The sequence below is a fragment of the Apus apus genome, chromosome 6, assembly GCF_020740795.1.
Source record: "Apus apus isolate bApuApu2 chromosome 6, bApuApu2.pri.cur, whole genome shotgun sequence".
Classification (NCBI taxonomy): Eukaryota; Metazoa; Chordata; class Aves; order Apodiformes; family Apodidae; genus Apus; species Apus apus.
The window spans coordinates 21587636-21696319 of NC_067287.1; the positions used below are offsets into that span (position 1 = coordinate 21587636).

At 38.9% G+C, this 108684-nt stretch overlaps 4 protein-coding genes across 14 annotated transcripts; 2 read left to right on the forward strand and 2 right to left on the reverse strand.

Moving 5' to 3' along the window:
* Positions 1–867: 867 nt before the first annotated feature.
* Positions 868–45760, forward strand: ITGA6 (integrin subunit alpha 6). Of its 7 annotated transcripts, none has more exons than XM_051623154.1 (26): positions 873–1085; positions 22041–22168; positions 22582–22661; positions 24370–24625; positions 26126–26257; positions 27475–27591; positions 28554–28764; positions 29201–29394; positions 29533–29621; positions 30355–30482; positions 32175–32270; positions 32770–32831; positions 34117–34274; positions 35170–35325; positions 36027–36142; positions 36505–36694; positions 36777–36860; positions 37055–37134; positions 37285–37362; positions 37470–37572; positions 38300–38473; positions 39398–39496; positions 39862–39972; positions 40057–40155; positions 40462–40587; positions 43696–45760. In XM_051623154.1, the coding sequence occupies exons 1-26, from the start codon at positions 925–927 to the stop codon at positions 43852–43854; spliced, it is 3387 nt and encodes a 1128-aa protein (XP_051479114.1). In that variant the 5' UTR covers positions 873–924; the 3' UTR covers positions 43855–45760. The 7 variants fall into 7 exon arrangements, with proteins under 7 accessions (XP_051479108.1, XP_051479114.1, XP_051479110.1 ...); XM_051623150.1 differs by lacking the exon at positions 27475–27591 and adding an exon at positions 41993–42122 and having other exon boundaries at positions 43696–43794; XM_051623151.1 differs by lacking the exon at positions 26126–26257 and adding an exon at positions 41993–42122 and having other exon boundaries at positions 43696–43794.
* Positions 44832–54628, reverse strand: LOC127386344 (translation initiation factor IF-2-like). Its single transcript, XM_051623255.1, has 7 exons — positions 54587–54628; positions 53116–53733; positions 50473–50501; positions 47515–47565; positions 46372–46472; positions 44956–45012; positions 44832–44882 (listed from the first exon to the last, which is right to left on the reverse strand). Exons 1-7 carry the CDS (start codon positions 54626–54628, stop codon positions 44869–44871), a joined length of 912 nt encoding a protein of 303 aa, XP_051479215.1. The 3' UTR covers positions 44832–44868.
* PDK1 (pyruvate dehydrogenase kinase 1) lies at positions 53398–67716 on the forward strand. Its single transcript, XM_051623168.1, has 11 exons — positions 53398–53530; positions 56562–56703; positions 58175–58246; positions 58866–59050; positions 59340–59429; positions 59720–59797; positions 61719–61795; positions 62480–62578; positions 63519–63629; positions 64795–64908; positions 65025–67716. Exons 1-11 carry the CDS (start codon positions 53398–53400, stop codon positions 65163–65165), a joined length of 1242 nt encoding a protein of 413 aa, XP_051479128.1. The 3' UTR covers positions 65166–67716.
* Positions 67717–68276: 560 nt separating this feature from the next.
* LOC127386306 (neurabin-1-like) lies at positions 68277–107885 on the reverse strand. Of its 5 annotated transcripts, none has more exons than XM_051623143.1 (19): positions 107790–107885; positions 105448–107322; positions 93505–93637; positions 92910–93030; positions 92303–92407; positions 92006–92126; positions 91400–91543; positions 91084–91137; positions 90278–90507; positions 88990–89086; positions 88723–88909; positions 87753–87904; positions 86281–86614; positions 83398–83482; positions 82233–82304; positions 81446–81641; positions 75706–75822; positions 71163–71351; positions 68277–69810 (listed from the first exon to the last, which is right to left on the reverse strand). In XM_051623143.1, exons 2-19 carry the CDS (start codon positions 107059–107061, stop codon positions 69643–69645), a joined length of 4119 nt encoding a protein of 1372 aa, XP_051479103.1. In that variant the 5' UTR covers positions 107062–107322; positions 107790–107885; the 3' UTR covers positions 68277–69642. The 5 variants fall into 5 exon arrangements, with proteins under 5 accessions (XP_051479103.1, XP_051479102.1, XP_051479106.1 ...); XM_051623142.1 differs by having other exon boundaries at positions 83398–83485; XM_051623146.1 differs by lacking the exon at positions 75706–75822.
* Between the last annotated feature and the right edge of the window lie 799 nt (positions 107886–108684).

The following is a 108684-nucleotide window of genomic DNA, read 5'->3' on the forward strand; positions in this document are numbered from 1 at the left end:
GTATTGTTCCAGAAGGAGTTATTTGGAGTATCAACATACTTGAGTGCTCCGTCTCAATTGCTCTTTTTTCACTTCTCTGGAATCTCTTGTGCGAGAAGCTTCTCCCTTCATGTCCTGGAAATCGGTAGAAAACACAGTATTGTCATGCTGCTTAGCACTTGAGGTTTTAAAACCTTGCATCCACTTCCCTACACCAGAGCACTAAACCAAAACTCTGTTACAAACAGAAAAACCTCTCTCCGTTGGATGAAGGGCGTTAGATAAAATGATCTGGGATCCCAAACCACATTTTGTTTTCAAACAATTAAAAGGTTGGAGGGGCAAGAAATTCTCAGATCTGTTCAGATAGGAGTCATGGGAGGAATGAGTTCTAAAGATTACTTGTATGTAGTCCTCACGTGCTATTTTTGGTGGGGTTTTTTTTCTTCTTCATGGATGTATTGTTTGGCGAACAGACTGAATATGAGAAGCACCCGTACACAGGGGTCACGCTGGCCGTAGCTCTGTACCAATCCTGGAGCATGTCAGAGGGGTATTAGGCACATGGTCAGTACCTTGACTTACCGCTGAGCATCAGCCAGAACGGTGTCGGCTCTTACCCTCCCCGTGCCGGGTCTCGGGCCTTTTCACCGCCGGTACGGGCGGCCTTGCCCCGTCCCCCGGCACCGCTTTATCTTCAGCTGTGAAGAGCACAGACGCCGGCGTTGGGGGCCCGAGAGGCGGCCGCTTACCTGCCAGCCGGCGGCGCGGGGCTGTCCTTCCCGCGGCAGGGCGCCGGGCCCGGGGACATTTTGTGCCGAGCGGCCGCTCGGGGGCCGGGCCGCCCGCGGGGGGCGGGCCGGGGCGGGCCGTGTGGCGGGGCGCCGCGGGGAGCGGCGGCGCTCGGCAGCAGCAGTAGCAGGTTCCTGGGGCCGGCAGGAGCAGATGGCGGCCGCGCTCCTCTTTTACCTGCCCCTCCTGCCGGGGCTGGCGGGCGCCTTCAACCTGGACACGGACACCGTGATCAGCCGGCGCGGGGAGCCAGGCAGCCTCTTCGGCTTCTCCCTGGCCATGCACCGGCAGCTGCAGCCGCAGGACAGACGCCTGTGAGTGCTCCCGCGCCCCGCCTGGCCCCTTGCCGGGCCGGCCCTGGGGACCCCCCTCCCTTCCACTGCCGCGAAACTTCCCGTGTTGGCGGCCGGGGCCGCTGGCCCTCACCCGGTGGCCGGACCCCCGCTGCCGGCAGAGATCGAGGCCGGGCCGCGCTGCGGCGAAGGAGCCGGGGCGGGGGTAGCACCTGCCGCGGCCCGCTGGGTCCGGAGGCGCCGGGGGCAGTCCCGCGGCGTGCGCCCGGGCGCGGCCACGGGATGCGCTGGAGGGCGAGGTGGTGTCCGGCGGGGAGCGGGGGAAGAGAGCAGCAGCCCCTGCTGGGAAACCTTCCCGCCTCAACGCGACAGCGGTCTGCTGCGCGGGCCCCGCCGGCGTGTTCCGCGGCCGTGCCCGCGGGCCCCGGGAGGAGCGGGGCGACGCGGGGCTGCGGCCCGTGGCGCCGCCGACATGTTCTGCCGGTGCCCCGGGGCTGCGCCTGCTCCGCTGGGCTCTGCTTCTGGGTACCCGGCCTCGGGGGACGCGGGGTCTGCTGTTCAAGGCGGAACCTGCTCGGGAGTGCAGGTGGGAGGTGGTACGAGGAAAAGCGAAAAAAATTAATCTTTGTCGGTAGTGTATGGGTGAAAGCTAGGAACCCCTTTTGGGAAGTTAGGAAAGCGGAGTAAGGCTTCTTTGTACATCTTCAGGATCTTTGCCTCTGCATTAGCATATCTGAACAGTGCCTGATCCCACCCTATCCAGTAGTGCTGGATGTGTTGTATAAGGTTTTGTTATTAAACGAAGGTCGGTTCCTCAAATATTTAGTTTTAATTAAAGGGGAGATGAGCCCATAGTCCATGGGTGAAGGAAACTGGAAATAACTTGTATCCTTCATAAAGTTAGCTGGTAAATTTAAAGTCCTGCGGGCACATTTTTCTCATGCTTGTTTGGTGTGTTTTCATAGAAACTACAGTGTATTTAAGGAGTATAAATCACAAATACCCATGTTCCACCTTACATCAAGTAGACAAAAAGACTCATGGTATCCTGAAGAATAAAACACAAATCTGTGTGCACCTTTTCAGGCACCTTTATCTTAAGTCTTGACAGGATTACTCTTGCAGTAGTCTCGTTTTAGTTTTACTTAGAAAGCAGTTCCTGAAGCTTGTTAGTTTCGCGTTGTATTGTCAATACTGGTAGGGTGAGTGTGTCGCGATATGCAGAGACAGAAAGCCAATTACTGAGAGTCGGTAGAAATACAAAAGCAGTCACAGTATTCAAGCTAGTCTGTAATATTTGGTTGAAATGCTTCAGCGATTATTAGCATGAAAGTTCTGTATTGTATGTATAATAAGTGCTTCCTCAGGCAATCCAAATCTGGGGATAGCAGAGCCCCATGCTATCTGCCTTGACAGGGCTTTCTAAATCCAGGCTTGCATGAGAAGCAAGGGTCTTTAATAGACACAAAACTAGGCTAGAGAAACTGCATCACCAAAAAATGGTGATCTGTACTTCTGAGTATTGAGAAGTCTTGTCCATTTTAAAAATCTCTTAATGAGCTTTAGCATAAAGAATTTAAGTGCTACCCTGGGTAGCTGCTGCCTAGTACACTTGGAAGGAAGCCTTTTACACAGGTCTGCTATAGTCACCGTGAGCAACATTTTTCCATCTGTAAAAGAAGCAGTGTGTAGTTGTAAGAGAACAAGACATTAAACATGTTGAGCTGCAACTGTCTTTCATGGGCACAGCACTGTGTTAAGTTGCTTTGTGTAAGTTCTGTCCTATGAAACAGGTGGGAGTTTTGGAGAGGGAACTGGGAAGTGAAGCCTCTCATGTTAGGTTGCATATTTATATCAGATAAAACTGAGTGATGTTGAACTAATATGAATGATTTGTGTGGCCTGATCCACAGAAACCGTGTGCAGTTTCTGAGTAGCTTGACCCTTGACAGGTCCAACAAACCGTGTCTGCTTGTCATACTCTTCGTGTAGATGGAAAGTTGCGCGAATGGGGGTCGTACTGAGGTGTTCTATGGAGAAACAAGAATGTCCAATGCCTGTATACTGCTCGCTGTCTCAAACAGCAGAAATTTTAGTAGTTTGTTCTCAGGAATGCAATACATCTGCATTCACAACTACATTTTGGTCTGTCGTATCTCATGCAAAAGTGGTTTTATGTGCTGCTGTCACTTAGTCAGAACAATTTTATCTCTTCTTCTTGAATGGATCAAATGAACTTCAAAGCTCAGTTACAGTTTGAGTGTGAACATTGTTAAATAGTTGCCAATAATAGACAAACCCCATTTCATCATTAAAACTTCACTAAAAGTGACACTTTGGTTCTCATTTGTCAGGGAACCTCATTCAAAAAATACTGGCAACCTGAGCACCCCTCCAATTTTACAAAATTAGAAACAAGTTGTAACAGGCATGCAAGATCAGTCAGTCCTTGGAAAAGCAAGGAACAAGAGAAGGTGCAATACATTAATTCTATTCAAGGACTGTTTTAGTCTCTGGCTTGGAGCAAGACTTGGTAAAAAAAACTAAATGATGTGTAATTTTTCTCTTGCCTTGCTTAAGTGGTTCTTAAGTTAAATACTTCCCTCTTCCTCACACCAGATAATTCAGTATGAAGCATTGCGAAAATGCTCTATAAAGATGAGGGTGGAGAATGTCGAGGAAGTGTGACAAATAAAGGTACAGCTGAAACAGCCTTTGATTTAACATGGTATTTGCTTTTGATCACCTTTTTTTCTTAGTCACAGGATATTGTGGTTTGCATATTAGCTTTGAATGTCAATCTTAATTTATTAGCGTTAGATACTGATGCCATGTTTGCTAATAAGGAATTACTGAACTCCCAACTGTATGGATAGATGCCTGCTCAACTACTTTGACTTCAGTTGTAAATGATATTAAGTATAAGGCTATGGACTAGCAGCAGGATTTCGGTTTTTCCTTGTGAATATCTTTGGGTGAGAAAGGTTGCAAAGTTTGTCATTTGGAGAGGAGAGAAACGTTATTAGTTCCTGATGACTGAAAGTGGACTGCTAATGGCATGTGGATGTGAAGCACAGCCGAATGCAATCTTAATGTACATCAAGGGAACATTAACATTGGAGGTACTAAGGGCAGCCTGCCTGGAATGTGTGTGTACTGTTCTGGTTCTTCGTCAAGCACAGTGAATTAGGTAGCAGAAGAGGCTAATGGAGCTCCAAGAGAGCTGGGCTTGTTGCCCTGTGTAAAGATTGTTCTGGTTCTAGTTCTGTGAGGGGGTGGTGGTACAACAGCAGTGTGTTTTGTCTGCAAACTGAGGAGGTTTGTAACTGGGAGAGGCCTGAGGCTCAGGGACAGCATAGCTATAGGAGTAGAATAGTTAAAGTATAAGTAGTCCTGTGATGGAGGAAGTAGGTGTATCTAGCATCTGTAAATGGGGACTACACTTGCTATCTATTTATTAGCTACTGTATATTATAAATGTTAGTATTATAATATTATTAGTTATCTCACTATATTTATATAGTGAATGTAGTTGTGTAATTTTATATATATAAAAATTATATATGTGTATACACACTCATGTAAGATGTCCTTTTTGGTTGTAATTAACAATGTTTTAAGCAAATATCTTGAATTAGAACACAAGCCCCAAGAATACTTAAATTTTTGTATAACTTTACTTGTAAGTAATTCTGATATTATTTTCAGTAGACATGAGGAGCTGAAGTTATGTAGGCTTCTTGTTATGGTTTAAGGCAAAAAAGTATGAGATGGTAGTAATCAATACTCAAGATCTTCTCATCAGCTGAAGAGCTATGTGGTTCAAAGCTGTGGATAGGCACTCTGTGTCAAGACTGCTCTGACCATTAGCCATAAAGTCCTAAAAATTGCAGTATCTTATTGCAGTTTTTACTTGTGACAGGTTTTGGTGATACTGCATATCTCTACTGTGAGCTGTCATATCAATATGTAATGAAGTTGCCTTTGGTCAGCAGGGCTGCTGACATTGCGGTACTGCTGCAGTGCATCCTCAGTGGCATTTAGACAGCACTTCTGTGTTGACTGAGGGCTTGTGCTCATAGACACTTTGCTCCAGCAACAAAAGAGCTGGATTATGCTGGTCTGCAGTGAAAAAATGACAATTTCTGATTGCAGAGGTGGTGTAGTGTAATTTAAGCTTCGGGCAGACAGACTTAGTAACAATGCATATTTACATCTTCAGGATTAAAATGCTTTCATAATGCTGGTATTTAGTGGTTCTGTAAAAAAATTAATAAAAGGTATTATTAATTTTTCTTATTTTTTTAAAATACTGTGTCCTTACTGTCCTTAGATTGCACTTAGTATTTTTTTTCTGTGTCTCTCTGGTTTTGTCTGTGCAAGCTGTTTTTTGGATAAACTGCTGAGCATGCTTGATTACCTTCTCAATTTGTGATGATAGAGGGGTTTGTCTGTATTCAAGATGGATGTCCTGGGGCGCAAAGGTCAGGATCAAATAAAGTTGGGGAGGAGGAGGGAGTAGATTAAGAGTTTTGTTTTAGTGGTAAGGGAAAGATTTTTAAGAAGAGGATTCATCATACCAATATCACAGATGAAAGAAGTGAAAAAATAAGTTTATATTGCATAAGGGGGAAGAATGTGGAATTACTGTAGGTAGAGTCAAACTGCAGAAAGTTTTTTCCCCAGTGCTAAGTTTGTGTTGTTGTGTGGGTTATCTGTAGCAGAGAGACAGCTGACAGGTGACAGGTCAGTTATACAAAAGGTTGGAAACTCTATCATGTAGTTGTGGCTATCTGACTTCCATTCTTGCAGGTTGAAGAAGTCAGCATCTTTAATCTTGAGGATTTTTTTGTTGCATTCCACAAGGGAACAGGAAAGAGTAGGGCACTCAGTCTCACAGAACTCTACTAAGGCAAGAAGGATGAAACAGAGCATTGAGATGATACAGACTAGGAAGTTGTGCTGCTGTAACTGCTTCTGTTATTGTAGAAGAGCAGACCCTGCAAGGCGCTAGTGAAGTAACAGACCATGCAGCCAAAGTGTGGTTCTAGCAGGACAGTTTAGTCCAGGTGGCTGTAAAAGGCTGTGGGGAAAGGATAGGGTACAGTAAGTACAGTCCTTTGCCATTAGCTGTGTGAGTTCACAGGTTCAACTTCACAGTGGTGTTAACTGGTGTGACAGATTCGCAGTGTAAAGCTAGCCTTTTCCACAAGTTAAGTGGCAAACTTCTTATCCCAGTCTTCCATCCCCCCAAGAAACTTGTTTTTTAAGAGGTCATATACTTTTCAGATAACTTTTTTTTTCTTATGGTCACCTGTAAGTGCATAAGATTAATAAGAAACCCTGTGGTAGATGTGTTATTTTGCTTATGCTGGTGTTACTAAGAATTAACAAAATTCATTGCTGTGTTAGTGGGAGCCTTCCAGGAATAAGGATTGTAGGATATGACTTTGGTCAGCAGTGAAGATAAATGGCCTTTTGTGCAGACCCCAGCTTTAAGAAACAGCCTAGGCTATCAGCTTCAATTACAGCTCAGAAAATTGTTTTGCTCCTACTGGAAGATGCTTGTACCTCATACAACTCCTTGGTTTTATAGCATTCTGTTTTTACCTGTGTTGAGCCTGATCAATTTCTATTTCAAATATTTTTCTAATGTAAGAGGTATCACATCTTTGGTGGAGTTGCTAGAGCATAACATTTAGTGGGTAGAGGTGATGATAGGTTTAGAAGCATCTTGGCTTATGCTTTCTTGTTTTTAAATGTCTCAATAGATGTGAATGGAAATTTGTGGAGGCACAAATTCCTCTCCAGGCTTTGTGTTCAGAAAGCAAAGGGTGTTCTGTAAGCTGTTGCTCTGTGTAAAACACAGATCTGCCAAGCCATTCCAAGAGTGTTAAAATAAAAATGATAACCAAAATTGCTTTAAGTTGCTCTTTTCCAAGTTGCTTGTACTCATCCCTTTCTAAAAGGATGGAATTTATACCAGGTAGTTCTTATTAAATAATATTAAGATATAAATCAGTCCTAATGAGCACAGCATATCCTAGCTCAGCAAGCTCTGTTGTGGCCCAAGTATTAAACACATCTCAGAAACAGATAAAAAACTTAATCTTGCATCATCTAAAACTAGCAAGGTTAAAATAGTCTAACTGGAACAAAATAACACAATGCAGGCAAGGACAGACCTTGATCTCAGGAAGGAGGAGAAAGGCTTTTCTCTTTACTAAAGTGAATGAAAACTAATGAACTGCACAATGCATGAGTTAAGGACAAAAGGAAAAGCATTCTTCTTGACAAGTTGTTGTGTTCTTGAGCAGGGGCTGACAACTCTGCTTAGTGATACCCAAAGGCTGGGCAGAAAAGTGTTGGGAGGAGGGCTCACAAATGGAAAGACCAGCAGCTATTCTCTTGCTATTCAAACTAAGCTGATCTAGACACACAGAGATGGGTAAAGTAGACGCGTTTGCATGCCTGATGTAAAGCCTTCAGTGAAACTGTTCATGAGGTATTTATTCCATTGTGAAAAGGAGTTAAAATGCTTAAGAGTGTTTGCTCTTAAATTTTGGGGTCATGGCAGGGAGAAGTCATCCTGTACTCTCTTTGGTCTGGTATGTCATTTCGTTTGAGGACTGCAGCTGTAAGTTGGATGGGCTAAAACATGTTTGAAGATTATAACCACTTACCATCTGAAACCTGGGGTGGGAGTGAGCTGGAGAAGTATTTTTTTTCTGCCATTCCCTTCATGCAATGAGAGGTGGGGTGATGGGGTGAGAACTGGGCTGTGCCTGCTGCATGGGTGCTTCGCCCTGGTTCTCAGCTGTGTGGGCTGGAGCTGAGGGAAGAATCAAGGCTCTCTGTGGTGGTGCTGGCATCCTGACAGCTTCAGCTGTCAGACAGCTGCTTGAAGCTCATTGCTGTCCTGATCTTACAGACTGACTAGCACAAGAAAATTTATGGTGCTTTTTAGACTTAGGATGTGACCCCATCAGCTGCAGAAGGGTAGAAAGTGAGAGAGACAAAATCTTGGTCACGATGCAGGGATGCAGAGTGAGCCATTCAAGTATCTGAAGTATGTAGTGTGCACAACACATGGCCTGCGTTTGTGTGCTGCTCTTCCAAAGCAGCAGGATTTGGGGACAGATGTGCCAGGAGTCCTTCTGCAATGGGGACGTTGAAAGGAGCACAGTATTGTTACATTATCTGTGAGCTGGAATCTCAAGATTTAGCATTTATATTTGAGAAAATACTTTTACTTTGGTTCCTGTTTTCATTTTCTAAATTTTTGGAGGCTTTGAGAGCAGCAAAGAGCTTTCTAACAGGTGTTGAGAGCTGTTCTGATAGTGTTGGGCACAGAGGTACAGCTGTGTCAGAATTTTTATCAGAAGATGTGCTACAGTTTCTCTATCAGTTTTACTCTTCTACTGGCTACCGTGATAGTTAATAAGACTCTTTAAGCTGGCATAGACTTAAATAATAAAAAGCAACCCTGCCATCAGAAATGGATCGGTCTTCATCCAGATGTGTGGAGTCTTACATACTTGCATTGTCCACTGCTAAAAATATCATTCATCTGTGTAGAGTGTCCTAATTAATCTGTTTTTGGTTGTGATCTAGTAAAAAAATGTATTGTACTTTGGCAGGAAATAATAATAGTTTGTGTTGTATCATCTTCAGAAATACTGGCTAACTCCATCAGTCTGCACCTGGACTATTTGATGGATCTGATCTATAACCAAATGAGACGTGTAACTCTCTGTGGTGTGACTGCCAAACTAAGTGTTTTTGTTTAAAAAAATTAAGTTTCTAAGAAGCCTCTTTGCTATTGACTGCCCTTTAATAAATATTCTGCAGTTGTGAAGGCTCTTTCATCAAAAAATGTCAATGTAATCTGTACAGATTTTTTTAAACTGTAAAATAGGAATCAAGAGGTCACAAACTCACTGTTTTATGCTTGCTGAGTGCAGTTTTCAGTGTATCATAGAATCATAGAATCATAGAATCTTAGGGGTTGGAAGGGACCTCGAAAGATCATCTAGTCCAACCCCCCCCGCTAGAGCAGGGTCACCTAGAGCACATCACACAAGAACGCATCCAGGTGGGTTTTGAATGTCTCCAGTGAAGGAGACTCCACAACCTCCCTGGGCAGCCTGTTCCAGTGCTCTGTCACTCTCACAGTAAAAAAATTTTTTCGTATATTCACCTTGAACCTCCTATGCTCCAATTTCCACCCATTACCCCTTGTCCTATCACTGGTCATCACTGAGAAAAGCCTAACTCCATCTCCCTGACACTCACCCCTTACGTATTTGTAAACATTAATGAGGTCACCCCTCAGTCTCCTTTTCTCCAAGCTAAAGAGACCCAGCTCCCTCTGCCTCTCCTCATAAGGGAGATGTTCTACTCCCTTAATCATCTTTGTGGCTCTGCGCTGGACTCTCTCAAGCAGATCCCTGTCCTTCTTGAACTGAGGGGCCCAGAACTGGACACAATACTCCAGATGTGGCCTCACCAAGGCAGAGTAGAGGGGGAGGAGAACCTCTCTTGACCTACTAACCACACCCTTTCTAATGCACCCCAGGATGCCGTTCGCCTTCTTGGTCACAAGGGCACATTGCTGGCTCATGGTCATCCTCCTGTCTACCAGGATTCCCAGGTCCCTTTCTCCTACACTGCTGTCCAGCAGGTCAGCCCCCAACCTGTACTGGTGCATGGTGTTTTTCTTCCCCAAATGCAGAACTCTACACTTGCCCTTGTTGAACTTCATCATGTTTCTCCCCGCCCAACTCTCCAGCCTGTCTAAGTCCCTCTGAATGGCAGCACAGCCTTCTGGTGTGTCAGCCACTCCTCCCAGCTTAGTGTCATCAGCAAACTTGCTGAGGGTACATTCTATACCCTCATCCAGGTCGTTGATGAAGATGTTGAACAACACCGGTCCCAGTACCGACCCCTGAGGGACTCCACTGGTCACACACCTCCAACCAGATTCTGCCCCATTGACTACAACTCTCTGACTCCTTCCTTTCAACCAGTTCTTGATCCATCTCACTACCTGATCACCAAACCCATACCTGATCAACTTATCTACAAGGATGCTGTGGGAGACAGTGTCAAATGCTTTACTGAAATCAAGGTATACCACATCTACCGCTCTACCATCATCTATCCACCTAGTAATTTCCTCATAGAAGGCTATGAGGTTAGTCAAACATGATTTACCCTTGATAAAACCATGCTGACTGCTCCTGATGACCCCCATATCCTTGATATGCCTGGAGATAGTGACAAGAACAAGTTGTTCCATCACCTTTCCAGGGATGGAGGTGAGGCTGACCGGTCTATAGTTACCCGGGTCCTCCTTCATACCCTTCTTGTAGACTGGTGTGACATCTGCTATCCTCCAGTCCTCAGGCACCTCTCCTGTTACCCATGACTTACCAAAGATGATGGAGAGTGGCCTAGCAATGACCTCTGCCAGCTCCCTCAGCACCCTTGGGTGCATTCCATCCGGACCCATCGATTTATGGATGTCCAGATTACTCAACTGATCCCTAACCCAATCCTGTGTGTATGTTAATGCTGCTAATGTTAACTTGTAAATAACAAAAGCTAAGGCAGAAGCAAGACTGGTAGGTTGGCTTCTCATTAATCTTTTTTCTTAAAGGATAACAAGAAGGTAAGAATGGTTTACTGATCTAATTTGTTGCTGTCTGGATTCTCAACATTTCCCAAATTAGTCTATTGAGTTGCCTGGCACATTAAAGTAGTAAATTGTTCACCACTTAGCATGGGCCATCCTTTTCTCTTAAACTCAACCCAAAACCCTTTCCACATGTGCCAGAGCAGCTGTCAGTTTGTAAGGAATACAATCTGGTAAGATTTCAGTGGAGATACTTGCTCATTTCAGGAGAATTGCTGTTTAAAATCAGCTGTTTAAATGTTTCAGAACCAGCCTGGGCTGGATGAATCATTCTCGCCATAACTATAACAATGCTGTGTTTTGGGGACACATTCTGCCAAAAGGACAAGACTGAGATAAGGTTGTTGGACAAATGGATATTTTAAATCAAGTAATAAAAAAATCCATATTATTGAATTGAGCAGATGGTGTTCTATACTGTGAAACATTAGCTGGAAAATTAACACCTTACAGTGGTAATTAGCAAAGGGGTATGGACGATAAGAGACACTGGAATATTTGAAGAAAAAAGTGTATAGATTGTTCTGGAAAATACTAAATAACATTTATTAGCATTGGATATTGCTGTTTGAGATACATATAAGCAAGTTGATGCTTTGAGAGTAATGGCAGAAGAATGTAGCCTCAAAAGGCAAATGTGACTGTGGAAAAGCGAAATCTTGCTTAAATGTTAAAGGGAATTATTCAGTATAATAAAAATAAATTATCTGAGCCATAGGTTAATAAAGCTTCCTTTATGACTACAGCATAAAATATGTGTTATTCGTGATATGACTGTCATATTTTCTAAGACTATTTTGAGAATTCCATAACTATTGCTTTGGAGAATTGCAGTTATGTTGGTTTAGTTTAAAGAGTGGGCCAGATGTATTGTACTGTGGAGTGACTGAGGTTAGATTTTGTATTAATATTGTAATGAAAGACAAAAAGTAATGCTTCTTGCATTTTGATTTTTGCAGCATTTGCTAATTATGGACAGATTTTGGCTCAGTTGGAGTGTTGGCTGTTTTTCTTGTTTCCTATTAGAGAAGGGCATCTAAAAATAATGTCACTTCCTAATACTGATTTCCTTTAAGCAGTTGTACTAATGTGTGTGAGGATGTTTTGAATGTGTTTGGAAGGGAGAAGGTTTGCAGGATCAAGAGCAGAAGCAAGAGAGGTTCATGAGATGCCCCCTGTCTAGATGCTGTTTACAGTGTGAAAATGTCCTCTGGTCCCTGCAGGGAAACACATATGGGTCCTGCACTGCCTTTCACTGTCAGGGATTTAGCTTCTAGGTTACTTTTCAGATTTATTTTTTGCATTTGTTTTCTGCTTTTAAAGATTCTGGAGATATTTCAGGAAACAAGGAATAGCAAATAGCAATGATGAACATTGTTGTTGAGTTTGCTAAGAGCGTCCTTAGGAATGGCAGGTTTTCTTACAGCAGCTGAGTGCTGTTTCCTTTTTAGTGAAGATGACAGTTTTTCAAGTGGATCTCAATATACTTAGCTTCTGCCTGTTTCAGCTCGCAATATTGCCCTTCCCAAAAGTAGGTTTATAAAATATATCTTTAAAAGCCAAAGCAAAATAAGATTGCAAATAGGCTGGGAGCAGCTCACTCCTGTAATGCCCAAGGTTGTTTGCTCAGCAGCACATGCAGGGTCAAAGGTCTGAGGGAAATTCATGTTTATCCTGGAAGTACTTAGAACTGGCACCCAGCTGTTGCTGATAGCAAGCACATTATTGTTGCATGTAGATGAATCTTCTGTGTGCTTTTCTCATAGCTCTTTTCACATTACTCTTTTAAGGGAATTATGAAGATTGGTCAGTCTTGCACTTTGCTATTGGTGTTGCTGAAGCTGCATAGTAGTTAGGTCTTCTGACTCTTAAACCTTAGCCGTGTCTAGCAGAGGATGTGAGAAGAGATCATAGCTCATTATTTCTTACGAATGGATAAGTACCTTTTTTTTTTTTTTTTTTTGGTAGAAAACACCCTTGAGTGAAAACTACAGTATTTTCTTGGGCAAAGATACTAAAATAAATTTGCTGTATTCTTACAGGCAACTGTTTCAGTTGTTACTCAAAATATAGCATAATTGTTCAAGTCCCTGTAAACTTTTCATCCACTCAACTTATTTTTCTGCTAGAGAAATGTTTGATCTGTAGTGTGGCCCCAGAACATTGCTGAAGAAGTGTTTTTTTTTCCTCTCTTCCCTTATTCCTGCGTGTAGCGGAAGAGTACTTACGTTGTTGTCAGGTCAGATTGAGTCCTAGTAATAGCTGCAATACTGTTTTGCACTGTATTCAGCCTAAAGGAACATATGGTGTTAAAAATACTTGAAAGCTAGTAATTAATTCCTGGTTCTGCTCCAGTGAGAAAGTGAGGAGTGGTGAAAGATGGAAAAAAAAGTATGGGTGGGGAAAGACACACAAAAAGCAAGCACGTGTGTGGTGGGAAAGCAGTATATAGTGGAAGAGAATGCAGTGGGTTTCTTGGCATAGTCTCAAATATAAATTATTTTGTGAACAGAATAATCTTGTTCCTAGGTTTTGCAAGTTGGTTGAAATTCTCAGAGTTTCTACATTCCTGCTCATAGTAAAATATAATTGCTTCTTTTTCCACAAACGTCTATATGGAGAAGTTTCTTGTGAATGTATGGTTTATTTCTTTTGATCTATTTGATCAGTATCTGCTTGGAACATAAAAAAAGGCTCCTTGAGTGTCCCAACTGCATGGGCATTTGTACAGCTTGGTTTGCATGCAAACCTCCTACTCTGCTCCTTATTGGAGTGACGTTACTCCAAGTGGTTTGAATGCCTGTGTTTTCAGTTAATTTGAAGGAGTGGGGGGACTATGTGTCAGTACGTGTACCCAGTGACACATCTGCTTGTGTAATTAAGTTCATGGCTTGAAGAAAAGCCCTACTCAAACTGTGGATTCTGTTACATGCATTTAACTCAGGGCTAGGATGGTTTTAAGGCTGAAGGAGTAATTTGAAATCTGTACTTTAGCGTGCAAGTGACTTTCCAAGTGTGTGTTTGCTGGCTGTTCACGTGCTCATTCTCTGAAACATGATTAGGGATTACATATGGAGAATGTACATACCTATTCTATACACAGAGCTTTTTAGCCTACTCCTGCAGAGTAGCTCTCTATGGTGCCATGGGTTTCTGCTGGCAGCTGGGAGGGCACAGCTTAGCTCAGAGTGCCAGCGTTGGTCTGGTGTGGATGACTTTCCCAGTGGGGCTCTGGTTGGTGTGTTTCAGCTGAATGTGATGAGTTTGTTTTGTTTAGATTGTGAATCTCTAAAAGTTGAATATTACAGTATGAACAGTATGTGCCTGTTAACAGTTGTTAGTTCTCTAACAAGTAGTACCTTTAAATACTGACTGGGAGCACCACATACTCAGATTGCTTTCTGGAGAAGGAAAAAAAAAAACAACAAAAAAAGTGCCCGAGCAACTGTTTCCATGTTTTGATTACTTACATGGTCATTTTCTAAAACATGTACCTAGTAGATGATGTCTTCAAATGGAGATGGCATGTGTACAGGGGGTACAAAGACAAGCCCTGCAAATACAGAGAAGTTGAAATCTTAATTCAGAGGTTTTCTAAGGCACGTATCTCAGGAGACAGTAACTCCTGATTTCTGTCATCTACTTGCTTAGTTGATCCCGTAAACATGTCCACAGAGCACTGAGCTCAGCACAAACTCGCCGCTTTAGGCAGTAGCGGCAGCGGCCGTGTCTGCAGCAGCCTGTGCCGGGGCAGCGCTGGGCCAGGGAGGGTGGCAGGGTGGGCAGGTGGCTCTGCCTGCTGCTCACCTCTGCTCTGTTCCAGCCGCCCTTCTGTGCTTGTCCTGCTGCTGCAGCGCCCCGTGTCCCCAGTGCCTGCGGCGGCGGGCCGGGTTGTGCCTGGCTGGCTGTGCTGGGCTCGCCTGGTGTCGGTGAACCCAGTGCAGACTGGGTGTCGCTGGGCAGCGGCTGGGCCGGAGGTGATAGGGCCTTGGCTCCCGTCTTTTGTTTCTTCAGATGGTGCACTTACCACTTACTGAGTTCACCTCCGTGTTGCATAAGAGGATTTCATGCAGTAACTGTCACTGCCGTGCTAGAGAATCTGAGTGGAAATCCCTTCAACATTATTTATTCCATAAGTTTATAATAGGTTAATTATAAAACTGTCTAATGCATGTTTTACAGTATCACTTCGTGCTCAGATCTGTTCCTGGCATGGGTGTTGTTCTTTCTTTTAAATCAGCAAGATTATAGGGGAGAAATAAAAGCTCTAAGTGTTATACAGGTTTCACTTGATATTTGACAATACAAAAAATGTGAGGTATCTGCTGGTGAAAGCCAGAGAGTGGTGTCTGAAATAGAAAACGCTATTTTGAAATTGATCTTTGAAGCAGACTGAACTGTGTTTGTAGTGGGAAAAATACTTTCTACCAACAAAAATGAGATCTGCAAAACCTATTTCAAATCCACACTGGCTGGGCTCTGGACTGTGAAGGGAAAGGATTTATTTTTTCATGTGACTTACAAAAAGTCAATAATAAGTGGCCTTTCCAGAACAACAGGTATCTTTGTAGTTCCAGTTTTGCTTTGTAGTAGCTTGCCCTAGTCCTTATGCTGCTTTTGGCTTCTTATTCCAGCCTCTTATCATAATCCACTTCCTAAAAATGGCTGAACAAATAAAGTGAAAATTACAGTCCTTCAAGTGCCAGGCCTTCAGCCAACAGAGATTAATGGAATGGTGTACTTGACCATGGCTTTGCATTGGTAGGTGGAAAACGCTAGTGTGGAGTAGCAGATCAGGGGAATTCATCAGTCACTTAAAATAGCTGTTAATAACAGGCTGGAAGTGGTGGGTTTCTGTGAAAAGCATTGCAAACAATTTTCCTACTGACACGGTTACTGACCATATTTTGCTGGAAGAGGTGTGTGTTTGTGGTGTGGTGTCTTGTTTGGTTTTTTTTTTTGTGGTTTTGTTCTGTTTTAGTTCAGCTCCAGTTCCCGTTAGCAGCTCAACTGTATGGAGGGACAATCTGTGCTCATTAGTCTTTGGTGCTCCTGTCTCATGACTTGTTTCTGTTCCTATGAGCCAAATCCAGGCACAAAACAGAGAAGGTGGCACTAGTATTTAAGCACAGCACCTGTCTCATTGACTGGCTTTAGTTATGCTGAAATACTGTGTGGGTTAACATCTTCCCTGTTCATCAGGTTTAAAAATCTGTGGAGACCAAACCAGTGCGGAGACTGAAAATACATCTTCAACTGAGGGCTCTAAGTCCACACTGAGATCAGGGATCTCTACCTGGAGGTTCTAAACATTTGATAGAAAACCAGTGATTGTGAGTGGTGATTTGGTAGTAAAATATAATTTAAATCTGAGTTAGTGGTAGTTACTCTTAATTTCTTCATTTTACTCAGTGAAAGTCTTTGCAAGCAAGTGCTGGGAATATGAGAGGAAAAGGATGCAGGAGTGTGTCTAGTCAGGGATGGTAGAAGTTTCATAGCATTTAGCTTCATCACTTTCCAAAATTGCACTCTTTGAGTGTATGGAGTTTTTCTGAAAACACAGTGAAGTGCAAAGTCTGCTGCAGCAGCTCTGTTATTTGGGAATAACAACCTTAAATTGGACATCTGTGCTCAATGAAGGTTGCAAAATTGGAAATTACTTACACCACTGACTATTTTATTCTGCCTGTCTGGGGAAATGGCTAATGGTTTGTTACCCAGGAAACACTTTCAGTTATTTCTGCTCCAGTCTGTTAAAACTCAGAGCTGGAACTATTGATGTGCAGCTGATAATTTTAAAGAAAGGATGGTAAGGATGTGATGGCTTATTTAGGTTAGAAGATACCACGGAAAAGGAAAGAATTTAAGAAATGAAAAAAGCTTTGGGAGATAAGAGTATCTGAGCTCAGTGCAGACTGTGGTGTTTTTTGTATTTGTTTAAATCAAAACATAATTTACTCAATGGAAGCCATTTACTTTGATGAACAGGATTTGCTTTCAAAAACGTTGAACGTGTTCTTCCTTTGACTTTATTTCTTTTGAGCAAGTGTTTATTCCAAAATAGAATTGTACTGAGTTGCTGATAATTTTTCTTCTCTGAAGTATATTGTCAAAATTGTATGTTGTCCTTCAACAGTTCCTGGCTGTAAGCGAGGAAAAGCATTTCACTGCTGAGTGAGGGAAAACTTCCAGGAGCTTGGAGGTTTTCTGGATTTCCTTTGATATGGTTTTCTCATCTTAACTGCAGCTTTCCTTTGGAAGGGACCAGTGTAGTTTCATGAGCAATATTGGAGGGAGTTCAGATAGCTGTGAGCAGAAACTACACCCAGTGTCTGCTGTTGTTTTCATTAGTCAAGAAGGAGCCACACTACCTGCTAAACTAAAAAAAATTACAAATGAAAGCAGGGAGGGTTTTAAAATCTTAACCTCACTGCTGAGTATGTTTTCGTCATACAGTTATCCAGAGGTGTGGTTCAGCTCTAGATCCATTCTGTAAGATGTCTTGATACCTTTCCTGAGGCTTGAGTAGTGCTCGGCATAACTGAGGAAATGGAGTTTTTCCTGCCTCAGCCGTTGTCTTCAGATGTAACATGAAACTGCGGCGAGGCAGGGGGACATGGTGTGATGTGGGTCCCTCTCTTGGGATGGGGGCTTGTGCCTGTCACTGTTGCATTTTGTGACTGCACAGGTACAGTGGGGGTCACCAATGTCTGTGCAAGGCAGGTGCCATCCACCTGAGCCAAAATTACATCTCAGTGAGGTCAATTAGTTAAACCAGCATTACATGCCAGTCCCAGAACTCTGATCCTAAAGGATTATCTCAAGATTGGCCATGAATCTGGGGTTGTAAAGGAGTAAATCTGTCCCTGGAAGCCAGCAGATGCTCATAGTTGGCAGTGGGACTTCAGTCATTATCATGTGTCTCCAAGAAGTAATTAAGAGAAAGCAATAATTAATTCTAAGCAATAGAGCAGCAGGACTGATATATTTGGTTTGAAATTAGAACTTTGGTTTGAAATTGGAAGGCACATGTTTTAATTATGGGATGTAACTGGAGCTGAAGAGCATAGTAGCTTTGTGCCAGGGTATGAGAGAATTCTTGGTTTTTTTCCCCAACATTGTCAATTGATAGATGCTTCTTCTAATCTATAGAAACGAACTATTAATAGAAGTTAATTTAACACCTGTTCAGTCTGATTGGCTCATGGAAAACCTAATCAGTTTATAGTGTATATTTAAGCAAGATGAATGGGGAAAATCAGGATTCAAGTAGTATGAAGCATCTGATTTTGTAACTTACATGAGGAAGAGTGATTTTTTTTTTTTTTGTCTTTTAGCTCATATGGTAAGCGTTAGATATAAAGTAAACAAAACTTAAATAATAAAAAGCTAAGGCTCCAACAGGAACCGATGCTCAGACATGTTTATGTTCAGTATATTGTGTCTGAGTTTCTGTTCTCAGCATAGTAATAAGGCAAATTTACTGGGATAGAAAATCAGTAAAATATCTGTATTTTGGAGTCTTTGGGGTTTTCACCTTAGACTCTGCAGTCTTTGCAGTTGGAATGTTAATTTGGTACCTGTATATGGATTCTGGAGTCTGACCTTGGGCATTAAGGCCTGAATTGAAAGTAGTGACTGCAGCCCTTGTGAACCTTCAGGAGGAGGTGCCAGTAAATAAAATGAATCATACTGTGATCATGGGTGGAGAGAAATTAAGAACCTTTGACTTTTTTTGCAGAGGAAGTTCTTTGATTTTAATTTCAGTGTTTCACCTGCCAATATAAGGAGATAGTGATAGCGTGAGAACACCTCCTCTTGCCTCTTCTTTTTGCAGAAGGAGGTTTTCCTTGCACTGAGAAAGCTAAAATGGAACTAGCTGCAAAAAATCCTAACCCGTTTTTGGCGTAATGAGCTGAAACTTGATTAAAATTATTTTATTAAAACACAGCTGAATAAGTAGCCATACAGTAATGATTGGAATGTGTCCTCAGTCTGGAAGGACTCTGCTGAGCACGTAGCACAGTTCAGTGTACAAGCTGATTCATTTGGACTGCTGCAGTCATGCTGAATTTCACACTGGTGCATAGTCTCTCATAATTCCTTAGTCGCATGTACTTTTATTTTTACATGAACTAATTTGGCTTCTAGAACAGAATTCTGATTTTTCAGCCTCTAACAGTAGGCAAGATGAACAGGAGCTCTCTTGATCACAAGTCATGATGTGCTTGACAATAGATTTTTGTTTTGCCTGATTTATTCAGCTTAAGATTAGATGCATGTGACTTTCTTAATAATAATGTTGGTAATACTCATAAGATTTATAATCCTCATTATCTGCAGAACCTGGAAACATAGGTTTAGTCTTCTCTGCTGTGGTCTTTGGGGCAGATAAGTACTGAAGGACCTCAAAGGAGTTAAGCTTCTTTTAAATATGTATGTCCTTGGCTGCTACTTGAAAGTACGTTCCAGAGTTCACCATAGTGTCTACCTGAACTGATCTACTCCTTGCAAACACCTGTTCATAGTGTGTGCTACTGTTGAACTGTGTTGTGAACAAGGACTTGCAGTGATGTACCTGACAGGTTTCAAGATTTTTAGGTTTTTGTGTTTGATAAGCCTTGAAGACTAGTGACAGGATTTCTAACTCAAGTCCTTTGAAGTCTAGAGGATTTTAAATATGGCTGCTTTGAAATACTTTGTTTACAGTGGAAAATAACTTACGCAAAATTTGAGGAAAATAACTTATGAAAGATTTGGACAGGGATATGGGTACTGGAGAAAACCCAAGGTTGCCTGTCCCTTGAGACCATGTTGAACCAACGCTTATTTTTAAAGAAGGCTGAACAATTGCTTTTTTCATTTGTTGATCTCAACATGTGTCTATTTGAGATACCATTGAATTTTTGTGCCATCTTGTATCAGGTGGCACATCTTTCCAGTGTGTCTTCTGTTGGCTGTCCTGTTTATTCTGCTGTTTATGCCTCAGTAGGTCTTCCCTCTGGCTGAATTGTCATGAAGATTATGGTCACATCATGGTGCTGTTAAGAGGTATAATTAGTTAGGGAGACAATATAGTCTAGCTATCCCATAGAAAAGAACAGGGTCATAATTTCCTTGATGTAGCATCACTGATGTCAGTAGTTTGCAGATGGGTGAATTAAACCAAATTAAGTATTTCAATTCCAGAAGCTTTTAGTTGTGTTCACAGTGTTGAAACAAAAGACTTCTGATCAAATTTAAGTGAAATTCAGTACATCATTTTTAGCCCCCAAGTGCCTCTATTTTCTTGCATTCATGGTTGTTAAGGTTAAAAAAAACCAAACAAATAACACAAAAAACATTTAATATCTTTCCCTGGGGGATGTCAGAACTGAGGAGAAAATTTATCTATTCCCACATTAGGAATAGCTTAGAAACAGATATTTTGCAAAATAATTACTGAGAGATTAGAGTTAAATGCACTGTTGCCAAAATTAGAAAATGAAGTTATTAATGGCCTTTCTAAAAGTTTGGTTGTTTAGATTACAAACTCTTGTGATGACTACTGTGTTTCTGAAAAAAAATCTTTGAAAAAGATACCAGACATTTGTAGGGGTTACATGGAGATCACTTCAAACCAAAACCCACCCACAATGTGTGTCATTATTTTATAAGCGTATCTGTCAAATGCAAGTATTACCTGAAGGTTTCACCATTCAGGGGATTACCTTCAGGAGGGCAAGTGATGGATTGTGGGATAACCAAGTTTTGTAAAAGTGGTGAAAACATGGCTGTTTCACAATACAGATAGAATTTTCTGTGTTTTTTTTGTTGTTTTTTTAAAATGTGTTTTCTCGTAATACATCAGTTTTGTCTCATTTCTTTTGAATAAACTTTTCTTAATAATAAAAATTATGTATTGATCTTAACAGATCCAGTCTTAACTGTTAGATATGCATAAAAGTGAGTCCTGTTTTTTAGTAAGGAAAGTATTGAGTGACAGCAGTGTGCTTTGTCCCACTGCCACTGTAAAGTGTGCAGAAAAGCTTTTCTCTCAAGTGCAAAACTATAGCTGAAGCCTCAAAGAGGGTCTGGGTTCTTCTCTGAGCTTTGTGAATCCAGCTGTAGTCCCAGCTTTGCCTCCTTGACACTATTCTCAGGGTTCCCTTCTCTCCCATGTTTTGTATCAGGGTCAGGAAGCACATGGGTTCAGCACCCATCCTTCCATATACCAGCTGTGTTGCATCTATCCAGATGCTGTTTTCTCATCCTCATTTTTTCAGCTGAGCATGATGTTTCTTGTTCCTTCCACAAGCCATTGCATGCTGGCTGTTACTGGTTGCAGTGCACAGCTTAAGATGCCTCTGTGCTTTGAGTGCATGTGATGCTTCAAAGAAAAATAGACAGTGTAAGAATTTTTTCTGCTGAAAGCCCTTACTTTGTGATAATATTCATGGAGGACAGTTGATACTGGCATAAATTTGCTTTATTCAGTTTTTAAAATAAGAACCTTCACATTTGGTTACCAGAACAGTGTCTAAGGAGGGCTCATTAGACTGGCCTTTCTATAGGAGAAATAAGTCCTTTGTAGAAATGGTCTGTTCTTGATGAGAGATTTGTTGAAGAAAAAAACATTTTCAGCTTCAAAATGATGCATTTGGCCAAAGGAGTTGGGAGGGGAGTGCATGTTTCCACAGAGCCTGCAATAGTTCAGTGAACACTTGTTTGGGCCAGGAGGGATTTCGTTTTGCTTTACAGGTTGGAGATAGTAAGGTGCCAGTAAATTCAGCTGAACAGTGGCACAGGACTGACATAAAACTAGAAGAAAGCCTGATAGCACTTTTATTCACTGTTTTGTGGTTCATTTTAGTAACAGTACTTTTCCCACCCTTACCAACAATTTCTAGTAGGGCAAAAAATACCCCACTTCGACTTCCTGATGGAAGGATGTTATTTGCAAAACTGCCAGACACCTACTTATAAAGAATTTTTATCAACCACTCTCAGCAAACATTGCAACAATAATAGCTGCAAATAGCAATATATTTACTGATTTTCAGGTCCAGTAATTGCAGAACTATTACTGGTTTTACTGGTTTACACTCCCCCCCCCCCCTTTTGTTTGGTTTTGTTTGGTTGGGTTTTTTTTTAAGGAACAATGCTCTGATGTAGCTTTTCATCCATCTTCAAATGTTTGTACCTAGGAATATGATGAAAACACTTGCTGATTCTGTTGCCTGCCTCTTTTCTAATATTACATCTACATATCCCTTGAAATGATTTCTCTTTCCCTGCAGACTGCTGGTTGGAGCTCCTCGGGAAAAGGCCTTCCCATCCCAACAAGCCAACAGAACAGGAGGGTTGTACAGCTGTGACATCACATCTCCAAATGCACGCTGCACACGTGTCATATTTGATGAGGAGAGTAAGTTCTTCATTGCTTTTGTTTTGGTTTGCAACAGTTGTCTGTTTTTGTGGTCCTTTCCAAAGGCCACGTACTGGACAGTTGCTTCTGTGGATTTATACACAACTTTTTTTTTTTTTTTTCCCATCAGAAGATATTGTAGCTTAATTACTAAGATAGCATGAGGTGCTTAAATCTTGGTAGATCTGGATGTTCTTATTCTTGCATAAATTAATGTGTCATGAAGTAATACACTAGAAGTGTTTCATAAAAGAAATGCTGTCAGTGATAAAATGTACAGACACTGCCACCTGCAGACTATCTCATGTGCTGTATGAAGCGCATGACAAACCACACAAAAAAAAAAACCCCAAAAAAGAAAAAAAAAAGTAGTTAACTGTTAATATTTGAAGCTGTATTATGATACTCTGCAGCTGACCCGAAGATGGAGAGTAAAGAAGACCAATGGATGGGCGTAACCGTCCAAAGTCAGGGGCCAGGAGGAAATGTGGTGGTAAGTCTAAAGGACTAACTTATAAAAATGTTTTGGGTGTATGGTAAATGTCCTGAATTGCATTTCTCTGCATCTTTCTGAAAGGTAACTTCTCTATGTTTACTGCTGTAATTTCTTTTAGGAGAGGACTTAAAATGTCTCCTTAGCAAAGTAAGACACATGAGACTGTAAAAACTTACTTTTCCAAGTCAGGGTTAGCTTTTATTTATAACCTTTGTAACAACAATCTAGGATAGTTCATTTTTAGGGTGTGCACTTTTATTTTTTGGTGTGATATGCATTGTTTCTTTTAAATACCACTTGCTACAGAAATAGTGTGATGAGGTTGTAAAAGAAGCAGGCTATCATCAGCCTGTTTTACAAGATGATCAGCTTTTAGATGATTTAACTTTCATCAAGGACTTCAGCTGAGTTGCTCCTTTGAATTAAAGTGGCCATTGCACTGCAGTAACACTACTAGCTATTCTTTATTTTATACAATACAGAGAGAAAAAGCTTTCAGGAGTTACCAGAGAATCTTACTTTTTCTTTCGCAGTTAAATTAACCTCTTGTGGTGCTGTAGGACACCAGTGACGTCATAAAATGGGCATGCAGTGAAGCTTCCCTATCTACTTCTTCCAAACAGGAGGCAGGAATGTTCAGGGTTTGAATACAGAGCTATTTAAGGATATTGAGGCAGTAATAGCTTGCTTCAGTCTGCCTTAGAACCCAAAGGGGGGAAGAACAGAAGGAGAGAGTCCTGCTCATTGAATAATTAATCATCAGCTAATGCTGTCTTGTCTTTTCTGAGAAGGAACTTTTCTTTTTAAGTGCTAAGTGGGAAATGCCACCTCTTAGGTGAGGTGTGGGCAGCCTGAAGGTGCAGCAGGGCAGTACTGCAGTGCTTCAAGTGTGGAGCAGCTGAGTGTTCACTTAATATTTAAGCATTAAAAGGAACCATAGAAAAGTTCTGTCAGCTGAGAAACCTGGCTTGCCTGCACACTTCACACACCTACCACATCTGGTTCTGTAAAAAACACTGCTGGCAAAGGGGTTTGATTGTTCCACTTCTTTTTACAATTGTTTGCTGGGTACACCATTTAACCCAGTGGCTAGAATGCTGTTCCCAAGTGAACAGTCTATCAGGCTGTGCTCAGTGCTGCTGTTCTGTCCCAGTAATGGTTATTCTGTAAATGGCACATCCCATGTAAGAAGTAGGAACAACTTCCCTCACCTCCCCTTCACTGGAAGAGTTTTCAGCTGCTGTTTTGTGGCACTTCTCTGGAATGGGTAAGTTCTGAATAGTCTTGGGTAAGTGGTAGTTGAACAGTGCAGCTTCTCATGTCCTGCACAAGTGTGTAAGTTCTGGCAGCTGTGGGGAAATGCAACCACTTCTTTCTTTATGGGAGGTAGGGTGGTTTTCTCCTCACTTCTTGAAAGAGAGGGATTAGGAAACACAGAAGGCTTTGGGGGTAAAATACTATATCTCACAGTGAAGAGGGATTTAACCATGTGGCCTTCCTTGACTGTGAAGCTGGTTGCTCTGAATTCTCCCCATAGGTACAAAACTTTTCCCATAAGTTGCTCATAGGGAACATGGATGTGTCTACAAGGGGACTGACTTGCACCACTGCTAGCATGGATTATTGCTGAAGGAGGCCAGTCTTCTCTAGTGACTTGCTTACAAACATACAGAAAGCATCACTTGTCATTTCTTCTGTCTTGCAGACGTGTGCACATCGCTACGAGAAAAGGCAGTATGTAAACACAGTGCAGGAAACCCGGGATATCATTGGAAGGTGCTATGTGCTGAGCCAGGATCTCACTATTAAGGATGATATGGATAATGGAGTCTGGAGTTTTTGTGATGGTCGTTTAAGAGGCCATGAGAAGTTTGGTTCCTGTCAGCAAGGTGTTGCTGCTACTTTTACAAGAGACTATCATTATATTGTGTTTGGTGCCCCAGGCACTTACAATTGGAAAGGTATGACCTGGCTTCCTTCCTGCCTACACTTCCCATTTCCTCTGAGATTGCTCACAAGTTTTCTTTGCATAATAAGGTTTTTTGTCTCTCTTTTTTTTTTTTTTTTTTTTTTTTTTTTGAGTGGGGAGAGGTAATAGGAGTCTAATGCTTTTACCTTGTTTTCACAAAATGCTGTGCTCCTCTATCAAAAATAATTACTGATGTTCCTTTAAATATCTTTGAGGGAGTACTTACTAGTGGCTAATGGAACTGTGCACATATATACAGCAAGTTTTCCCCTTATTAGTCTTAATCTTATGGTGGGATTGAGTGTTTGCTTTGAGACTTCCATACTGGAACAAATAAGTGAATTATTTTAAAGTTTTTTTTCCTGCATTTGAGCAGATGTTAGATAGCTGCACTGACATCTTTGTTTATCCTGCAGTGTTCTCCACTTTATTCTTTGTAAAGTCTGTGGAAAGTAGTTCTTCCCAAATTAAATACTGGAGGACTGCAGGAAGATAAGTGAACACAGCAATACTGCATGTATTCATATCTAAATTGATGGATATCCATGTAAAATTCCATGGATAATCTGTCTGACTAAGCCAAGTAACTCTTATGTCATCTAGGAGATATTTCAACACTTAAAGGGAAAAAAAATCCAACAGATTTTCTGTTTATATTGAGAAGCATTTAAATGGGCACCTCTGTCTCTCTTTCTTAAAGTGTTTTTCACTCCACTCTTGGTTACACCAACAGCTGTAAATACTTCCCTCTGTAGAACATCTGATCCTCGAACCATTACATTTTCTCCCCTCGTACACCTGTGCCTGCTATATGAACCATGCAAAATCTTTGAGCTAAGCTCTGGCACGAGGTGGACTTCAGTGAAAACTTAATCTTCCACAAAATCTGACCAAGCTGAAACAGCATATTGAGTTCAGACACTGTTTTACTTCAATTACAGAGAAGTGCTATAACATTTTATCAAGTCACAAGAGTACTCTTGTATCATGAAAAAATGTGATTATGCTTGCCAAAATGTGAAATATGCCTGTTGATAAAAGGGAAGCACACATTTTATCAAACAATAGCTCTTTTCCCCTTAAATAATGTTTTCTAAATATATCACTGGTGTTTGTTACAGCTGAAGAGTATTTGTGTGTGTGTGTATTCCTGTGTATTTGCCTCCCTTCTTTTAAAAGAGGCTTTTATGAGGTTAAGAACTGTAGGATGAGGGTGATTCCTGACCAAGTTTGTCCCATGTTTTTGTTGATAATTTTTAGTATCCCATGTTTTCCAGATCATTGCATGTCCTCTCTGTGCAGCAGTGTGAGATTCTGGCACACAGCTAAAACTTAGTCATTGCCTTCACCCGGGGTGCTATTCCGCGTTTGTCCCATTTAAACCACAGTCACCATCTCGTTCATTGTAATTAATGTTAGGTGGGAACCATTTATCTGTTATTTTTTTCCCTTACCATTCATTTGCTTTTATTTTATCATTTCATTTCTTCAGGGGTGGTTCGTGCAGAGCAAAAGAATCAGACATTTTATGATCTGGGTATCTTTGATGATGGGCCTTATGAAGTTGGTGATGAGAGCCGCCAAGATAAGAATCTAGTTCCTGTTCCAGCGAACAGTTACTTAGGTAGGATTCAGTACATCTGGTAAATCTCTTTAGGCTTCTTCAATGTTTGTGATCCCAGCCTGGTGCAGTGATACAGAATGGACCCTGTAACGTGCTAACCATTTTGAATAATTCACATCTCCTTCCATGTTTATGGGCCAGTTTTAAGTGTAAGATGATGCTCTGCTGAGGTACCTAGAAGAGCTGCAAATGTAATGTTAGATTTCAGAGCTGTGATGAAAGACCTACAGATCTTCAGGGAGAGATTATAATTGTTCCAATGATTAAGAACAGCATATGGATCTGTAGTCCATATCCACATGGTCTGTGCCATGTGGTATCAGAAGGTTCATCAAAATCTGAGTTTCTGGATGTAACTGTTACAAATGGAGTTTCTCTCTCCGGGTAAGTGTGTGCAGTTTTTTATTCAAGTTTTTAAAACTCCAGTGGCCTTTCTACAGGCCTTTAAAATACCATAATATAATCAGTGTCTACATTTTAATTGTGCATATGTGTGTTGCAGGGGGTGAGTCTCTTGCATTTTGTTCAGGCACAAAGCAGAAATATGTCCTTAGGCCACTGGGTGTTACTGTACACCAGTGAGATATGTTGGTGCAGAGAAAAGGTTACTCTGCATTTTTGGAAAGTAAAGTGTAAAGAGCCTTTCTGTTCTAGTGCAGATTTCTGTGGTGTATTGATCCACTGCTTTTTGGCGTGCAACAAATTTGTGCATCAAATACGATTTTGGTAACTTGAAACTGGAATTTCCGTGTGAGTGGTGGAAAGCTGAACAGATGGGAAGGGCATCGCTAATATAAAAAGTAAAAAAGCAAGTAAAGAAAAGAGCCAATTTGGAGTTACATATCTAGTAGAAGATACAGAACATACACTTCATTAAATATCAACAGTAACTACTGGGTGTAAAAAACAAATCTTTTTACATTAGAAAAGCAAGCTGATAGCCTTTTGTGGTGAAATAAGGATTTCACCAGAAGGCAAAAAGTGCTGTGGAGGTGTGTTTTGCTGTGAACAGAGCATTACTGACTTTTTGCAGTTCATTAACAAATGCACTTATCTCCTAAGTATAAATGCTGCCTTTGACACAAACTCGGATCCAGGCAAGCCTGCTGTTCACTGGCATTGCTGTTCCCTCTGTATAGACAGTAAATACACATGGTTATAGCTGTGTTGCTTAACTACTATTTTCTTCTCTTCAATCTTTCACTTCATATTTACAGGCCTTCTGTTTTTGACAGCTGTATCTGATACTCATCCAGATCAGTTTGTATACAAAACGTTGCCTCCCAGCACACAGGTGGACGAATCGGTGGATGTAATGATGAATAGCTACTTAGGTTTGTGACCACTTGAGGTGGCAGCATGTGGTCACACATAACCTCCAGACTTTTAACACAATCTCCATCCCTCCTTCCCCCCTCATCTCAAATACACTGCAAGTAAAAGCATGTAAAAACAGAGATTCAGATGAAGAGGAGCTTGCAAAATAACATGGCTTCAGAGAAACAGATTTGTTACGTATTTCTCCAAACCCTCTCATCCTTCGCCCAGATGGGACTCCCTGAATCTTTCCAAAACTGTTTCATTGTGAATTGCTGCAACAGAGAACTTCCACAGTAGTGGTGAAATGTTTCAGAAGGGGGATTTCTATCTGCTGGCTAATATCTTTCTTCCTTGCAATGCACATCATTTTCTCCTTTGGCTTTTACTGGATATGTGGGTATAGGCAGTAAATTCTTTTAGCTGAGTTTTTAATATATCTAAAATGTATTGACTTCATAAATAATAAGATTACATTCATTTGAACATGACCTTTAGGGCTGCATCAAATCAAAATTGCCAATTTCACCATTACTGTGTAAGGCGAGTCTCATACCATATACATCGGTCATGTAAAATACTGCTAGTGCAGTACATTTTGCATGTTTGCAATAGAATGATACTTACTTGTACTTAGGAAGTTCTCCAATAATTTTGCCAGAGGTGAAATACTTGAGCTATATTCAAGTGGTAAGATTTAGTGAATTTGAGGCTGATATGTTTAAAAATTATCTCATATTTGGTGTCTGTGAAAAGTAGATCTGAGCCGCACTTTGTGGGGGAAATACTTCGTGCATTGGAGTGTAGACTTGTAAACATGCATCCACCAGTCCAAGCAGAAATGGGAGAATTCCCAGTATAACATACTCTGATATTGGCAAAACTTCTATTAAATAAACCACTTTAATATAGTAGGGGAATTTATTTTTCCTGTTAGCAATGCAAGCTGTTAGTTTATATATATTTTTTTCTGTTAAAGGTTTTTCTTTGGACTCTGGTAAAGGAATTGTCTCCCAAGATGAGATGACTTTCGTGTCTGGTGCCCCCAGAGCCAACCACAGTGGAGCAGTTGTTTTACTGAAAAAAGAGAAAAACCAGAGAGCACTTTCACTGGAGCACATGTTTGAAGGAGAAGGGCTGGCCTCTTCTTTTGGCTACGATGTTGCTGTCGTGGATCTAAACAAGGATGGGTATGGCCCAGGTTAACTCCTGCTGCCTCTAAAATGAAGGATGGCAATCCAGTTTATTTCTTTGGCTTTTCACATTAGAGATTCAAGGAATGGCAAATCTCATCTTCCATGTTTTGCTGGAGGAAATGGCAAGCATATCAGAGAACCAGTCTGGATGGTCTACATTTCTAATTATAGAAAAGAGTTTTATTTAAACACAAACAGTTACTGTGAACAAAGAAAGAAGCAAATCTCTTACCGAAGCAGGCCCTAGAAGGTCCATGTATGTCTCAAAGGGAATATAATCTGTGTGTAGTAACAATGGAGCTGCTGTTGCTCAACAAGTTTAGTCTTTGCTCAGCAGCTCTTTAGCTAGCTGACTTTGAGACCACGATCTGAGCAGTGATTTTTCACAGTTCTTCTATAAAAGCACTGCTTTTTTTTCTTTAATTCGAAGGTGGCAAGACATTGTTGTTGGAGCCCCACAGTACTTTGACAGAAGTGGAGATATCGGTGGTGCTGTGTACGTCTACATTAACCAGCAAGGCAAATGGGAAGGAGTAAAACCTGTTCGCCTGAATGGAACCACTGACTCCATGTTTGGTCTTGCAGTTGAAAATGTTGGGGACATTAATCAGGATGGGTACCCAGGTGAGTGAAAAACAATTACAATAAAAATGCAGGTGGCTTTACTGCTAATGCCAGACTTGGAGCATCTTAGTCTGATGGTGATTGCAAGCTGCAGAAAGAGTAAGAATGATTTTAGATGTTGAAACTTTATTTTAACAGATATTGCAGTAGGGGCTCCATATGATGGTTTTGGCAAAGTATACATTTATCATGGATCCAAGAATGGAATAAATACAAGACCAGCACAGGTAATGAAATAACCTTTACTATATTTAATTAGTCTTGCACACAATTAAAGGAATGACAGGGCTATCCATCTCCTCCCTTTCCATTGCTATTAGTGGGGTGGTGGCTATTGAGAAAAGTCACAAGACTTTTCAAAGATGGCACTGCTGACTATGAAGATTAGGAATTCTTGATTCTAATACACATTTTGGCAGTCCTTAAGAACCAGTAATATGTAGAGAAGGAAGAAGGCATGTGGTTGTGCAGCATTTGGTTTTTTGAAATACATTTGGGGATTTGAGAATAGTTAGCTTCTTCATTTTCTCTTTCACTGCTTCCGCTTCACTCTTTTTTAATAAAAAATGTTTATGCCTTTTTTTCTTGAGGACCACTGTGTTCAGTTTGCAAGGTCAGAATGGAACTCGATTACACTTCCTAAAATACTGCCAGAATACTTTCTAAAATACTTTTACAGTCTATACTGCATAAATATTAGAAATAAAGATAATGCCAGGCAACATTTCTATGCAAAACAGTAATTTTTGGTACTCGCTGCTATTGCAAGTAACTTCTTGGAAGAAAAGCAAATCATTTTGGCACTTGAGTGTCATTTACATGATTACAGAGATCCTGTTTCCTTGTCTCTTTCCTCTTCCCTCCCCCCCACTGGCCATAAGACAACGACATTCACTCGTTACTTATTTCACTTTTATAGCTTTTAAATGTCCTAATTCCCTCTATCTGTTTGCTCTTTAGATTCTTGATGGTGAAAAAACAGGCACCCATTTCTTTGGTTACTCTATTGCTGGAAACATGGACCTGGATAAAAATTCCTACCCTGATATTGCTGTTGGTTCCCTTTCAGACTCTGTATCTGTGTTCAGGTATTTCATACAGAACTAATTACACCATTTTGCCTAGAATGAACAAAAAGCTGTTGGGCCTGGAGTGTGTTTTTCTTTCTAGAGACTGAAAATTCTGGGGGGAAACAATTCCATGAAATGATTTGTTACTTACATTCCCCTCTTATTGAGAAGCTGCCTTGCAATCAATACAGGGTAAGAGAATGTGGATAGTTGCTGTGGAGCCCTGATGTGTATAGTGTATCTGTACCCCGGCTTTGCTCTGTGGTAACTTACTTGGGTGCCTGTGTCCTTTGCTGGAATGAAGAGTGATGAGTAATTCTTTTGCCTTAAGAAAGGAGACATTAACTGATACATGTGCCTAGAGCTTTTGTTGGTGCTGTTGTGTAAGGCTAATCCTGCTTTACTGAAGATGGGACAGAACAAAACCGAACCCCTCTCCTGTAGCCGAGGATCCAAAAGCAGTGAGGCACAAGGCCTTGCTGAGGTTACAGTAGGGTCCATGAAACAGCTGTTAGGAAGCCCTACAGATAGAATCCTTTTGGATTTCCGTAGCACGTGCCTTAATTAGGGAGGAGGTCACAGTCTTCTGCAGACCTCTGCTTTTTTTCTACCTTAATGTTTTGGTAAGTTGAATCACTAGTAATGAGCAGGAAGAGGGCTGCCTCCTCATCAGAGCTGTGAATGCTGCATAAAGTTCAGGACTCTGGTGGTTCTATTAGGTCCCAAAGGAGGAGGAGAAATTCCAAAACTGGTTATCTCAATTTTGGGGATGAAAACAACTCTAGCTTCCAGGAAGAATGACCTTTCTTGCAATTTTTTGATGATCCTGTCTCTAAGGTGCATAGTATCTGTGTACGTAATTGGAACGTTCTTAAATACACTGAAACAGCACCTAACAAAAGCAACTCGTGTTACTTGTGGAGTAGATGGAAGGGAAGTTGGTTACACTATTTAAGGTTTTCTTACTGAGAAGGAGTTTAACAATTTTCTGATAAAGGCAGTACAAAAACTTTACAAAGGCGAGAGTGAAAACCTTTATGGTGATGAACAGTGAAAGGGTGGCCCGGTTAAAAGAAACTTGCTAGAAAAGGATGAGGTGGTTCACTAGACATTTTAAACAACCAACAGATGCTTCAACAACAGTGGGATCAGCTCATTCATTTATTCATGTGAACTGTCTTTTCTTGTCCCTTCCAGAAAGGAAGAGAAAGGAAAAGTTGTCAGGCTGAATTATGATTACAGCCTACATGCAGAGGAGTCAGGAAGTGAAAACATAGTTTCCCACAGCCACCCAGGCTCCACATTAAAGCTGTTGAGAACATTAATCTGAGTGAACTTTAGTACCTACAGTTGTTCACAGAGGATGAATTGCCACAGGCTGGGAACCATCACTTTGAATTTTCTGGTTTTTATCTCTGTATAAAATGACAACCACAACATCACATCAATATACCCTGCTTCCCTGTCAGGCATTTCATACAACTGTAGTTGTTTCTTGTGACTTCCTTTGCTTTAGCTTTAAGTAGTTCTCCTTTGTTTCTAACCATTATCAAAGCTAAACTCTGGATTTCTTGGGGTGTCTTTGTTGCAAATCAGTGCAGGCATGGAGGGCATCTAGGATTCACATGAATTATTTCATTCACCCTAATAGAAAGTTTTATTTATTTTTTAACCCCTTCTTTTCATTCCCCATTTTTCCTACAAATTAAGATCTCGGCCTGTGATAAGCATCAGGAGAAGCATTACAGTACAGCCTGACAGAATTGATCTAAAGAAAAAGAACCCTGAAGACCCCAGTGAAATATGGTAAATTTAAAAATAATTATTATATCAGAAGCCTTGATGTATCGAGTTTTCTGTTGTCAAATTTTGTTCAGTGAGTGATGATGTTAAAAAGTATGGAACTCATGTAGGTTAAGCAATTGTACCTACACGTGATCATTTTGACTTCCTGAATTTGCTGTGACTGCTGTGCTGAAGATATAGTGTGGAATATGTTCTGTTCATAACGTCCATTTTTGAAAATGTACGTCACTTTGTGACTTAAGATTTTAGCAGACGTATCTTAACCTAAACAGCTTTCTCATGAGATGTGAGAAGAAATGTCAGAAAATATTTTTTTCTAACTGCTTACTAACCATTTTGCCTTGCTTTGTAATTCAGTTTAGTAAGCAGCAAAGTACTGTTCTAGCATGAAAACCACAGTGGTAAGACTGATAATATCAGTCAATGGACTATTAAAACTTCTCAGTCTGTTGGACCATGCCTTACTAAAGTTCGTATTATTTCTTGGCATTTTTTACAGGATGGATGTGAAAGCATGTTTTCAATATACTGCAAACCCCAGGGACTTAAATCCAAGAATAAGTAAGTTTTGAAGATAAATATTTATCTGTTTGTCACTTGGTTTGTGACTCATCTAAGACCATGACTGTCAGATTTAAAATGTGACTCAATACTGAGGTCAATCAGGTATCACACTGTCTGTATTGAGAGTCATGCAGTGTGTTAGGAAGTTTTGTGGGTGACAGACTGAACTGAAGCTTCCAAGGTAATGTAACTGCCAGTGACCAAATGGCTGCCAAACAGGCCAAAACCATTTTGCCTCTCTAGGTTACTGCTGCTTTAAAAAACAGTTTTAAAAGCCCATTTTTTATATAATTAGTAAGCATTATTTCTTACTGGAGACTGTAAAACAGTGTTCTTTATTCATGAAAATGGTTTTATGGAAATCAGTATAACTGAAAGAAATATTTGTATTAATGGGAGCCTGGACGACTGTGCTGTAAATATAGGCAAAAATATAAAGCATTAGTTTCTTGTTTTTTTCTCTTGTTACAATGCTGCTGTTACTACACCTCAGAAAACCGTAGGATTTTGAGAGGAAATGAGATGATTTTTAAGCCCAAACTTCCCTTCCCCTCCTGTGTTGTCTTGAGTTTCTCAGTTACTTGTAAAATCTGTAAGATGTGCTTGAATAAGGTCCTGGTCCTTCAGCAAGTCAAGTGCTTCAGATGCCCGAAGGTGGCTCGTGTGTGTGTCTGCAGGGTGGTGAGGCCTGGCACGCTCAGTGCTGTTCCCACCCTTGCAACATTGAATTTGCTTGGTGAATGCAGAGATGATTAAAAGATGGAGAGGGTTCAGATCTGTGAAGACATGCCTCAGCCTAAAACTAGAAGTCTTTAGTCACACTTGTGCTTTCAGTGTTAAAATTAACAGTGGACCCTGACCTCCAAGTCCTGCTGGCTGCTTGGGTGCTATTTGGGACAAAACAGAAATCAAGGACAGCCAAGTCAGAGTACTTACAAAGTTTAGTATCTCAGCCCTCTACTGGCTCCACAGCAGCAACTACAGCTCTCCAGCCAGCTCTGCATGCTGGTCAGGTAGCAGGGTACTTCTGAAATAAAAGGATTTGGCTTAGGTTTCCTTTAGATGTGTGCACACACAGGGTACCTGCCCTTCCAACTGCAGAGGGACAAAACTGACACATGGAAAAAGTTTTGTAAATAACTGAAAACAGTTTGTGAAGACCAGCAAGGGGTGAAACAGTCTTCTAGAATAATGTAAGATCATACCAGGAGAAAAGGAAAGTTCTTTTTAATAAAGCAAGGGTTACTTTTTTTGTAGTGACCTACTTTATTTCTTCATACAGAGATCAACTATACATTTGAAGTAGAAAACGAGAGGAGGCAGCTGGGCCTGCCATCCAGAGTGCGCTTTAAAGACCACCTGTCTGATCAGTTTACTGCAAGTACAACCCTCAGGGGGCAGAACTCAAAAGAATGTGTGACAACCAAGGTTGTGCTGCAGGTAAGGCAGAGTATCTTATTATTATTTCTTTTAGATCCATTTAAAACAAAAGCATGCTCTTTTTTGTACCTTTGTATATAACTTAAAAGTCACATGGAATACAAAGCTTCAAAACAAGAAACCCAACATAGTTAAGCAGTACTTCACTGTTCCCTGCACACGCTGCTTTCTCCTGTTGTCTTTCTTACAAGGAATGAACAAAAGTTGTAGGCACTGCAGTGTGCTCCTGGAGGTCAACAGAGCTGAACTAGTTTAGAACAACAGGGGGAATAAATGCCAAAAATGGAGAGCTGTTTGCAACAGAAGTAATTTATGGAATTACAGAATGTAATGATATGACTGGCTAGGAAAAGAATTTTAACCCATGGCTTTAGGAGGGGATGAATGGGCAGGATGAGAAAGCTTGGTGTGTGCTCTCTGCCTTGGCTGCTACACTGGCCCTTAAAGATGGCACTGTTCCAGGAGCTGCACAAATGCTCTATCAGTGGCTCAACAGTAATAAGCCTCCAAGATTGCTTTTGACCACAGCAAATTAAAGAGCTTGAACTTGTGCAGTAGGGAGAAAGTCTGTTATTTTACTGTTGTAGTGTGAATTTCACTTGCTGGAGTTACCATGTGTTGTTCCTAGGAGTTTTTAGTGGTTAGAGAATTCATTAGATTGGGAAGCCAGGAAAAAAAAAAATTAAAAAAGACAGCAGGGCTAAGGCTCCTTGTGTTCTTGCACAATTTTAGAAAATTGTGGGTTTCTATATAGTGAGTAGTTCTAATACTGCAGAATGTAGCAGAAAATATTTTGCTTTACTGCTTCTTCTAAAACATGTATCAAAAGCTAGTCTTTGGGTTGTCTGTCATTCTCTGCACTGTGCACTAACAATGTCATTTAAATATTTTAAAGGAAAAAATTAAAGACAAGCTGCGCCCCATTCCAGTATCGGTCAGTGTTAAAATTGCTGGTGTGGAGTCTAGCTCACCATCCACAAGAAAAGAGAGTGCACTTCCGGATCTTATACCAATTCTAAACTCAAATGAATCTGAAACAAAGACTGCAAAAGTAAGCCTTTTATATCACATTGTCCCATACATTTGTACTTTGGCAAATCACTGAATTTTAAAGACTGCAGAAAGCTAAATTAGGACCAAAGGAAATAACAGGGGTCTGGCTTATATTTTATTATTAACTTATCACAAAATGTTAATAACTAGGTCCTGTGTTTTTTTGAGGGGTGGTGGAGAAGTGAAGCTGGTATAGCTGCTAGGTTTTTTTCTCTCCCCAACAAGTTTAGGAGGAAATATACTTTTGATTAAAAATGGAAATTTATCATCTGCTGTGAACACTTGTCCCATGTAACAAAAGAATGCACAGTCTAATTCTTCTGTGGGTAGGATGAAAGCATGAAGAGCTCTGCAGCAGTGACACAGGAGAGGAAATAACTTGGGTAAAAGATCTCATTTCCTCAGTGCTTGTTGAAGAATCAGACTTAAGGATGTTTTTCCTCATTAGAAGTGTACCTCTCACTTAGAATTATCTAACTCTGCCTTTTAGTTAAATTTAAATTTCTAAATTAACAGAACCAAGGGCTATGACTTGCAAAGAAAAACTCCTGAGAGTCGTTAAGTGCCAGGTTAACATCTTACTCTATTCAAGGAAGTGTCTTGTGAGTTCCCTGTAGATGCTTCCTGCAGTGCACATCAGAAATCTTGTTTTAAGCCAGTATCATGCAGCATGCATAAAAGTGTTTTGGTTTTATTTAGGTGGAATTCTTAAAAGAAGGTTGTGGAGAAGACAATGAATGTCACAGCAATCTGAAACTGCAGTACCGGTTTTGTACTAGAGAAGGAAATGAAGACAGGTTTACTTACTTACCAATGTAAGCCTTGACTAATGCATTGCTAAAATTGAAATTGTCAACAAGTGCTTGAAAGAACTTTTAGGAGAGGGTTTTGGGGGATAGAGCAGCTTTGTTCTGTTAGTCTGGTTCAGTTTTCTTAGATTCAGAAACACTAAAGACTCTTGGTTACTTGAGTAGTAAATCAGCCTCTTCTGTTAACTGCTGGCGACTTCCAGACACAAAATACTGGTCTGGGAAAAAACCTATGGCCTAACCATTCATGTGCTCATGGTCTTACAGTAATTTTTCCCTAATATATCTGGGTAAATCACAGTAAAAAGCAAACTGTCATGGACATTTGTTTCCTAATGCACACAACCCTGTACACTCCATTTCTGTAGTGAAAATGGCATGCCAGTGCTTGTTCTGAAAGACCAGAAAGACATTGCCCTGGAAATAACAGTGACAAACAATCCGTCTGATGCAAAAAATCCCCAAAAAGATGGTGAAGATGCCTATGAAGCTAAGCTGATTGCAGCTTTTCCAGACAGCCTGACATATTCTGCATTCAGGGAGATGAGGGGTTATCCTGTAAGTATTTCTAAGAGAAAAGATAATAAAATTTTGAAATACTTGCAGCATATTTTTACTTCTAAACATACTGTTTATTTAGGAAAAACAGCTAACGTGTGGTGCCAACCAAAATGGTTCTCAAGCAGAGTGTGAACTTGGGAATCCCTTCAAAAGAAATTCCAATGTAAGTTGCACCTATTTTACTCAACTTATAAAATGCGATGCCTGACTGCAGTAATCCAAAGTTTCTGTGTGTCGTAACTGGGAATTTTACTTGGATCTGTCTTTTTATCTATAATACTTGATGGTGTATTTCTGGAATATTGCATATATTTTATAAAATATTAATATATTTCATGGATGTTTCTCCTTGTCTAGGTAACCTTTTATCTGATCTTAAGTACCACTAAAATTAACAGTGATACATCAGACTTGGACATTAATCTGAAGTTGGAAACGTAAGTTTTCTTTGTGTGTGCATGCAATGTTTTTATATAGACTTGTAAATGTTTTTAATTAATTTGTTTTGATTTACAAAAGCCACTTAATAATAAAGTGAAAACCACCACATTTGTAAAATAAACAGCATTGTTTTCTTCTCATTGTAGAACAAGCACTCAAGTTAATTTGACTCCAATTACAGCTAGTGCTAAAGTGGTTCTTGAATTGCTTTTATCACTCACTGGGTAAGTGTTGATAACACAACAAAAATGGGTGGGGGTTTGCGGGGACAGTTTTGCTGCAGACTTGATTATAATTGGATTATTCTTCTTCCCCAACCCTACCTGAACAGGGTTGCTAAGCCTTCTCAGGTGTATTTTGGAGGGAACATCGTTGGTGAGAGTGCTATGAAATCTGAAGATGATATTGGAAACCTCATAGAGTATGAATTCAGAGTGAGTAATTTAAGATTAATGCCACCATCAGCTTTTAATCAAATTAACAGCTTATCTTTTTATGCCTATGAGTACTTGGTAAAGTTGCTGGGTTTAAAATTGGCTTTTCTTGTCCCAAAACCCTAACTTCCTGCTCAGGATGTGCAGTCTGACTGCAGATTAGAGCTTCTTTAGGCGTAGTATGATCATACTTTGAGGAGGTGACGTGAGGTTGGCTGTACGCTTTTTTTGGGGAGCAGTTAATGGACATTACAGTTGTACAGCATAAAACCCCATGCAGGTCGGGAGCAAAACTATCATGAACAGCAATACTAAGAAAGCAAAAAAAGCTTGGGAAACAACTTCCAGACTTAACAGAGCAAGAGCTGGTTATCTTTGTGTGTCGGAGTTCCTCATAAATTTGCAATTTGCCTTAGTTATGTAGCTGAATGATTTGTTAACTCTAAATGGGGGAGTAGTTGTCTTGCATGAAGATAGGTAGCTAAAAATAAAGAGCCTAAAGTTCATATTAAGGAATTTTAATCCTTATATGGTTAAACTATATTTACTTCCTATCCAAATGTTCTAGTTTTAGTATATGCTTTGACTTTATACTCTGCTTTGACTGTCTTTCTGCTTTTAAATTTTAAACTGCATGCTTAAAACTTGCCCAAGTGAATAACACTTCCAGTTGAGAGAAAAATCCCCTTAACAAATATTTCAGTTTAAAGAATATTTGTTTTAACAGGTAACTAACTTGGGCAGACCACTGAAAACATTTGGTACTGCTTCCCTGGACATCCAGTGGCCGAAAGAAATTAGTAATGGCAAATGGCTGCTTTATTTGATGAAAATAGATTCCAAAGGCTTGGAAAAAGTCTCCTGTCAACCAGAGAAGGAAATAAATAGTTTGCATTTTGTGGTATGTTACCCTGTCTTATGCTCATGAATCAGTACATGAAAGCACTGCAGCATGTGATGGCAGGGGTAAGAGCTTGCCTATGGAAAGATTTTCAGCTCACAGGCACAACACATCAACAGTGTATTAAGAGTTAAGCTTACTAGGAGTCTCCATAACAGTTAATAAGGACAGTATGCTGAAGGATAGACACTGGTGTGCTGGCTGTTTTTGCAATAGACACTGTTGTCATATGCTTACAGGCTGAAATTGCCAGTTGATTTAACAAATTTCATCAGCATTACTGAAATCTGATTGACTTATTACACAGAAAGCAGTGAACAACTGTAAACATCTCCCCAGCCTGGGGGAATTCCATGTAGTTTTTTTTAAAAAGAAAGGGATGTATTTATTTACAACAAATGTGATAGAAAGGTTTTCTCAAGCAAAAATTTCATAGCCCTTCACTGTGTCTATCTAGCAAGATTTTTTTTCCCTAAACCCTGAGCCTTCATTTTCATTACTTTTTTCATATCATTTGGGAGTAGTTTTAACTTTCACCATCAAAACTACACGCAGACAAACCCATTCTTGTTAGATCACTGCATCAGTTAATAACTTTCAGTGAGTGTAACTAGTATACAGTTAAAAAATGCATCTACTGAACATAGCACAATCTTACTCTTCTAGCATAGTAACATTAATACCCCTTATGTAGAACAAAAATGGAAACAGCACTGAAAGCTTTATAAATCTGAAACTCCCTTGACTTATTAAAGAAAGTAGTCAGGTGACCTTTCTTTAGGTAATCTCAAATTCTAGTAACTGTCCAGACTACTACTAGCAATAAATGAAGATGAGTAGGGATGTACAACTACATCACTTGAGTGGGGTAAAAAACTGAGATAAACTACTAAAACTCTTCTTACTCTATTTTTTTCCTTTTAGGAATCCCATAACTCAAGAAGGAAACGTGAGATTGCAGAGAAGCAGATTACAGACAGCAAGACGTTTTCTTTATTCTCAGAAAGAAAATACAAGACCTTGGTAAGCATATTGCATCTATTGTAGTCTCATCACACGTGTCTCCTGGGATTTTCTGAGTTTTGCAGGGTTGAAAGAAGGTATCTCTTTGCTTTATTTTAATCTTAAATCCTAGTATCGATGCTTTTAAAGTTTGATCATTTAAATTATCTAGAGAGAAATAGGAAAGAATTTCTACGTAGTTATCTACATTAAAATAAACAGGTAATGGCATCTTCTTTCTATTTTCCTATTGCTGTCAGTCCAAACAGGTTTTGGTTCTTGCACGTAAATAAGATGCATATAATTCAATTTTTAATCCTGGGGAAGGGGCTTAAACAATTTATCAGAATGTGTTTTTATTTACTCATAGAAATTTGTAATTGCAGGACTGTAATGTGAATGCACGCTGTGTGGACATAAAATGTCCCCTGAAGGGTTTTGACAGCAAGGCATCTGTTGTGCTGCGTTCCAGGCTGTGGAACAGTACTTTCTTAGAAGTAAGTTCTCTCATACGACATTTTTGGAAGGTCAGAGCTCTTTTAGTGTCCTGAGTCTAATGTCCGTATTTTATTTTGGAACAGGAATATTCCAAAATGAACTATCTGGACATCCTTGTTAGGGCTTCGATCAGTGTTCCTGCTGCAGCTGAGAATGTTAAGCTCACAAACGAAGCTGCTCAGGTAGGTTCAACATTTAATGCCAACTATATGTTATGGTTGTGATTATTCCATCTTATCTCAAAGACTGTGAAAGAAAGCAATTTTAGAAGAAAAGTAGCTAAAACTTTAGCTTTTTAACTGGATTTTGAATTGTTTTTACCTTTTAATCAGGTTGGAAAAAATTCCTCTCATTACTTCAAAAACATTTTGTAGATGAGAGAACACATCTTGTTAGAGAAGAGATGTCTGTATAAATTGCAGCTTTATATTAAAAATGGATGCTTCTTAAATGCTGTTACTGTCTTTATGTATTTTTCTCTCCTTTAGGTGCGCGTTACTGTCTTTCCTGCAAAACCAGTAGCACTTTATACAGGAGTACCCTGGTGGATCATCTCAGTGGCTATTTTTGCTGGAATACTGATGCTTGCACTGTTGGTATTCTTACTATGGAAGGTGAGTTTTTGTTAATCTGGTTATTTTGCATTTCCTAGTCTAAAACTGACAAGACATCAAACTAATTAAGCAAATTATTAAGTATTTTTGTGTGTATTTGGAACTCAAACCATACATTACCTTTATCACTTTCTCAGTATTGCAACATTTGGAATGAAAATGCTTATACAGGAAAATTTGTAATGAAAAGTTTCTCATTCCTTATCCTTAAAAGGAAGTATTTTGAGCTCTGGGCAAAATGTGAGACAAATACTTGGAAACCATAGTTACTTTTGTATGGATGGACACAGCTAATTGGAGCTTCTGCAGTTAGGTGTAAAAACATTATGTGACCTATCTACAAATGTTTTAGCAGGACTCTGTTCCCATAACATTAGAAATACATTTAAACTCCTAGTAGATGAAAATAACCAAAAGATACAGAAGTAATACACAGCCAAGTGTGTTGGTGACTTTCTCTAATACTGGTTTTTTATCTTAGAAACCCTAAAGGAGTAATTAAGAGTGTACAACAAAGGTAACAATTTGCAAAAGAATAAAGCACCTATTTTTCTACCTTTAGTATTTTTCCCAGCTAATTGTGGTTCCAAGTATAACAGCACAGTCATTCTAGTCTTGGTTTTTACAGGCATATGTAGTTCGTATTTGCTGTTACAGGGTTATTAAGAAAGAAGAGGTGAAGAAGAATATCCTGTCACTTTCTTCTGGGGAAACTACAGCAATTCTCTTTGCTGAAAAGCTACTTGTTGCTGCAGGCTACTTCCCACAGGATAGTTCTGACTTCCTTATTTTCTAGTAAATGCCCAGCCCCTACTGCAGATCTTGCTGATGACTTAACACCTGGGGGGGGGCTGTCAGGTTGTAATCCCTACTTTTCTACTGCATATGAAAAGACACATTTTCACACATGCACACACAGAGCAAGATGCCTCTTCTGATGACAAACTGTGCCATCTTACAAAGGACAAACACACACTTCAACAAATGCTTGTGTTCTACAGGTCAAAGCACTACTCATGTTTGGTTTTGCTCTGTTTTTTGTCTATCCTGAGCACTAGTCCACAAACAGGTTTCTGTATAGCCTTCTGTCTGCTTTTCACAGCTAGCTTTAGTTGCTATGGACATACTTTATAATAGCTTTTGTTAAAAAAACCCCAAAACAACCAACAAAAAACATGCATTACAAATTTATCAAAATGCCTCTAACAAAATTCTTTACCTCAGATTATTGTTTTTACAGAGGAGTTAGTCCAAGAAGTTCACAAATCTAGAAGCAGCTGAGTTCTTGTGGGTTTTCTTTTTATGCTTTTGAAGGGATGATGGGAAGATCAGAGTTAAGTCAGTTCTAGTAGATTTGACTTCTTCCAGTCCACAAAAACTGACTAAATACCTTGCTTCCTTGTAGTGTGGTTTCTTCAAGAGAAATAAGAAAGATCATTACGATGCCACATATCACAAGGCTGAGATCCATGCTCAGCCATCTGATAAAGAGAGGCTTACTTCTGATGCATAGTATTGATCTACTTCTGTACTTGGTAATTCCTAATATTTTTTAATTTTTAGCTGTGGCACATGCTATGGTTGTGGTGGCTAATTATGAGGCTTTGATTGCAAATGTTCTATTAACTTCTGGATTTCAACCTATCGTACTTGCTTGCTCATTCTGTTGATACATTTTCAGCTTCTGGTGCACATGAACAAAGTGTTTACCTTGGTCTAAAAAGCTTTTTTGTATTTCTTTAGAAAGCATCTCGATATAATGTTTTTAGTCTTTTTTTGATTTACGCTTTAGCAGTACAAGTAAGTTTTTAAGCTTGAGGGATGGTAATCAACACTGTAGAGTTGAGATTCAAAGCTAAAAATATGTGGATGATAGACAAATTTGCTTTACTAACCTTTAGTGCATGCTAAAAGATACATGTTGCTTGTAATGAAAGGGGTTTTCATAACAAGAATTGAATTGCTGTGGAAACATCTCTTTTCCTTCAGTCCTAAGGAATACTTTTCTAGGAACACTTTCCTCTGCTGAAGCTACTAGATGCATGATGATTTATGCTCCTAGCAACCTTTACTCAAGATATTACATGCATGTATATATTAATAAGTGATGCTTGGGATTGGGGGTGAGGAGAAATTAGTACATAAAATATGTCAATGTTTAAAGAAATCTTAATTAAGAGATTGCTAGAGATTTGGCCTGTGCCTGGATGTAATTTTTAAAAAATTCAGTTTAATGCAAGTTCTAATAATATTTTCAAAACCAAAACAAAACCCCAACCTCCCAAATAGTATGGACAAAACATAAGGTGACCGACCCATAAGGTTGTAAATCTGAGTGCTACCAATCTGGCTGAGGCCAGAACTCCACTTTGTTTTGAATATAAATTTTAGTTAATTCCTCAATTGTTAAAATCAGTTTTTAAAGTGGCTTTGAATAAAAAAATTGTAGGGCACAAACAAGCTCTACTCAATTTCATCTAAGGAGACTTGTGTTTTGACACATGGCAAAATTTTCAGGTTATGTTTGGTTTTTATCCTATGGCAAACTAAGCAGGACTCATTCTAATACTGCATAGTTGTAGGTAGCTCAGGTGACTGTAGCTGAGATGGTGGTTTGAAAAACAAGGCCCTGGTTGTAACTTTTCTTGAGGCCCTGGAAGTCTTTCTGTATGTTTTTTAGAGGTAAATCATGTCACCATACAGGATGACAGCTGAATTATATACCTCTGATTCAGGAGAGGCAAACTTTCCTGAACAATCTACTTCTTTGTGTAGCATTAACTTTTCTCATTATGTAAGTGAATAGCTTTGTAAGACAACATTTACAAGACTTGTAGAACAAATTTATAAAATTAGTGGAATATTTTTAAGGTATTAGATTACCAGATTGTCAGAGTATGCCATGTGTCTTTAGCTGCTGCTGGAACAACTAATGTAGACCTGCTGGCTCATATTTTTACAGCTACATAGGCTACATTTTTGGCCTAGGTTTTTTTGTTTTCAATTTTCTTACCTGTATGTCTGAGCAAAAGAAGAATTTACTGCCTCTGTAATTGTAGTACTTCAGTAGCAACTTCAGCCTGAACTTCTTTTTCTCCTCTGCCCCAGTGCGGGTTCTTCCAGCGTTCTAGGTACGAAAACAGCGTCCCTCGATACCACGCTGTACGAATTCGAAAAGAAGAGCGACAGATCAAAGATGGGAAATGCAAAGACCTTGAGACGAAGCAGTGGTTCACAAAATGGAATGAAAATGAAAGTTATTCTTAGGGAAAAATACTCTTCATTCACCAAGTTCAGACAGAGGTTAATGTTTTCATTAATGGACTGCCAATGAGTTAGACCTGTGAACACTATGGACATTCACCATTTGATTGTAGGTATTACTACTTATATTGAGGCTTTTGTTTGCACAGTTAAAATTGCTTCAACAGACTTTATTTGCATTATTTAATTTTCAGACTGCCTCTTTTCCCCTTCAAATCTAATTTATGCTTTAGAAGATACTGTGTTGATTTGGGGTCTTTTCTGCAAAACCACTATAGCAGACCTTTTCCTGTGATCCTAACCTTCTTCCTAGGTATGCAAGGAATGCATGGTTAAGGCGAAGACAGGTTCTCCATCCTTCCCTCACTGCATAGTCTGTTATAAACACACAGTGGCCTTTAGCACACTTTTTTCAAGTATAATCTGAAGACCTGCAAATCTACTTTAGTCATAAACTTTGCCTGCTGCAGTAATTAGGGCTTAACAAAAAGCATCATGTTAAATTACATGTGCAATAGGTCATGTTGCTCGGTTTGGGTTTTTTTTTTTTAAGATCAGATTGTGTGATTCTTGCTCACAAATATACACAGGTTTCTTTTTTTAAAGAGAGGCTTGAATATTAGATGTACTTTTTGTATATATATATTTTAGTCCATTTTGTATTTATTTTTGTTATAAATCATTGTCTTTGACTAACTGTTAGGCCAAAGACTTAACTGAAACTTTTCGAATCCACTGAACTTCAGACTATAAGACCTGAGGCTTTCATTGCATTTTAGTAAGTCACAGAAGGTGCCAATGCTTTCTAAAAATGTAAATATTTATTAAAATGATGCATATGGGGGCTCTTCTCCTGATAACTTGTAACTTTATGTAATGGGAATTACCAGGTTTTGTAACATGATTTGTATATTACTTTGGACTATTTAATAATTTGGACACCAAGCAGAAGTAGGGTTTTTAGATAGTTTTATACTTACTGCAGGAAGAGAGTTCTCTGGCAACAGCTTTCCAGCTTCAATAAGGAGTTCCTGTTTGGCAAAAGGCATTGGCTACTGCAACTGTTATATAGCACTTGAAGGAGGCTCTAAGTGCCTAACTTACCTTTATTATGGGGATCTATGCTGATCCACGTCAAGACTACTGAATTCTCTGGAATACCTGAATGTTGATAAAATAGAACCACAATGTTGTGTTTATCTGTCATTTAGTTATTTTAACATAACTGATTAAACTATTGAAAGAGTTTACTTTTTTTTTACCCATGTTCTAAAGCATTGGTACTATTTAAGAACAAAGATTTAGTTCACAAGTGTTTATTCCACATGAAACAAAATTCTGCTCAAAAAGTATGCGCGTTAATTGCTAGTGATTTGAACTATGCAAAAACCTCTTGGTACTTTTTCCCCCCCTCATAGGGTAAAAACCTGCTAGGAGGGCAGTTGTCAAAGTGTCTTATTTTTACTACTAACTTTGAATATACCTGCTTGGAAGGTGTAGTCACCTATCATTATAGAAAGTGCATTAATTTAATATCTTTCTTCCTCCCAATAAATATATTTTTTTAATTATTATTTTTAAGAACACACGTGTATTTTAGCTGTTACTCAGTTTTTGAGCTTTAAAAATTCTAGCTTATTTGCCAAAAGGCTGAGTAGCATCTGAAGCCAGGCTAAGAAGCCTGACAAATAGTTTTGGATTTAAAAGCAGACTGTGGCCCTCACCTAAGAGCATGAATGTCTTAACAGTGTTAAACTGGAAGTTCTTGAAAAATAAGTCATGTCACTGGTATCCCTTTATCTCAAACTTTTTTTTTTATACCAACTAGCAATGCTACATCATTCCATTATTAGAAATTACCTGTGGATATTTGTATAGAAGTGTGAAATAAATTTTTTTTTAAATGAAACATTGTTTTGTAATAAGTGATTTCTTTCCATAATTAATTGAAGTAGCCATAGCTAACTTCCACAGGAAGGGTAAGCTGGAAGTTGCAAACTTTAACAAATGGTCTCATTCTCAGTACTGCTGTAACTTGCAGTGTCCTGCCCTATGCATGGGGGCAGATAAGGCAGTTGCAGGAGATAACACACAATCTCACACTACCAGGCTAGCTGCTGCAGATTCCAGCACTGGTAACGAGTCATGGGGTCTGGCGGAGCAGGCTCTTGGAAAAGCACCAAGTATCACCTCCCACGGGGCGGAGCTCTCTCTCCCTCCACTCCTTCATGCATGCTGCCCAGCTTACCTTCAAAGCAAGCAGTCTCCTAAGAGCTCTCCTGCCAGACACAGTTTCCTGTGACTAGAGAAGATGGACGCATCCTCCCCAGATGAGTGAAAGACATCACATACCTATCTGTATTTAGCAGTGGAAGCTTAATAATGTCAATTACATAGTAACAGGGTTCAGCTTTAACTCGACAAAAAAACCCAGAAAAGCCAAAGAGATGTGGAAAAAACAAACCACAGCTTTTACCTGGGGTTTATCTCCATTTAACCTTCACAGGATGCTTAGCTTACCTTTGCTGAAAGGAAGGACCTTTTCATGCAACAAAGCCTGAAGGGTTAGGAGGATACATGCTAGACCACTGTTTGCTGTTGCAGCCAAGAAATTTCCAGACCTAGAACCAGAAGATGCTGCTAAATCTTTCAGAGTACATCAAAGACATGGACTGAACCTGCTTTTATTAAAGTTATTCTCATTTACATAACTACACTCATAAACCTCTGTCCACGAGACAAAATACAGACTGGGAGAACAGTTAAGTAGCTGATCATACAAAGTACACTACAAATAGAGTATGTTAGGTTTTACATATGCTTATCTATACTATACACATAAAATATATGTGTATCTGTGCACATATAAAACCTAATGTACTGTAGTTGAAAAATAGTGTATGCTTGTGTGCAGTGTGTGTGTATATATAAACATACACAAACACACAATATAGCCCAAGGTACATAAATAAACTGCTAGTAAACTGCAGTACCTTCACATATGTTTAACTGTCACAGTACAGAAGACGTCTTATGAGAAGCTTTCAATGTAAGGGACTATCACAGCATAGTTTCAATAACCACCCATGCGTAAGTTAAATGTGGAAGAAGAGACAGAACAGGGTCCTAGAATGCAGATGTCAGGAGTCAGCAATGTAAGGTGAAGGCAAGTTTTTTGAAACCAGCACTAGAACTCCAATCCCCATTCAGAGCGCCCACTGGCAATGCCAATGTCACTGCAGCAGCGTGTCTTAAACAAACTACCCAGCACCAGAAACCTGCTTATCAACAAATAACTGACATAACTTCTCACAGCACAAAGTGGGTGAAACTGTCAGCTGCTGGTTTGCATAACCCAGGAGAACAAACTCTGATGACACAAACAGGCAACCAGCCAGTGTTCTGAGCCAGAAGAGGCATGTGCTTCAGCTGGCTGGCGAGACAATCCACTGTGTGTGACAAGAATGCAAATAGTCTATTTCCCTATGGTGACTGTGTAAGCAGGTGCTTCAGTTTTTACCACAGTCTTCAGACATCTTTAAACATCCATTTATCTTCCCAGGCTGTGCATTCATAAATACGACTGTACCCCTTTTATAATCTCATAAGCCTTGCTGGAGTCCTAATCATGAGCCTCATGAGGAAAACACAGCACCTCCTTACCTTGAGACACTGCCGCAAACATCAGCCATAATCCGCAGCCAAGGTGTGATACTGTCACGGTATTGGGGTGAGAGAACAAGGAACAACAAATGATCTGCAATTTGCCTCTTTCATACTTGAAAACCGACCCCCTTCTGTCTTAATTTTCTAGCTCTGCAAAATGGCTGTTTGCAAGCAGCACCTTTTCAGGTCCACACCTGTCTCAAAGGACTTAGTAGAAGACAGAGGCAGAGAACTGAGATTTTAAAAAAGCATAAGGGTCCTTGCTGCTGCTTACCTATCACAGAACAACATATACCCCCTCTTGCCATCAATACACAGTGCTGTTTATTCTTATTTCTCAATCTCAGTGTCTTCAGGGAGCAGGGGAGGAAGGGACAGAAAAGTAAAATACTTTCCCCAGGAATGTAAGAAATAATGCAACTGCTGAGTCAATTAAAAGAACCATTTCACAGAATCACAGCATCTTAGGGGTTGGAAGGGACCTCGAAAGATCACCTAGTCCAAACCCCCTGCCAGAGCAGGATCACCCAGAGCACATCACACAGGAATGTGTCCAGGCAGGTTTTGAATGTCTCCAGGAAAGGAGACTCCCTGACCTCTCTGGGCAGCCTGTTCCAGTGCTCTGTCACTCTCACAGTAAAGTTTTTCTGATGTTTATGTGGAACCTCCTATGGTCCAGTTTGCATCCATTGCCCCTTGTCCTATCACTAGACATCACTGTAAAAAGCCTGGCTTCATTGTCCTGACACTCACCCTTAACATATTTGTAAACATTGATGAGGTCGCCCCTCAGTCTCCTCCAAGCTAAAGAGACCCAGCTCCCTCTGCCTTTCCTCAGAAGGGAGATGTTCCACTCCCTTAATCATCTTTGTGGCTCTGCACTGGACCCTTTCAAGCAGTTCCCTGTCCTTGAACTGTGGGGCCCAGAACTGGACACAGTATTCTAGATGTGGCCTCACCAAGGCAGAATAGAGAGGGAGGAGAACCTCCCTTGACCTACTAGCCACACCCTTTCTAATACACCCCAGGATGCCATTGGCCTTCGTGGTCACAAGGGCACATTGCTGGCTCATGGTCATCCTCTTGTCCACCAGGACCCCCAGGTCCCTTTCTCCTACACTGCTTTCCAGCAGGTCAGCCCCCCCAACCTGTACTGGTACATGGGGTTGTTCTTCCCCAGATGCAAGACTCTACACCTGCCCTTGTTGAATTTCATCAAGTTTCTCCCTGCCCAACTCTCCAGCCTGTCTAGGTCTTGCTGAATGGCAGCACAGCCTTCTGGTGTGTCAGCCACACCTCCCAGTTTAGTGTCATCAGCAAACCTGCTGAGGGCACACTCTGTTCCCTCATCCACATCGTTGATGAAAATATTGAACAACACTGGTCCCAGTACCGACCCCTGAGGGACTCCACTAGTCACAGACCTCCAACTAGATCCTGTCCCATTTACACAACTCTCTGACTTCTTCCTTTCAACCAGCTCATGATCCACCTCACTACCTGATCATCAAGCCCATATTTCCTCATCTTGCCTATAAGGATGCTGTGGGAGACAGTATCAAATACCTTACTGAAATCAAGATAAACCACATCTACCACCCTACCATCATCTATCCACCTAGTTACTTCCTGATAGAGGGCTATAAGGTCGGTCAAATGTGACTTCCCCTTGGTAAAACCATGCTGACTGCTCTTAATGACCCCCTCATCCTTGATATGCCTAGAGATAGTACCAAGAACAAGTTGTTCTATCACCTTTCCAGGGATGGAGGTGAGGCTGACCAGTCTATAGTTACCTGGGACCTCTTTCTTGCCCTTTTTGTAGGCTGGAGTGACATTTGCTATCCTCCAGTCCTCAGGCACCTCTCCTATTGCCCACGACTTACCAAAGATGATGGAGAGTGGCCTAGCAATGACCTCCACATCTCCCTCAGCACCCGTGGGTGCATTCCATCTGGACCCATTGATTTATGGATGTCCAGATTGCTTAACTGATCCTTAACCCAATCTTCATCTACAAAAGCAAACTCCTTTTTCATTCTGACTTCTGGGGCTTTAGGGATCTGGAGCTCCTGGGGAGAGTCTGCAGCAGTAAAGACAGAAGCAAAGAAGGCATTCAGTGCCTCTGCCTTCTTTATATCCTCTGCCACCAGGGCACCCACCTCACTCAGCAGTGGGCCTATATTTGTGGTTTTCCTTGGTTTCTTGAAGTGGAAGGGACCAACAGTCAATGCTACAGAGCTGAGAAGCACATCATTGCCAGCCAGCTTACAAGACAGCCTGTGACAGATTCTGGCTTAGCAAGGAGGAAACAACATAAAACAGACATGCTGGACTAGACCACAGATCCACCAGAATCCGCGTCTTGCCGCTGACAATGGCCAATAGTTAAGCAACATGATGGTGACACTTTGCTGTTCCTGTTCCCACAAAACCTTAGTGCTCAACTTCAGTAGCTACATGACATATTTTTCCTATGGAAGAAAAAGCCAGCCAAGGAAAACAAATTGCCAAATTTCTCCAACTGCCTTCTTATCTTGAGTCACACAGTTGTACATAGCAGAAATTCACAAACTCTGAAGTTTAATTATACACTAGATAAAAATAAATAAGCCCATTTTTATGTTGTCCTTGAACCTACTACAATTTGTTAACTCCTACAGAAACTCCTCCATATATTTGATCAACTTTGTTGCCATTTTTATATCCTTTTGTTTCTACTCCTAAAAAAAAAAAAAAAAAGACCAAAGCCACATCAAACCAATTTAACCCTAAGAAAATTTTCTAGCACAGCCAAAGCAGCTGACTTTGTTAGCAAAAACCTAAAACCAACAATGAGCCTTAGTGCAGAGTAAGTACACAAGCAGAAAAGAGACACTTATGGACCAGATGACTGTGCAGGCACCACAGCAAAGCATATAAACCACAGAAAAGAGATCTGATGGGTATCTGTACCTGGCAACTTCATTTTTTTTTTTCTTAGTCTATGATGTACATATTTTGGAGGAAAGGGAGGAAAAGGAAGAAAGAAAAAAAAATAATTAATAATAATAATAAAGCACCAGTACATGCAGCAACTAAGAACAGCAACTCCCAGCAAGGGGTTATTTATAGTGTTGCCTTAACAAACCAAGAACTCTTTCTATGGAATATGCTGAAGGAATGTTATGCTTCCAATTATCTTATTAAACCTTAAACACGATGTTAAATTTTAAATTGAAAACAAAAATTAAAATGGAATTGCTTAGGTTAAAACTAAATGCTATGTTTTCAATTACCTTGAAGTCTCATTTGTTCTGTCCCATTTAAATTAAGGATCCAATTGTATTATAATTTTTAAAACATCAATAAGCAGGAATATGAGCAGAAAAATGCCAAATAGCAAAAATAAGACATTTCTCCTCTTCGGTTTGTGTAAGAATTTACAGGAACTGGCACATCAGAACTGCAGCTAGAGTCACACTGTGTCAGATCAGATTAAGCCCCCAGAAGATCATCAGTGAATGAAAAAGGACCTGTAAGGTCCCTTCCAACCTCAACCATTGTATGATTCTATGAAAAATGGAAGAGAAATAGAATTTAAAATATTCTCCAATATTTTAACAGACTGTGTTTACCTGGGTCAGTATCTTATCAGTAGTTTAAACAAGACCAACAAAACACCTTTAGATAAACAGAGAGGGTTTGTTCTGCTCCAAACATTGCATTTAAAGAATTATTCAATTCTTTGTCCATAGTTATTTTTGTGACCACTCATCCTACATTATTTTTTCCCCCTTAGTGATTACTATTTACATTATTGAGAAAGGGCTCTAACTTCCAAAGTGCAATGATTTATTTAGCTTCTGACAGCCTTTGCCACATCTTCTGGCTGGGGACTGCTGTTCAAAGAGAACTTTAGGCAGCAGGCCAGATTTGAAGGGGTGCCTGTAAACTGAAACATCGGGAAAGCAACACACAGGCATAAAAACTGAAGCCAGTCCAGAGTCATCATAAGAAACTAACAATTTACAAATACCCAACTTACTACATGTAGGGACTGCATTAAACTGTGCTGGCTCACAACTGAGAAGCCATGATACAATGGTTTTAAGCACAGAGTAGGGATCCCCAACTATGACAAACTTGAATAGCATGAGCTACTATTTGGTGCTTCTGGGGGTGGTGAACAAGCAGTAATAAATAAAAAAGTGCCAGTAACCCTGTATTTGTAGACTTGCAGAGACAGACAAGCTGCTGGTTTGCCCAATTAGTCACCACTGCCTGGCCAGAACAGAACAAGCCATTCATTTTTTGGGCATAAGATGGAGGTACAGGTTGATTTACAAATCAGATGGAGCAGTCTATTTCTGAACTACTGCTTCATACTTGCCTATTATTGGCACAGTTACTACTCAGAAAATAGCCTCTGGAAGCAGACAATCAATGCTTTCCGTACTTCTATGCAACATCCATAAAAAAGTAATATCCTTAATTAATTATAGTATCTTCATCTCTCTAATGGGAGGCTCCAAGCAATCCAACAAAGCCCTGAACAGATTCTTGTCACAGAAACAGCAAAATGACTCCTGCTCTAAGTGGAGGCCATTGGACATCCATTCCCACTACCAGGTCAGAAACCAGTCACAGGTGCAAAGCATGTTTAGAGGAAAACAAGCAATACTGAGTCGATTTCATAAGATAAATGTACAAGTATCCACAATAAAGAAGAAAATTACACAGATCTACTGCTGTATTGTAATGTATACGATTTTTGAATCACAGGGTTTAATATCTACACTGCAGTAAGTTTATCAGAAATGCTTATAATGACCGTTAAGTGCGTTTTTTTGTTAACGTTCTGGATATTTCTACCCGAGTAGGACAAGAAGCTATTAAACACCACTGTTTGGTACGTCAACCTTTACCTCAAGGTATAGCGATTTAGCGCAACATACGGTCCAAGTACTTTTTAATCAATAAAGACGTGTATTGTGTTCACTGCTGACCGGTCGGGAGCTTACCTGCAGACAGAAGCCTTGTTTTGCCCCTCTATTTGTTTCTCTGTTCCCTCCTAACTGAAACAAGTTACCCCTCCCGTTTTTGCCCTCCGGGACCCAGCGCCGGGCGGGAAGCGCGGCCGGAGCCGCCGGGCCCCTTCCCCCCGCCCGCAGCAGTGAAGCCGGCACAGGGGGCACCAGCGGGGGAGAACGGCTGTGGAACCACGGACTGAACCCCGCCGGGGGGCCCTGCCCTCAGGCCACACGACAGCGGCGCGAATAAAGCCAGATTTCGGAAAATGCTTTTGCCCGGTTCCTGCTGCGACTCCGGCCCCCCCCGCGCCCCACAGGCCGCCGGGCCCGCGCCGCGGCGGCTCCGCCGAGGGGCCTCCGCCCCCTCCTCCCCGCCCGCTGCCCGGCAGGACTGCCCACCCCTCCGAGAGCCCTCGCACGGCGGGAACGCACACGCCGCCCGCCCCGGGGTTCTGGCCACAGTCGCCCACCCCACCCCACCCCCCGCCTCTCCGGCCCCTCACGGGTTCCCGCCTCGGGGGCTGGTGAACACCCCGCAACCCTTCGCCGGGAAGGCCGCGGCACCCGCCCCGCAACGCCGCGGTACCTGTCCGGGGCTGGGCTCCTCCGGCAAGCCGGACAGCTTCTCCCTGCGACAGCCCAGGGGACAGCGCAGCGGCCGCCGCCTCAGGAGCGGCCGCCCAGGCCCCAGCGGCTCCGCGCGCCCCCGCCCCGCGCGGGGCCGGGCCGGGGAGACACCCACCCCTCGGGCACCGCCTCGGCGCGGGAGGCCGCGGCCTGCGCAGGGGCCGGGGGAGCTGGCGGGGCGGGCCATGGCGGCCGGGCCGGGCTGAGCCGAGCCGAGCTGGAGGAGGCCGAGAGCCGCGCCATGAGGCTGCTGCGCGCCCTGCTGCGCGGCGCCTCCGCGGGCAGCGCCTCCGCGGGCAGCATTCCGCAGCAGGTGGACTTCTACTCGCGCTTCTCCCCCTCGCCGCTCTCCATGAAGCAGTTCCTGGACTTCGGTGAGTCCCCGCACCGCGCTCCCGGTCCCGCACGGCTCCGCAGGTGCCCGCCAGCGGCGGGGCGGGGGCACGCGCCGCCCGGTGCCCGGATGAGCGCGGCCGCGCGCCCCGGCTGCGGTGCCGCCGTGCGGGCCGAGCCCGGGGGCTCCTTCCCGGAGAGCGGGGCTGTGGCGAGATGGAAACTCCACCGAAAACTCGAGGTTCTGGCATCACAGAAATAGCTGCGTTGGTCTGTTTGGGTTTTTTTTTTTCCTTCCTGCGAGCCCCGCCGTCCTGGGGAGAGGGTGGGACGGGGAAGGCGACGGGTTCTGGCTGTGCTGCGCCTTGTGCAGGCTGCCAGCGTGCTGCCTTGTAAGGCGTGTACCGAACTTCTCATCTCAGCTGGCCCCGAAACAACCATCACTGCTCCTCGGTGACACGTCTGTGCCCAACAAAAACACCTCACCCAGACGCTGTTGTTTTAGGAGAGGTGTGAGGGAAGGGGCAGGACACAGACGCCGGGAGCCGTCCTGGAGCACTGGCAATCTAGCCTTGAAAACGAGTAAACTGGTAACAGGATACACACTCCACACTAAAGCCACTCCTAATGCTCCCCGGGATCACAGGAATTATTTTCAGCTTCAAAGCAAAGACTACACAGAGAAGAATCTTGCAAGTCACACTGAGAAACCTTTTTAAAGCCTGGGGATAGAGCCATACTATAATACATTCTGTTTCTGTACCCAGGGCACTGTCGTGCGTAAGTGTTTACATTAATGTTGTGTAAAAACATTTCACTGGTTAATAGCTGTATTACTTTTTACGTTGTAACTGCGAGTTAGTCCTTGAACACTAGGCTTTGTGTAAGGAGGAGGACTTCAAAAGGAAAGTTTCTCTTAACTGTCACTTCATCCATCTGTTGCAATAAAATGTATCCAGTATTTAAAGCCCCATGTGTACAGGAACCCCACCATATATTCTGCTGCTGCCATACTTTTAAGCAAAGAATCTTGCAATTCACAGTTCACCTCGACCTGTATTATTTTACCACTAAAATACTGATAAAATAATGCTTACCTTAAAATCAGTGTTTCTCTCCAAGGCATAGTATTTCCTCATGCCAGAAGCTAGGCTTTTGCTGTTAGTACCTGCACATAAGGTAATCTTGAAAACTTCTTTGGTTTTGATTTTTTTTTCCTCTCTTTTGCCTAGGATTTAATAACAGATAGTAAAAAGTAGTAACAAAGGCAAAAAAATAAAATAGTAGAGTGCAACAGTTGAGACAGTATTTGTCTGTAAAAGCCATTCTGTAGTAATTACAATCTGATGGTGTAATTGGGGATTGTTTGGCTTCTTTAGCTAGAAGAGAGCAGTTAAAGAAGAAAGCATAAAATTTGGTAATGCTAATTAAAACAAAATTTGAAACCTCCAGGTTTTGATCTAGCAAATGAAATATTCCATAAGCAAATTTAGCTCTGGATCATATACATCAGTCATATATTGGATTATAAGCAGTATTTTCTGTAGGAGTCCATGCTTTACATGGACCATAGCTGCACAGGGAAACAAAGTAATTTGGCCATTCACTGAAGTCTTGCTTACCCTAAGTTGTCTGTATTTGACCCAGGATTGCAAAGATACAGCCCCCAGATATAAAACTTATTTGTGGAATGTTATTTGTTGAGTATATGAGGCATTTGAAGATTATCTTTGCATTTTAATTCCTTCAGTCTGACTTGTTTATGGAAAGGCCAGTAACAAGACATGCCTGAAATGCAATCTGACTGGGGAGAAGAATGAGAGGTTTCTGGGCAGAGGTCTTATGTAGACAGTGCATAATACTGGTGTCACTGAGGAGGAACATCTTGCAAGCTATTCACTTTTTTACTAATTTAACGGACATTCTCTCTTAAGTGTAGTTTCTGATGTATCAGAGTCTGGATACATTAAACTTAACTCCTCCATTTCAATTTGGTGAAAATTTTTCCTACTTAGGACACTCCCGACTTCCTCTTTTTCCCATGTCCCTTCCTTTAATCTTCTTCCCCAACTCTGCCTTGCCAAATGGAAGGAGTGAACTGAGCAGAAACACCAGTTAATTTTTAGGACTTACCTGTTGTGAAACAGCAAGCCTGAGGTATGTACTTCACAGCAGCGGATTATACCAAGTTAGTAAGGTCAGATGCTGTTTACATGATGCTCTGGAAGTCTAGAAAGAAGTCTGGCTGACAATAAAGTACAGCATTTCTTACTCTTCTGCACCCTCCTTTCTTACCTACTAAAACAAGCATTGCAGGAGTAAATTTAGGTCTTGATCTTAATAACCACATTTAATTCACATCCACATAGATAACACCTGCCTGTTTAAAATAGTAGGTCAGTTATCAACAGGTAGCATAATTTAGCTTCTAGCTTTTAAAAATTTAAAACTGTAAAACATTTAAAAAGTAAATGCATGGAAGAATAACAATCAAAATAACTAAACACGGTAGCTGTTCTACTTACATTTCTCTCTCAGTATTCAAGTTAATAGATCTAGCTGAAAATGAGATAAATATTACAGAATTTATTTTACAAAAGTGTTCCAGTATGAGCTACAGTAAAATCAGTGATCAAGCAGGGTGTATTGGACCATGATACTTTCTCATGCATCTTTCCCATAGTTTCCTGTGTTGGTTTGTTTCACTTGCCTTTCTGACATGCTCAGAACGACCTACTGTTTGTTCAGTGCTAGTTACAGTCGGTGTTTGCTGCAAATAAAATGAACAATTTACATGAATAGAAGTGATATATAATGTGTAATAGTATGGGTGTGCAAACATTGCACTGGTTACACTTTATATATTAAAGATTCTCATTATCACAACAGGGTTGGTAGGTTTCAATGAGTTTACATTTTGAAATACAAGTGGGCTGCTGCTATGAAAGAAACACTGGCTTACTAGACTGGCTGAGTCAACTTTAAAACCACAGACCTCTTATGCAATAAAGAGTTTTCTACCATAAGTACTGACTTTATTCTGATGTTATCATATATTTATTTTGGTCTTAGGATCTGAAAATGCTTGTGAAAAGACTTCATTTATGTTTCTACGACAAGAGTTGCCCGTGAGATTGGCAAACATAATGAAGGAAATAAGCCTGCTTCCAGACAACCTTCTAAGAACACCTTCAGTTCAGCTGGTGCAGAGCTGGTAAGAACAGGATCATTTCATACCTTTAAGGGTAACCTTTATACACAACGAACAACTTGTTCTCTTCTATAGAAAGGCCATTTCATGTGTGCATTATGTGAACACCACTTAGGTTAGACTTGAGTAAATACCTCAGTGTGACATAAGTCATGAATAAGTTTATAGACTTGGGGAAAAAAAACCCTTAGGAGCAATTAGAGAACCCATAACGGAGTTAAAAAACATTAAGTATTGCAGGTGGTCACATACGAGAGTTCAGTAAAAATGAAAATCTGCCAGAACAATGTTTAATAGGGGACTTACCTAAAATGAAGAAGCTAGTTGAAGAAATCAACAGAAGCAGCCTAATGCACAAAATACTTGCAAAACATAGTGTAAACCATTTAAACAACAGGTTATTGCACATTTAAGAGTAAAGTTGTATGAAAAAAGAACAATAGGAAGCTCCCAAAGCCAAAATATAAAAACAACAGAAAGAATATGAGGCTATTAAAATTTAAAAAAATCCTTTGAAAAGTAAAATTTCAGTAAGAAACTTACACATCAGCATAAACTTCTATAAGATAAAAGCAAATTAAAGAGATTGCTTGGCAACTGCTAAAGGCACATGCTATCTGGAAAGGCTTTTAAAGTTATGAGAACAGAAAATCTGCCAGTGAATAAGTGATACTGATTAGATTACTTATTATAAAAAAGCTATCAATGAAAATGAAAGCTGTTAATGAAACACAAATGCTGAAATTCTCATGATATTAAATGACATTGCTCACATGGGAAATCAATTCCACTTGGACAAATGCAAAGAAAAACACAGAGAGGAACTTTCTCTCCTTGTATGCTTGCTTACTTAAAATGGAAAAATAATTTTTGATGCTACTGGGGATATTTTTCTGATTATGTCAGTTGATGGGCAAGAAGGCAAATAGCGTTAGGAACTAAGCAACAAATGGGAAGGAATATAATTGTACCACTGTTCAGCTCATTATTCCTCTGAATTGCATTCAGTTTTAGTCACTCCATCCTGAACAGAAAAGACCAGGAGGAAGAATCAGAGGGTTGGAACAATTTTTACGTGAGGAGAAACCAAATGGAATTATTCAGCTTGGAGAATACACATCTAAGGAAAGAGATGGCAGAAGTACTTAAATTGTGAATAAGCTGGGAAGATTTTCTAATAACAGGAACTAGCTGGGGCTGCAAATAAGTGATCACCTACTGGGTTTAAAACACAAGGAAGATCTTTTATGCATTTAAATTAAATTGTGGAAGTCGTTGCTCTGGAAATTTTGGAAGAAAACATCATGAATAGATTCAAAAAAATCTAACAACACTTACAGGGGATAGGTCAATGGGATATATCAAATACAATGATTTCGAAGCAAGCAGCCTCAGAAGACCATAAATAGATAACCAAGGGGATCTGGGGAGATGTCATCTGAATCGGTCATTGTCATGTTTCTTTCATTTACAGGTATGTCCAAAGTCTTCAAGAGATCCTTGACTTCAAGGACAAAAGTTCAGAAGATTCAGGAGCTATTAATAGGTAAGGATTTTCTATCGCATGTATTAAGTAAATATTTTGTAGAATGACTGGTAAGAAGGTGAGCAGCTGAAGAAAAATGTCAGTTATCTCCAATCTTTACTCAAAACTTGCAGTATCCCCTATCCCTCACAGAACAAAACAAAACAAAGCACTTCTATGCCTTATCATTCTGGTCAGGTTGCTTTTTGTTACATTTAAGAAGCTATGAATATGTTAAATTTGACCAAATGTTTACCATTTCCTTACTTGTAATGTTCGAACTGATGTATGGAACTTTTCACCTGATGAGCAGGTTTGGTCATCCCTGCTGACCCTGACAGCCATTTCACAGGCATGGGGTGATGTGCATGAAAACAGCTGGCACAGTTTTCTCTGTTTCTTGGCAGTAATCAGGGTGATAAATAAATAATAATTTTATAAGTAATAAATAAAAGTTAATCGGTGATTGTTTCCATGCTAGATACTTGAAATTTTTATAAAGACTGATCTGTCATCTTACTGCCATAGGCAGACGTGATATTTCTGTACATAATGGTCTTCATTTTGTAGTCAGATACTCTGTTTGCCAGAGTATTTAAATTCACTTGCAAGTGAAATACTTACAGTGTATTAATTTTAGTTTTACAGATACTGTGATAAAAATCCGGAATCGACACAATGACGTAATTCCTACAATGGCTCAGGGAGTAATAGAGTACAAGGAAAGCTTTGGCATTGATCCAGTGACCTCACAGAATGTGCAGTACTTCTTAGACCGTTTCTACATGAGTCGCATTTCAATTAGAATGCTCCTTAATCAACACTGTAAGTGTCATTTTTGAAAGGAGGGGAAATGATACCTGTACTACATCAGTATATTTTCCTTTAATTTTTAAGTGCTTCATATGTTCTTAAATGCTTCTTAGGAGCACGCTATTTGCCTTGCTATTAATAAACTAATTGTTAATATAATTCTTAAAATACTTACTAATAGTAGGCTTTCAAGTATGATGAAGATTGGAATTGCAGTACATTTGTATTTAGCAAAACTGAAGACACAAACTACAATGACAAAATTATATTGGATATTAAATAATATTTTCTTTTTTGGCAGCTCTGCTGTTTGGTGGGAAAATTAATCCAGCTCATCCAAAACACATTGGAAGCATTGATCCTAGCTGCAATGTGGTTGAAGTTATTAGAGGTAAATTTAGCAAAGAACAAGAATCCTGAAAACTTACATGAATGTCTATACTGAGAGCCAAGACACATCCTGATATGCACATACTGTGTAGTTCTTTCCTGCAGAAAGCAGAAGTTTAAAATGTAATACAGTTTAGTCACTTTTCTCAATAAACCCATTTTTTGTGAGAAAGTATAAAATCTCCCTGACAATGCACAGTGTTTTCAATTTTTGTTTCTCTTTCTGGCAAACTGCAAAGGAAAAAAAAAAAAGTGAAAGGGAAAACATAACCTTCTGTGTTTTTATTATAGATGGCTATGAAAGTGCCAAGAGACTTTGTGATTTATATTACATGAGCTCTCCAGAACTCATCCTTGAAGAGTTGAATGGTAAGTGAATATGGGAGGAGACAGTCTCCAACATAGTGATGGTTTCTTCTAAAGTGTGGTGAAACGTTCTCCTTCCACTTTTCATATAGTTAATGTGTTCTCTGTATCTATTGTCCTAGTTTGGTGTTTTGTTGTGTGGTTTTTTGTGTGGTTTTTTTTTTGTTTATTTGTTTTTAATCTGGCAGAAGGCTTTCCCTATTTCTCCCTTTAATTAGAAAACTGAAACCAGCAGAAAGGTTTTTGACACTACAGCTGTTGACAGAACAGATTTTAGCAGCCTCCTTCTCTCCCTGACTTTCTTGTGTCTGTACTGTACACTGTCTGTTGCATCTCACTCTCTGCATTTCTTGTGACACTTTAAAGATTGATATGAAACATTCCATTCTAATTTCTCTTGCTTATTAAGCTATCATGTTCTTGTAGTTGTAATATAATATCATACACTCAAGTCATAGTAAAAATAATTTGAGTGCACTGGCTTTGACTTCAAAAAAGGTTAACTGTATTGCTATGAAGTCAGAGGTCAGCTGTTGTCCCTATAGTCCTGCTGAATGCTAAAAAGCCTTTCTGACACTACCCAACAGGGTACTTCTTATGATACTAAATGCCAAGTTCAGACAGACATACAAAAACAGGAATTAAAATAGCTTCTACAAGTAATTACAAAAGCCAGAGTGCAATCACAGTAACTTGGCCTCTGAAGCTAAAGGCAAAGAAAGTGTGGTCTCGACTACACATTTCAGATCGTTTCTTCTTACTGTACAAAACCTGCCATTCTGTATCTAGGTTAAAGGGTTTACCTCTCTATCTTTGGAGCATGATGCTAAAAACATCTATAAGAAACTATCAGTCATGCTAATTCTCTGTACAGAGGGGGTACTTAATGGTTTATTTGCTCCAGAAGGCAGAACAAATAGTTCAGTTTTTATAAAAGGAGTGACCTTTTTGCTCAGTGGATTGTGAAGGTGAGTTAAACCTGATACAGGCCAAATGCACATTCCTTGCCCACAGCTGAGAATGAATACCATTATTTAAAGCTTAGGCATGGAATCTGGAGGTGGAGGCCTGGTGGGAAGCCACTAACTTGAGGACAGGACCCTGACATATTTCAAAGTGTGTTCTTTTCTTTTTTAATCCCACTTTTATTTTTGCTGGGTACAGAATTTATTCTAGATCTTTTGCCATCATTTGTCTTCAACATTTATGTTGAGAAAGCACTCATCACTAACACAGTCTAGTGAGAAATTATTAATTTGTTGAACTAAAAAAACCTTAATAGAACTTTCTGAGCAACCTTTCCTTAATTTTTTATATAATGAAGGTGTTTCATGATACATTTTCTATAATTTATTCTTTAAAAACGTTTAAAAACTCATAGTTTTAAATGGACAGAATTGTCCATATAATTTTTGTTAAGACTTCTTGTTATAAACTAGCATTTTCTAAATTAATCCAATAGGCTGTGCTGTAGTTACCAATTGCTGCATTATAGGATTATAAAATAATTTAGGTTGGGAGGGACCTCAGGTTTCTAGCGTGACGTCCTGCCTGAAGCAGGGACAGCTGTGAGATTCTCCAAGGGTAACAACTACATAAAATGTTTGGGCAGCCTTTTGAATGCTTAACTGTTGTGGTGAATTTTTTCTCTATATCTAGTCTGAACCTCTGTTACTTTATCTTGCATTCACTGTTTCTTGTTCTCCCACCCACCACCTGAAGACCCTGACTCTGCCTTCATGATAACGCCCTCATAGGTATAAGTATGGCTTTTGATTAACATACTTTTCAAGAGATTTCTGTTCAAATTTTCCTTCTCTTGTAAATTCTCTCAACAATAATAATATACATTTTAAATTACTGCAGAGATGAAAGAAAGGTACCTAGTTTGCTATTTAATTACTTAGACTCTTCTTTTATCCAGCTAAATCCCCAGGGCAGCCCATGCAAGTGGTATATGTGCCGTCACATCTCTATCACATGGTTTTTGAACTTTTCAAGGTCAGTGCACTTATCATTATACAATTCTTTTACACCTCTTTGTTTAGTGAGATTGTATTTGATTGATTTATGAACCAATTCTAGATAGCAGTGTGTTTTTGCAAGTGCAGTCCTCTCACTGTTTGACTGTGGGAAGGTACCTGAATTGAATGATTCAGATATGCATTAACTGCATAGAAAATGAACAGTTTTGGGAGATCTATCTCCTTTGCCTAGTCACCGAATGTATCTGACACCTTCTGAGTAGACAGTTTTGTCAAAAAAATCTGACAACATATAAAGATATTAGTTAACAAAGCAAGTGAGAATAAGATACAAAATTTCTGGGGCATCTTCAAATCTGGTATAATGTATAGAAGGTTCTACAGAACTTTCCTCAAGCAGTTTAATCCTAGACTTTTCTTGATTTTTGTGTCATATTGCATGCACTAGCATTAAGAATTCTACAAATAAAGCTGCACACTAAAATATTCAGAGGGTCTACAAACATTTTAAGTCTGTGTATTCTAATATACTGTCTAAATGCTGATACTGAACAAACCTGAAATAATAAAAAGCTATTCTAAAACCATATACACTTGTCCTCATTCTGAAATGTGGTAAAAGTAGCTTTACTAAATTTATGTTTTAAGATAATATACAAAGTGGTAAGAACAGGATTTAAGCTGTACTTGAAACTTGCAGAATGCAATGAGAGCCACCATGGAACATAATGCTGATCGATGCATTTATCCTCCAATTCAAGTACACATCACGTTGGGAACTGAGGATTTAACTGTGAAGGTATCAATTTTTTTATTATTATTTTGAAGGCTCTTTTTATTATAGTTTTATTCCCTGTCATAGGCAGAGAATTACAAACTTTAGCTGGTGACCCGATTCCAACAATGGATTGTATGTGATCACGTAGTGTTGTAAGTAACAAGAGCATTATGGAATTTCACATTCCACATCAGTAGGAAATCCACGAGGGGGTTGCACAATCACACTTAAGGCTCTGCTCTCTGCTTTTGTCACACTCATGTCTTGCCTAGTTTATAAGCAACTATGACTAAAAATGAAGTAGCATCTTTCTACAGTTGTAATATCAGCATTTTGTATGTGACAACAACAGAATTATACACATGTGCAACAGCTGAAAAAAGGGAAATAAACATTGTATGTTCCATGCGAATCAAACCTCAAGTACATCTCCCTGAAGTTTTCCGTACAACATCTGTGTTGAATTTCAAAGACCAACTGCAAGCACTGGTGTTTCCATAGGTCTAAGTAAACTGTAGTACAACAACTGTTCTGACTTAATTCCTTCAGTAATATGTTTTAATAGATTGTATGTAACTGGCAGTATTCCTGAGGAATAAAGATAAAAATACACAGAACCTGGCATTTGCTAAAAGCTTTAGATATTTTCAGACAAAACTGAGTTATGAACAAGATAAAAGTAATGCATAATCAAAGCAAGAATTTTATTGCTTCCAAGAGATTATGAAGGCTTTTTATGGTAGTATTTAAAATAATTTGGTTTATAGGGATGAAAGGGAAGGATTAATCTCTCTGGTCATTGCTGTAGCTGAGAGATGAGAATTTAAGAAAACCCATAATTTAATAGGGCCAACTTTATGTATGTTTTACCTGAACTTTATCTGGATCATTGTTTGAGAGAAGCTTTCTTTTATAAAAATGTATTAATGGACATAATGCTGCATGTTCCTTCATCCTTCAGATGAGTGATCGTGGGGGAGGTGTTCCTATGAGGAAAATTGACAGACTGTTCAACTACATGTATTCAACAGCACCACGTCCACGTGTTGAGACGTCACGAGCTACACCTTTGGTATGCAAATCTTTTATACCATGTAATCTTGTATATGTTTAATTGTCACAAAAGGAACCATTTAGCCAAAGCCATGAAGTACTGATTCTATAGATACGAGTATCGCTATTTGGATGTTACAGTTTAATTCAAACACTTTTCTGATGTAACTGGAAGATTGTGTAAAACCCTAAAATACTAGGAATTATTTAAATTTGTCCATGATTCTGTTTTTCTCTACCAAGTATAAAGATCAGCTACCTCAAAGCAGAACAGTTAGCTATGCTGCATGTACTGCAGTAAGGACAGGGCTCCAAATTCTTCTTGTGGCCACTGAATGAAAGGAAAAATAATTATAGCAATTATTTGGAATCAAGTCCATAGTTACGCTTGTAATGTGTAGACACGTGTTGCCATCCCCCAGCAAGGCTGAACACAGATGTGACAGGGCATATTAAGAATCTACTTTGGTCTCAGGTAAACTTAATAGATGCACAAGAAATAAGGCCTTAGTTCTCAGTAAGTAGCTCTGAACAGCTTTCCTGAACTTATTTTCTCACATTCCATCATTCAAAATGTTTTTTTTTAAATTTATATAGTGTTCTGCATGTAGATGACTCTGCAACTTATTAAACACTAGGTCTTTTCAGAGGAGTGTTGTGTATTTTCATTGAGAGATTACCTCTGAAGTTCAGTAGATTAAAAAAAAATAGTGTATGTACTTACCACTTCAGGTCTGTGTCCTGCTACTGCAGACAGGGCCTAGATAGAATTTTAGTATAAGCTACAGATTAATAGACATTCCTTTTTGGGCCTTTTTTATATATACTGATGATGACAGGTATCTGACTTTAATATTCAGTGTTCTTAAGATTAGCAGCTCCATGAGGCATAAGACAGAGTCAGTACAGTTTCTCTAATTGTATTAATCTCTTCTTGAAAAATCTACCATAATACAATAAGTGTTACCTAGCAGCCCTGTCTGACAAACAACTAAAGTGGTTTTGTCATCATCGCAATAATTAATAAATTTTTCTGGTTCTGGGGGGCATAATAGTTAACATTTGAACTCCTTCTCTTACTGTCAAATGTCAAGTTTAGTTCGTCTATTTAACTATTAAGTTAAAACAAAAAAATGGTACTGATGGATGCAATTAATGAAAATACACTTTTTCACCTGGATTAGGCTGGATTTGGTTATGGCTTACCCATATCACGCCTGTATGCACAGTACTTCCAAGGAGACCTCAAACTGTATTCCTTAGAAGGCTATGGTACAGATGCTGTTATTTACATAAAGGTATGATACTTTAGCATTTTAAACTTACCAGCAACTTTAACTGCTAATGGAACTCCTTGTTCTTTTACTATAATTTTGATGAAAAAGAATAGTCAGCTAGTCTTCTCTACTTACAGGCCTTATCAACAGAATCAATTGAAAGACTCCCTGTATATAACAAAGCAGCCTGGAAACATTATAAAGCAAACCACGAAGCAGATGACTGGTGTGTGCCAAGCAGTGAGCCAAAGGACATGACCACGTTTCGCAGTATATAGCTTTTTCCTCAACAGTTCATAAGAAGTAGGTATGTCTTGAAGGGGAATTTAGAAGACCTCTTTTACACCAAGATGCTGAACCACATTTGATAGGTGAAAAGAATTTTAAGTGCAGTAACAGAAATTTTAATGTAATTGCCCTTTCCTGGAATCAAACAAACAAACAAAAAAACCACAACAAAAAAACCTAACAAAACCCAAGGGAAACCCCAAACCTGTACATACTTTTAAATTTTAGGTGAGAAGATCACACTTAATTTGCTCCACTTGCTGTTTGTGACTACTTTCAGTAACTAAATTAAAGGAGATGTAATTTTGGGTTTTAAAGAAACCAATGCAATCTATTGCATATCTGGTGAGAAATCTATTAATTTGTATCATTACAAAATTGTTTTAACAGGGAAAAAAAAAAAAATGGGGAAAGCTCACCAGAGCATTTTTTCACTATATGATATTAGAGATTAATTAAAAACTCAAGTAAGACATACTGAGCTCATTGCTCTACCTTTGCCATCTCCACAGCACATTCTGTTCTTTTATCTTAAGCATGCTGGAGCCTAATTTTGTAAAGTTAGGTATGTTGCCTACATCAAGTTTCTTTGTGGCTGTAGAAATAACAATTAGGTCTGTAGGCATAAAAAAACCCCAACAAACCCAATCAGTTCTAGCTGCTACCACTAATATAATGCATCTCAGGTATGTGGTATCAGTCATGTTTCTTTGGTTGTAATGTGAATATTTAATACATGTGAAAAACTTACCTTGCCATGATAATTGTGAACTAGCAAATAGTGCTGGCTTGTGTACAGTAAACATATGCTGTCTTTCATTTGCTTGTATTTCTGTAGGTAATACCAAAACACAGTATCAATGTTCTAGCCCTAGTAAGATCTCAAACCCTGGGGTATGTCAGGTTACAGCTATAAATGGAAAGTATTTTAATAAACAGATTTTTAAAACTTGCCCTTAGTAGGGCATCTCTGTTACTTTGACAACAGAAACGATCTTCTCAGGAGTATTTAACAGTTTTTGAAAACACCTTTGTATCTGTGATGTATTTCTGGCCTCATTTATGCAGTAACTGGAAAGTCACACTTTAACATAAATAAGGTAAGCAGAATGTGTTTGTCAGCCAGAGAGAAACTGTCAAAACATAGTAGGGAAGATAGAGAGGAGAATGAGTATTAAATTTCAGGTACAAAGTCCTTATTTTAATAAAGGATTCAGCTTCTTTAACGCCTTTTGTGCCAGCTTTGTTGAAATCATTGCACCTTGATCCTTGTCATTCCTGAACATTTTAGGAGTGATGTAGTTAAAGACATTTTCTCAGTTAATTCTTTGCTTGTAATTCTGTGATTTTTGTTCTGCAGCAAACATGCATAATCCCTCTCGGAAAAAATAAGCCTAAATCTTGCTAGTTTCCTAGTTCTGCACAGAGCAGGTGGTGAGATACCACAAGGGAACAGCTTCCAGTTAGAAACTGAAGTCACACTCTTCTAGTTGTTGCTGAGCCAGATTAAAGATTATCATCTGCTACCTCCCTAGCCTAGTTCTGCAAAACAAGAAAATGGTTTATACCCTGGTCAAGCCTATGCAGGTCACTTTAACAGGAGTGATTTACAAAATGGGCTCTATATGCAGTTAAAATGACACTCTGAGGGAGGATTAATCTAGCTTAATTGCCACCAGAACAGCACGGTTACCTGCTCCACTCAAGCTCGTGGGCGCTTTTAGAGGGCCCTATTTTTCTTCTTTACAAGGATGTGAGGAGGTGACTGGCATGCCTTACAGTCTGCATGGCTACGATCTATAGCTGATCTTCACCCTGCAAGAGGATATATGTGAGAAATTCCACGTACTGTAAAAGTTAGAGGGAATGCTTGCAGCTGTTGCTTTTGCTAAATTTAAGCTTAAAGTTACAGCAAAGGATTTAAAAAACTGTCAATATAAACATTCTTGCTTTTATGCTAAGTTTTAAATGTTTAACTAACTTAACTGATTTTAGTAACACCTGAGAACAAGAGACGCTTCCAAAGAAAAGTTAACACAGTATATTTTCTAGAAAGCCTATTAAAGTATTTCATATGGTATTTTGGAAATAAAACCTCTTGCATGCTCTCAGCTAGATACTGATTGAATTCTGATTAGAACAACTTGCTGTGTAATTGTATTTTTATCTATCTCCTCACCTGCCACCCTGAGCGATTGTGGTGAAATAAGTGATTTTCAAACATAGTAATATTTTGGTTTACCATGTTTAACCCTACTTACAAGTCTGGTAACTTTTGATTTAAATAGAAGTTCAGAAGATCACTTTTGTGTGTTTAATATTTTCATTACTTTACTGAAGCCATTGCTAGCACACTGGTTAAGTTGAAGTCAATCACTGTAGAAAATTAGTATACTAGCTCAGCTACCAATTGCTGAGATTAATAGTTTTGTATGCAAATGAGATCAGTCTTGCACTGTAAAATTGATCTTGGTTTGTGTTAACTTATTTTTTCGAAAGAATCACTACATTTATTCATTAAAACCATTTCAAAAAAAACAACTTAAGAGTTGGGTCATTTTGTGGCTCGGTACTAAGCTAGTTTCCCAAAGCCAGCCTCCTAGTTTAGCATCTGACAGGTAAGTGCAGTGGGCTGTGATAATCAATGTTCATATGCTCAGGTGTTGGGTGAGTTTATCATCCCTGCTGTGGCCCCTGTTTAACAGTTCTGCACACAGAGAAACCTTTGAAACCGCTATTTCCATTAGTCTCCAGCCTGAGAAACAAGCTCTTCACAGGGTGCAACATTCAGTTCAGTAGGCTTAAAGAAAAAAGGCAGTACATGGTTGTATCAGTATTCTCTGTTACAGCAGAAAGCACTTAACTGAAAAAAATAAACTTCCTTGACTAAATTGTTCAAAGGGTGTTTTTAGGTGTGTGATCTTAAGCAGATGATCTTTCCATACTTCTTATTCCATTTTCTTCTATCAGTAGGGCAGCATTCCTCTCTGCCTCAAAGTCTGGAAATCTGGAGTACAAGCTCAAAGCTACTGTAAACAAGTTAAATCTGGTCCAAGGAATTGTTTCTTAATGCACAAAACTGAACCTCTTTAGAAGAGTAATTATTACCAAGACTTCCAAATTTTATTTTGGAAATGCATAGAGTGCAGAAGCATTTCCACAGTTCTTTTGCTGAAATTCAAATACATTTACAAAAAACAAACAAACAAACAAAAAAAACCCAATTGTGAAACACAAACAGTGAAGTTCATTCATTTAATTAAAATGAAAAACAGTCCACAGATTTAAAGGAGAACTTGGTCCACATTAATTGTGTAAATTTTGTTCTAGTCCATTCTATAGTGGAATTGATACTTAAACTAGTCTATGTTTTTGGAATAATTAGTTAAAGGAAGTGCTGTTATAATATCTCTAGAAAATAGTATGTAAATATACAAAACACCAATTCACGTTCTAAACTATTTTGAGAATCAAATCCTCCTTTAAAGAGAAATAATCTGTAGTCTACAATTGAACAATTAAATACAATGCAGAAACCCAGTGCTTCAGTGATAGTTTTTCCTACAATTTTTCTCTCAGTACTTTAAGTTTGAAAACCAATATAGTTTAAAATTAGCAAATATATAAATTTGGTCCGCAAAAATCTTGCAGCAGGTAGAAAAGAGAAATACATGTATTGCAAATTGATCTTATTCATAGCATCAATCTATAAAACTATGTATTATTTAGGAAAAAAATATGTTAAAAAAGATCTTATTTATAGGCTTAAACCTTGTCCCAACACCATATGGGCAGTGTACAGAAAATTTAATATTATGCTTAGTAAATGTAGTTTGTGAAAATGCCTTAGTATTTCTTGCTACTTTCCCAATAAATAGCAACACAGAGTTAAAAAACAATGTGCTACTATAGTGAACTTTGAATGACAATCCCAGAAAAACAAGAATTTAAACAAAATAATTCATAAATTTGAAATACATGCTTTCTTTTTAAATTAGACATTACCATTTTCTGTATTTTTACTATACATCTTCAGTGGGAACAGGTACACAGACTGTCACAGACTGAATTTGTTGGCAGGATTTTTCTATTGTCCCTCTATCAGATTCAACTCCATCGAATTCTAGTTGACTACTATTGGAATGATTTTTAATACAGTATTCTACTTTTCACAAACAAATTTCAATGAAAAGGGCATACGAGGTCTTAGAAGCACAAATGTTGTTTAAGGCAGAAAGTTAAATTATTGTCTATTAGTACAGGTAGAGTCAACTAGAAATAAAAATACTGAAAACAATTTCTTTTTATTGGGTTTTAATGGGGAGGGACCATAATTAAGGATTAAAAAAACTCACCTACCATATTGAACTGTTGCACATTCCCTCCTCCCTCAATTGTACAATTATATACAAATCTGCTGAACTTCCTCAAAATGAAGCAAGTCTGTGCTAAAAGAAAAGTGTCATTTTAGCAGCTTGATTCAAGAGTGGCAACCACTCTGCCAGTCTTGCGAACTTCTCTCTCCTTCTTTTGAACCTTTTCCTTCTGCTTTTCCAGTTTTTCTTGTGTTTTTCTAATATCCTTAATTTTTTTCTTTATTGTTGATCGGTCGTTTTGACTGGAAACTCCCAAAGCCTTTTGGGGGAGGGAAAAAAAGAAAAATACCTCATCACTGATTTTTCCAACAGCACTGTCAGCAGTGCTTGTGCATGAACAGTTTGTTACTCACTTTTCTGCAAGATAGTTTGTTTATTGGAAAAATAAGAACCTAAGTCCTTAAGAGCATTGTAAATGATCATATGGGTAACAAGGAAGGCAGCAAGGGCCCACATGCTTGTTCAGTTGTGAAACAACAGCTTCTGATTGTCCTTTACAAACATGTAGACACCTGAGAATTTCCAGCAAACAGCACACTACGTAGGAGTCTCAAAATATTTTTCAAGCTCTTTTTACACAAGAGGAATTTATATTCAGTAACTACTCTTTTATTTTAATATTAAGGACTTAAAAGTGTATTATTAAGAAGCATATTCAGTAAGTAAATAGTATCTTTTGATTTTTGATCAGCAGGTGGCGGTACCTGACTCCAAGTTACACACGGTACTTGCTCACACTCTGAGCTCTGAATTAAGTAAGCATCAACATCCAAAGTTCCCCAAATACAGACAGTAATTTGACAAACCAGTAATGAGTATTTCCTCTGTGCCCAAGGAAATATTTAGCAAATACAGAACACTCAGTGTTGCAGGACTATTCTAAAATGCAGATATGTTTTGGAGACTGAAGTCAGACTTTTCCCCCCCCCCCCCCTCTCTAAAATACTCTAATCCTGCTATCAATCACTAACAATAATTTGTCTTATGCCAGAATAGACTAATGAACCTCACTTTAATCACACATCTTGCCTATCCAAAATGGAGTCTGATAATCTAAGAAAAATTGAGTTTTCTAGCACTCTAAGGGATACATACCATGCAGTTTCCAAGAGGTGAAATGCAAAAAAAGGCTAAAAAAAATTATTCAGAATAATTTTTTTTCAGTAGGAGTAAAAAACAAAAACATTTAAAACTAGATAGAATTTTAACCTTCCTATCTAAAGAGGACATGTGGAAGAAAGAGATTTCTAAAACTGGGTCCTGCAGTTCTATGCATTTGAATTGGCTGGATCTTATTTTGATACAAGCTTAAGCCAAGACTGAGGACAGATGTATCAGGCCACTCTGGGGAATTATGCTTACTTTGAGTTCCTCAAGATGCAAACAAGGAATAAATACTTGGTATTTTTCTGATTAAAAATGGCTTGTCTTTAGTTGTACAATCAATTACTAAATTCTAATCAACTGTACAGTCTCCAAGTATTTCAAAAGCAAAACTCTATCCCTTAAACAGCCACGAAAGCAGGAAAATAAATTTTGTAGGTTAAAAAAAAAGTCCGAATAAGCAATGCAATTTATACAGTTACAATTTATCCCGGAATATTCACATACCTTTAACTTTTCACTGTCAAGCTGCATTAACTGCTGTCCATCTATGTTCATAGCTGTGAACTCCGTAATATACTGCTCCATGTTCATTCCCATTAACCAGTGGCATACTTGCTGGGTGGTCCAGTCAGAAATAGGTCTACTGTGCCATTGATTTTGTTTTCCTGTTGTTGTGAATTCATCATCTAATGCCTAACCAATTAGAAAAATCACCATAAGCAATGTTTGACTAAGTTGAATTCCAGTTGCCAATTGAGTCTGACTAAAAAAAAAAAAAGCATTTTGAAACACACTCCAGTTCCAAAAGGACTAATGTTCTTGAGATCACACTTTATAATCAGTTTGCCTAGGAGTTTACTATAAACGAGATGACACTACAACATTCAACACAAACCAAATCAGAAATAGTGACCATAAATGGTTTTCTCTAAGAAATCAATATAGCAAAGCATTCACTTAGTTTGATGTATCCTAACAATAAAAAAGCTTCCTCAGTTAGGGTAGCTCAATCCTGATGTTAGATACTGCCTCACATAGCACCAAAGAGAACCAAGTAGTGCTTAAACTGTGTTTTTGATTATTGTTAAGTGAAGGAAATCCAGAATAAAAGCAATTCTAGTAGTCAGTAAATCTGGTGATTGTTCCAGGTACAGTTTTACTAAATTTGATGCAGTTCTAAAAAGAGAGGACTATTTATTCTTTCATCTAATGCCTTCATGTCAACATTTTAGAAGGTTTGCCTAGCAGAAGAGCATTTCAGAAATTTAAGAGCTTGTAGCCTTCCAGTGAAAATATACTTTGCTAGCTCACAGAGCTTTTGAATTTCCCTGCTTCAATTTCAGTTGGCTTCTGAGAGGGAAAAGGTACTGCTGTTCATCCTGAAGCACTTCATCACAAAAGAAAAGCTCATAATTGAGTACAGGCTGCATTAGACTTGCAGACCACTCCACTAAGCAGCTTAACAAAGATACTGGCAAAACAGTGGAAAGTATGCCCACTTTTTCCAGTAAGCCTTACACATGGAAAGAAAACATAGAAATACGGATCTTTCTAGAGATGGGTTTGAGATGTGACCCTGTAAGTTTCAGGTCAACAACTACAGGTCCCAAGCAGAGGGTTCTCACAAAATCCAACTCCTTTGATAGAAAATGTGGGAGAGTTAACTGAATGTAACCAAATAATTATGACAATTACAAGTGAAAGATACAGATGTAAGCCTGTCATGCAACCTGATCATACAGTAAACTGGATCTGACAGCACTACATGGAACACACGTTTGAGGTGAAATAAATACAGTTTAAATTTCCAGTGTATCAGAGGACTTTGTATAATACTATTACAGTTTTGCCTTCCCTGCTCTGTGAAACAAAGGACAGTGGTTACATTAGTAGGCAAGTACAGATAAATAGGAACATGTTTGTAGAGCAGAACAGTTTGTGCTGAGATCCTAAAATCCTTAGCACAAGCATTTAAAAGGATTTTTTTTTTTTTAATTTTTTATTCCCAGTAACTCTAGTCTGGTCACACAGACTCAATGGCCACTAGCAGCTGAAAGGCACCAGGAACAATACTGGAACGCATCTGATTTGATTTCCAAGATAAATGAAATCAAGGAAGTAGGGACAATCAGGCAATTTACTTGAAAATTGAACTCCTAATGCAAATTAAAATGCTTATGCAAATATAACAAGCACGAACATATCTACCTTCCTGATGTGCAAAATAATACTTTTCACAAAATACTAAACAAGAGCTCCAGAAGAGCTTTTGCTTGAGTGCTCTATACAGCATCTGTATCAGACAACTGGGGCACAGTGAGGTTTTTTATATCCAAGCTATCAAACTTGGGATGCTTCATACAGAGAAAGAAAATTCACTGTATAAATTACTAAGGGAATTTCAAAATGCCCATATACTGTAAATCATTTTAGGTAATAGCATTCCTCAGCCTGATATTGTAATACAAAATATATATTGGTACCTTTTAATTTTGTCTCCTACTAGCAAGGGCTCATGAGTAATACATAAAGAATGAGAAACTTTTTATATCTCAGTTGTGTGTGGTCTACCAGCAGCAAGAAATACTAATATATATATTGCCACATACATATTATTTCTATATATATACACTTCTGTCCTTTAAGGAGGAGTGTGTATGTGTGTGTATATATCTATATATATCCTTTACACTGACTAATGTGCAACATGTTTTATTCCAGTTGGAACCTGCTCGTTAGTTTTATTTAATCTGTGCTAGCCATGCAACAGCTTTGCTTCTGTAATTTCAGATTATAAATACTGCAAGAAGGTGTACCAAAAACTGAATCTGTGATAAAACACTTAGACATCACATTTTCACTACTGCACATATGTATTTCTGTAAGTATTTTTTCAGAATATAATAGGAAAGTGAAAAGTGTAGAAGAGTAAGATGAAGAACACTGATTTCTGAGTAGCGCTTATTGGTCATTAAATAAGACCTCTACAGAAATTTTTTCCCCAATTGTTTATTGTCCTTCCAGAGGCAGAAGGCCTGTCCCAGGCTGTTTGTACAGCAGAGTTATAGTCCCCAAAGTAGCCACCACACACACACAAAAAAGGTCAGCTGCAAACTCGGAAAGCAGAACTAAAGCTACCTATAAGGTATGGAAGCATGAGAAAACCATGTGGTCCTGCATAAAAAAAGCAGGTGATTAAAGAAACAAGTACAGAAAACAACTAAAGACTTTAAAGATACAAATACAAAATCCAATAAAACACCGATGCCATCACACCACTGAACAGATGATAAAAAACGTTAGAAAGGTAGGAGGGATGACCAGCTCGCTTGCTAACCACTGCAAGTGGAGGTGCCTTTGCTGTAACTAGCTGAGTGCTAACAACCAACTCTGATCACCCTCCCCAAGCTGCCTGTTGAGTACCTGTCCAGTAGAGGCAGACTTGTCAGTGCTGCTCCTGTCTAGATTTCTAAGACTAGTTTCCATCTCCTGTCTACTAACAATTCCAGGATTGGTAGGGCAGCATGCAGTAGCCCACTCCTCAGGAAGCAGTGGTTGTTACACTGGCTGGTACGGTCCTTGCTGGACATTTATTAACCAATCTGAACAACAAGCACCAGTTAGAAATTCTACTTGTGAAGGGTTTAAGTTAAGGATTTGAAATATCCAAAATTGCTGTAAGATTAGTTTCTTATTTTTTCCTAGACCTCAATGTATTTTACTACTAATTAAGAAAGCCCAAGAACAGTCTTCATACACGCTGCTTTCCAAAAGAGAAACTGGTTTAGAGTTTACTTAAAATTATCCTCAGAACAGACCCTTGTAATCAATGCAATTACTGAAAAGGTATAAACAACTTCTATTGGTCATGCAGATAAGCAACATACGAACTAAAAAGAACACTACTAATCTATAACAAAAAACAGGCTTAAGTCATCACTTTACACATGCACTATTAGTAATAAACAACTTTCATTTGAGTTTCAGAACTAGTAGTTTACTGAAAGTTGTAACACTGATCAACAATACTGCTTTCAAGTTTTATGCAAGTTTTAGGAACACATATTCCATTCATGAACCATTCCAGAAAAAAAATGCAGGGAGTACTTGCAATGATAGATGCTAACTGGAGTTCCTCTGATTTTTATTAAATCTGTGACTGTCATCTCTGATAAAAATCTGCATTAAACCACTACTGAAACTTGTAAGCTAGTTACATGATTTTTGACACCCCAGACTTTTATGTTAGTGATTTAATATTTATAACATTGTTTGTAAGACTGAGCTGGCTTTCACTAAAGTCTGGTTTAAGATAGCTAATAACGAACCCCCACATTCATGAACCACCATTTAATTTTTTTCTTCAAAACATTATCACTACCATTTTGGTAAGCCTTCTAATTAATTTCTGGAAGATGACTTTGTTAATCTTTTAATGACTCCTCCTAGTCTATAAAGGATTTAACTTATAAAGATGCCCATCAGTTAAACACCAAATGAGGCAGTATGTCAGAATGTTACCAAAATGTAGATTTTACGTTTCAGCGGTAGCCAAGAGAGTTCTCCAGGGAAATGAACACTGACTTTAAGGTATCTAGTTTCTACCTATACATCAAAACCACCATATTCTACTTTTTTTTTTTTTTCCTTTTTTCTTGTGTTTGTTTATATTAAATTGTATGGTAAAACAAACCTGAACAGATGTGAAGGCAAGGTCAAAAATGCTTCAGTTTTCATTCACCCAGAAAGTTGCTTTAAATTAGTGGAACAGAAAGGTGTTATATTTAAAATTAGACCTGCATTTTGATCAGAGAGAGTTAATTCCAGTTTTTATGATATAACTAGGATCAGAACACAAAGGCTGATATGCTATCTAGTAGTCCATGTCCTTAGTTCAGAAACCGCTTACGATTCTTTGCCAGGCTTTTCAACATTAAAATACAGAAACAGCCATCTAGTTTCACATTACACAAATCTGTTTCTATTACACATGCTGTAGTGTGAACAACAACATCAACAAGACACATATACACACTTTGAAACTCACCTCATTTGAAGAGAAGGTTAAAGTGTGTGAACGACCTGACAGATTTGGTTCTGTCACTAACCCTGAAAGTTCACAACTTGGCTTGCTATGGTATGTATCATCTATGACAATTCTACTCTGCAAACAAGTGGAAATAATGTTTTATTAACTCACCCCTTGGAAAAGCAGGTCATAAGGTGACATTCTAGTAATTTTGTTTTATGGTTTAAAAAAAACAACTATGACTCAGTTATCTTTAGATCACATATAAAATGCACTCACTACTTCAAGCATCTGATTTGTATTTTGTTAAACTCTGAATTCAAAGACACAGCAACAAATTTAAAGCAATATCCCCCTTAAAAGCACCTTCTGTGGAGAATTGGTTGTAACCTGAAATGCTGTTGAAGTACATGAGGAAATACATGTGGTTACTTTTCCAGCAGGCATACCACACTTGGGGAGAAGCAATTTGAGCTTGATTTGGTGGAATTACTCATGCTGAGTTTGTGTTCAACTGAAACCTACACAAGCACTATGAACGGGCTTCAGAAGGCGCTTGTTCTGTTTGTGAGATAAAAATCAGTCCTAATTGTTTATAGTCATTAAAATTCCCATGGCACAGAAGTGCCCCCACAACTTAAATAGTTTCTGAATATGAGAACTATCAAACTACTGTAGTTGACAGTGAAACAAATAGGAGGTCTTTGCCTGACATATATTGAGGATTTGAATAGCAAGGAGCTTTTGGCAGCTTGCAGGTCAGGGATTAAATAGAGAATACAGAGGTTGCCTAAAGACAAGCTTTCCCAAAGCTTTAAATTCTGATTTAAGATACTGTATTGCATTGCTGTTCATTTTAACAGCTTCAATAAGGGTGGTGAAATACTGGAACAGGTTGCTCAGAGAGATGCTAGGTGCCCCATCTACCCTGACATTCAAGGTCAGGTTGGACAGGGTTCTGAGCAGCCTGATCTAATTGAAGATCTCCGTGCTCACTGTAGGGGGGTTGGATGAGATGACCTTTATAGGTTCTTTCCAACACAAACTATTCTATTATTTTGTAATTAAATTTTGAGGTGGCTGTATCTGAGGAACAGAATCATGTTATCTGAAAATTACCTTGATATGAAAAAGATACCATATAAAGTATATTTAGAAGTAGTTTTGTAATAAATGGACTGTATCAAGCTATGTAAAATCTTATTTATAGTTAAAGTACCAAAAGTGTAAAAACGGTATAATAAACTTGAACATTTTAGAAGTTAAACAATTACTCAAACGTCTTTATGTACGTTTTAACAGTTACTCTTCAGAAATCATGCAGTTTGACAGCCTGCACAAGTTATTTTCAAAACAGAAAATTCTTCCAAAATAAAAGATTTTGACCAATGTATTCTTTTAATAAATTAATAAAGTACTATTTTATTTTTTAATGTAACAAAGTAAAATTCAGGTTTGAATTATGACTAGTGTAATAACCATCATACTGAAAGAATGCAAAATCTTTATAGCATTTACTGTTTACATTCAGTTATACTTAGTCTTTTGTCTTTAAAGGAAGCTTTTGGATCTGTACACCTGACTTAGCATCTAAAAGCAGCAGGGTCTAGGTTGAAACTTATCCAGCAGCCAGTACTAGTACAACCTCAGGCAGGTTAACTGAAGCAGCCTGTGACTCAAGCTGAAGACAATGAAAACCACAGCTACTACACCTGAAAACTTGGCAGCAGTTTTGGTAAGAAAATCTTTCTAAAGAATACTAATGTAGGTTTCCCAGAGTATTTTCTAGTTTGATTAACTCAACTGCCATCTCAGAACCTGACTTCTTTGTTATTTTTCTTTAATGAGTGGAAAATAATTCTGCCAAAAGCTTGCTTCCTACTTTTGCCTTTCTAAAACTTATTTCTCAGCACTACTCTTTGTAGCCCATAAAAAGTGAGCAATTATTTCCCATTATTTTATCTATTTTTATCTCAGTATCTAATCAATTAACAACACTTGGTAAGGATGACATACCATATCCCTATATGCATAAATGATCAGAGATTCTAAGTTAAGGTGTTGTTAAATACATTTTTCTTCAGTAATTTATTTTGCTATAAGAGAACTATGTTTTTTGCAGTTGTCTTCATTGAGCACTTCTGTATTTGTATTCTGATTTCAGCTTAACCTGAACTCCAAATTTTCTAGATTATTCTGTTTCTGTTTTGGGGGTGGATATTTAATCTTTGCACTTCCTTTTACCCTGAATTACTGATACACATTTCGGGTCTTAAAAAAACTGGAAAAACCCCCAAAACCAAAATAACAAGGAAAAAATCACCACCACATCCCAACAAATAAAAACCCCCAATCCACAACTTGAGTTGTCCTGCTATGTTTTCATGGAGCATCTTACTGTACATGACTGGAAAACGGTATTCTATTGACTATGTAGCTCATTTTACTAATTACATTATACTGCAGGGATTTCTCCAGTCTTACACGTGTAGAAAGTACTACCAGAAACAACAGCATACCTTTTCTCAAATTAATTTCAACCCAAACTGAAAATCTATATAGGAGCTTTTCTTTCAGCCACCCTCAGTTCACTCTCTCTACCCTTGCAGTGTAATTGAGAACAATTCAGAAACAAAATTGTACAAAAAAAATAAGAAAGAGACAAGATGATACTTGAGCAACATATTTAGTGAGACCTTAGAAAAAATGTGAAGAAAACATAGCCAGAAGTAAAGCATCTCAGCACCAGTTGTAATGTTTTCTCCTTCCGCTGCTCCTATTTGATTTAAAGAAGTAATAATTTCCTTTTAAGGATTTAGAGCCAGTTGCAAAGATTTTTTATTTTTTAAGAACACAAAATTTGCATAGAAGTTTTATAGGTATGCTTCCTAAGATTTAAGGTACTAAGATTATAAACTATTTACACCAGGCTGTTCTTCCTTGCAACAAAAATGAAAGACTGTAGAAAAGATTACAGAAGCTAAATAACGCTCTGGAAAAATAATGAATATGAACAGTATTTATGTGTTTGTATTGTATCATTTCTGATACAATGGGACTAAATCAAAGGGCAGATAATGTAAGGGCCTAATTTAAGAACTGTGTAATTTAGAAATCTCATAAGGCTAAGCAGTCTACAAACCCTCAGATCATAGGACTTTGATTCTTGGTCCTAGTTTTCATGGGCAAGGAGAAGTTGATTCATTACTTTGTCCAATTACAAGTTTAAGACTAACTTCAGTATCATTTTAAGAAGACAAAATCCTCCTAGATGCAGTAATTTCAAGAGGCAAATTTGCAGAAACATGAAACAGTTAAAATGTAATTACATTCCTTACACCATAACTATTAAAACTTAACTACAGAAATTACACAAAATGTGAAAGACTCAGTACAAAAGTTATGATAGGGGTTTCTACTTTTACCTGCTCTTTAAGAAATACTTTCACCTGATCATATGGGACACTACAGATATAAAAAGCAGTAAGAACTATGACCTCAACATCAACAAAAAGGAGTATTCCTTCCTTAAATTCTGGGAAGGTGATTTTGTCCCTGCTGTTTAGTAACAAAGACTCACTGCAGAGTGGTCAAGCACATTTCTTTCTCAGTTTCAATGTCTTTTCATAGTGAAGTTTAACAGCCAAGGACTTGTAACTGCAGTGCAAACTTAAGGACATGTTAAGATCTACTAAGTTTAGCAATTCCAAGCAGTACTGTCGCATTAGCACTTTTATAAAAGACCCCAAATGTTGCAAAGTAAAAATAGTCTGACTTTGCAGAGACCAAGTATCATTTTAGGATCAATTGATGTACAAGAATCTGTTCTTTAAGAGGGTCAGCTTTCTACCATTTTACAAAGCAGGAATATAGCTGAGGAGCTGTATATTCTTCCAGCTGCTGGTTTGCAACTGGCACTAAACTAAGGAAAACAGCAGCAAACAGCAATTACATACTGGAGCATGAGAATGAAAAAAAAATAGAAAAAATAGCAGGCAAGGAACCAGCTGGAAGGTTAAAGTTATAATCAACTTGGATGAAGTATACAATGAGAAAAAAAGGTTATTATTTCAGGGCAACATGGAAGAGGAGAGAGCACCCAATCTGGAAAGATCTATACCTTTTTGATTGCCAAAAAGTGTCTATAGGAACAAATTATGGGGTGCTTAAGCCCATTATGTCTGTTTATAATAGGAATGCAGCAGTGGGTCTTCCACTATGCTCACAAAAATTATTTTAATTGGACAGAAAGGAGGAATAAAAAGGGGACGAATGTGGTCTTACGAACCAATGACTTTAAAAGCTAAACTACTAACTGTTTATCTATACAGAAAACATCTCTTAATAGCTTTGCTACAGCCTACTAAGAGATGCATCCTATTTAATAAAAAAACTGTACTGAAGTGTGCGCTTCTTCAACATGGATCCTATAGTCCCAAGATCCTTAGGTTATTTACAGAAACATCTCTTGGCCACTACATGCTTCAAAAGAAGCAAACGACTCAGGAGCTGTAAATACATGAGAGTGATAAGACCCTGGGCAGTATTCTGTAAAGTGTCACTCCACAGATTAAGAAGTTCCTACTGCTCTTCAGTTCCTGTAAGTAAAGTGTTGTATGGTTCTAAAACCACTTTCTGTAATTTTTTACAAACTATGTATGCAGACAGCTTACTCGTGTACTCCTTTACCAAGAAAATAAGGTAATTAAAAAAAAAAAAGTATTATAACTGCATTTTTGTGCAATCAGCATCTGGAAACATTAAAAGTCAACTTCTTGTTATCTGAAATCTCTGCAAAATGTGTGTGACTTCATGGACTACAACCTGACAAGTTTCTCTTCTGGATTTCTAACTCCTTGCTCTCTAGTAACACAAAGGTAAAGGAAAAAGTGAAAGGGCATTTTAAACAATTAACATGAAAAAAAGATGTGAAACTCAAGAACAAACCTAGCTTATGAGGTTACTCAAATAGCTAAAATTTTAAATCTGACAAAATCCAAATGAAAGATGAATTAAGTTAGTAAGATTGTTAGTATTACATTGAAGTAGCTTTTAATAACATATTTAATCAGTGCACACATTAAACTCCTTACGTTTTACAGCTATTTCTTTCAAATAGTTTAAACTGTAAAATATGATAACTGTATGGCTATAGCATAAACTGTGTAGCCTCACTCTTAAGATCTGATTAAAAGGATTTAAATTTTTGGAACATTATCAGTTACTCAGAAGCAGTTTCCTAGAAGACTTGGCTTTCAAAACTAAATTTGTTGATGAAAACCAGGACACTGTCTTCATCCACCTGTCTGGTACTCCACTCCTACCTACCAGTGTGGTAATAATTGGTTGGCCAACCGCCTTGGAAGCTGACCTCTATTTATGTACACTTTCTCCTAATGTTAGACTGTCTTAGACAGGGACACAGATTTGGTTTTAAAACTATACTGTCCTAAAGCTACTGTTACTTTTAGTGTTACAAACCAGTGAAAGAACATATCCTGTGATTGTTACTTACATGCTAATTCAGCCTGAATAGCCTCCACTGATGTTTCAACTGGACAGAGGGAATGGGAACATTCAGTGTCTGCTTGTGAGGGCTATAAAGTCTCAGACTTCTGCAGCAATGTTTGTAAGAGGTGATGTAGTCAAGGACTAAGTCATCAAGCTTCAACATACTAAGCACTGATGTTTTCACTTTATCAAGATGCAACACTTAAATATTCAAAGCACAGATTAGTCAAATTAGTAGGATCTTTACCTTGCTTCTGTTCTTCTCTTGACCGTGTTCACAACTGTCCTGCCCACTCTGAGTAACATGCAGGCTGCTACTAGAAATCTGAGGCTCTTTATGGCTGTCTCCAAACCAAGAGAAAGGCATGCAAGTAGGAACAGGGGAATCCGAATCTGATGCAGACAGATTGTTGCCAGAGTCATCCAGCAGTTCTCGGGAACCTCTGAAATAAGTAGATTAAATTGTATTTAAACAACAGCAAAACACCTCACCCCCCAAACAGACAATCTCTCCAGAAAACAACAGCAAATTCAACACACACTCCACTAATTTTTATGAGCTTCACAGCACAATTTATATTTAAAATTAAAACTGCTACTTGCCTTTAAATATCCATGCAAAATAATTTGATTTTTTGAACAACAAAAATGTAACTACTCTTGCAGTTTTTCACACAGCAATTCAATAATTTCAAATAAAAGCTGCTAATTTAATTTACTGAATGTTCATCTTCCTAAGCAAAATACAGTTTTAATATTTAAGATAGGATGCAACATGTTAATCTTATGACCCACTTCAAAATAAAGCCCTGCTTTACTGTTTCCTCTGTACTACTCTGTATTTTTCTTACTTCATGAAATCAGAAGGTGATCTCCACATCATTATATTCATCTTCATAGAATTTTGCCACTTTTGTACTCGAATGTACTTTAAGGTCAAACAGTGATTATAGTTTTAAATAAATTCTTAGGTTAAAATTTTTAGGAATACAGCATGTATGCATTAAACAAACAAAAAAAACCAAAACAACTACCTGCTATCCAGAGAACCTCTTAGATTTTCTTTTTCCTGTTTCTTGCCTTTGCCCCCAGATTTCCGTAATCCACTGAAGTGAAAAAACACAACTTTCATAAAGTGTTCATATTTATATGGTGCAACATTTTTTAATCAGCAACAGCAAGCTAGTTTTTATACTCATTTCCACAATAACAAAAAGCTACATTTATGTTGTCACACAAAGCATGATTTTACAGATTATGCATGCAATTAAAAATGTACTGTTGTTCGTATTTTAAGAATCATAACAGAATTATGAAAGTACCTTTCAAAGACCACATACAATCAAAATAAATACAGAAAATGCCCACAGAAACTTAACATAATGTGGATACAACCAAGAGAAAGAACACAATTTTATTGCTATATAACATTCCTATGCAATGCTGAGTGATTTGATCAAAGTGACTAATTACACTCTCTGTGTGCGAAATAAGCTATAATTTTTTACGTTACAAACTATGATTTATTTGTTGCAGTACCAGTCTGAGGCTTTGATGTTAGCTGGCTTCAACAAGTTTTATACCTGGCTCCAAAGGAGCAAGGCTTATTGCAGAATGTAGCAACTCTTCTCTCAGACCCCCAGAGTACAGTTACCACACTACATTTCCAAATAATACGCAGCTGGCACTTTGTTTTTTACCCCTGTTCACTATGTCATTTTCTACATGAAAATCAGAAATCCACTCATCAGTGTTGTTCACCTCCAAGACACAGATCAGCAAGCAGCTGCTATAACCAAGCCCTATGGAACATCATCTTTCCTGTAGAAGGAACTAAGGCAAGACAGGTATCTATTTTAGACTGTAATGCCAGCAGGACATTAGAGTCCAGCTTCAACAATATTTTGGCATAAAACTATGCCTGGATATACAATATGCAAAATAAAGAAAACGTGTATTCAGATAAAAGCTGAATAACCCCAAGAAATTCTTTAAAGGGAGAAAAAGAACAGATTAATAAAAATGTAGCAGAAACATGAATGCAACATTATGAATACAAGATGAAAAAGTATCTGTCCAGTGGTGCTGCTACAAAGTAGCATTTCCTCAACATTTTTTTATTTAGAGAACATGATACTCCTTCTTCAAAAGTAACACTAAAACCCATTTATTTCCAAATGAACACACGTAAAATCTTACCCAAAATCTGGAAATCTTCTTTTGGACTTCCCTGATGTTGTTCCTTCATTTGTTTCTACTGTCCTGTCTTCATTTTTCTTTTCTTCTGCTTTTCATAGAGGGGTGAAAAATAAAAATGTTATTTCTAAAAGTATTAGTGAGTTTCAAGTACTTATGATGACAGTTCTAAGTAAATATGTAAAACCTGAGTAACAGCACTAAAATTCTCATCCACAGACGCAGCTACTCGCTGAAAATATTACAACCATATCACATAAGTTATTCTCTATGGCATCTTTCCACCTTCCTGGCTGTGTTGTACAATTGAAAAATGGCAACACAACAGTTGCTTATGACAGATCAAAATAATGCTTTTGATGAAACTTACCACAGCATTTTGCTTCAATGAATTACAAACAAAAGATAGTTTAAGATAAGTTTAGAAAAATTACCTTTTTGTTTTGCAAAATGTCAACTTCAAAATACAGCAACTAGATAACCAGATAAGACGCGTGGAAGAAGCTCAGTTTTAAAGCAACAGTTGAACAAGTACAGCATTTAGTAATTGTTTATTGTGCTTGAAGATGTGCTTTTTGTATTTTTTTCTGGTTCAGTAGCTAGTCCAGGACAGCTACTTGGAACACTACATTTGCAAGCTGCTAGCTCCAGGAAGGGTGCCTAATCAACATGATTGCTAGTACCTGGAGAGCAGACAGATCCTAACAAGCGGAGTTTCTTGGAAACAGTACAGAAACTGTAACTCCTTCTAAAGAAATCATGGGGACTTGGAAGCTCCTCCAAGATTCTTGGTGTTCTCATAACTGGAATACAACCTGCTAGGATCCATTTTTTCACCAGAGGGAGCATGTTCAATTCCAACTGCTCAATTAGTAAGTGAACTTAACTGACAGACTTTAGGATCACACTTCACTACCTCTTCCCAATGGACTGTAACAGATTACAGGAAGTCCTGAATGTATTTCCTTTTAAATTCTCCAGCTACTAGATTACTTTTTAAATAATTGAAATATCGCAAATTGGCTGTTTCATAACTACACTGCCTATGAAAGACCCGCAGACCACTTTTTGTGAGACAAAGTAGGCTTTAAGTTCTGCATTCAAGACAACTCCAGAAATGAAGTAAGATACACAGATGCCTTCAAGAAACATAAAAACCAAAAAACATGGTTACTACATAAAACTGAGGACAACTCCCCACCACCCCATCAGCTAATAATCCTTCCTGAAACAGAATGTTTATCTCAAAGTGTACATGCTGAACAGTCAGGATAGTCAAGGGTTTTACTTTGTGTCTTGTTTTTTTGGGGTTTTTTTTGGGCATATCTGATCAATCATTTCTGATGAACATCAGAATTTTCTCTCATTACTTAACCACTCTTTCTAAACATGTAACAGCCAATGAATTACAGCTACCAATTAAAATGTTTATTTTTCCTGTCAACTTAAAATTAATTCTTCTGGTTCTGTATTTAATACTGACATTTGCTTCTACCTCTTTTTCCAGAGGTAGTATTTTAGGAAAAGAGGCAATTTCTAAAATGCAGTACAATAGTTTAAAATATAGACCATGACTGGATGGGAGGATAACAGAAAGGATTGTTTTAATGAAATAATAGGTAGATATTTAAATTCAGTTACAAAGCAACAACCTAGCAGAAAGTAATATTTAGTGTAATTTTGCCTACAGAGAGCAACCTTTCAACACTAATCCTTATCTTTCATGTACTGCATTAATTAGCTCTTTCAGTGACTCTGAATTTTAAAAAATAATTGCAATACTTCAGCCAGCACAGAAGATTGTAGAAAAGAAAACAAACTTTTATGTACTTGTTGAGATAAGGTTTGTTGGTTTTTTTAAGAAAAACAAGCAAAACAAACAAGAGCTGGGGTAGAGGTCATTCTTGTTGAAGACTTTATAGAAATACATAGAATGAGGAGAGTATAAAACAAATCCTGATTCAAGGTATTAAAAAGAACGTTTTGTCCAAGCTGTACAGAAAAGGCAGCAAGTATAATTTGCCTTTAAATATGGTACTAGCTGACTAAAGGAAGTATCAAGAATTTAAAATATTTTATCTGATACCTTTTTCAATCATTCAAAAGAAAAATGCCAAATATTTATATCAAATAATGATTAGTAGTGACTAGGATTATTATACCTTAAACCTTTCCTAGTGAGAAGTATCCTAAGAGGGCAAGATGAACAATGCAGTAATTCCCATAATATTCAGAATCCATATCTTGTTTAAACACCTGGATAACATCTGGAAGCACAAAGCCAACAATGATTTTTTCTCTAGGAATCAGGAAATCAGTTAAACTGACACTGATACACTGCCACTTCCAAGCCTAGTGTTTTGCAGAAGTGTTTCAGGACCTTTGCTGATTACCCACAGTCGGGACTTGGCTCCCCCTCTAGCTTACATCAAGGCAGGCAGACTCTCCAGATTTATAGGCTTGAGCTTTTACCAAACTGACTTAGACCTATTCCTTTCTTCAACTCTTCAACCAAACCATTCATTTTGCAAGCACCTCTTAGATTCTTGGTGCTATAAATTATTTTAGAAATGCTGAGTTTTTGTAGGAATTTGGTAACTTGCTGTAGATGAAAAAATAAAAAGATAGATAAGCATATTTCAGAACATACTACTGTTGTCCCAAAATCTTCCAGTACGTAAAAACAGAATCCAGTGACCTTGCATACTTAATGCTAACTTCAAACTTTCCTGAAGAATTAAAAAGTGGTTTTAGAACAAGTAATTAGTTTTGCAGTCAATTCATTTTCCCCTCAAAGTAGTTTATTGTTCATTATTATTTTATATCTGTAATCTGTAATACTTTAATCCTGAGGGATTAAAATAATAATAAACCCTTAAGTCTTACCCTTGGCCTCTTTCCCTTTCCCTTTGGCTTCTTTTTGCTTCACATTCTTGGGATACCCTTGAGGAGAATTTGGAGACATCCCTTCAGGAGGAGGTGAACGGGTGGTGGTTGTGCTATTTTCGTTGTTCGGTTTGTGTACTGGAGAAGAGTGTGTGGAAGCAGAAGGACTTGACCCTAGAGGACTTTCTGTGCTTTCTGTTTGTTCAGGCTTTTCACTCTTTCGATCTATGTCATCCAGGTGTGGGAGGGTGGCTTTTTCACTTGTTTCTAAGGTCTTGGTTAGGTACACAGTGGAAAGTTCTCTGTTGAGAACAGTATCTTCTGAATCCTCATCCTTCAACAAATTCAAAAGTTATTTTATGATGACATGACATATAATTTGCTATCTGATCTTCTACTAGGATGCAAGGATATGCTATGCTACACAGAAACTTCCTCAGTTCAGAGAATTTTAACTTAATCACCTGTAGATACCATCTAAAGCACATGGAATTGGTATTTATAGGCTTCCCTTTTTCTACCCTTATACAAATCTTCCTGCACATCCCAAATAATGTTTTTCTAACCAAGTCAGTTCTGGTACATCTTGGCCATTCCAAGTCAATTCAACACCTTCTTAGACTGATAGTTCAATCTTCTTCCTCTATGACAGACTCTCATGTGTCAACTATATATACCTCAGTTCTTTACCTGTTTTCCAGAAACTGTTAGAACATTTTACTGGTATACTTTTCGTGGACTTCAACAATTATTTATGGAATAATCAAGCATTTCATAAATGTTTAGCGTCTGAAGAAATTTGGTAACTAACTTATTTCAGATGGAGAAATGATAAGATAGGTAAGGATAATTCTTAACATACGACTGTGACTATATGAAAATCTTTCAGTAAGTTGAATACAACAAGCTTACATAGTTCAAATTAACTGTGCCACAAAGAACAAGTCAGAGACCAAGAGAAACCTTATAGTGGCCTTCCAGTACCTGAAGAGGGCCTACAGAAAATTGGAAAGGGACATTTTACAAGGGCATGCAGTGACAGGATGACGGGGAACGGTTTTAAGCTGGAAGAGGGTAAATTTACATTAGATGTTAGGAAGAAATTATTTCCTATGAGGGTGGTGAGACACAGGAACAGGTTTTCCTGAGAAGCTGTGGATGTCACCTCCCTGGCAGTGTTCAAGGCCAGGCTGGACAGGGCTTTGGACAACCTGGTCTAGCGAGAGGTGGCCCTGCCCTTGGCAGGGGGTTTGGAACTAGATGATCTTTAAAGGTCCCTTCCAACCCAAACCATTCAGTGATCACGTATGTGGTATGAACCTCAATGGGGTTTTTCACTTGATATAGTATAAAAATATGATGCTTTGACAAGTCTGAATGAGGCACAGGCACCACTTCACAACTGCAAACACAGACAACATTTAACATACATTCAGGCTCCTAAATGCATAATTATCTACCAATATCAGTACCTGTAGACTGGCAGTCTGTTGTCCAGCCTCAAGAGATTCTTTCAGCTTCAATCGAGAAGGTGGCTGGCGCTTTACTTTCAAAGCAAGCTGAGCTTTTGCTTTGTGGGCACTGGTGTCTAATCTGGGAGTATCCCTGATAAAAGCATCAAAATCTGCAACAAATATGTACTTCTTTTAAAAACACCCAACACTGGTAGGCAAGTTCTCCAACCCACTGCCCAGAATAATATTCCAAAGTGAAATCAGAATGTTAAATCTATCTGTTAATCATTACTATATGAAAATACTGTTTTATGTAATACAATATTTTAACATATTGTGATAGCAATTTCTAATAAATTTAACATACACTTCTACCCAATTTCCTCCCTTTATAAAATTAAAATCCAAAGTATAACTGTACTATGGCTTGAAAACTGAGTTTTATTCTCAAATAGATGAGCATTTGTGCCAAAAATGTACTTTCCTGTCCTTGTTCTTTAAGATAGAAGCTCTTTACAAAGCATACAAGCATCTATCAAATATTTTGAAAATATGCTTCTCATTTGAACCACCATCTGATATTTTGTAACATTGTAAGCAGAAAATTAAAAGGCAAATGAAAAAAATTCATGATTAGTTTTGCTGTAAATAATTGATTTTCAGCTATGGGATTTTAACTGTTGTATCTCAGTTTTGGTCCCACTAACATTATTGGTTTCACTAACAGAGAACCTGAGGAACAGTGAAGATGGATCTCTCTCCTTCTATCTCCTCGTTTCCACAGCATTTAAGAAATACTTTCCTATCATACTGAAAATTATAGGGGACCTAAACAAAAATACCCATGCTGGCTGTATCTGGTCCAACATTTACCCAGTCAGTACTCAATAGCAAACTCTTAACTTCTTTTAGCAAGGAAAACACATGACACACATAACAACTCCTAATTTTTCTTAAATGCAAATAAAAGATCCTATAACCTACTTACCAGAAAATAACATATCTGAAGAATTCAGTCTTTCTTCTATTGATTCTGTTTCTTTTTCATTTTCTCCTCTCATGTTTGACTGCTCATATTGGCCTGGACTTTGACAGCCATCCCCAAGTAAACTGCCACCTCCAAACTCATGTGGCATCCTCTCATATACTTTCAATTTACTTTCAAGATCTGAAATCTGCAAGAATTAAAATTCAGGAGTGAGGTACAACTCTCCAATAATGCAGAAGTCTATTTCAAAATATAATACTGCTTTACTTTTTCCTGATATATTTTCAGCTGTTCTGCATATTTCTGGTCTCTCTCTTCAAGTAGCCTTGTGTGATCCTCCTCTTTTTTCATAAATTCTATTTCTCTGGTGAAAGAAATATACACATATATGAAACAGTAATATGTAAAAATATAAAAAATACATAAAACAGAAATATGCACACCTGCATTTACTAAAAAGCATTGTTATTAAAGACTGAAAATTTGTTTTCTACAAAGTTATAACCATCCCTACCTTCCAAAGTGGCAAGTTGCATGTATGTTTAAATCATTAAATACATGCATGACTCTTACGATTACATTGTACCCTTTTCCACAAAGATACATGCACAGACAGTATTTTCCTTCCAAAAGCTATGGTAGAATTCTTTATAGGAAAACAAACTGCATTTCAGGTTCCTACTTGGTTCATCCTACAGAAATTGCAATGGGTGGGTTTTACAAAAGGAAACCATTACTACAAGAAAGAAACAAAAATACAAGCTGCAAGTGAGATGGAATAACACACAAAACCAGAAAATAAGTGTAAAACACCTATAGGAAATGCAAAGCCTTCAAAGACAGCCAAAGGAATAGCAGGAATGTGCTAGTGAGGGAGTGGAAACTAGCATGTTAGCAGTTGTATTAACATTCTTTTGAACTTCATGCAGATAAGCTTGGGAGAAGGGGGGGAATGGAGACCTTTAAAAAGCTCACCAAACAGCATGAAAACACACTGAAAAGTAACATCTAATAAGCAAGATTATCTCTACTAAAAACCCCAAGCCTATTAACATATTGCAGATACTATCTTCATGCTACCATTTTGATGGCCTAGATACATACCCTAAGCTTATTTTTTCTCCAAATTTCCTTTTACTTCCCCTACAAGATACAACTCCTAACTCAGACTGAATTACATGTACCTGGCTTGCATTTTATAACCTTTGATGCCTACCCTATCCAGAATATTTAAGTTGGTCATCATGAACAGCAAAAGGGACTGCCAAATACATCATGCCAAATTTCAAGTAGTCCTCCCAAAAGTATAGACACATATTTTTTCCTAAGCTTAGATTTAAAAGCAGCATAAAAATGTTTGGAGAACCTGTCCAAAACCTGATGACTTAAGGTACGAAAGAATTTATTGTGAATAGCCTGCTGCTTTTGTAAACTCAGACATATGAAAAGAAAGTGTGTTAAACAAATCCTAACTCTAGGTATTTCTGTTACTTTTCCCCATAATGTACAAGACATACAAGCAAGAAATAGAGATGTGGTATTTTGGGGTACTTACTTTTGTTGGTAATCTTTCAGCAATTTCTTGGCTTTGTTGTATTTCTTTTCAAGAGCATCACATTGTTCCTGAGTTTCTTTAAGATGCTCATTTATCGTTTTGCATAAACTCTGTGCCTCTAACCAGTAGGTCTCTAACTTCTTGATTTTCTCTTTGCTTTCTTCTAAGTTTTGCTGAAGTTGGGCTCTACTCAGTTTCCACTCATTTTTTTCTCCTTCAACTGTTTTTAACTGAAAAGATTAATACTTAAGGAATTAGTCTAAACTAAAAGACTAAATAAAAACCTCAGAGTGAACCCTCCTTGCCTTTTGTCTTGACCCATGAGCTTCTAGTTGGCCTTTGTCCTTCCCATCCCACAGTGTTGTGTATGCGTGTCTGTGTGTCTGTGTGTGGTGGGGAGTTGAGTGAGCAGCCGTGTTTGTTGTCATTTTAGACCCAAATCACAATATCAAGTAAGAAAAGTTCTATCCACTAAAAATATTCTCGTGGTTGGGAGCCTGTTCCATAAAGTACTATACACAGTTCTACTCTAAGCATTAATACTGAAGCATTCATTTTATAATGGCACAAGAGGTATTGTGGGGTTGGGTTTTGTTTGTGTTTTGTGCGGATTTTTGGGTTGTTTTGTTTGGTTGTTTTTTTCAATCGAGAACAGCTCTTCAGCTTAGAAATGCCAGTCTAGCATAACACAGAGTACAGAGAGCCTGAGGCCCAGAAGAGATTGCAGTCTTCTGCATTCAGCCTACCATCGGTAAAATTCGTACAAACAACACAACACAAAAGAGTAAGATTCTTTGAAAACTTACTTTCTCCTTCAGTTGATTCACTTCAGCTATTGTTACTGCATGTTTTAGTTGTAGCTGAAACAAACAAACAAATTGTATGAGGACAAACAAAATGACACTTGCAATGCTAGTTTTTAGTCCATTCTTCATTCAACCAATCAGAAAACTACAGAACACCTACATTTCAAGGGACATTTACCAGAAAGGTTTACTGGTGATGTTGGGAAGACAAACGCAAAACCATGAGACAGACATGAATGAGATTACATCTAAATCTTACAATGTTCAGATGCTCCTCAGTGTATCACAAAGAATATTTAAGAAGCTGCTACCACACCTCTTTAAATTTAAGAAGAGATTGTGCTGAATCCATATCCAGTGGTAAACAGATATCTTCATTTTCAGGAAGTTCAAAAACTTCTACAGATTTTCCATGTAAATGTGACTCATACGTCTCGTCGTCATCATCATAGTCATCATCCTGGTTAAATGGGAAAATCACGACATTCTGTAACACACGCAGCAACAAAGGCACACAAACCAGAAATCCAAACAGTTGCAAAACTTTTATCAACTAGTAACTATTCCTCTTTCATTTCTTATACCTACGATAAGTTTTAAAGATGATTTGTAAATACCTTCATCAAAGTTCCTCAAAAAAGGGCTAAGTAAGCTATGCACAAAACAATCACACACAGCTGATACTTACACGTATATTTGGATTATTGATAAACTGGAAGTATAGCAAGTAGTGATAATCGTGTCTCTTAATAACATTAATGTATAAATGTTGTGTTTTCTGATGCTTGGGTTTTTTTTTCCTGTTACTCAATTTTTTTTCTTCAATTTGATTAAAAAACCCATTTATTCCATTTGTAGATTTTATTGCATGTAGCAGTTTCCATGTACTTTTAAAAATATCCAAGGATGTATGATGTTTTACCTGCTCTGTATCATCATGAACATAGTGCTGCTCATACAGACACCTCTCTTGCTCTAAGGTCTCACTAATGAGGCGGGCTACTTCACTCTGAGTCCCTGGCTTTTCTCTCCCAATCAGAAACCTGCAGAAGAAAAACAAAGCACCTTACAGCAAAAACCTTAAGAAATGCTTAAAAGATTAGTTTGCCATATTGTTGCCTTCAATGATGTCTTTGCGAAGCTTTCATATTATGGCTTTGTATTCTCCATTAATGAAAAATGACAAAAAGAAATATTATTTCATAGAAAACTGACCTACCTCACTGTGCCTTTGGTGTTTTTTAATACAGTTGCTGCAAAGAACTGAGTAACTCCCACTAGACTTATGCCATCAACCTCAACAATCTGATCATTTACTTGAATTCTGCAAAAAATAGAAATGTTTCAATAAAATTATGGACTAACAGATTTTTGACATGCCAAGTATCACTTAAAACTCACTAGTATTCATAAAGAGAAATTATAAGTCCCAAGAAATGAAGTGCTTAAAAAACAATCTCCTGAGCCTAAGTTACTATGCAGATTGCCAATTAAAATTTACACAGTATTTGCTGTGACATTCTTAATGCTATTTATACAGTGACAGATGTCCTGGGGTGTCAATGTGATTTTGTGGCACTTTTATACAAGGGCACATTCTCAGCTTTTCTCTTATATGCTGTAAGCAAACCAACACTTATTTTGCAAAGATGTCCTACATTAAAGAAAAATACTGTTAAAAAAAAATGTTAACATAAAACAGGAGTGCAATATTTATTCAGCTGCATTCAGCTTTTTTACTTTTATTCACAGTCTTTAGCACATGCAATGACAGCATTTGGGCTCAGACAGAAAATTTGAAATAATCAATTAAATGAAAAACTCACCGTCCATCTCTCTGAGCAGCTCCACCATCTGTTATTGTTTTCACAAAAATACCTAGTTTTTCCAGTCCCTGATCAGCACCAACTCCCATTCCAATAATACTGATGCCCAGACCACTGTCACCTAAGAGATTCAAAAATCTAACATTAGCCACATAACACAAGATGTAACACTTAGGGGCAGTGAGCTGCTTCAAAACATTCCAAGTCCTTCCACACAAAAGATAAGAAAATTCACTTAAAAAAACCCAACCAAAACCGGCATATTTTCTATCTAGATACTACTTAAAGCTTTTTTTGTGCGGTAGTTATGGTTGCCTATTAGATTCAAAGCTTAATGATATATGGAGGAGATAGGAAGAAGCAAAATTTATTATTTATATACATTATGGTGCAGATCTGTCACTTAGTAATGCAGCTTTCCTAACCTCAATTTGACAGTTCGCACTTAGTACAGGCCTGTCCAGTAATGTTCACTGAGTTCAATAGAGCTAACCACAAATGAAAGCCTGAACACACGTTCAAAAATCGAAGACCTAAATTCAGGGAAAATACAATTTTAAATGGTTTTTTAAAATGTTCAAGGTTTGATTTGCACCTTTTTCAATTTCGACAGGAAACACTTCCATTTTTTCCACCCTTTTCTCCAGTTCATACTCAGCCGAGGCTGCCACAGGGTCAACTTCTTCATTTCGTCTATCATAATCTTCATTTGAGTAAGTACTGAAAACCTGAGAAAGATAACAAATGTTTTTAGTGCTTTCCCATCCCCTTCCAAACATGGTGTAATTGAAAGAAAATCAGTATGGAAATTAAAGTGTTTTTTTTAGATCTCACATTTTCTAAACCATAAATTTTAATAAACACTGCTGCTGTAAGACAGTTTCTAAATTGCACAAAAGCAACATTTCAGAAGTTTCAAAACAATTCCTTAAATATTTTTTGTGTTGTAAATGCACCAAATAGTTAAATCAGGCAATGAAATCAGTCATCTGCTCTTTGATATAGTGTGACTTTTTTTTTCTTTAGGACTACATTCTCCTAAATCCTTCTTCCTCTTTTCTTCCCTCCCCCCTCACCAGCTGCCAATTGCAGTGCTTCAAACAGATGTGGTTTTCTGATTTTGCAAGGGAATCATGCAGTTTCCCAGGAAAAGGAAATGCCTTGTTACATCCATTACTATTTTTAGTAACCAATCCAGCTGAATTTCTGAATTGTTAAAAAATAAAAGATAAACAACACAACATGAATTAAGACTGAAATCTAGAAAGGAAGAAAGAGCTACATGTAACAGGGTTGATTTTACTTATCAGCATGTTTATTAATTGTATTTAAATTGATACATTAGGGAAAAAAAAATAATACACCCCCCCTCCATTTATCTGCTTAAATTTTGCAGGCACTGAATGTTTTAATCAACGTCACTGTAAGACAAAAACCAGTTATGGATTGCAGCTGCAGCAGCCACCTCCCTAATCAAGAACGTGCAGTGCTGACACAAAGTTAATTTACACTGGCCTACTGAGGTTTTGCAACTCACATTTTCCCACTAGGACTACCTAGAGAGGTAACTGCAATCATGTAAATAAGAGAGAATTAACTGTAGTAAGCTGTAATTAAAATTTTTCCAGTGAATTTACATCTGCTAATATATGTTGTTAGCTCTGCATGGAAGCAGGAAAAAGATTATTGAAACTGATCACCAAAAAGCAACTAATATAACTCAGTATTTCCCATGGGGAGCTTACAGCTTCACCTCCAGACTACAGCTGGAGGACAGTTTCACAAACTCCTTGCCAAATCCTGCAAAACAGCTACTCCAGAAACATCGCATGGCCATAAAGCAGTCCAATAAGTAAGCAAGATTAGATCCACTTGGCTGAAAGGGAAAGAAGAAACCCACTCTCAGAAGTCTCATGTTTCTCCCAGTAAAAGAACCTTACGGAAAAGTTTTTCTTCCTAAGTCTTGCAGGAAGGTAAATAAACTGCTGCTTTGGACTATCATACTGACAAAAGTGGGCAATAACTGGACATGGGAAGACAACAAGGGTTGCACTTAAAGTACACGTTTTCCATACACTTTACAGAAAAGTCTGCAAAATAAACAAAGAAAACCATCCAGATGGTCTCAAGTATACTTACTCTCTAACTATCAGAAAAAAGGTGTCCAAGATCTCTAAATTAATCTCCCTTCCCAGTCCCCAAATCAGTAAATAGGATATGAAGCAGAAGCATTTCATGGAATACTCTTCTCCCTTTGGAACAAGACCAGTCTAATTTCACTACTTTCCATCCCAACAGAAAAAGCAGTATCTCTAAAAATATATCCAAGTTATAAGATTAATTCTAAACCAGTAATAAAAAGGAAGTTCAAAAGTGGACAAATGGTAATTTGTTAGAGTGTATCTGAGTTCTTGAAAATAAATCAAGTACTGGGGCCTGAAAAAACAGTTTACTTATTTATAACTGCACATATTATACAGTATTACTCATATGACTAAAATGTTAAAGATCAAATCAAATGGAGGAATGGGCAAGATGTGGAGAAAGGTAGTAGTTAATTTTAGAGACACTGATAACTCTTTTCTTCATTCTCTGTTAACTCAGTGGTCTAACTCACAAAGCAGATGATACAAGTAGCAACTACCTACTGATTAATTACATTAGCAAATAAATGACCAATTCCTTACACAACCATGTATAAAGTGCTGAAAACTGGAGGGAAGTAATCAACATAACATCACGTATGCCTCAAGTCTTAGGCTGCCAGCACTAAAATATGTCGGGAATTTATTTTTTCCCCCAACATGAAAGTAATAACGTTGCACCCAAGAGTCTCCTGGAATTTGCCCATTTTGACACAAAATTGACAACAGGAATTGATCACCTGCAGGAAGTGGATCACGGAATTTAAAATTAGTGGTTTCTGAGATTGCAGTGATGTTTACAATTGTTGTTCATAAAATAATAGCACAAGTATACATATGCAAATGGAGGCTACTAATATTTATATGCACACTGGCTTTTTATGAAAAACCTATCTGTAATAAATTCTGGCTGATCCACTAGGAGAAAGAATTAATATTTTTCTCTTCAAGTGACAGATGACAAGTGTGTGAGAACATTTAGATAACACTCGAAAAACCGTAACCTCAAAATTAAGACAAGATAGACCTGTTTCAAAATAATAAGGACTCTTCCCCCAAACTTCAGAAAAATAATTTTGAGGAAAAATGTGAATGTACAAAGAACAGAGGAAAAGCAAAACTGATATATAACCAGAAGCCAAACACAGCAATGAGAAAAAAAAAAAAAAAAAAAAAGAGCACACAAAGAAAACTATGGTCAAAGTGTCAAGGGCAAAAGACAGAAATTTTTATTGTGCACATGTGGAATCATAACATAGTATTTTATCTTTTATGAGGCGGAAACAGTAAAATTGTTGATACCAGGATAGAAAACATAAGAACTGCTCAGCAAGTTGTTCTTGCCAAGTAGCAAAAGTAATATTATATACAGTTACAATGTCGGTAATAAATAATATAATTTACAAGTTACACAGTTTAGGAAAGCTAAATACAGTTCATCCCTGGGCTGTCTGACAGGGTTTAGTCACTGAAACCAAACACATTAGGGACAAAAGAAATGCTAATCTTACTAGTTAGAAGCCACTGCTAGACAGAGATCGTAAAATTATTAGTATGCAAGTGATATTTTAAAAATATATGCTTTAGCAAACACAAGTTATTGTATCAACATAGGAGAAACCAGATTAATTTTATAAGCATTTTACCATAGCTTGTTACCCTAACCCAGAAGGTTAACCTAACATTAATAACTTCTGGATCCTGTCAAGCTACTAAATGATTAAAAAACCTACTATCTGAAAAAAAAGAATGTATTTTTATATTCAAGAATTATTTTCTTCAGAATTAATAAAAATAATATGAATTAAAAAAAATTCTGACGGACAGATTTTCAAGGATTAGTTTAATTAAATCGTTAAGCTACGTAACTGGAAATTAAAAAAAAAAATTTAGTCCTTGGAGAGCAAATACATTCATGTGGATACACAACAAACTGCATTCTTCAGACCCAGGAAACTAATCACTTTTTGAATGCAAAACTCAGTTTGCCTCCTTTGAAGACACTAGTATCAACGTAATCAGGATCAGCACTCAAAAAAACCCAACACAGCCTAATGTCTAAATAATTCTACTGTTCAGTTCCTGTTACCCTACAGAACTAAAAATCTTCATTTTATCATCTTAGTGCTATGACAGAGAACAGCATTATCACAGGAAAACAACAATGACCTTGCTTAATTCAAACTCTCAGCAGCACATAAAAGCCTCTACTGAAGAGCCACATTAGTTTTAGCAGAATGTTAACTTTGTTAGAGGGTAAATACTAATTCACCACATGTTTGCATAAGAACTGCTACAGAGTCATTAAATCCGAAGACCTCCACTCCCATATTCAGTTCTAGTAGATAGATTTGTTTGTGCCTGATAAAAAGCCGAACAATAAAAAGGTAATTAAACAGCAAGATTAAGAAATTAGTAACTTGCAGAAGGGCTCCCAACTAACCGGAATGGAAGCAATATCAACATCACTTCAAAATTCTCAAGCAATACCACTGTATTTGCTGGAAATAAACCTGCCCAGGCCGTTTAAGTAACACTTAAGCTGAGAGAGTCACTGACACCCCTGTCCAGACATCACACCTAGCTATGACTGTATCAGCCAGCTCACGTTTCTTCTGAACACAGTTCTTACTTTGAACATACAAATTTAGAGGCACTCAGTAAAGCCAAACATTCAAAACAACTTGTGGCTCAGTGAAAACTGTCTGATAGTGAACAGTTTCAGTCTTCAAATCGACAGCCTTAGCAATGCCCAGCAAAACATGAAAAGCCCACAACAACATGAATAATCATTTGAAACAGTAGCACTGAAGTAGGACTGAAGTATAATGTACACTTCACAGTTTACTCTTACAATTTCCCTCTTCGGTTAAAGTAGAGGTCTCGTTATCACTACCCACTCTTCCCTCTGTTTCCAAAAACTACTTGCCTAGCCTTTCATTACCATCGCTTATAATATTTTAAATGAAAAGTGACTAAACCTTATTTAAGTCAATTCATGCTATCAAAACCTTTAATGAGCCAACACTAAATGTCTTGCTTAGTTTTTTTGTTTGTTTTTGTAAACACACTTTTGCTCTTTTTCAAGAAGTATTCAGAATGGTTGGTAACTGTTAAACAGGTTAATATTACAAGTCATTATACTCAATGTAGCATTTTCTATTACCAAACAGGTGGACAGGCAGGCTCTGCACACTTGAGCACTTCATCCTGTACCTCTGCACAACTCCAATCAAGCCATTTTACATAAAGGAGTAAGAGCAGCCTTGCTCCAGGTCTACAGTACAGACAAGTCCATATAGATGATTTCATAAATAAACAATTTTTCTCACTAATTCTCAGTAAAACCAGTAAAGTTGATTCTCTGTATTCCCGTTCCGTATTTTGCTGCAGTAGCAAAACAACATGGTATCTGTTTCATTCAGGTTATGCTACCTACTCCAGAAAGAGAAATACTTTTACTTTCAGGTATTTCATTTTTAAATCCCAGTGAAAGATATACTGAAGACAAAGAAAAGCATCAATTCAGATTTGATTTTACTTCATTTTAAATATTCAGAGAAGTTGATGTTGCCTTACTATACCAAGCCTCATTAGAAGTTGATGCAGGAAAATGAGAAATAAATCTAAAGATACTGCATGTTGCATTTTGGAGTAATACTCAATAAAAATATAAGAACACTGTAAAAAACTCTACCACACTGCACCTTCATGATCTCAAGATGACAAAATATATAGTCAGATAACAGAGGTTCACTTCTTGTTACTGATGTCCTTCTGAGCATTCAGTTTTTTAATGTTAGAATGATATGAAAATATATAATTTACTTTTTCCATCACTCAAAAAATCTAAACCAAAAAAAGTTTCAGCTACTGCCTGTTCATTCTTATCAGTCTAGGTTAAGTATTGTCAGGTGCTAGCAACAGTCATCATTATAAAAAACATGAGGAACCTTTCAGCAGCTTAACTGTTGAGCTCCTGAATTTGTCTCCTATAGATTTGCTTACCTTTGCTGATTTTTCACCACTTCCTTAGTCTTTTGCCTGACTGCATTGCTCATGAAACCCTGAAGTTTCTCCTATTCACCTCCTTTCCCCCTGCTCCCCCTTAAACTAAAGCTGCAGTCATCAGTGAGGCCACACACCTGTCATTCGCTTTGGTGCAGGTGCTAATCTTCCCCAAACCAAGCAGTATTTTTAAAATACCTTTAAAAAGCTCTCTCTCTTATCTGTCTCCTGGAAGTCAGAAGTTGGAGAGACTGAAAAACGAGTGAGGATGGACAGATGATAATCTAGCAGCCTCACTGTCACCTCACCTGACATCTATAGCCTCAGTTCTCTTTTTTGTTTGTAGTTTACAACACCAAGTACATCAAATAGGGCAGGTAGTATGTAATATAATTGCACTCAGGGAATAATCCAGTTAGAAATACATTGAGATAATGATGTAAAGATTCAAGCTTCTCCTGAAGTAAGCAAAATATAAAAAGAAATTATTTGCTTTTTCTGCTCTGGTCTAGATTGCTGGTCTACAGCTCCATACCTTGGCACCAAATTATCATCCAAAGACTCTTAAAATATCAAGTCAAACTACCATTATAAACTTACATATAAAGTATTTTCTAAAAATCAAAACAGAAGGTGTATGATTAAAACAAACAAACAACAAAAAAACACACACAACAACAAACAAAGAAAGCTTGAGTTGAAAGAGCCTCTTTCTGGAGAGCTGAATGTATGCCATGGAATCAAAATATAACAAGGACCAGAAGGTGTCAGAAGTACCCAATATGGAACTTCCTAAATCTTGGAAAATCTATACACAGAACTAAGTGCATTTAGGCTTAATAAACATTTAACTTGTATAAAAATTGAAATTTCAATAAGGATTTAAAGATTATCTTTCCTCAAACAAAAAACACCTCAAAACCAAAACACTAAATTTTCATACATGTGTGTGAAAATACGTACTTTCTTCCTCAAGTTAATACCTGTGGTTTTAACATCTCAGTTAAGTTAGCCAGCAGGAAATGCCATATTCTCAGATGCTGGCATAAAACAACTGAACTGTGTCCAAAACCAAAATTACTTTTTGTGAAAAGTCAGAAAAGTTACTGAGAAATACCATGGTGAGTTTAAGTTTGAGGTAAAAGTATGAAAAAAGGTTATGATGTTAAGTTACAAACACTGCGATGTTGATGCAAGTGATAAAGAGAGCTTCAAAGCAGTTAAAATCTGAGTTACAGCAAACAAATTGTCATTGCAAAAGATGCCAAATAAATGGATGCAAATATACTTACATTATTTGTGTCAAGAAAAAAGCAGACTTCTCACATACAAGTCAATGCTGTTTAAATATACTTTCAAATCAAACCTCTATTTTCCTAAATCAACCTACATTCATGTCACATACTTGTCTCTTAATGCCACAGAAATATTTTATTGAAGTGCTTGAACAATGGCTGACAAACAATTGACCATTCATGCAGTCAGCAATTCTGTTATTACTGAAGAAACTCCAAGGTTTTGGTATTTCTCACCAGTTAGTGTACTTCCTATCCCTTTCTGTGTATGGTATCAAAAGTGTAGAAGTTACAGTTCAAAAATCAGAGGATGTACCAAGCTGGATGTACCCTGCAACACTTTGTTAGAACAGAATTCAGGAGACTTCACAATGACCTAGAAAAATTGTGCAGCTTCTAAAAGTGGTAAGCATTTACAGATACACTGTTACACTTGAATTAGATTTCCTGTACATCTTCATTTCCTGCTTCATTAACTTCCACAGTAAGCAGCTCTGTACTAAAAAGACTGAAGAGTATGCTGGCCTGAAAAAGATTATTGTTGGTGTCCCAGCTATACATAAAACAGCTCTATTCCAATGTGCAAGACAAATGGCAACATAAGAAGGATTTTCATACGCTCTCAGAAGCGGCTGATACTTGGCTGGTTAGGGCAATACACAAGCTATGAAACTGCTTTCAGTTTCCTTATTTAAGAAGTTTAAACTTCTGCTCAACTGTGACAAATATAAAAGTAAAACCTTTATGAAGGTTTTGGGGTTTTGTTTTTGCTTTTTTTAAACTGTGTTCTTGACTAAAAAAATCTTCAAAGTATTATTCACAGAAAGCTGGTAACAGACACTCCCATGCAATATAATAAAATGGATAGCAGCTAATTAAACAGACTAAGGGAAGCAAACAGCAGCTGTACTATCTATTCAGTTTACATGAGCTACAGAATGTATAAGGATCATAAATTATGGCAGAAGTTAATAACAGTGCTATTAAAGGTTTTGAGGACAAAGTTTGACACAGTCAGAGGTAAAAACATCTCAAGGAGTCAATTTGGAGACAGGTATTTGTTTTCACAGCAGAAAGTTTCAAAATTACAAATGTCAAACAGCACTCAGTCATCATATATATGTTAATTAAAGCCTTCCAAAGTAATCACATAATTGAAAGTGAGTTTAATCACTACATTACAAAAGAAAAGTGAAATATAAAGGGATGACAGTAGAGTCACCTAATGTTATTTCCACTGTCTGTAATGTTGATTGTACACACAATTTATTAATAAAACATAAAGACAAAGACAAATTCAGTTCCTTGCAAATATCCTGGACAGCTGAATGTGCTTTACATTCTTTACTGGCTTCATATGCAGCAACAAGAGACTAAAAATAGCTCATGTACCATAACATAAAACCAGCCTGTGAAGTTCTGCTAATAACTGTACAGTATCACTCTCTTCACTATTGTAGAAAAAACTAGCAACCACCACATAATGTTCCTTAATGTCTCCAGAGGTCAAACAGCAGCAGGACATAAAGAGCTGGTCACCCACAGCAAGAAATGTCATTTATCATCAGCTTCTACAGAATTGAAACATTTATTTTTAAAAGTCTCATCTATGCTTATTTTCACAGGCATAGGGCAACTCAAAAATAATGGACTATTTGCATAATTCTGTTCCATCTTTTCTGAAATTATCAGATCAAATTATGATCTTAAGCCCTGCTACAGATGTCAACAATTATGGGTCTCTAGCATGGGTCAGATGCAGTTCTAACAGTGTTAGCTACCTCATACAACCCCTGCAGCTCCACCATCTTCTTTCACTCAAAAGCCTTGGCAATTTTACAACTGACTAGGAATTTCAAAACAGAGATATTAATCAATTTATCTGTGCTGCTGCAGCATAAATACTGTTGTTATGGTGCCTATGTGTAAGTTACAACCATTACCCACTCACAAATCCAATTTTACTTTTGGGTATATCAAGTGCGATGGTCAAGGCTCCAACACTGCAGAACCTGATGCTCTGAGAACATGCTTGCCCTTCTGAAAGTTTGGAATTCTCCAACTCTATCAGACACCTGCTAAGTAGTAACTGCAAAAGACAGAGATGGCTTCTCACAATCACTAGAGAAATGTGGAAGGAAAACAGTAAGAACACAAAGGAGCAAACAGCAACAACACACTCTCAGGAGCATCTAAGAGGAGGACAAACAGACCTTCTCCTCTAGAGGCTACGGATGTCTGGAATGGCACTCACATTTCAGTCAAACTTATCAGTCTAAATAAAGCTGAAAAAACAAGCTACTAGGATACATTCTCACTATGGCGCTGCTCTAAGATGAGGTGGGTACCAGGAATAATGTTTTGCTGGCACTCAGGATTTTTTTTTTTTCCTCTTCCAATTTAAGATGTTCTAAAATCTATGCAAAAGTCAAACAAGAGAGACTCCTTTCTGGAGGTAAAAGACAGATTTTCTAAAAAGCTAGTGAGATGTTAAAGGTACATCACTGTGTTCAGTTTTGGGCCACTCACTCAAAGAAGGACACTGAGGTGCTGGAGTGTGTCCAAGCTGGTGAAGAGTCTAGAGAACAAGTCATATGAGGAGCAGCTGAGGAAGCTGGGGATGTTTAGTCTAAAGAAGAGGAGGCTGAGGGGAGACCTTATCGCCCTCTACAACTACCTGAAAGGAGGTTGTAAGAAGGTGGGTTTTGGCCTCTTCTCCCAAGTGGATAATGATAAGACCAGAGGAAACGGCCTGAAGTTGCAGCAGAGGAGGTTTAGACTGGATACTGGGAAGAATTTCTATACTGAAAGACTGTTCAGGCACTGGAACAGCCTACCCAGGGAGGTGGTTGAGTCACCATCCCTGGAGGTATTCAAGAAACATGTAGATTTGGTACTTCAGGACATGCTAAAGGGGCCAAGGTTGTAGTTTGTTTGGTGGTTTTTTGTTTTGTTTTGTTTTGTTTCTTTAATATATTTTTATTTCTTTTTGAGTTGATGGTTAGACTCAGTGATCTTAGAGGTCTTTTCCAACCATGATGATTCTGTGAAAAAAGATTTTAGGGAAGTGCAAAAAAAAGTTGGAATTCTTCATTTTACAAAGCACAAAAGCCAAAAACCATATACAAGGACTCATTTCTGCTAAGTGCCAAAGAAAACATGAAACAAAAAAGATAGACAAGGGCAGAGAAATCATTGGTTAGGCATGAAGAACAGAGGAGAAAGATCTATTGAAAATTACATATAGAAAGAGACCTCTATACCTATTATAGGAAAGACATAGCCAAGTTTCACTGAAAAGGCATAAAGGAAGGCAGGTATCACAAGCTTCAATTTCAGGGCCTTAAAAAGAAAGTCCACTTACCATATTGATATTAAGTAGCTTATTCTGCCAATCCAAATGGGGCATTATGGCAAGAACTATGTTATTTTTAATGGAAAACTGCTAACAGTTGCTACTAACTGTTCATCTCACAGTTGTGTAATTGATAATCTGGTACATGCTGGTTTCTGTGGCTGTAATTCAACAGTGCTAGTTACCAAAAACTGAATTGTCTACACAAGAGTGTCCATCACATTTGGCAGGGATTTCTACTAATGCTTTCAACTGCATCTGGCATGGACATAACAGAGAAGGCAGGAAAAGTCTATTACAGCCACTGCCTCAGTAGGATTTCAGCAGTGATGAGTGAAACCCAGACTACAGCAGGAGTCAAACAGTCACTCAACAGACAGGCATTTACAGTAGACTCTACACAGCACTTTGCTCAGATACTCAGTGCACAGATGCAAGGGGAAATGGACTGATGGCCCTCTGGCTCCCACAGCCCTCATCAGACTCATTATGCAGTTTCCAGCAGCAGCGCTTCCCCCCCCTCCTTCAGTGCTCCAGGTCACCACTAAACAAGCATCAACTACAAGAAAGCCATATAAAATCAGCCTGCCTATGGAGAGACTATAAAAAAACCACATGCAACAAAACTCATATTTTGCCACACCCAAAACATTTTCTGGGGTACAGCACCGGCGTGTGTTTAGCAAAGTGGGAAATTACAGCTCTCCGCTGCAGGAAGTACAGGAGTCAACAGAATTTTTTTACATGCCTCTGCTCAGTAAAAGCAAGCCCTGACTCTGCACAAAGAGTAAAAAATTGTTTATTAAAGATTCGAGTTTTCATTCATGTAACAGTAGAAGAAGAAAAGTATGCTTGAGAAAGCCTGGACTGTTTCCCAATCTATCCTGGTCTGCACCTCCCAGTTCCCTTCCCAAACTCTCAGAGGGACAAGAGTAACTGAGGTCTGCAACAAGACTATGTCTAAACACGGTCCAAACTGTGAAATTACTTATTTTGTGGGTATTTTGGTGAGGGAAGATGAGACACCTAAATCTTCCTAGTTTGTTAAGTGTTCTAACTTACACTACTCCTCATTATCCAGTCTGTCCTGTAACTTCTACTTCCGCAATTTCATAACGTCAAAGTGCTCATGTTAACATCCCTACGGCTTGTCTGACAAGCCAGTATAAAAAAAGAAAAGAAAACCAAACTATATATATATGGCTATTATCAGAGAGAATTCTAAAAAACTAAGTAACAGGAAAGACTAATTGAAATTTTCTCATAGTTAATTCTGAAAACAAGTCTGGAGTTGAATCTGAAGGTTTGCTAGGGAGCTTTTTTTGTTATTTGTTTTTTTAAAAAAAACATTTGTACAAAAAGTAAACTTTAAAAAAATCCTTCCTAATGCGGTGCCTCAATTTTAAACAGATGAAGGCAAGTATTAAAGGTCATGTGTTTGTATCTGTTCCTAAAACTTTAGTGTTCTAAAAATGTCGAGTAAGTAAAATTTCAAGTGCTTGACTCTGCTGACTATTTTATGAAGCTGCCGTGATTCAGGAATTAGTTATGACTAACTTGTAACTTCTCTCTTTTTCAGAAAATTTGTAACTTCTCTTACTCAGTTTTGAATAAAAGCCATAAACTTAGACTTTCTTAAGGGCTTTTAGGCTTTGAAAAAAACACCACAAAGTTTTGTTTCCTTGGTATTTTTGCCTGCAAAACATTAAAAATAAAGACAATTCAAATGTACTTACCTTGATAGGAGCTGTTGAGAACCTGACTTTTCGGTCTGGGTCAGGATCTTCCTCTTCAGAAAGTCCAGGAAACTCTTCATATTCACTGTCATACATACACTCCTCCTCCTCTCCCTCCAAAATTTCTTTGCCTTCAGACCCTTGGTTTTCTGGCTCTGTATACCTATCATCATCAAAAGCTACATTCTCTATTCCAAAAGCTTTGTAGTTCTCATTCTGCATTTCCGTAATTTGCTCCTCTTCTTCAGTATCCTCTTCCTGCTCTAGAACATCCTGAACTCGTGTAAATATACCATCTTTCACAGATGTCCCATCTCTTTCTTCTTCATGATTGACCTTGCTGCTTTTTGTAAACTCTTCGACTACCTCCAAGGAGTAGGAGCTCCTCTTCCCTTCCTGTACCTGAGGACTGAGTGGCTGATCCTCTTGAACAACGTGATCTTTCTCCAAACCTTCTTTTTCATGCCCTGAGGTTTCATCTTGTGCAACTGTCTCTGTGCAAGTCCCCTCCACTGGAGAAACCTGGGAGAGAATGCTATCTGATCTCCACTGAGCCTCCTGACCAGATGTACTGCTCATACCCAGCAAGCTTCTCCCAAATACCAGTTGCTCTCTTTTGTCTTTACCAAGTGCCTCACTCAGCTCATCCCTGAGGATCGCTGGCACTTTGGTGGACACAGCCTTCTCTGGACATACTTCAGCATCAGCAGATGAATCAAAACTGTGGTGGCCTCTCAAAGGGTCCCGATTCAGAGGACTGTAATTTTTGGAAATTTCTTTGGATTCTTCAGTATCACTGTCACCCAGAAAGCTTTCCAGCCTCCTAGAAATGGGTCCTGCATTCAGGAAGGAAGATCTGGAACTACTATTGGGATGTTGCTGCTTCGACTCCTCACTACCTTGATTTTCAACTTTCTCCAGCACAACTGGAATACTTGCTTCTGTATTAAAACTGAAGTGATCCACCACACTGCCAGAATCAGAAGCTGAACTGCGTCTTCTCTTATCCTCACCTCTTTCACATTTGTTGGGGGAATATCTGTCTACTGAGCTCCGTTGTTTTATATTTCTCTCAAATAGCTTCCTGGTCTCTGAAAATTTTTCTGCCAGCGCAACTTTGTCCAAGTCTGCCTCATCGTTGCTACGCGTGACCTTGTCTGCAGCAGAAGGCACAGACAATGAATCCACAGGACTGCTGCAGGGGCTGGTACTTGCATTAAGTAGATTATTTTTTTGGACAATGAGGAAAGATGGGCTACCTGGAGAAGGTCCGTACTCTGCTGCTGTGGCCCGGCCGATTAATTTGGTCTCAGCAGGTGGGCTGCTCTCACAAGAGGGTGTGGAAGAAGAGCCTCCCATTTGCAGAAACATATTTTTGATCTTGTGTACCCTATTGCCATAAGTGGCAGCTCTGCCTCGACTGTGTGGGTCATTTCCCCCTCCATTGGAAGATACGCTCAGCTTCTGATGCAAGCTTGTTTTGTTGGAAGCGTTTTCAGGATTGTTTACACCATCAAAAGAGCATTTGATAGCATGAAAATCGGATTTATAGGCATTTCGGTGTGGAGAAGCACTTCTTAAAGTCCTTTCCCCTTTGCCTTCAGTTTTCATCATTGTCAGAAAGAAAGCCGCCTCGACTCCTGAAGAATGGGAAGGGCAAAGACGACTCCCAGGCACAAAGCTTCTTCCACTCTCCAACGCCAGGCAGAGCAGATCCCACAGAATACCCGAAAAGCAGCCTTTCACTCGGGCAGCCTCCCAGCTGGCATCGAAACGGCGCGCAGGGGATGAGAGGTGGAGAGAAAGAAATCACAGCGCGCAAATGGCCACATCGAGCGTTCTCCCCAGCGCGGATGGCGATGTGCGGAGAGCCATCTGCAGAGAGAAGGAGTTTTCATTAACTCGGGGCCTCGCCGGCGTGTGACACGAATCCGAAACTCGGGGTGGGAATCGCCGCCCGAGACCTCCCCGCGGGATAAAGCCCATTGTGTCCGCCGGGTCCCAGCTGCTCCCTGCCGCCCGCCCGGGCACCGGCCTGGAGGGGATGCGGCGGCGAGCGGGGCCCCCGCCCCTCCCGCCACGCTCGTCCCGGGCCGGGCCGGGCGGCGGGGGCAGCGCCGGCCTTGCCTGCCGCCCGGGGAGGCCGGGCCCGGCCGGACGGCGCCGCACGCACCGCGGCTGGCCGGGCCGGGGCGGCCCCGCGCCGGCCGGGAGGGGGGAAGCAGCAAGTTTCGGCCCCAAGTTGGGGCTTCCCCGCGGCAGCGCCCCTGCGCCGCGGGGCCTGCGGAGCGCGCAGCGGAGCCGCCCCCGCACCTCGCCCCAAACTTTCCGAGCCAGCCTACCTAGGGGCGGGGGTCCCGCTGGCTCCTTCCCCTCAGCGCTCCCGGCCGCCCAGCGGCCGCGCACTCCCCGCCATCGCTCTCCGCCGCCAGCCGCCCTCCTGCCCTCCTTCCCTTCCCTCCCCTCCCCTCCCCAGCCCGCCCCGCCGCTGCCCCGCGCTCCTCACTCCACCTTCCTCCCGCCCCCGCGGCGCCGCTCCAAACCGCCGCCCGCCCGCCCCGCTCGCCGCCCCGCGCCCTCCGCGCTGTGTCTCGGGCCCGCCCGCGCGCTCCCCGGCTCGCACACAAAGAGCGGGAGCGGCGGGCGCGCCCTTGTTCCGCTCGGCGGGAGGGAGGAGAGGGGCCGGGGGTGGGAAGCGCCTCCCGCGCCGGGATATACCACGCCGTGGCGGGATACGGGTTTCGGGTGATACCATCTCGGGAAGGCGAGCGGGCGCGGGGCCGCCCGCCGCTGCCCGATGTCTCCTGGCCGTGAGCGCGGGACAGCGCGGCGCAGCGCCCGTGGGTGCGGATCTCACGCCGGTCCCGCGGCCGCGGGAACCGTCAGGGACGCGACTGGGAACGCCGGGGCGAGGGACGGCGGTGAGTGCTGAGGAGGGACCACGGGTCCCTGAAGAAACGGGAGCGCTGAGGAGCTGCGCGCTCATTTCGAAGCCCGGGGGGAGCGGCAGCCCCGGCTTCCCCGCGGAGCAGCCTCGTCCCTGGGCAAAGACAAAGTCGCGCCAAGGCTCTGACAGCCGCCAGTATCACCAGTGCCAAACATTCCTTTTCACCCTTGCCTTTTAAAAATCATGTTGTGTTTAACCCCTCCCCAACAGGTGATTATCAAACCCAAGCACAGGTAGACAGCTCCGCCAGTCGGGGGGCACTTCTAGATGTCTGCGCAGGGGGATCGTGC

Excerpts from the sequence above, each read along its gene's own strand:
- ITGA6 (XM_051623154.1), top strand. The coding sequence starts at position 925 with ATGGCGGCCGCGCTCCTCTTTTACCTGCCCCTCCTGCCGGGGCTGGCG. Across the intron at positions 37,573-38,299 it reads TCATAGAGTATGAATTCAGA|GTAACTAACTTGGGCAGACC; the intron begins GTGAGTAATTTA and ends TTGTTTTAACAG. Across the intron at positions 39,973-40,056 it reads GGAACAGTACTTTCTTAGAA|GAATATTCCAAAATGAACTA; the intron begins GTAAGTTCTCTC and ends ATTTTGGAACAG.
- PDK1 (XM_051623168.1), top strand. The coding sequence starts at position 53,398 with ATGAGGCTGCTGCGCGCCCTGCTGCGCGGCGCCTCCGCGGGCAGCGCC. Across the intron at positions 59,051-59,339 it reads AATGCTCCTTAATCAACACT|CTCTGCTGTTTGGTGGGAAA; the intron begins GTAAGTGTCATT and ends CTTTTTTGGCAG. Across the intron at positions 59,798-61,718 it reads CATCCTTGAAGAGTTGAATG|CTAAATCCCCAGGGCAGCCC; the intron begins GTAAGTGAATAT and ends TCTTTTATCCAG.
- LOC127386344 (XM_051623255.1), bottom strand. The coding sequence starts at position 54,628 with ATGAGGAAATACTATGCCTTGGAGAGAAACACTGATTTTAAG. Across the intron at positions 50,502-53,115 it reads AGGAGCCCAGCCCCGGACAG|ACTAAGAAAAAAAAAAATGA; the intron begins GTACCGCGGCGT and ends TGTACATCATAG. Across the intron at positions 46,473-47,514 it reads GTTTGCGGCAGTGTCTCAAG|GTCTGGAAATTTCTTGGCTG; the intron begins GTAAGGAGGTGC and ends TTCTGGTTCTAG.
- LOC127386306 (XM_051623142.1), bottom strand. The coding sequence starts at position 107,061 with ATGATGAAAACTGAAGGCAAAGGGGAAAGGACTTTAAGAAGTGCTTCT. Across the intron at positions 92,127-92,302 it reads AACACCAAAGGCACAGTGAG|GTTTCTGATTGGGAGAGAAA; the intron begins GTAGGTCAGTTT and ends TTTCTTCTGCAG. Across the intron at positions 71,352-75,705 it reads TAACCTTCTCTTCAAATGAG|GCATTAGATGATGAATTCAC; the intron begins GTGAGTTTCAAA and ends CTAATTGGTTAG.